Here is a 144179-nt window from a genome sequence, read left to right on the forward strand (position 1 = left end):
TGTTATAAATTTCTTCTTTTTAGACCAAACAAAAAATTATGAATAAATTAGCACTAGTGGAAAAAAATGTTTGTGCTACTTATCAAGTGCTTGGGTTGAGCTTGAAAACGGAGCACATGGTCTTCGTTTCTTTTTTGAGAATAAAAAAGGATCTCAAGTGCTCCGACTGGGCCGAAAAACGAAGCACTTGAGTATTCTTTTGATCCCCAAAACTCCCTCCCTCTAAGTCTTGCACCCGCATTTACTCTCTTCTCATCTCCAATGCGTTCGTTGAACTTGAACCACTCTCTCTATCTCTCTCAGTCTCTCTCCTTCCATCTTCTCTCTTCCATTCATGGGGGTTCCCCTCTCCGGTTCCCAGGGTTGTGACGGAAACAACCGGCAAACCAAAACCCATCCAAATTCCCTCGTCAGTCTCGTATCTCTCATTCACACAACGTCCTCTTCCCAAGACCCAACTCAAAACCCTAATGCGAGAGAAGACGATGTCACGACGGACGACCGCCATGACTCCTTGATGATGGAGTGACAGACACAACCAGCAACCTCTTCTTCTCTCACGGTGGCAGGTAAATTTCTTTTTAATCTATTTTTCTCAATTTCTAGGGTTTTTGCGAGATTCTTGCGATTGTGTTTGAATCAAATTTGACTTACTTTAGATTTAAGGTTTAGGTTTTGATCTTCTCTTTGTTGTCGAAATTGTACCTACGCAATCATCTGACATGTACCTGCGTTTTCTGCAGAAGATGCTAGAGGTAACTACGTATCTATGAAGTTTCTCCTCACATGTCAAACCCTAGCTCTGCTCTTCTATCGATTTCTCTGCTACTCTCGTACTCGTTCGTGTCTCTCTTTCTCTATCTCTCTCTCTCCTCTCGATATAATCTTAATTACTGTGAATTTTAAGCTATTCTTTGCGAATTTTGAGCTCACGTTTGAATTTTGGTTCTATTTTCGCAGTTTTGTGATTGAATGCAGTGTTTGAATAAGGCTAATAAATCAGATTTTCTTTCGGTTAGTTTGATTATATATTTCTTGTTATTTTAGTGTTTGATCAGTTCGGATATGAATTCTAAGCAAAGTACGTTCAGTGAAATTTGAATTTGAGTGAATTACTGTTAGTAATGTAAATTACCTGGATGTATTCTTCTGTAATCTGGTGCCTGTCAAAATTTTCTATTATTGTCTACTTTGAAGAAATTACAATGTGATCGCCTTTCTGTATTATTGCAGAAAAGCTTTGACAATTTCTCTATTAGTGTTGTTATAGCATATCGAAACCACAATGAAGTAATACAATCATTAGGTTTTATGTATTTCTCGTGCTGTCAGTTTTTCTACTTCATCTAACATGATAAATTGTACTGCGTGTCATTCCAGCAATTTGATTTCCTTTTGACTTGTATGATGATCAATTCAATGATATCGTCCGACTCATTTGAGGCATTTTTGTTTATAGATTTCCCATACTAGAAGAAGATGATGTACTTTGGCTGTTAAGGTGGTTACCACAATAGATGACATATTGATATGACTATGTTTATTGTGTTATCATGTTCTTGATGCTATGTTTTCTAGCTCTAGCCTTGACAGGAAGATAGTTGCAGAACTTAAGGACAAAAATAGGAGAATAATCTAGATTTCGACTAGAAGAAAGCCTAAACTTAGATGTCACTCTCTCTACTTGAATGACTTGGAACTTGAGGACAGTGCACTTAACTTTTTTTTTTGTTTTATTTGATATTATCTATCACTTTGCAAGAAACCAATCAGTTGTCTCTAAAAAATATCCTTGCAAAGGTCAAATGAAATAGTTAATGTCTTGGTTTCAGTTGGAATTTTGCCTTGACAAACATTTAACTTCAAATTTGTTATGATGCATATCAAAAAATCAACCAGTGCTGCAGCAAAGATGGTAGATTCAGAGAATGGTTCTTCGACTGGCCGGGAAGCAAAAACAAAAATGTCACTGCTACGTATATCTTACATCTGCATGTCATTATCATTTTCTACACAGTGACTTAAATGCTTCATACAAGTTTAGTGCATTGCAAAATCCCTAACATAGAAACCATTTAATTTACATGAATGAACAATAACATGAGTAGAAGTATACTTCTACATAATTCTTGATAGCCATTATCTCTAAACTTAAATTATGCGGTATTCTTTGGATCTCGGATTTCCTCTTCTCTTCTCTTCTCTTCTGCTCATCTTGACATCATTTCTGCCTTCATGTTCTTGTTTTCGCTATATGTGGTGATCAAAGTTCTCTCACGTGGTTTTACTTTTAGAATTTTTTCCACCCGAACGAGGTAATCTACGACAGTTAATCTCTCATCTTTTCATGTTGCTATGTTGTATTTTTGTAGAAAGTTGGAGTGACATCGGAGACAGGCTACTTGCTTTTTGGCCTTCCTGGCTGTGGCAAGACTTTGATTGCCATGGCTGTTGCTCATGAGGTTGGACCAAATTTTATACACATCAAGGTTTTCCCATTGGCCTTATTTATTTGTCAACACCAGTTTTAAACAACCCCCACCCCCCTCACCAACTGTCAACACTCGTTCCAAACAACCCCGCTATTATATTAGAAGCGTGATAAAGCATTTAACAAATAGGTGTTTTAAAATTTCAATTATGGGATTGTTCGAGAATCAATTTACAGAATATACTGGTGTCATTTTTATGTCAAAGGTCAGTAAAGATGCTTTCTTCTTTATTTTGTGAAATAAGATTGTATTCTGCTTTCTCATCGATTCAGGATCAAAGACCAAAAATCATATCTTATCTCGTAATTCTTGTAGGGGCCTCCGATGGTGACTAATAATCATAGTTCTGTGTCATCTTTAACACACAAAAAGGGTGAAAAGAAGTAGGGATAATTGCTAGTGTTTCCTTCTTTGTCGAAGTTTCCAATTCCTACTGATTCAAATGCTTCTAATGGTATCCCTGATAAGTAAGTTATTGATTACCATCGTTGTTTCGCAGTCTTAATCTTCAGTTGTATCCACTGTCCTGTTCCGTGCTTAATTATTTAACCATGTAATTGCAGAGTGTTACCATGGTATCCTTTATATGATACTTCTGTTGTGACAGTATAATGCTTATTATAGATTCGCATATGGATTGGGTCTGCAAGCCTTTGTTATGATGTAATTGTAGAGTGTTGTAATTATTTTTTGTTGATGAAGTTAGTGTTACTGCTATGAGTTACGCTTCTTATATTAGTCATCTGACTGCATACAATGGTAACTCTAACATGGTCATGTACAAATAGTCACTTAAAAATCAAAAAAGGGTAACTTATGCATGGGTGTACAATAAGCTTATTGTGGGCATGGTATTATTCCTACTAGTATTGTTGTTATTGTATGCTTGCTGCTGTACAACAACAACATTTTTTTTTATTTAAAAAAATATGTCAAGGGCTCCAGTTGTTAGGAAAAAACCGGAGCACTTGATTAACAAGTGCTCCGGTTTTCTCTTATCAACCGAAGCACTTGAAGAACTTTGAACATATAAAATTCTCAAGTGCTCCGGTTTCTAAGACAACCGGAGCACTTGTAAATCTAAGTGCTCCGATTTTCAACCGGAGCACTTGATAAATACTCAAGTGCTCGTATGGGGTCTGCTACGGGTCAAATACAGAGCACTTGTATGGCTTTTAACCGGAGCACTTGATGTTTTTTCTACTAGTGTAGGTTGCGTATGCAAATGCCATCATGAGAGTTTCGTGCATCAAAAAAACTATTTTGTAAATTTTGCAGTTGCATCTAATCGTAATTAGGAACAACAAATAAAAATGTCCCCAAAGGTTTTTTTAGGCTACAAATAATAATTGCCTCTAAATATATTTAGAGGTAAAAGAAGTGGTTACCTTCATTCATAATTTGTCGCAAGAATTATAATTGCCTCTAAACGTTACTACTTTTAGAAACAATATTTATGTTCCCCAAAAAGGTGGCAATAGGTTTAACTCACAATTAGATGCAGACTTATGATCGCCACTAAAACTAAAATAAGGCATTTACAAGATATGTAAAAATGACACACCCTTTTTAGGAAAGATAACTGCACCTAAATTCCCAACTTACAAAAGTTAAAATATTTGTTTAATTTTCGGAAAGAGTTAACCTCCCAAAAACATATATGTGCAATATTGTTGTTCTTCACATCAATTTCATACGAGAAACCCTTGCACCTGGTTTCGGCAACTTAGCATGATTTCACCTTTATTCAAGCAACAATTCTTTCTAATATTCAGAGATACAGAAATTATCTACATGACAACGTAAAGAATTAAGCAAAGATATATGTATCCAATTTCACATCAAAGAGTACTAATATAACCATCGGGGGAAACAACTGAAGCCAAATAACCTAACCTAATAGCTTCTACAAAAGACACTAACTAAACCTTAATTAAACCTAATAAGACTATTGACTCTCTACACAATGGTTCTTGTGAAAATATCTACAATTTGATCTTCACTTTTACAAAACAATAATTAAACCAAGCCTTTCTTAGCATAATCTCTTAGAAATGATGTTTGATCCCAATGTGCTTAGTTTCACAGTGCAATAGGAATTTTTGAAATATTAATAACACTCGTGTTGTCACACATAGAGATGGCAATGGTTAGGATCTGGACAGGGTCCTCTAGGATCCAGATCCAGATCCGTTTCTTAGGCAAGGGTCCAGATTCGATCCTATCCGGATCCATTGGGTAATAAGAATGAGGATCCAGATCCGTAAAGATCCTACGGATCCCGGTCCTGAACGGATACTTGCCTATTTTCTTCAAACTACCCTAATTTTCACAATAATTAAAGTCATCTAATATCAACCAAAAATTACATTTAATTTCTAAAAAAAAAAACCATTGCAACCATTTATAACTATTTAGTTATTAAAATGTAGATTAATCAACTATTTCTGAAAGATTAGCAATTATCAACCGATTTTTCGAACTCAGTTATCCAATAAATCCGCACATTAATTAGAATAATAATTCGAAATTCAAGCAAAAATCTGCTATTACATGTAATAACAAATATTATAATATTAAATAATAATATTATAAAAACGGGTAAACGGATTTGGGTTCGGGTAATAATTTAGGAACGGTACAAATCCATTTTCTCCAAGGAGGATCCAGATCCTACCCGGATCCATAGGATCCAAAATTTGAGGATTCAGATTCGTAAAAATGGATCTGGATCCACGAATCTGGGTAGGATCCATTACCCACGGCCATCTCTAATCACACATGATAAAAATATTTTCATAGACAACACCAAAATCTTTTAGCTGGTTCCTTCTCCACAACAGATGGGAACAACAAGCTATAACAATTATATATTCTGATTTAGTTGTGGATAATGCAACTGAATTTTTTTATTTTAGAGCCCCATGATATTGTACATGAGCCTAAAAATGAGTCATATCTAATGTTCTTTTGCTATCAACAAGGAAACCAGCATAATCTGCATCTGTATACCCAATCATCTCAATAAAAGTGTCTTTGGGGTACCACAAGCACAATAAGTATTCTTCTAACAGCCAATAGATGAGACCCCTTGGGATTGCTTTGAAACCTTGCACAAAATCCTATAAAGAACGTGATATCATGTCTACTAGTTGTTAGATACAAGAGAGAACCAATCATACCTTTATACAATGTAGCTTCCACGTCCTTTCACTTTGAATCAGTATCAAGTTACATGGAAGTGGGAACAAGAGTGTCATAAGCTTTACTATTCTCCAAACCATACTTTTTAAGAAGCTCTCTAAGGTACTTTTTGCTAGTGGATCATAATTCCATCAGCTTTTTGCTTAATATGTAAGACTAAGAAGAAGCCAAGTTCTCCCATCATGCTCATTTCAAAACACATTGTACATAAGATTAGAAAAATCATCACATAAAAACTTATTAGTAGCTCCAAAGATGATATCATCAACATAAATTTGAACTACTAGTAAATGTTTCCCCCAAGTTTTAATAAACAAGGTTTTGTCAATTGTTACCCTCTTGTGTTCATTTTCCATCAAAAACTTTGATAGTCTCTCATACCAAATCCTTGGTGCTTGTTTGAAATCGCACAAAACTTTATCAAGTTTAAATACATAGTGAGGAAATAGTTGATCAGCAAAACCAAGTGGTTGTTCTACATATACCTCCTCCTTTAAATACCCATTCAAGAATGATGTCTTCATGTCCATCTGAAACAATTTCATATACATGTAAGCAGCAAAAGCAATGAGAATTATAATATCCTATAACCTAGCAATAGGTGCAAAGGTCTCATCATAATCAGCGCCTTCTTGTTGATTGTATCCTTGCACCAAAAGCCTTGCTTTGTTTCGAACTACTGTGCCAAGATCATCCAACTTCTTTCTGAAGCAGGCCCATTTAGTGTCTATGACTAACTTATCTCTTGGTCTTGGCTTAAGGTGCTATACCCGGTACCTTTCAAATTGATTTAACTCATCTTGCATGGCCAGCACCCAATCTGGATCATTCACTGTCGTCTTGTAATCAGCTCGTTTTATGTTGGATAAGAAAGAGAAAAAGTAACAAAATATTTCATAAATAACTTCTTGTTTGAATTCCCTTATTAATATGACTAATGATTTGATCAGAGGGATAAGAAGAATAATATTTTAAATTCTTTTAAACTGGACCATCTTGTCCTATTGAACGAGTCTGACTGGAACCAGCTTGCATTCCAGCATCATCTAAGTTAGATCTCCCGTATGTGCTGGGATATATATTGGCTCCCTACTCATTTCTTACCTATCGCTCATTAGGGTTACCACCAACTTGTGTGGTGGTCCCCCCCCCCCCCCTCGAGGTTTTTACCTGTTAATCTCTTTGGGAACCATCATAATCTTGTTCCCACCTTAAACAAATCCTCATTATTCTTTTTTTTTTATCAGGTCCACCACCATCAGCATTTTGTGGATCAATAGGTAGACATGTCTCCTTTTCTAGCTCCTGAGCGGAACCAGCTAGTTGTTGCTCTGTAAATTAAAGCATTCCAATAATATCTTCTGATTCAACTTGTGCAATATTATAAGACATGTTATACTCATTAAAAATCACATAAAAATTTTCCCAACACACAAGGTCCTCTTGTTGAACACCTTGTAAGCTTTGATATGAGTAGAACGAAGAATGATATCCTCATCACTCCTAGGGGCGAACTTATAATGTTGCTTCTTTCCATTATTATGCACAAAACATCAAGAGATAAGGAAGTGTGTAATATTGGGCTTTCTATCCTTTAGGAGTTCATATGGGGTCTTATTCGATTTAGGTCTAATGAGAGCATGATTCAAGATATAACATACAAGTGTTCACAGCTTATCCCTAAAAGCTCTTAGGGAGACCACTTTTAATAAGCATCTTCCTCACTATTTCCTCTAGAGTTCTATTCTTTCTTTCTACAACACCATTTGTTGAGGTATTATAAGGGAAGAGAAGTTTTATCTCACTTCATGTTCTCTACAAAAGTCAAAGAATCTTGAATTATCAAACTCATAGTCATGGTTAGATCTTACCGCAACCAGCTGATGATTTAGCTGGTCCTATACCTGTTTCACGAAGGCAACAAATTCATTAAATGTTTCATCTTTTGAGTGCAAAAATTATAACCCACGTAAACCTTGAAAAATCATTAACCATAACGCAAACAAACCTATGAACATTTCGAAAGGTCTGCTGGTTCTCATGACACTTTTTGGTTTGAAAAAGGATTTTAGATGTCTCCCCTTGTCAAATTTTGAACAAACTTTATCAATCTTATACTTAATATTTGGAAGTCTAATCACTAAGTCACGAGACCTAAATTTATTTAAAAGTGTCAAGCTAGCATGTCCAAACCTCTTATGTCAAACCCATTGATTTAACACAAAAACAGCTCTTAAATAGATTGGCTTGTTATCTGGAACTTCATCAAGTAAAGTGATGTAGATATCATATTTCATGGTTCCCTGACAGACAAGTTCACATGTTTGTCAATTAACTATGTTAGAAAGGTCAGCTTGAAACTCAACTCAATTACCTTTATCACATGATTGTAAAATGCTCAAAAAATTATGTTGCAAGACATCGGCATAATATGCATCACCAAAAGCTTGTGAAAGTGACTTACCAACTTTACCTATGCCAACAATAGAACCTTTATTGTTCTCCCAAAAGTAGCACCTCCACCATCATAGGTTGTGAGTGAGAGAAATTCCTTCTTGTCCCTAGACATGCGTCTTGAGCAACAATTGTCTGAATACCAAAAGGTATTATCTCTCACTTTAGCCCGCAAGAAATAATCAAACATTAGATTTAGAACCCAAACTTTCTTAGATACCGTCCAAAAACAGTTGACTCTAGCTGGTCCTTCCTCACATAGACCTACTAAACATGTTTCTTGTTTCTTTCCGCAGTTTTCTTCCTAGCTAGGAAATTAAAGATCTTATGTCCATTGATACTACAGTGATAGCACGCGGGCATGTCCTTCTAAACAAACTGATACAGTTCTCCCAAAACTGGATTAGTAAATTTGAATTTTTTTTTTGCAATATTTTAGGTCAATAAACTGATGTGGTTTGGAGAGAGACCGAAGAAGTTAAATAAACTAATGTGGTTTTCTCCAAACCGCACCAGTTTATTGGCCCAAAACAATTTAAGCCGAAACGTTCCCCACTCCCCAGCTAACGCAACCTCTAATAAATGAAACCGTCCCCCACAAAACCTTAACCCTAATCGCACTCCCCTCCCATCCATCTCTGATTCTCCTCTTCTCCCTCGTCTCTCTCAAACCCTAATCTCTCTCCTCTCTCATTCGCCGTCCGCTCAACATCCTTCGTCCTCTCTCATCATCATCTGTCGTCCTCTCTCATCACCCGCCATCCTCTCCTAAATTGTAATATCCTAAAAAATTAACCATGTTTAATCAATTATAATAAGTAGTGGCCACCTTTTTCTATGTTATAGGGAGACGTCACTTATGTTGTACTAGTCAAGTTACCAAAGTAAAAGATACATGATGATAATGAGGATAACAAATGATGATAATGTTTTATGATTATGATTTAATGGTTATGTTTATGAAGTGGTTTTACTATTTCTCTCCTCCGTGTTTGATAATAAAATGAATTGAAATGCTTTTACGATGATAGGGTAGTATGTTACTGAGCCTCGGCTCACAATGTTTAATTTTCTAGTTTTAGGTATGCTTATGAAGATGGGAAGGTGTATCAGTCAGGAAATATTAACTTTAGATTATGCAACTATGACGGTTATGTATTATAAGTTCACTTACACTAAATTATGGAATTTTAGCTATGTTTAAGCTATTAGCTATGATTACTATAATAAGTTTAGTTTTATGAAAGAATGTTGCCTTGTACCTTCTAGATGGGAGGTACGACAGTGAAGCTCCGACTAAATTAGGTCTTCCGTTGCTAATGATTGATTAATTAATCTAATAATTGATGCTTAGGAGTCGGGGTGCTACATCAATATCCCATCATAACCAAACAACCTACTCACCACAAGATCTTGCGCACCATCACCTTCAACAACCTAATCATCGTCGCATCATCGCACGCGTCTCAACCACCAGATCTTTTCATCGTCGCATCGTCCTCCATCGTCCCTCTTCCCTCGTCGTTCATCTTTCAACGGATTTCAGATCTTTTCATCGCGTCGTTCATCACTTCGTGTCATCGTGCTCATAGATCGGAAATATCCAATCTTATTTCGCAGCGGAAGTTCATCATCTCTCATTCATAAGATCTGGGTTTAGCTTCGTTTATTTTGTTTCGTTTAGCTTAGTTTTAAGTTTCTAATTTCATTTTTGAATTTTTTTTCATTATTAGTTTGAGTTTTTTTCTAGATCTGGGTTTCACTTTATTTTTATTTCTTAATTTTCGCATTTTGTACGATTTTTTCATTATATTCTTGAATCCGGTTTTCGGTTGATTTTTTTAAAAACAAATTATGTATAATTTTGTTTTTTTAATTTTGATGTATAATTATTGTTGTATAATTGTTTGTTATCTCAGTTTACTTTAATGTATTCTTTTTATCTAATTCTATGTAAATATAATAATATATCAATTTTATTTTTTTATTTCGTTGGTTTTTTATATTAAGTTTGCTCATTTGGTTTTTTATTTTCAATGCTGCTTGGCTTGGGATTAGTTGGATGCAAAGTTGCATACCTGGAACTGCATACAAAGTACTGATAACAGTGGTTTGTATGCAGTGTTTTTTTAATATTCAAAATTACTAAACTGATGCGGTCATGTCAAGAACCGGATCAGTTAATTTGTATAATTTGATGCGGACCAAAATCGCATCAGTAAGCCCGGATTTGACCGCATTAAATGGGTTTTTTTCCACTAGTGTAAGGACATACTTACCTATTTTGAATTTCTCGATCGAAGTGGTTCCCCAAGGGTGCCAGTTGGTCTTGGTTCTCATTCTAGAATAACCAAGACCAGATGTACCATTGTTACCTTCCATGGAAGTGAGATGGTTTAGGGTAATCTTTGCATATGAGAGTATGTATACGTGCCTCTGACTGTTTTGAGACTCTTTGTCCTTGTTGTCAAGAACTCTCATTAGAAAGAAATTTTTCTCATCCATATAGCTTTGAAATCATTTTCGATTTTTTCAAGCTGAAACTCGAGTTTTGAAATTAGTGAATCATTAGGCGCGTTGACAACTACTTTTTGCTTACCCTACTGAATTGATCGATTTCAGCATACAAATCAATATTTGGCCTTCATGCTCATCAATCATCATACTAACTTCAACATGAGTTGTTGTAGGGAAAACAATTTGTACCACCCCGAAATCTCGCTCCTAAATTGGTTAGATAACAAAGTTGGCTTAGAAGATAAATGCTTTTTACCTGATTTAACGCTGGCAGTAAAGATAAAGTTTTGGCCTAATGAATTTTTATCCGTTAGAGTGATTTATACCGTTGGACCCTTAGTAATTAAGGCTTGATGTTGCCACTAAAGTACCACCATCATTTCGTTTCTTGAACTCTCTTCTCTATAGGTAATAATTTTATTCTCTTTCCCTCTCTTTAAGCTTCTAGAATATTTTCGTTCTTCGTTCTTTTAGCCATGGGTAGAGCTATTGAGGATGTCCCTTCTTTCGTCACTACTCAAGATATTTAGGATCTCAAAAATATGGGGAGCTTCCCAGATTGCACCCAAATCATAATTCCTTCACCCACATGCAGACTCGAAACCTACCCTGAAGATTACATCTGCTTCTATGAACAACCATTTCTTCTAGGTTATTCTTACACTTTTTCGCCCCTTACTCGATCATTTATGGAGGTACTCCATCTTTCTCCCGGAAATTGATGCCAGCACTTTGGAAGGTGTGTTTAGTTATAGAAAGCATAACTCGTACCTTGGAATCTCCATTTTCGCTCAACGAGCTTTTGACAGCTTACAGTGTCAGAAAATCTTCTGAAGGAAAAGTAACCCTTAGGGCTAAAGCACCTTACCCCCTTTATTTAATAGGTGGGACCATTGCCTCTAACTCTGTATAGAAGACCATATTCTTCTTCCTAGTAAACGACTCCCTAGGCGAAGCTAGGAATTTTCTTGTTTGGGGATGGTCTGGTAAAGGTACATTTAGTATTCAATTTATTTTAAGTTCCTTTAAATGAATTAACTATGTTCTTACCTTGTCTCCTTTCCAGGACTTGGCGCTACTATTTCGCATATTTCAGAACAAGCTGAGAGGTTACCTGAAATGTTGAAGCTGCCCTTCTTAGAGACCGTACATACCCTACTCCAGCTGAGATTGTACCTTTGGACTCTAAGGTTTTTTGCACTTCCTTCACTGGTTCAATGTCTTCAGGTAACTTATTCATTGTTAATTCACTTCTTAGCTTGGCTTTTTTGTACTTAGCTTCACCTAGATTCTTAATGCAGCTTAAATCAGAACTAGCAATCTTTCTGATGAGGATGCTATGAATAGACTCAGGGGAAAAGAAAGGATTGTCGCTTCTTCTGGTCAGTCACAATCTGAAAAACCACCACGCAAGCATCTGCGCTATTCTAGTGTTCCTACCGTCATTACCGTTCCAGCTGAAACTTTCAAGGGTGAGAAGGATGAATTCATTGTCAGCCTTCCGGCTGATTTTCTTGCTGAGGAAGGCTTGAAGGGTGGTATCTGGCCATCAGGTGAGAAACTTTTCTTCCCATCTGCACAAAAGAGACTCAAAAGGTAGAACCCTGAAGTTACCTTGAATCATGCAGTGCAGCTGTCCCTGCAGGTAAACCTTAACTTGTTAATTACTTTCTGATTTATGTTGGAGCATGATTATCATTTTAACACTTGGGTTTTCACTTTGTGTTAGACTGCCTAAAAATGTCTCGCTGCCAAGGACAGTTTAAGGAACGTAGCTTCCCTTTCTGCTAAGGTGACTCGTCTTCAGCAGGAAACCCAAACCTCCAGGATGATCTTGAGAGAGAGAAAAGAAGGCGAGGCAGGATGCTTAAGAGAAGCTGAATTCAGAAGTACGCCTCATCGAAAAGAAGGCGGCTACTGAGAAGGAAGCTGGTGCTGCTAAGGAAGAAATAAAACAGCTTAAAGAAGTATTAGCTGCAGCCCAAGTGATCATCAAGGATGCTGAAGAGAGAGTCCTAGATATCCAAGCTGAAGTGAAGATCATTGAGACTGCTAAGCTGGCTTATGTGATACGTTACAAGAAGCTGGATGATAATGGCATCAATGCTTATATTGACAGCTATCTACGACTGGACTTTATGGCGTCTTTGGAAGCCTTAGCTACTGAAGGAAAATCAGCTGAGGCTGAAACTTCTACAGCAGAATCTCCAGATGTTGCTGCTCTGCCAGAGGGTACATTGCTTGGTGCTGGTGGCAAGGCTACTGGAGACGACGCCAGCACAACTTCTTAGTTATCTATTTTTACTTTAAACAATATAATTTTACCGTTGTCCATGAGGGCAACGTGTTTTGTAGGAACAATTTCATTTTTAGCTATGAATAGTAACTCTTTTGCATAGACATTTGCATCTATTAGCTTCGTTTGAATTCTTACTTGATATAATTGAGATATGCTTTTGTTGGGCCAATATTCTTGGTGCTACGACCTCTAGCTAAGGCTAGGTGATGCAACCTCCTTGCGTTACCTACACATGAGGTCACACCAAGATCTCCGATGCTTAAGTTAGTATTTTTTATGAAACGTTGATAAATTCACTAAGTATGAATGATTCACACTTACTTGGTGGACCAGCTTCCTACCTGGCGATGCTGGTTTTCTTTGCTTAGTATTCTGGCGTTCACAACCGGTAGGCAACCTAGGCTCTACCTAGGTTGATTTAAAAATGGTACAACTTGAGATGTGAAGCGTTCCAGCTTCTAGGTACAGCTTTACCTTCTTTGGTAGCTAGGCAATATGCCCCTTTTCCAACCACTTGCTCAATCAGATATGGACCTTCCCAGCTAATCCCCACCTTGCTAGCGTTCTATTCTTGGGTGTTCTGGAATACTTTCCTTAGGATCCAATCTCCTGCTTTAAACACCTTGGCTTTCACATTTTTGTTGAAGCTGCGAGCCACTATTTGTTGCTCAGCGGCCATTCTTATGAGTGCATTGTCTCTCAACTCTTTAATAGTATCAAGGTCGTAGTTGAGTTCGTCTTTATTAGCTTCAGCAGTCTGCAAACTATACCTGGCTGTAGGAATAGACTTCTGCAGGTAGCACAGCTTCACAGCCATATGCCGGGGAAAATGGAGTTCTCCTTGTTGCTCCTCTGGGTGTTGTCCTATTGGCCCAGAGTACCTTGAGCAACTCCTCTGCCCATTTACCTTTCACAGCTTTTAGTCTCCTCTTGATGCCATTTATGATCACTTTATTGTCGGACGGAGCTTGCCCATTTGCTTGTGGATACCTGGTTGTTGAGGTCACCAGGTTGATGTTCCACTCGTCGCAGAATTGTCTTGTTTTATCACTTATAAACTGTGATCCATTGTCACCGACAATCTCACTAGGCACTCCAAACCTGCAAATAATGTTAATATGTAGGAAAGATATAACCTCTTCATCTCTTACATGCTGGAATGCCCCTGCTTCAATCCACTTGGAAAAGTAATCTGTTAATGCTAGCATGAAGACTTTTTGTGCTGGGGCAATAGGTAGTTTTCCCACGATATCCATGCCCCACCTCATGAAAGGCCAAGGAGTTAAGGTGGGATGCAGTATTTCAGCTGGTTGGTGAGACATACCTGCGTGCTTTTGGTAGCTTTCATATTTATCAACATATCTTTTGGCATCATAACACATTGTTGGCAAATAATATCAGCCCGCTAGGATTTTGTTTGATAAGCTCTTGCCTGTTGCATCGGATCCACATTCTTCTTCATGAAATTCCCTGACTGTAGCTTCATTGGTCTCGCCTAGACATCTTGCAGCAAGTCATGGCTGGCAGAATCTCACTTGAACAGGACACCTGAAGTTGCATGATGTCTTGTAGCTTTCATTCGTAACTTCCTGGCTTCCAGCTTGTCTTCTGGTAGTATATCCTTCTCCAGGTAGTCGAGTATTGGTTGGGTCCACCTAACACTTCCTGTATTGTTGCATCATCAGGTATTGTGTTTACCAACTTGTTGATGGTTGGCTCTGCTAAGTGGGCGATTGGTATTGACTAAAAGTTGCATTTTCTGAGTGTTGATCCGAGGTTGGCTAGTGCATCAGCTTTGGTATTCTGGTCTCTTGGGATCTGCCTTATGTCATACACCTCGAACAACTTTGCTTTTTCTTTGGTTAGGTTTAGATATAACGCCATATTGGAATCTTTAGCTGCGTATTCGCCCTTTACCTGGCTCACTATCAATAATGAATCACTAAACACATGTGAATTGTTAGCTTTTAAATCGTGTGCTAGTACCATGCCTGCAATCAAAGCTTCATATTCAGCTTCATTCTTAGTAGTATAAAATCACAACATATTGAAGGTACTATCATGTCCCCTTGTGGTGACTTCAGGACTATACCTAAGCCGGCTCCCCTGAAGTTGGAGAAACCATCTACATATAGCTGCCAGGTCTTTGCCTTACCTTCTTGGTTGATATGGCTTACTTCTTCCTCAGCTGCTGCGACCAAGTCGGGACTGAAGTCTGCCACAAAATCAGCTAGGGCTTACGATTTTATGGCAGTCCTTGGTAGGTACCTGATATCATGTACACTTAAAGATATAGCCCACCTTGCCATCCTCCATGAATATTCAGGTTTTCTCAACACGATTTTTATAGGGTAATTAGTTAAAACATGTATGGATTCAAAATAATAACGTAATTTTGTCGATGTCACCCAGCGAGGTATAGAATGAAACTTAACCCTATTAAATGCATTTTAATAATGAGGTATGGCAAGTACTAGCTTCTATCCCTCGCTGGGTGACAATGTAGCCTAGGAACTTCCCTGCAGGTACTCAAAAAGAGCATTTAATAGGGTTAAGTTTCATTCCATACCTCTTGAATACCTCAATGGAATCCTGCAGGTCAGCAACATGGTCTTTAGCTTGCTTTGACTTCACTAACATATCGTCTATATAGACTTCCATTGTGTCCCCTAGGTGCTTCTCGGACATTTTATTCACTAGGCTTTGGTAGGTAGCTCCTGCATTTTTCAGCCTAAAAGGCATTATCTTATAACAATATATACCTCTTTCCGTCATGAATGTTGTTTTCTCTTGATCTTCAGGATCCATCAGTATATGATTGTAGCCTGAATATGCATCAAGGAAGGTGAGTCTCTCATGCCCAGCTGTTGCGTCCACCAAGGCTTCAATGTGTGGCAATGGGAAAGGATCTTTTGGGCATGCTTTGTAGAGGTCAGTGAAGTCGATGCAAACATGCCATGTCGTCCTTTTTGCCAACGACTACCACATTGGATAGCCAATCTGGATATTTGACTTCTTTAATTTTTCTATCTTTCAGCAACATCTCCACCTCCTCATTGACTATCAATGTTCCTTTCTGGCGCGAACTTTCTTCTTTTTTGCTTGATGGGCTTCGAATTGGGGTCGATGTTCAGCTTGTGAGTAATGATATTAGGTTCGATTCCTACCATATCTTCATGATTCCATGCGAAGCAACTTATGTTTTCTTTTAGGAACTCAATGATTCGTTCTCTTCTTCAGCTGAAAGAGATGCTCCAATCTGGACGGTTTGCTCTGGCTTTGCTGGATCCAACATCACTTCATCTACATCTTGTTCAGTTGGCTTGACGGATACTGGACCTTGATGTAACTGCTAGCTGGATTCTTTTTTTGCCTTGAGGGATATGCTATAGCATTCTCGAGCTAGCTAACGATCGCCTTTAATTTCTTGTACTCCCCATTCGGTAGGGAATTTGATAGTCTGGTGATATGTGGAGGGTACAGCTCTCATCTTATGAATTCATGGTGTCCCTATGATGATATTATATGATAAGGGACAGTCCACCACACTGAATCATGTCTGCAGGTTGACTCCTTTGGCATAGGTGGGCAGGGTGATCTCTCCAAGAGTCCTAGTTGGTTCGCCACTGAATGCGTATTGGATAGTTGCCTTCTTGATGATATCTGCTTCTTGTAATCCCATGCTTTCAAGAGCATTTTTGAACATGATATGAGTTGAGCTGCCATTCTCTATTAGCACTCTCTTCATCAAACAATTGCTGACGGTGAGGGATACGACTAGTCCGTCATGGTGCTCTACTTCCTCATCTCCATCTTCTTCATCGAAGCTGATGGTCATGCTCTGGAGCTTCTTCTCCTCTACATTCCTGTGCTGCTTTGGTACGGCTTTGGAACCTTCTCAGGCGAATCTCTTAGCTGCAGAGTAGGTTAGTTCACATATCCCAGATCCACCATATATAGAATTAATTACCTTATCGTGTGTATGCTCAGGTGGGGGACCGGATTGCTTGATGTTGTCGCCAGGTTGTCCTCCTTTCTGGCCCTTCTTTCCTATAAGGTGCTCAAGGTAGCCTTTCTTGAGTAGCCAGGCCACCTCTTTCCTCAAGGCATTGCAATCCTCTGTACGATGATCATGATCGTTGTGGTAGCTATACCACTTGGTAGTGTCTTTTTCGCTCTCTAGCTTGTCACTTTTTCGTGGCCATCTTGCGGTTGTCCCTAGCTTTTCAAGTGCATTTACTACGCCTCCTGCGTCCACGTTAAAACAATAGGAGAAAATAGGGGGATAATCATTTTCAGCTACCTCACATGAAGTCTTTCTAGCTACGTCGTTGGTGTTGTCACGTCTTTGATAAGGTTGGTGACGCCAATCATTCTTTTTCTGACCTTGCGCCTTACGATCATAGCTAGATTCGCCTCCATATCTCGAAACATCATCTTCCTCGACACGGATCTCAGCCGTGGCTCTAGCTCTGACCTCCTCGAAGGTGTTGCTGAAACTTACTATGTAGAACCGGCTGGGTGAACATATCAGCAGGATTCTTAGCAGTTCCTACCTTCTTCACCTTAATCCTAGTCTCACTCCTCAGGAAATGATATCTCACATCAATATGCTTGGTCCTCTCATGATGGACTTGATCCTTGGTTAAGCATATTGCACTCAGACTATCACAATATACATTAGCCTGATCGTGATGTAAACCAAGATCACTAACTAACCCCTTTAGCCATATTCTATGTTGTGTCAACGCCATGTACTCTGCTTCAGTAGTAGACAAAGTAACTGTAGCCTGCAAAGTTGCCTTCCAACTAACAACAGAACCACAAGAGTAAAACATAACCAGTCATTGACCTCCTACTGTCAACATCTCCAGCATAATCAGAATCAGAATAACAGTGACTAAACACTGAGTATCATTCCCATAAATAGACCAATGTAGATGTACCTCTAAGGTAACAAAAACCTCTTGATTGCCTGCCAGTGCTCCTTACCAGAGTCACCCATGAACCTACTAACAACACTAACTGCATGTACAAGATCCGGCCTAGTGCAAACCATAAGTACATCAAACTCCCTACTGCACTAGCATAAGGAACCCGACTCATGTACTCCTTCTCCTCAGCAGTCTTGGGTGCAAAAGCAACAGACAATGATTATTGAAGCACTTGGAGTGTCTATAGGCTTGTCTATGCTAGTGTGTGTCATGCCAAACCTTGACAAAATATTCTAACTATAACCTTTCTGTGACAAGAAAAGTTTCTTCTGACCTCTATCCCTATAGATCTCTATCATCAAAATCCTTTTCGCAGCACCCAAGTCCTTCTCTCAAACTTAGCACTGAGAAGACCCTTCAACCTCTGAATATCAGACTTAGTCTTTGCAGCTATGAGCATATCATCTACATACAGAACCAGATAGATGAAAGACCCATCACTCAGCTTGATGTGGTACACACAACAATCATACTCACTCCTGTTGTAGCCTAACTCAATCATGTTGTTGTCAAACCGCTTATACCACTGTCTAGGAGACTGCTTTAGTCCATACAAGGACTTCTTCAATCTGCAAACATAATTTTCTTTTCCAGGAACTTTGAACCCATCTGGTTGTGTCATATAAATCTCCTCTTCCAACTCCCCATGTAGGAAAGTTGTTTTCACATCTAGTTGCTCAAGTTCAAGATCCTGATGTGCAACTATTGCTAGTAGCACCATGATGGAAGTATGCTTGACTATTGGTGAGAAAATCTCATTATAATCTACTCCTTCCCTTTGTGTGAACCCTCATGCAACAACCCGAGCTTTATACTTGACCCCCTAGTGGTGAAGACCTTCCTTCTTCTTGAAAACCCATTTGCATGTTACAATCTTCCTCTCCTTAGACGTTTGACTACTCCAAGTCTGATTATTATCTAGAGACTCCATCTCATCTGCCATTGCAGCGAGCCATAGAGTATACTCACTTCCAGAAACAGCTTCTTTATAGGTGGATGGCTCATTATTTTCAACCTCCACCTCCTCAGCAACCTGAAGTACATAAGCAACCATGTCTTCAAAACCATACCTCTTTGGAGGCCCCACACCAACACTCTAGCTCTATCAAGTGCTATGCTTGGTTGATGTTTTCAGATGACTATAACTAGAAGCTCTTCAGTAGCACCATGTTGATCTTCTCCACCTTGGTGTTGTGATTCACTCTCAGCTGATGTGACTTGCAGCTCCACCTGTTTATCAACATCATACTAACAGACACCACAGTAGACTTCATAGGAGAGTTAAGCATAGAATTTTCATCAAATATTACATTCTACTAAGTATAACATTTTCAGAAGGTGACCAATTCTATAGCCCTTAACTCCACTCCCAAAACCCACAAATACACCCTTCTTAGCTCTAGGTTCTAATTTTCCCTTATTTACATGATAATAAACAGTAGAACCAAAAACTCTCAACAGAGAATAGTCTGCAGGCTTACCAGACCACACCTCATAAGGTGTTTCACGGTCAATACTGGTATGAGGTCCACGGTTGATCAGATAGCAAGATGTACTCACAGCTTCTGCCCAAATCTCCTAGCCAATCCAGCATTCTAGAGCATGCACCTCGCTCTCTCCAACAGTGTCTGATTCATGCATTCTGCAACTCCATTTTGTTGTGGAGTATTTCTAACAGTATGATGGCGAGAAATCCCTTCATTCTTGCAGAGCTCATCGAACTCAGACCAACAGAACTCCAGACCATTATGAGTACGCAACCTTTTGACCTTCCTTTTAACTTGATTTTCCACTAAAACCTTCCACTGCTTGAAATTCTTGAAAGCCTCACTTTTATGCTTCATCATAATTACCCAAGTCATTCTTGAATAATCATCGATCATCGACACAAAATACCTGTGACCTCCAATAGATGCAACTCGGGAAGGTCCCCAACAGTCAGAATGGATATAATCAAGAGTACCTTTCGTTGTATGAACCGCCTTTGGGAACTTGCTGCGATGAAGCTTCCCAAAGACACAGTGTTCACAAAACTCTAGATCTTGCACCTTGTGCCCACATAGAAGATCCCTCTTTGACAAAATCTGCATCCCCCTTTCACCCATGTGCCTAAGTCTCATATGCCACAACTTGGTCAACTCCTCCTTGTGAATCTCAGATGATACAACAGCAGTAGAACCTGTCACAGTAGAACCTTGAAAAATATATAAGGTATCATTTTTAATACCTTTCATACCCACCTTTGAACCTTTATAGACACTAATAACTCCACTTTCACCTTGAAAACTGAAATCCTTGCTATCAAGAAGACTCAAAGATAACAGATTCTTTGTCATTAATGGACCATGCCTAACTTCGTTTAAGGTACATAATGTACCATCATGGGTCCTCACCCTGATAGAGCTTATTCCAACTACTCTGCAGGCAACACTGTTGGCCATAGAAACATTGCCTCCATTAAGTTGAAAGCCACTCCCTGCATGGACTAATATGATACTACGCCTCATAATTAAGAATCCACACATCTCTACAATGTGACTGACTATTAATTACTAGGGTCAGATCTTCCTCAGAATCACCTCCAGTTTCTGCAAGAGCAGCAGAACCTTCATTCTTATCCTGCTACTTCTTTTTCTTAGGACATTCATTTTTCCAGTCCCTTTTCCTTACAGTAATTAAAGATATCAGTAGCTTTAGGACCCTTAGAATTTGAATTTTTAAAGTTCGTTTTCTTTTTACCAGATTTCTTTTGTCCCTTTCCCCCAGTAACTACTAATCCTGATGCCTGATTCTCTGTACTAGAACCACTTGCCTGATGACGGACCTCTCTAGTATGGAGAACATATCTTACTTCTTCTAACGACAGACTATCTTTCCCAACAATAAAAGAATTTACAAAATTCTCATATGATACAGGCAAAGATACCAATAATATTAAAGCAGCATCCTTATCATCTACTTTGACATCAATATTTCGCAGAACTAGCAAGATAGTATTCAGTTTATCTAAGTGATCCCTTAGAGACGTACCTTCCTGCATACGCAGGTTGAACAAACTTTGCTTCAAAAGCAACTTGTTGGTTAGATATTTCGTCATGTATAAACTCTCAAACTACAACCACATACCAGCAGCAGGTTTCTGCTCCGCAACTTCAGTAATTACGTCGTCGGACAGACACAACAATATTGTTGAATGCGCCTTTTCCTCCAGAATTTCCATCTCAGCGTGACTGAATCCGTTGCCTTCTTTGCCAACGGTGCCCACAACCTCTGTTGCTTCAGTAAAGCCCGCATCTTGATTTGCCACAAACTAAAACTATTCCTCCTAGTAAATTTATCGATTTTGACATTCATCCCAAACATCTTTCTCACACAAATCGAACACCAAAGCTCTTGATACCAATTTGTTATAACAGACGTGAGAGAGAAACAAATAACGAATACAAAAAACAAAGAGAACATACAACAGATTTATGTGGTTCACCAATTTGGCTACGTCCACGGCACAGAGAGAGATAATATTTTATTATGAGAAGAGAATAGATTACAGAGAGAATTAAGTTTAATTCATCGTATAAAACAATTAGGTTAATGACCTATTTATACTCCCGGGTCAAAAATGCGTTTTTCGGATAAAAACCTGAACCGCCCGACCTGACCAGGCGGGATTTCGCTTTTCCAAAACATCTTGCGCGCCCGACTAAAAGTGCCCAGGCTAAATCCGCCCGACCTACCTGGGCGAGGCGCAAGACGAAACAGTTTCGTCAACTCTTCGTAAAACAGTCATAACTTTCTTGTTTCTCAGCGGAATTGGCATATGACCTATCGTTGGAAAGCTCTTGGAACAAGATATCATCTCCAATTTGAATCAAAACAAAACCATTTATGGATTGAGAGATATGTGCATTAAAATTCAGCCTTATGTCATCCATTAGATTTTTCAGGCATTCTACCAAATACCTTCAAAGCACCATTCAAGGTACTATTCTTAAAATGGGGAAGTAGAAAAAATATTTAGTGCATTGACCATTCAACCCTCTATGTTTGATCAAATTAGGGAAGCTCAATTGAAGGATGAAAAGATGGAAAAGATTAAAAAAAAAAAAAAAAAGGTGAGTGAGGGTCATATGTTGGAGACTTCGAAATTCATGAAGATGGAAGTTTAAGAATGAAAGGAAGGTGGTGTACACCCGAAGCTTGTGAAGATTTGAAATTAAAAATCATGGAAGAAGGCCATAATTCACCATACTCGATGCACCCAGGGGTGATAAGCTCCATAAGGATTTTAAGAAAACTTTCTGGTGGGCTCGTATGAAGTTGGACACAGCTGAATTTGTCTCCAAATGCTTAACATGTCAAAAGGTGAAGAGTGAACAGAAAAGACCCCAAGGAAAAGTCCAGCCTTTAGATGTGCCAGGATGGAAGTGGGATTCTATTTCGATGGATTTCGTTGTTGCTTTACCTAAGGGTAAATCTAGGAATGATACGATATGGGTAATTGTCGATAGGTTGATCAAGTCTGTAGTGTTCATACCTATGAAGGCGACATGGTCGATGGAACAACTAGCTAAGGCCTACATCAAGCATGTATTGAGACTATATGGAGAACCGAAAGATATTGTGTCTGATCGAGATTCTAGATTTTTGTCTAATTTCTGGTAGAAGCTACAACAAGCCTTTGGTTCGAAGCTAGTCATGAGTACTGCTTTTACCAGGCACCGATGGTCAGACTGAAAGGACCATACAAACCTTAGAAGATATGTTAAGAGCTTGTGTCATGGAATATCAAGGTTCATGGGAAGATCATCTAGATTTGATAGAGTTCTCCTATAACAACAGTTATCATTCAAGTATAGGCATGGCACCATTTGAGGCTTTGTATGGCAAGAAATGTAGAAACTCAGTATGTTGGAAGAATCTAAGTGAAACAGTTATACTTGGGCCTCAATTGACTGAAGAGACCGTGCAACATGTTAAGATGATCCAAGGAAAGATTAAGGCATCCCAAGATCGTCAGAAAAGCTACGCTGATCTGAAGCGTATGGAAGAAGAATATGAAGTGGGCGAAAAAGTGCTTTTGAAAGTATCACCAATGAAAGGTGTGATGAGGTTTGGAAAGAAAGGGAAGCTCAGCCCTAAGTTTATAGGCCCATATAAGATATTGGATAGAGTTGAAAAAATGGCCTATAGACTAGCCCTACCCACTGAATTTAGTCGTGTTCATAATGTGTCCCATATATCTCAGTTGAGACGGTATATCCCAGATAAATCGCATGTGTTGCAACAAGAAGCAATTCAAATTGATGAGAACTTGTCTTATGAAGAAAGGCTTATTAAGATTCTAGACAGTAAGGTTAGAAGTACCCAAAATAAGGATTTTAAAATTGTTAAGGTGCTCTGGTCTAATCAGAAGTATGAAGAAGCAACATGGGAAGGAGAGGCTGAGATGAGAAAGAAATATCCAGAGTTGTTTGCAGAGGTTATTAGTAGAGTTACGGGGGCGTAACTCCTTTTAAGGGGGTAGAATGCGATAGAGTTTCGCGCGTTGACTTAGAACCCTATTTGTTTGACATATTTTATGAGTTATTATGTGAGCCAACTTATTTTTATAGGAAGTTTATGGTATATACGAATTACAAGCTTTATTTCTTGTTTGTTTGCTTTAAGTTTCGAGGACGAAACTTCTTTTAAAGGGGGTAGTCTATAATACTCTGTATTTTTAGTAAGTTATTAATTATAATTTTTAAAAGGGTTTTACTATTAAAAAGGTTTAAATTAATTATAAAGGTTTTAAATAGGCTTTTATGATATATTTTGGATTTTCAAATAAAAGCCCAAATTATATATTGGACCTACGTTTACAAATTACAATCCAAGTAGTTAGTTTAGTAGTTAAATATATTTCTTAAAAGGAAATCTAAAAAAGGATTTACACGAGAAAAAAAAAAAGGAAAAAGAACTTAGCACACATAATCTCATGCTTAAGGAGCGCGAAGTTGATAAAGTTTTGATTATTTTTCTTCCTTTTTGTTATCTTTTAGTTATTTACCTTATATAATTATGTATTATAGGATAATTTATATCTTTTCCTAATCTTAGTTGGATAATCATAAATATTAGATATATCCTAGCTAGATTAGTTCATCTTTTAGTTTCCTAGTCCTATTCCTATTCTACTTATCCAACTAGTATAAATAATTTTCTTCTCTTTCCCTCTCTTTAAGCTTCTAGAATATTTTCGTTCTTCGTTCTTTTAGCCATGGGTAAAGCTATTGAGGATGTCCCTTCTTTCGTCACTACTCAAGATATTTAGGATCTCAAAAATATGGGGAGCTTCCCAGATTGCACCCAAATCATAATTCCTTCACCCACATGCAGACTCGAAACCTACCCTGAAGATTACATCTGCTTCTATGAACAACCATTTCTTCTAGGTTATTCTTACACTTTTTCGCCCCTTACTCAATCATTTATGGAGGTACTCCATCTTTCTCCCGGGAAATTGATGCCAGCACTTTGGAAGGTGTGTTTAGTTATAGAAAGCATAACTCGTACCTTGGAATCTCCATTTTTGCTCAACGAGCTTTTGACAGCTTACAGTGTCAGAAAATCTTCTGAAGGAAAAGTAACCCTTAGGGCTAAAGCACCTTACCCCCTTTATTTAATGGGTGGGACCATTGCCTCTAACTCTGTATAGAAGACCATATTCTTCTTCCTAGTAAACGACTCCCTAGGAGAAGCTAGGAATTTTCTTGTTAGGGGATGGTCTGGTAAAGGTACATTTAGTATTCAATTTATTTTAAGTTCCTTTAAATGAATTAACTATGTTCTTACCTTGTCTCCTTTCCAGGACTTGGCGCTACTATTTCGCATATTTCAGAACAAGCTGAGAGGTTACCTGAACTGTTGAAGCTGCCCCTCTTAGAGACCGTACATACCCTACTCCAGCTGAGATTGTACCTTTGGACTCTAAGGTTTTTTGCACTTCCTTCACTGGTTCAATGTCTTCAGGTAACTTATTCATTGTTAATTCACTTCTTAGCTTGGCTTTTTTGTACTTAGCTTCACCTATATTCTTAATGCAGCTTAAATCAGAACTAGCAATCTTTCTAATGAGGATGCTATGAATAGACTCAGGGGAAAAGAAAGGATTGCCGCTTCTTCTGGTCAGTCACAATCTGAAAAACCACCACACAAGCATCTGCGCTATTCTAGTGTTCCTACCGTCATTACCGTTCCAGCTGAAACTTTCAAGGGTGAGAAGGATGAATTCATTGTCAGCCTTCAGGCTGATTTTCTTGCTGAGGAAGGCTTGAAGGGTGGTATCTGGCCATCAGGTGAGAAACTTTTCTTCCCATCTGCACAAAAGAGACTCAAAGGGTAGAACCCTGAAGTTACCTTGAATCATGCAGTGCAGCTGTCCCTGCAGGTAAACCTTAACTTGTTAATTACTTTCTGATTTATGTTGGAGCATGATTGTCATTTTAACACTTGGGTTTTCACTTTGTGTTAGACTGCCTAAAATGTCTCGCTGCCAAGGACAGTTTAAGGAACGTAGCTTCCCTTTCTGCTAAGGTGACTCGTCTTCAGCAGGAAACCCAAACCTCCAGGACGATCTTGAGAGAGAGAAAAGAAGGCGAGGCAGGATGCTTAAGAGAAGCTGAATTTAGAAGTACGCCTCATCGAAAAGAAGGCGGCTACTGAGAAGAAAGTTGGTGCTGCTAAGGAAGAAATAAAACAGCTTAAAGAAGTATTAGCTGCAGCCCAAGTGATCATCAAGGATGCTGAAGAGAGAGTCCTAGATATCCAAGTTGAAGTGAAGATCATTGAGACTGCTAAGCTGGCTTATGTGATACGTTACAAGAAGCTGGATGATAATGGCATCAATGCTTATATTGACAGCTATCTACGACTGGACTTTATGGCGTCTTTGGAAGCCTTAGCTACTGAAGGAAAATCAGCTGAGGCTGAAACTTCTACAGCAGAATCTCCAGATGTTGCGCTCTGCCAGAGGGTACATTGCTTGGTGCTGGTGGCAAGGCTACTGGAGACGACGCCAGCACAACTTCTTAGTTATCTATTTTTACTTTAACAATAAAATTTACCGTTCCATGAGGCCGGTTTTGTAGGAACAATTTCATTTTTAGCTATGAATAGTAACTCTTTTGCATAGACATTTGCATCTATTAGCTTCGTTTGAATTCTTACTTGATATAATTGAGATATGCTTTTGTTGGGCCCATATTCTTGGTGCTACGACCTCTAGCTAAGGCTAGGTGATGCAACCTCCTTGCGTTACCTACACATGAGGTCACACCAAGATCTCCGATGCTTAAGTTAGTATTTTTCTTATGAAACGTTGATAAATTCACTAAGTATGAATGATTCACACTTACTTGGTGGACCAGCTTCCTACCTGGCGATGCTGGTTTTCTTTGCTTAGTATTCTGGCGTTCACAACCGGTAGGCAACCTAGGGCTCTACCTAGGTTGATTTAAAAATGGTACAACTTGAGATGTGAAGCGTTCCAGCTTCTAGGTACAGCTTTACCTTCTTTGGTAGCTAGGCAATATGCCCCTTTTCCAACCACTTGCTCAATCAGATATGGACCTTCCCAGCTAATCCCCACCTTGCTAGCGTTCTATTCTTGGGTGTTCTGGAATACTTTCCTTAGGATCCAATCTCCTGCTTTAAACACCTTGGCTTTCACATTTTTGTTGAAGCTGCGAGCCACTATTTGTTGCTCAGCGGCCATTCTTATGAGTGCATTGTCTCTCAACTCTTTAATAGTATCAAGGTCGTAGTTGAGTTCGTCTTTATTAGCTTCAGCAGTCTGCAAACTATACCTGGCTGTAGGAATAGACTTCTGCAGGTAGCACAGCTTCACAGCCATATGCCGGGGAAAATGGAGTTCTCCTTGTTGCTCCTCTGGGTGTTGTCCTATTGGCCCAGAGTACCTTGAGCAACTCCTCTGCCCATTTACCTTTCACAGCTTTTAGTCTCCTCTTGATGCCATTTATGATCACTTTATTGTCGGACGGAGCTTGCCCATTTGCTTGTGGATACCTGGGTGTTGAGGTCACCAGGTTGATGTTCCACTCGTCGCAGAATTGTCTTGTTTTATCACTTATAAACTGTGATCCATTGTCACCGACAATCTCACTAGGCACTCCAAACCTGCAAATAATGTTAGTATGTAGGAAAGATATAACCTCTTCATCTCTTACATGCTGGAATGCCCCTGCTTCAATCCACTTGGAAAAGTAATCTGTTAATGCTAGCATGAAGACTTTTTGTGCTGGGGCAATAGGTAGTTTTCCCACGATATCCATGCCCCACCTCATGAAAGGCCAAGGAGTTAAGGTGGGATGCAGTATTTCAGCTGGTTGGTGAGACATACCTGCGTGCTTTTGGTAGCTTTCGTATTTATCAACATATCTTTTGGCATCATAACACATTGTTGGCAAATAATATCAGCCCGCTAGGATTTTGTTTGATAAGCTCTTGCCTGTTGCATCGGATCCACATTCTTCTTCATGAAATTCCCTGACTGTAGCTTCATTGGTCTCGCTCTAGACATCTTTGCAGCAAGTCATGGCTGGCAGAATCTCACTTGAACAGGACACCTGAAGTTGCATGATGTCTTGTAGCTTTCATTCGTAACTTCCTGGCTTCCAGCTTGTCTTCTGGTAGTATATCCTTCTCCAGGTAGTCGAGTATTGGTTGGGTCCACCTAACACTTCCTGTATTGTTAGCATCATCAGGTATTGTGTTTACCAACTTGTTGATGGTTGGCTCTGCTAAGTGGGCGATTGGTATTGACTAAAAGTTGCATTTTCTGAGTGTTGATCCGAGGTTGGCTAGTGCATCAGCTTTGGTATTCTGGTCTCTTGGGATCTGCCTTATGTCATACACCTCGAACAACTTTGCTTTTTCTTTGGTTAGGTTTAGATATAACGCCATATTGGAATCTTTAGCTGCGTATTCGCCCTTTACCTGGCTCACTATCAATAATGAATCACTAAACACATGTGAATTGTTAGCTTTTAAATCGTGTGCTAGTACCATGCCTGCAATCAAAGATTCATATTCAGCTTCATTCTTAGTAGTATAAAATTACAACATATGGAAGGTACTATCATGTCCCCTTGTGGTGACTTCAGGACTATACCTAAGCCGGCTCCCCTGAAGTTGGAGAAACCATCTACATATAGCTGCCAGGTCTTTGCCTTACCTTCTTGGTTGATATGGCTTACTTCTTCCTCAGCTGCTGCGACCAAGTCGGGACTGAAGTCTGCCACAAAATCAGCTAGGGCTTACGATTTTATGGCAGTCCTTGGTAGGTACCTGATATCATGTACACTTAAAGATATAGCCCACCTTGCCATCCTCCATGAATATTCAGGTTTTCTCAACACGATTTTTATAGGGTAATTAGTTAAAACATGTATGGATTCAAAATAATGACGTAATTTTGTCGATGTCACCCAGCGAGGTATAGAATGAAAGTTAACCCTATTAAATGCATTTTAATAATGAGGTATGGCAAGTACTAGCTTCTATCCCTCGCTGGGTGACAATGTAGCCTAGGAACTTCCCTGCAGGTAGGGATGTCAATGGGTCCTGGACCCGACCCAGACCCGCTAGGACCCGACCCATTTATAAGGGTCTGGGTCCAGAAATTTTAGACCCAATGGGTTCGGGTCGGGTCTGGGTCCCGAAGAGCGTGGGTCGGGTCTGGGTCCGGGTCCACATATGCTAGACCCAGACCCGCCCCGCGGACCCATTTACATTTTAGAAATTTTTTTTTTACCTAAACTCTAAAATTTTATGAGTTGTGATTTTGTGAACTCGTTAGTGTTGTAACTCCGGTAAGACATGTAACTTTATAAGTTGTAACATTTTAATATTTTATCAGTTAATTTTTAAAATTTTATTTAGAGAATGCTTTAACCATGGATACAAGAACCTATATATATTAGGAGGAAATTTTTTAATTACATATATTTAAAAATTTGATGAAAACTTAAAACTAAGAAGGACCCATTTAGGACCCAGTAAGGACCCATGGACCCGCTAGACCCAGCGGGTCTGGGTCTGGGTCTGAAAAATTTAGACCCAACAGGTTTAGGGCGGGTCTAGGTCTGTGAAAAATAAACAGGTTTGGGTCTTGGTCCAGGTGGACCCGACCCAGACCCGCCCCATTGCCATCCCTACCTGCAGGTACTCCAAAAGAGCATTTAATAGGGTTAAGTTTCATTCCATACCTCTTGAATACCTCAATGGAATCCTGCAGGTCAGCAACATGGTCTTTAGCTTGCTTTGACTTCACTAACATATCGTCTATATAGACTTCCATTGTGTCCCCTTGGTGCTTCTCGGACATTTTATTCACTAGGCTTTGGTAGGTAGCTCCTGCATTTTTCAGCCTAAAAGGCATTATCTTATAACAATATATACCTCTTTCCGTCATGAATGTTGTTTTCTCTTGATCTTCAGGATCCATCAGTATATGATTGTAGCCTGAATATGCATCAAGGAAGGTGAGTCTCTCGTGCCCAGCTGTTGCGTCCACCAAGGCATCAATGTGTGGCAATGGGAAAGGATCTTTTGGGCATGCTTTGTTGAGGTCAGTGAAGTCGATGCAAACATGCCATGTCGTCCTTTTTGCCAACGACTACCACATTGGATAGCCAATCTGGATATTTCACTTCTCTAATTTTTCTATCTTTCAGCAACATCTCCACCTCCTCATTGACTATCAATGTTCCTTTCTGGCGCGAACTTTCTTCTTTTTTGCTTGATGGGCCTCGAATTGGGGTCGATGTTCAGCTTGTGAGTAATGATATTAGGTTCGATTCGTACCATATCTTCATGATTCCATGCGAAGCAACTTATGTTTTCTTTTAGGAACTCAATGATTCGTTCTCTTTCTTCAGCTGAAAGAGATGCTCCAATCTGGACGGTTTGCTCTGGCTTTGCTGGATCCAACATCACTTCATCTACATCTTGTTCAGTTGGCTTGACGGATACTGGACCTTGATGTAACTGCTAGCTGGATTCTTTTTTTGCCTTGAGGGATATGCTATAGCATTCTCCAGCTAGCTAACGATCGCCTTTAATTTCTTGTACTCCCCATTTGGTAGGGAATTTGATAGTCTGGTGATATGTGGAGGGTACAGCTCTCATCTTATGAATTCATGGTGTCCCTATGATGATATTATATGATGAGGGACAGTCCACCACACTGAATCTTGTCTGCAGGTTGACTCCTTTGGCATAGGTGGGCAGGGTGATCTCTCCAAGAGTCCTAGCTGGTTCGCCACTGAATGCGTATTGGATAGTTGCCTTCTTGATGATATCTGCTTCTTGTAATCCCATGCTTTCAAGAGCATTTTTGAACATGATATGAGTTGAGCTGCCATTCTCTATTAGCACTCTCTTCATCAAACAATTGCTGACGGTGAGGGATACGACTAGTCCGTCATGGTGCTCTACTTCCTCATCTCCATCTTCTTCATCGAAGCTGATGGTCATGCTCTGGAGCTTCTTCTCCTCTACATTCCTGTGCTTCTTTGGTACGGCTTTGGAACCTTCTCAGGCGAATCTCTTAGCTGCAGAGTAGGTTAGTTCACATATCCCAGATCCACCAGATATAGAATTAATTACCTTATCGTGTGTAGGCTCAGGTGGGGGACCGGATTGCTTGATGTTGTCGCCAGGTTGTCCTCCTTTCTGGCCCTTCTTTCCTATAAGGTGCTCAAGGTAGCCTTTCTTGAGTAGCCAGGCCACCTCTTTCCTCAAGGCATTGCAATCCTCTGTACGATGATCATGATCGTTGTGGTAGCTATACCACTTGGTAGTGTCTTTTCCGCTCTCTGGCTTGTCACTTTTTCGTGGCCATCTTGCGGTTGTCCCTAGCTTTTCAAGTGCATTTACTACGCCTCCTGCGTCCACGTTAAAACAATAGGGGGAAATAGGGGGATAATCATTTTCAGCTACCTCGCATGAAGTCTTTCTAGCTACGTCGTTGGTGTTGTCACGTCTTTGATAAGGTTGGTGACGCCAATCATTCTTTTTCTGACCTTGCGCCTTACGATCATAGCTAGATTCGCCTCCATATCTCGAAACATCATCTTCCTCGACACGGATCTCAGCCGTGGCTCTAGCTCTGACCTCCTCGAAGGTGTTGCTGAAACTTACTATGTAGAACCGGCTGGGTGAACATATCAGCAGGATTATTAGAAGTTCCTACCTTCTTCACCTTAATCCTAGTCTCACTCCTCAGGAAATGATATCTCACATCAATATGCTTAGTCCTCTCATGATGGGCTTGATCCTTGGTTAAGCATATTGCACTCAGACTATCACAATATACATTAGCCTGATCGTGATGTAATCCAAGATCACTAACTAACCCCTTTAGCCATATCCCCTCTTTAGGAGCTGTTGTCAACGCCATGTACTCTGCTTCAGTAGTAGACAAAGTAACTGTAGCCTGCAAAGTTGCCTTCCAACTAACAACAGAACCACCAAGAGTAAAAACATAACCAGTCATTGACCTCCTACTGTCAACATCTCCAGCATAATCGAATCAGAATAACTAGTGACTAAACACTGAGTATCATTCCCATAAATAAGACCAATGTTAGATGTACCTCTAAGGTAACAAAAAATCCTCTTGATTGCCTGCCAGTGCTCCTTACCAGAGTCACCCATGAACCTACTAACAACACTAACTGCATGTACAAGATCCGGCCTAGTGCAAACCATAAAGTACATCAAACTCCCTACTGCACTAGCATAAGGAACCCGACTCATGTACTCCTTCTCCTCAGCAGTCTTGGGTGCAAAAGCAACAGACAAGTGATTATTGGAAGCACTTGGAGTGTCTATAGGCTTGTCTATAGGCTTAGCTGTTGTCATGCCAAACCTTGACAGAATCTTCTGAATATAACCTTTCTGTGACAAGAAAAGTTTCTTCTGACCTCTTTCCCTATAGATCTCCATCCCCAAAATCTAATTCGCAGCACCCAAACCCTTCGTCTCAAACTCAGCACTGAGAAGACCCTTCAACCTCTGAATATCAGACTTAGTCTTTGCAGCTATGAGCATATCATCTACATACAGAACCAGATAGATGAAAGACCCATCACTCAACTTGCTGTGGTACACACAACAATCATACTCACTCCTGTTGTAGCCTAACTCAATCATGTAGTTGTCAAACCGCTTATACCACTGTCTCGGAGACTGCTTTAGTCCATACAAGGACTTCTTCAATCTGCAAACATAATTTTCTTTTCCAGGAACTTTGAACCCATCTGGTTATGTCATATAAATCTCCTCTTCCAACTCCCCATGTAGGAAAGTTGTTTTCACATCTAGTTGCTCAAGTTCAAGATCCTGATGTGCAACTATTGCTAGTAGCACCATGATGGAAGTATGCTTGACTACTGGTGAGAAAATCTCATTATAATCTACTCCTTCCCTTTGTGTGAACCCTCTTGCAACAACCCGAGCTTTATACTTGACCCCCTCAGTTGGTGAAGACCCTTCCTTCTTCTTGAAAACCCATTTGCATGTTACAATCTTCCTCTCCTTAGGACGTTTGACTAACTCCCAAGTCTGATTTTATCTAGAGACTCCATCTCATCTGCCATTGCAGCGAGCCATAGAGTATACTCACTTCCAGAAACAGCTTCTTTATAGGTGGATGGCTCATTATTTTCAACCTCCACCTCCTCAGCAACCTGAAGTACATAAGCAACCATGTCTTCAAAACCATACCTCTTTGGAGGCCCCACACCAACACTTCTAGCTCTATCAAGTGCTATGCTTGGTTGATGTATTTCAGATGACTGATAACTAGAAGACTCTTCAGTAGCACCATGTTGATCTTCTCCACCTTGGTGTTGTGATTCACTCTCAGCTGTGTGACTTGCAGCTCCACCTGTTTATCAACATCACTACTAACAGACACCACAGTAGACTTCATAGGAGAGTTAAGCATAGAATTTTCATCAAATATTACACTTCTACTAAGTATAACAATATTTTCAGAAGGTGACCAAATTCTATAGCCCTTAACTCCACTCCCAAAACCCACAATTACACCCTTCTTAGCTCTAGGTTCCAATTTTCCCTCATTTACATGATAATAAACAGTAGAACCAAAAACTCTCAACAGAGAATAGTCTGCAGGCTTACCAGACCACACCTCATAAGGTGTTTCACGGTCAATACTGGTATGAGGTCCACGGTTGATCAGATAGCAAGATGTACTCACAGCTTCTGCCCAAATCTCCTAACCAATCCAGCATTCTAGAGCATGCACCTCGCTCTCTCCAACAGTGTCTGATTCATACATTCTGCAACTCCATTTTGTTGTGGAGTATTTCTAACAGTATGATGGCGAGAAATCCCTTCATTCTTGCAGAGCTCATCGAACTCTGACCAACAGAACTCCATACCATTATAGTACGCAACCTTTTGACCTTCCTTTAACTTGATTTTCCACTAAAACCTTCCACTGCTTGAAATTCTTGAAAGCCTCACTTTTATGCTTCATCATAATTACCCAAGTCATTCTTGAATAATCATCAATCATCACAACAAATACCTGTGACCTCCAATAGATGCAACTCGGGAAGGTCCCCAACAGTCAGAATGGATATAATCAAGAGTACCTTTCGTTGTATGAACCGCCTTTGGGAACTTGCTGCGATGAAGCTTCCCAAAACACAGTGTTCACAAAACTCTAGATCTTGCACCTTGTGCCCACATAGAAGATCCCTCTTTGACAAAATCTGCATCCCCCTTTCACCCATGTGCCCAAGTCTCATATGCCACAACTTGGTCAACTCCTCCTTGTGAATCTCAGATGATACAACAGCAGTAGAACCTGTCACAGTAGAACCCTGAAGAATATATAAGGTACCATTTTTAATACCTTTCATACCCACCTTTGAACCTTTATAGACACTAATAACTCCACTTTCACCTTGAAAACTGAAATCCTTGCTATCAAGAAGACTCAAAGATAACAGATTCTTTGTCATTAATGGACCATGCCTAACTTCGTTTAAGGTACATAATGTACCATCATGGGTCCTCACCCTGATAGAGCTTATTCCAACTACTCTGCAGGCAGCACTGTTGGCCATAGAAACATTGCCTCCATTAAGTTGAAAGCCACTCCCTGCATGGACTAATATGTTACTACGCCTCATAATTAAGAATCCACACATCTCTACAATGTGACTGGCTATTAATTACTAGGGTCAGATCTTCCTCAGAATCACCTCCAGTTTCTGCAAGAGCAGCAGAACCTTCATTCTTATCCTGCTACTTTTTCTTAGGACATTCATTTTTCCAGTGTCCCTTTTCCTTACAGTAATTACAGATATCAGTAGCTTTAGGACTCTTAGAATTTGAATTTTTAAAGTTCGTTTTCTTTTTACCAGATTTCTTTTGTCCCTTTCCCCCAGTAACTACTAATCCTGATGCCTGATTCTCTGTACTAGAACCACTTGCCTGATGACGGACCTCTCTAGTATGGAGAACATATCTTACTTCTTCTAACGACAGACTATCTTTCCCAACAATAAAAGAATTTACAAAATTCTCATATGATACAGGCAAAGATACCATAATATTAAAGCAGCATCCTTATCATCTACTTTGACATCAATATTTCGCAGAACTAGCAAGATAGTATTCAGTTTATCTAAGTGATCCTTAGAGACGTACCTTCCTCATACGCAGGTTGAACAAACTTTGCTTCAAAAGCAACTTGTTGGTTAGATATTTCGTCATGTATAAACTCTCAAACTGCAACCACATACCAGCAGCAGGTTTCTGCTCCGCAACTTCAGTAATTACGTCGTCAGACAGACACAACATAATTGTTGAATGCGCCTTTTCCTCCAGAATTTCCATCTCAGCAGTGACTGAATCCGTTGCCTTCTTTGCCAATGATGCCCACAACCTCTGTTGCTTCAGTAAAGCCCACATCTTGATTTGCCACAAACTAAAACTATTCCTCCTAGTAAATTTATCGATTTTGACATTCATCCCAGACATCTTTCTCACATAAATCGAACACCAAAGCTCTTGATACCAATTTGTTATAACAGATGTGAGAGAGAAACAAATAACGAATACAAAAACAAAGAGAACAGACAACAGATTTATGTGGTTCACCAATTTGGCTACGTCCACGGCACAGAGAGAGATAATATTTTATTATGAGAAGAGAATAGATTACAGAGAGAATTAAGTTTAATTCGTCGTATAAAACAATTAGGTTAATGACCTATTTATACTCCCGGGTCAAAAACGCGTTTTCCGGATAAAAACCTGAACCGCCCGACCTGACCGGGCGGGATTTCGCTTTTCCAAAACATCTTGAGCGCCCGACTGAAAGTGCCCAGGCTAAATCCGCCCGACCTACCTGGGCGGGGCGCAAGACGAAACAGTTTCGTCAACTCTTCGTAAAACAGTCATAACTTTCTTGTTTCTCAGCGGAATTGGCATATGACCTGTCGTTGGAAAGCTCTTGGAACAAGATATCATCTCCAATTTGAATCAAAACAAAACCATTTATAGATTGAGATATATGTGCATTAAAATTCAGCCTTATGTCATCCCTTAGATTTTTCAGGCATTCTACCAAATACCTTCAAAGCACCATTCAAGGTACTATTCTTAAAATGGGGAAGTAGAAAAAATATTTAGTGCATTGACCATTCAACCCTCTATGTTTGATCAAATTAGGGAAGCTCAATTGAAGGATGAAAAGATGGAAAAGATTAAAAAAAAAAGGTGAGTGAGGGTCATATGTTGGAGACTTCGAAATTCATGAAGATGGAAGTTTAAGAATGAAAGGAAGGTGGTGTACACCCGAAGCTTGTGAAGATTTGAAATTAAAAATCATGGAAGAAGGCCATAATTCACCATACTCGATGCACCCAGGGGTGATAAGCTCTATAAGGATTTAAAGAAAACTTTCTGGTGGGCACGTATGAAGTTGGACACAGCTGAATTTGTCTCCAAATGCTTAACATGTCAAAAGGTGAAGAGTGAACAGAAAAGACCCCAAGGAAAAGTCCAACCTTTAGATGTGCCAGGATGGAAGTGGGATTCTATTTCGATGGATTTCGTTGTTGCTTTACCTAAGGGTAAATCTAGGAATGATACGATATCGGTAATTGTCGATAGGTTGACCAAGTCTGTAGTGTTCATACCTATGAAGGCGACATGGTCGATGGAACAACTAGCTAAGGCCTACATCAAGCATGTATTGAGACTATATGGAGAACCGAAAGATATTGTGTCTGATCGAGATTCTAGATTTTTGTCTAATTTCTGGTAGAAGCTACAACAAGCCTTTGGTTCGAAGCTAGTCATGAGTACTGCTTTTCACCCAGGCACCGATGGTCAGACTGAAAGGACCATACAAACCTTAAAAGATATGTTAAGAGCTTGTGTCATGGAATATCAAGGTTCATGGGAAGATCATCTAGATTTGATAGAGTTCTCCTATAACAACAGTTATCATTCAAGTATAGGCATGGCACCATTCGAGGCTTTGTATGGCAAGAAATGTAGAAACTCATTATGTTGGAAGAATCTAAGTGAAACAGTTATACTTGGGCCTCAATTGACTGAAGAGACCGTGCAACATGTTAAGATGATCCAAGGAAAGATTAAGGCATCCCAAGATCGTCAGAAAAGCTACGCTGATCTGAAGCATATGGAAGAAGAATATGAAGTGGGCGAAAAAGTGCTTTTGAAAGTATCACCAATGAAGGGTGTGATGAGGTTTGGAAAGAAAGGGAAGCTCAGCCCTAAGTTTATAGGCCCATATAAGATATTGGATAGAGTTGAAAAAATGGCCTATAGACTAGCCCTACCCACTGAATTTAGTCGTGTTCATAGTGTGTCCCATATATCTCAGTTGAGACGGTATATCCCAGATAAATCGCATGTGTTGTAACCAGAAGCAATTCAAATTGATGAGAACTTGTCTTATGAAGAAAGGCTTATTAAGATTCTAGACAGTAAGGTTAGAAGTACCCAAAATAAGGATTTTAAAATTGTTAAGGTGCTCTGGTCTAATCAGAATTATGAAGAAGCAACATGGGAAGGAGAGGCTGAGATGAGAAAGAAATATCCAGAGTTGTTTGCAGAGGTTACTAGTAGAGTTACGGGGGCGTAACTCCTTTTAAGGGGGTAGAATGCGATAGAGTTTCGCGCGTTGACTTAGAACCCTATTTGTTTGACATATTTTATGAGTTATTATGTGAGCCAACTTATTTTTATAGGAAGTTTATGGTATATGCGAATTACATGCTTTATTTCTTGTTTGTTTGCTTTAAGTTTCGAGGACGAAACTTCTTTTAAGGGGGGTAGTCTATAATACTCTGTATTTTTAGTAAGTTATTAATTATAATTTTTAAAAGAGTTTTACTTATTAAAAAGGTTTAAATTAATTATAAAGGTTTTAAATAGGCTTTTATGATATATTTTGGATTTTCAAATAAAAGCCCAAATTATATATTGGACCTACGTTTACAAATTACAATCCAAGTAGTTAGTTTAGTAGTTAAATATATTTCTTAAAAGGAAATCTAAAAAAGGATTTACACGAGAAAAAAAAAGGAAAAAGAACTTAGCACACATAATCTCATGCTTAAGGAGCGCGAAGTTGATAAAGTTTTGATTATTTTTCTTCCTTTTTGTTATCTTTTAGTTATTTACCTTATATAATTATGTATTATAGGATAATTTATATCTTTTCCTAATCTTAGTTGGATAATCATAAATATTAGATATATCCTAGCTAGATTAGTTCATCTTTTATTTTAAATTCATCTTTTAGTTTCCTAGTCCTATTCCTATTCTACTTATCCAACTAGTATAAATAGGTGTCTCCACCCATCATATTCTTCACATTAAATTTGAGAAATAAATTTGTTTTCTCAAATTTAAACTATCTCTCTTTCTCTTAGCCTACCTTCCTCTTCCTCCCTACCAATTATTAATTTTTTAAGGTGCGTGTGTATGTAGATCTTAAATAAATGTTTGACATGCGTAGTATCATGTTTTTAGATTTATTATTTTGGATTGGAATACATGTTTTATGAATTTTATTATGAACTTTATGAGTTTTATTATGAAATATTATGAGTTACATCAGTAGGTCAAATTTATGACTTTTTATGAGCATGCTAGTAGTTAAGTCAAATTTATTTTCAATAGGTATAATTAATGAACTATATACGATGAAACATGTCTCGTTAGCAATTGTAACACTTATGTCATAAGTTTTGTCATATAATACTTTTGTCGATATCGCTTTGTTGCTAAAGCTACTGTATGTTAACCTCCAAAATAATTAAAATCTATGTGTCTAGCCTTACTATAGGTTATTTAGTATGGATGTTGTTTTGTAAAGGTTGAGGATTCATTATGTTAAATACTTTTTGCATATATAGAACTGGGTTCCTTAACTTTATTCTTTTTAGCATTATTATCATTACTATTTCCATTAGTTTCTATTTCCATTAGTAGTACCCTAAATGCATTACTCAAGATGATATCTTGAACAAGTTAAATTTTATGTCTTTTATACTGCTAAAGTTTTATACAAGAATAATTATTTTTTAAAAAAAGAGGATAATTTTCAAAGAATTTTTATTAGACATATGATATTTTATGATTAAAATTATAAAGAGACAATGACTTGTTATTTATTAGCAAGAACGGTAGTCATTATGTTATTCACCCATGTACTTTTTGTATGAGTCATGTGGACAAGGTAGTTCCCCTCGTAATAGACTCACTAAGGAATACTAAACTTGGGGGTGTGCACACTTTAGGAAACGTACCTAGGCAAGAAAAAAAGAGTTTTTATTAAAATTATATAATTTATATTATACAAGTGTTACGAGTATCCAAGGAAGGTTTATAAAAATATTTTGAATGTTTCATAAAGTATTTAAATTTCCGCATCTACATGTACTCAGTATTTTACTGACACGCATTTTGTTTGTTTGTTTTATGACTTTGTCCCTGTGATGACCCTTTGGCGAGCAGAATTTACAGGTTGATTGATGCATACTTCACGTGGGGAGCTAGTGAGGAATAATACATAGGTTAATTTAGTAGTAGTTATTTTTATGACTTCCTTTGTAATAGTAGCAACAATAAATTTTTATTTATCGATAAAGAGAAATTATTATTAATTCCGCTGCATTATTAAATTGATAGTTAGTAGTTTTAGCCTTTAACGTTATCACATGGTGGTAATACTCTCAAGTTTCTCAAGTGTTTTATATTAAATTATATTCTTCAAAAAGAGAGAAATTTGGAGGTGTTATAATTATGGATTTTATAAGTTTTGAGGTTTTGATGGATTAAAAGGATTTCAAATGAGGGGTAGAACTTGTGTGCAAGTCCCCTAACTTGAATTTTTTATATTTCTTTGCCTTTGACTTTTTCTTTTTGCTTTGTGCACTTTCTTATGCTTTTTTTCGCACTTTGAATTTTTTTTCCTTTTTGTTTTGGCCTGGCATTGATCTTTTTTATGTAGTGAAGTTTGCAAACAAGTTTTCGTTTTTTAATTACGAAAGGTTTGAATGTTTTTTGTGGAGTTTTAAAGGCTATTTGGCTAAAGATGAAGGTTTAAGCCTTTTAAGGGATTTTTATACTTTAAAAATTCAGGCTACTACAACCACCTTTTGTCAAGTCCGAGACCGACTTGAGTTTCAAGAAACTCGAGCGATTGATCCAATCAAAGCTTATACTCGAGTGTTAGGCTCATGGTTGATATCATTAATCCTGAACTAAGGAAAGCTCCATGAAAAGGTTGCATAGAGTGACCTTCCAAATTGAAGGGGGCCGAAGACCAAGACGATCATTTGAGAGCCTTCTCTATTTCTATGGCTCTCACAGGCATGAAGAAGGACCCATTTGCTTGTGTCTTTTCTTTAACCATGGATGCACATCCATCCAAGTGGTTAAGATCATTAAACAACACAAAATTGAATAACGGTCTACATCAAAGAAGAGTTCAACAAGCAATATCGCAACACTTAGCTTCATATCGATCTTCGTGAGTTAGATTTAACCAAGCAAAACCAGAACAAAAACTTCATCACCTTCCTTAATTGGTGGAGAGAAGAGGCCGTACGACCGACTTATAGGACCAACTAAAGAGGATCAAGTTCGATTAGTGATTTGTTACTTGTAACTCAAGGATGTAGATCACATTAAATTCCAACCTATAAAATCTTTCATGAAGCAATACAAGGTTTTTCTACTAATTAAGGAAGAGGTACAAGCCTCTAAGAATAAGGGTTACACCAATAATAACTCTTCCAAGAAGAATAGCAAGAACCATTCTTGCTCCAAGAGCAATGATGTCATGCCGTGAACACTGAAAATAGGGGCTTTAAAAATGAACCCAAAGCACCTTTACTCACCTATGCATGACTTTTGAGGAAGCCTTTAATAGGCCTCATGTAAGAGAAGCACTCCAACCTATGGGTCCCACTCCAAACCCTGCAACTAGGAAGCGATCTCCAAAGTAGAATCCCTAATCCTATTAAGCTAAGTTAGTATGGTCGTAGATTAAAAGAAAAAAGGAAAAACTTACTAATTTCGATAAGAGCTAAAGATAGGGAAAATTTCTAAAATTGAAAAACTCCATCCACACATTTCATCTTCCTCCTCAAGCTCCATCTCCTTGCTCCACAAGTATCTTTTTTCTACAATTTCTATAAATACTAGCTTAATTTCACTACTGTTTGGAAACCAAAAATCTGAAATTTCAGACCACTACTACTACCTACAACCACTATTATTCTGATCACCACCACCACCTACTTGGTCGCACCCAAAACTTCACCACACTGTCAACCACCGCCGACAGCCGTCACTTCCTCTTCCTCCTCTCCTTCTCACTGCACTCTCCTCCCCTATGCTTGCCTGGGTTGTTATGATGTCATCGGATTCTGCCACACCACCAGGGCGCTCCAGCTTTGCCAAAGCTGCGACGCCCATGCTGCAGCCCCATGTTTCTTACTCTTCTTCCATCTTTGGTTCTTTGAATGAACAAGGAAAAGGTATGCTGAATAATACATACTTCTAATTATGGGCTTACGTAATTCTTAATTGCTAGTTCAAAAACTGATAATCATGTTATTGTTGAGAACACTGAATCTTTTAGTAGACATTAGTACGAGAATATTCTGCTTTCACGTAACTAAAGAAATAGAGCAACATAGTAACTTGTCAGTAAAATGACTACACAAATTTTTTCTTGAGGAAAATATTAGTCAAAAAAGGCTAATGTAGAATCATTAGATCTTGATAGTGAAATAATCGGGGTCAAAGTGGTGTAACCTTGCATAACCATCTTCACCTCCACTGGCAAAACTGCATGGCACGGGAAAATAATTAGACGAAAATCAATTAAAAGCTTTAGCTGGATCAGGAGATTGACTTCCAATAGCAGAGAGGCCAAAACTCCAGACCGAAACCGTATACTGACGTAATCGGACTGTACCTTTTTCCATCAGGGTTGAAGGCCAAGGCATTTATAGGCCCAAAGTGCCCCTTAACGCCTCCAATTTCTTCCTCAAGAATCTACGAAGAAAAGAAAGAACATAACTAGCTTGATTTAACTTGTTACTTGCAGCAAATCTCAAAAACGTCACAACTCATGACAACCTTAGTGTCTTAATTAATATGAGCCATTTGCTGGAAGTTTCATATCAGGTTGAATGCTATTTCTAGAACATTATGTGCATTACTTAAAAAAGTTAAAACTCATAAGATCCACAAGATTGCATATAATTTGGTTTAATGGTTGAGAAATGCAAAAATTCTTACAGGCAAGAGCATGAGGAAAGAAGTATTGATTTATGCTTTCTTTGCCCATTTATGCATTATACATGTACGTTGACATGATAATGCAGGGAAACTTTAGAAGAAACAGATGACAAAACATATACTCTAATCTGAGTCCAATTCCAAAGTCCTGCTGCAAACGTCTCTTTTTCAGTCCATTATTACTTATTACCCCTGGTTGGCTAAGAAATGACAGCAACTTACCTTGTCAAAGAATTTTGCCTCAAACTTCCCTGCACGATGATCTGAAGTTGTCACAGTTGATGCATCCTGACCACCTCCAAGCACAACCTGTTGGAAAACATAGTTTGAAAGGGAAGTATAATGCTACAGATGTTAGCAATACAAGTTGATGAGAAAGAAGCTGCTCATAGACAAGCAAAAAAATCAGCTGCACAACTTGAAAAATTTTGGAGGCATTCACAATATCAACATTACCATAAAACCTCTCAAGCGATTCCCGCCTGTAGAGGAGGTATTCAGAAGGGAGTACCTGACATAAATGCAGTCTGTACTCTGTATGCTACTTCACATAATCACAAAAATAGCGATTGTACCCCATATACTTCCTCCGTTCTTTTTCTAGTGCAAAATATGAGTTTTTACACTATTCAGTACCCTTTCACCATCTATAGTGATTTTTACGTAATGAAAAACATAGTTAAGTGAGATCTTGTCAGATTCGTCTCAATATATACATCCAAACTATCAACTTCTTATATTTTATATCAAAACGTAAATAGAGATATTATGGTTAAATTTGTGCATTGGCAAACGTGAAAACTCATGTCACAATTTGAAAAAGAGCATATGAAGCACAATAAAAGTGCAGTCTGTACACTACTTCACAATATACAAAAAGTGCAGATAACCCTGCGTTATCATATATAGTCCATTACATTTCAAATACCAAGACCTAGTGAATCCTTTTACCACTAGAAACGGAGAACCTTAAAATCAATCAATTACATATCATATGCACCAACATTTCATGCTTCATGTTGATTAGTCAATGGCTAACTGCAATCTAATATTGAGGGGAAGAAGACAAGTGTTGGGGACAAATAAAGAAAGCAAGATAAACAATGATTAATCAAGGCCTTGAAACTCATCAAACAACCTGTATACCAGTTTTTCAACACCAAAAAATTTTGCCCAAGGACAGGTTTATTGTGAGGATGACGGCCAAATGCCACATATACACGAATAATAGACGGAATATTGAATGGTTTTGATGTTACAAGGTTTTTTAGGAGAAGGTAAAAAATATGTAGGGGGCCGAATCTCCTCGTATCTTTTCTGGTTTTTATTTTATGTATCAATTTTTGTATTTAAATATTATATTTAGAAAATCAGTTCTTCGGGATCCTTCCTTTCTTCAAACAGAATGAACAAAGATAGAATCAAACCAATTCCAGAAATGCCTTTTGGGATATTCCTCACATTAATTAAACCAAACTGGAAAAGTTCAAATGCAAAATGAACATCAGATAAAAATTTCAAGAAACCTACATGGTCCAACAGGGGAGACATTGTAACAGCATTCACAGGCCGCCCCGTGATATAGGTTTTAATGAGGGTTAGACTTCTTGTGTCCCATAGCTGAAAAAAGAGAACAAGCATGTCAATATGGAAACAGATATAGATTGCTAAAAATAAATGCTTGCTCAAGAACAATCAGATATACAACCTTAGCTGATTTATCTAGAGAACCGGTGAGGAAATGTGATTTATCTGCAGAGAAACAAAGTGACGTAATTGCATTGTTGTGACCATTTTCATGGTCCTTGGTTGACATTATTTCTTGGCCTGTCTGCAATTTAAAGCACGAAGCATTAAACAAGGAAGCATGCAAAATACAAAAGATATGATAGGAATAGGAACTAAAGGTGGACTACCCTTTCATGAACTTCAGGACTCAAGGCACTACAACCACTATGTGCGAACAATAAACAGACTACAATCAGTACTGCTACTTACCACAGGATCCCACACACGAATGATGGCATCCTCACCACAACTGATTATATTTTTGTTCAGAAGCCCCCAAACAGCCCTATTAATTCGTCCACTTGGACCCCTCATAACAAGAGCAGATTCATTGGTCTCTGCAAAACAATAAGAGTAAAAAGAGTGAGAAGAGAATATAAGACAAGGGTAAGCCTAGTTAGGTGTCATTAGTGTCAAATATTAGCTCTCAAAATAATTTTTCACAAAAGTGGTGTCCAATGAACTTTGCTGCTAAAGTAGTAAAACAAAAATAAGAAAGACAATTGTCAACCTCTAAATCATACCTCTTTCTTGAAAGCCATATTTTCCAACTTTCCAAAACACTAACCACACCTAATGAAGTTATCTTAAAACACTAGTTAACCAAAACCGTAAACTCTAACAGCTGCTTCAACGGAAAAATAAAAAAGATGGCAAGTGAAAGAAAAAGTATCATGAAGTAAAATAAACAAACAAAAAAGAGGATATAGCGAAAATGTTGTAGGCAATCAAAAAGTGACGCAAAATTAGATTGAATATCAAAGACTTACGTTCATCAATATCTTCTGCAATGCGTTTCACATGAATCGCAGATGTCTTCTCCATGAACGGATCAGTAGTTATTACAGCAAGTTTATCACCCACTGAGAAGTTAACAGACCTAGCAGGAGCGTCAAAATTGAAAGTATACAATTGTTCTCCTTTTTTAACATCCCACAGCTTCACTGTCTGATCTGCACTACCAGTGATAAGGCGCGAAGAATCCCCTAAATCAAGAAAAATTACAGTAAGGGCACAAATCCACGCCTTTCAATAAGAGGCTTTATATACGAAGTACAGCTATCAAAACATTTAAACTTGAACACAATAAATAAACTTATCCCTCTTTACATTATTTTATATCCAGACAAAGCCTAATACTTAATGACAATCACATCCTTCCAACTCCACAAAATTAGTATCGCAAACAAAAGTTACCTATACATATACAAACATGCTGAACCAAGCCAAAACTAAACTTCACATTGACATAAAAATCTGCTGAATCCCATTCTTCAACCCTTCAACACAGAAAAATCGAAACTTGGGAATTAAACTATATCCCTTAACCCCGAAATTTCAGCTATTTCTACCAGTACACAAGATATATCAACAAATTAATGCCATCTGCAATTAAAATCCCCAAACTTACAAAGTACATCTATCAAAACCAAGACAATTAAATTAACTTTGTACACAATAAATAAACTTACAAGATCAAATATAAATACCAAGACAATATATTCATATAATACACGCCACTCATTCCGAAAAGAAAAAAAAAACCCGTAATATAGAGCTCTAAATTAATTAAGCATAAGTCTCATATAAGACCGTCTTACCATAATTAATGGAAAGAGGTGAGTGACCCTTAAAAGAAATGGGGTGACTGATAATCTAAAAGTGGTCCTTTTAACTCATGGAATGACCCTTTAACTTACCAAGTGGAAGAACCAATATTAATCGACCCAGAAAATATTAAAACGAAGACAATACATTCATATAAATTGTCAATAACACCCCATTCAATAATAAATTAAACAAAAACAAAAGTTACCCAGTAAAATAAAACTCTAAATTAACTAATTTAAACCAATACCCACAAAAAGAATTCGACCCTGAACATTTCAAAACCAGGAAAATACATTAATATAAAAGTAAATAACAGACCCTCCAAAAATAAATCAATAAATAAAAGTTAGTCCGTAAAATAAAACTCTAAAAACCCAGAAAACGAATTTGACCCAAAATTTAAAATTAAGAAAGAGAAAAGAAGATTAGGTTTCGAGAGTAGTACAAGAGATATCGCAGGACCAAACGGCGCCGTTGTGTCCACGATAAGTACCAAGGCGTTCGCCATTGTCGGCGTACCAAACAGTAGGATTATGATCCTTGGCGCATGAGAAGAGAAGATCGCCTTCTCTGTTATACTTCAAGAATGTTAAAGGCCTTTCATGGCCCTTCATCAAAATTGGCCTCATCTCTTGCTTTTTTCTTTGTTGTTTCGAAGATGAGATCGTTTGTTGAGGAGAGAGAAAATTGTTATCGGCGCTGCAACTTAGGCTTAGGGCGATGCACAAGTTGTGACTGAGGAAGAAGTCGAACTAACAAAAATTGGTGCTTGTTGGGCTTGGGTTGGTTTCGAACTTCTATTCAGAATGGGATTCTCTTCGATTAAGGAAAACCCAAAATAATAAACGATTTTACTTCATCATCTTCTACCATTATACCTTCAATTAACAAAATATTTACATCATCTTTGATTTACTAGTTTTCAAAAGACGGAAGAAAAATATACAATGAATTTTATGAACAATTTTTCGTATATATTATTACGCAATTGGCCTTTTATTTATTTTCGCACGCACTCCCTTTGTTTTTTATAGACATGTGGGGTCTTGTTTGATTCGTCCCAATTAATACATTATTAATATTCAATCGTTATAATTTTTACTAATATATAATGAAAGATATTTAAATTCAAAGATGTGCATTGGAAGATGTGCACAGGAAAATGAGAAAGATAAAAAAAAAACAGATGGAGTATTGCATAAAGAAAACCTACGAAACACATGTTTTCACCAAATGTCCCCTTCATATATATTCTCATACCTTTGAAATTCATCACTTGCTCCCCAATCTATACTATTATCTAAAACAAACATTTAAATCCTACGTGGCAAGCTCATATTCACCAAGCAATTCTAGAGCTTCACAAACTAAACAATCTCAATTACGGTGTTCACGTGGCTTTTCAATATCTTTTGGCCGAAATTTCTTTGTATAATTAGACTGATTCGTGATTTAAGTTAATTAGTTATTTAAATTAGGCAATTAGTATCATGATCTCATATGAGATTTTCGAAAATCAAGCATATCCCATTTATATATATTAAATGTGATAATTATGGTTAAAAATAGGAAACTAAAATCCCAAATTCTTATACCTTTGGGCGAAATTTGTAATTTTCATATTGGTTATGTTTGGAAATTTTAAATTTCCAAATCAAAATGGCAATGATTTAAATTATCAATCAATCTTAATTATTGTCAATGTTAATGGTAATTGTCAATCAATCACTTAATTTAAATTGATACTATTCGAAATTCTTAACATTAATCAACCTCTCCATTTCGTTGTCCATGTGGTCTTAGCTTAGTTTGACCGAAAATAACATTATTGTAACTTTCAAAAGTCGATAATTTATTCGAAAATCAATCACTCCCATATTGGTTATATTTCAAATTTCAAACATGGTAATAAAAATAATTTATCAATCAATCAAGATTTATGCTAATTGTCAATGAACCATAATTACGGTAATAATTAGCTAATTAACCTAAATATGTGAATTTAACATAGCATCTTTTTTGTATAAATAGTAAAGTTTTATCATGGATGATCACTACTCATTTTCTTCTTTTGAAGTTGCATAATCATGTCTACTTCTTCCCCCTATCTCTAAGTCAATATCATGCTCTCCACAAAACATAACACAAGCACATAATCCAACCAAAAAATGGCCCCCTAAAGTTGAATATTCGAATTTCCTAGATGTTGAATCTATGGTTTTAACACTTTTTCGTGGAGGCCATCTTTATTTCCAAAATAAGTCAAGTATGTTCACATATCATATTAATAGAAGCAATGAGGTTTGAGCTTATGTTGAAGACATTAAGACAACAATACATGATTTTCGTCCATATTTTGATTTTTGGAATATGATGCTATATGATCTACAATGCATTCCACGAAGAGCTTACAAGATTGATGATGAGTATTTTGAAGATATTGATTTAAACAATACAGAGTGTTGCGACGTTAGCAACGCAATATTGGTTGAATATATATCAAGTGATTGATACATAGTAATTAAAGTCTTGATATTTTTTTTATGATATTTATATTCGAATAATGTAGTTGTCATAACCATTTTTTATCTACCACCTTTTTTTCTTTCTTTTTATGCATATTTAATGTCGAATAAAATTGAAAAATGGAATAATATTGGGATACTACTTTATCCCATTTATCAATGTACTTATTTTTTCACATGCCACTATCAATGTATTACATCTTTTCCTTTCTTACCATCAATTACTATGTATTAAATGAATTCCTTCACCAATATATAGATTTTGATGATGCATTTATAATGAAAAGGAGCAAGCTAAGTTTGACCCATTTAAAGCTTTGTCACCATCAATCCATATTTACAATGACCTACCAAATTAAATGCAAAAGTCCTACCAAATGGCATTGAAGTATCGGAAAATGTTTGGCTAACCCTTAGGGTTGCCAACCCTCATGACATGGCACACATGGCAAGGTTTATGATGATATGATAAGTGAATTAATGTAAGGTATATTTTGAAACACTCATTCATTCAATGTCAATGCAACAACCAATGTGATAATGTCAATGCAAAAACCAATAATTGGATTGATGAACTTAATAACTTTTCTATCATATTTTAAAAACAACTAAGTTTGATTATCAGTCCAAGTTTACGTCTATATTTTACAGTTGTGAGGAGAATATTACACTAAAGCTATTAAAAATGAAAAAGTGTTTTTTTCACTAAGCTCTCAACCGATAATTTGGCATATACTCCCTCAATATTTTGCTTACTAAGCTCTCAACCGAGACAATTGGAAGTTACTCCCTCAATATTTTGCTTTCCTTTTAAAAATGAAAAAAGAGTAATATATCATTTTATAGCTTCCAATATATTTTAATATTAATGCTCATTCAATTTTTTTTTATATAAAGTTGGTATGAATTCTTCTGCTGTTGTATTGCCAATTTAGCATAAGTTCATATAACACCCTTTATGAAGAAGTGTAACAGTAGAAGTAAAAAATTTTATACCAGCGGCAACTTTATAAAGTTGGTAAGAATTCTTCTGTTGTTACACTTGTGCTGTTGTATTGCCAATTTAGCGTTCAAAATTTGTAACAGATCAATTTTAGCGTTGATATGTTGTATTGCCAATTTAGCGTTGAGAAATGGGAAGCTGCCACAATTTAGCGTTGTATTTTCACCTTGACAAGAAACAAAGCAGTGATATAGTGGTAACGGATCAAAAAAAATTATAGCAGATCAATGCTAATGTAGATAGCTGTTAATATAAAACTTCATATATTATATAATAATATGGATTGAAATCCCAATTACATCTCAAATTCTAAACTTCTTCACATATAGAGAAGAATTATATAAAATAAAAAGTAAAGCAAAAAACACCATAGCCGACATCATACTGATAAGGAAAACTTAAACCCACAAAACAAAAATCCTTCGAGAGAAAACCACTCCTCAGAAGACGATTACGCGCATCTAGGAATTAATTATCACCAAACTTTTTTGATTATCATCCGACTCCACAAGGATAATTTCTGCGGATTTTGGAGGAACACTTATACTCTTCTTGCTCGAGGATGGTGGAGTTCCTTGAAATAACTTTTTCTTCAACTTAGGGCTTTTAAAGTTAGGAGATACAACCATACCTTTAGGAGAAACCATACCTTTAGGAGAAGAGCACAACATTTCTTCTCCCAACAACTTCAACATATTCCCAAGTGGAACATCATGCAACATAGCATTTTTCAGAGTAGGACCAAATCCTATTCCAACAAGGCAGTTGAATAGCTCCTTAACTTCGACCGTTTGTTTGTTATATTCAAACATTATACTCTCATACAAGTTTTCAAGCCTTGTTGAAGTGAGTTCAATATCCATTTTTTTCCCTTTTCCCTCCATTGTTTCAATATTTTCTATTAGTAATTTTTGAATTTGTGGTGTGTGTGAAGAATTATTTGACTATGAGATTGATTTATATAGAAGAGATTATGGGTTAAATTGGAAGAGGAATAGAAATCAAAATCTGGAAAATTGGCCATGGTGTATTCCGAAGAGTTTTTTGACAGCAAAACCAAAAAATGAATTGGGAATAGAAGAAAATTTTAATGTCGTTCTTTGTTCTAAGTTCTGCATGTTAATTCCTCCTTCTTTCTCTCCAACTACCCATATTAATTGTCAGAGTCGAACTCATCACTAGAATTATCAGAGTCATGGCACATGCTAACCCCTTCACCATTTTCTTCCAACCCAACGTTTAGATCAATCATCTAGAGTAAACTCAAACATTAGGAAAGTAGAAAATGTATTGTAGATTAGTGACAACATATTTATCACCACCCAAGTAGGCATAAAAGAAAAATACTAATTAACAATATAAGAGTTACATATAGCCAAGTAATTTAAGTACATTTACATGATTTACAAAGGGGATTGAATGTCATTTTACAGTGCCAATTTTCTTTCTATCGTCATTTTACAAAGGAAACACAAAAAAACAATTTTCTCTGTTTCGGAAATTACAGGGGCCAATGAGAAGATTGACAGTGTCGGCATTCACAAAAAGATTGATGTGTTTTACCTTGGGTCAAATGATAACCCTGGTAATCTCATCACACCAATTCAATTGAAAGGTAAGAATTATGATGATTGTCACTAAGCTTTTCTAGAAGGAAAAACACAATACAGGATTGTCACTAAGATTTTTTAGAAGGAAAAAAAAAATACAGTACTCGTTAATAAAATCTTTAACAAAAAGAAATTGCAAATATATCATAATTCAACCACAATAAACCATTCTGTTTTATACATTCAGAAATACATTTTTTTAACATACATATACAAAAAATTGGGATTGCAATTGTATATCATAATTTTACAGAATATTTAATTGAAGATAAAATTTGAATTAGACAACAAAATCTTCAAAAAAAAATGATACATAATTCTTAAAATGCATACCTTTCTATAGTAGATTATGATTTGAATGGACAAGACCAAAGAAATTCGATCAAGATGAAGACACAATTTGGAGTACTTCCTTGTTCATGGTGTTCTTCGTCGATAATAATTTTTCATCTTCTTTGGTATTTTGGTGTTTCTGATTAATCTTTCCTTCTCGCTGATTGTATTAGAATTGCCGATGGTATTAGAATCTTCCATTGATGATTAGTGATAAGCCCAAGAGAAACGTTGAAAGTTGTAATTGGGACAGAGTTAATGCAAGATATTACTGAGAGACAATTGCCTTGATTAGGGAACCAACTATTACTCATTTACTCTAATAAATTTGCAATTTCTTTTTTTAAAAAAAACAACTAAGAAAACACATCAGCTGCCACCTAAGAAGGGTTGATGACCCTAAGGGTTACTCAATCATGGTCCTTAAAGTATCCCCTAACCTACACGTCCATGGTCTTTATAAAGAGGGTAACTCCCTTTTTTTTTTTGTCATTCCAACAATTCACAACAAAAAAATGGTTTTCCTCTTTGTGGCTTCTCTCTTGAAGTTCCATACTTATTGATTTAAAAATCTCAAAAGTAAGCAATCAATTTAATAAATCGTCGTTCGTTCGCACCAATGCTGTTCACACCCCTAGTTTCAAGATGGCGAAGCAACACACTTCAATCGACCATGGCGAAACCACCATGCACTAGTGGAAAAATAAGGAAGGGCTGCGCTAAAAAAGGCCCTTAGGGCTGCGTATTTTGACAGCAGCCCTTTCCATAGCAGCCCTTCACTTTTTAAGTAGGGCTGCGCTTTGAAAAGCGCAGCCCTTCACAACGAAAGGCTGCGTTTTTAACAATAAACACAACCCTTAATGCTTAAAAGGGTTGCGTTTTTTACCTAAAAACGCAGCCCTTCTACAAGTGAAGGGCTGCGTTTTTAGGTAAAAAACGCAACCCTAGACAAACAAACCTAAATATTCACTTTGTTGTATGTAAGACAAAGTAAAACTGCCTTTGTTAAGTTGTCCTCCGCATCTTTTATCTGACTTACTTGAAAGGAAACACCCTATAAGTAAGCAATTTATTGAGAATATCCGACTAGACAATATGATGCACTTATTACATCCATGGGAGGTAAAGTACAAGCACCATATACCCAAGGATGTGGACCATATAATATTAAAACAGTTGAACAAAATCATCATTTAATTGGAAGTTTGCTGCTAAACGAAGGCCCCGACCAAATTTCTCTCAATTGAACATATAAGATACTGAAAATGAGATAGACAATAGAAAGGCCGCTATCAGGCTGTTATTTGTAGATGGTATGGCTATTCAGATTTGTTCATAATATTCACATATAATCCCAGATGGCTTGAAATCACAATGTTTGTAACAAAGAGGGGTTTACGGCCGAAGATAGACCGAATATTATATGTCGTGTGTTCAAGATGAAGCTTGATCAATTGGTAAAGATCGAAATATATTTGGAAGAGTTAGAGCTGGTAAGTATTAGTTTAAACTATAACTACGTACATAACATTTTTTATTACCTTAACTAATCTTGCTTAATAAGCTTATTCAATCAAGTCTTATAAAACTCTATCTTACTTAAGTTGTTAATACTTAATATGATTTTACGATGCACTTGTATATATTGTTGAATTCCGAAAGCGTGATTTGCCACATGCACATATAATTCTGTTCTACACCGGGAAGACAAATTTCCATATGCTGATGCAATTAAGAAGATTATATGTGCCAAACTTCCACATAAAGATGATAATCCAAAGTTATATGAGGTTGTATCTAAAGTTATTCATGGACTCCACTAAGCTCTACCAGCTCGGCACGCTAAAGTTGTGTGCTTGGACAATAAATTTTTTAAAAAAATATATAAATGAGCGGGCCAAAACCAGCCCATTAATATTAATGGGCGGATATGGACAAACTCAAATATGCCGCGGGTAAGCCCACTCGACATTATCATATATCATATAAATATTTAATTTTAATCTTACTTGATATTAATGTGATTTTATCTTTTGGAATTATACTTATTTGCACCAATAAACTTTGGTAAATATAATAATCTTACCTTTACAACTTAATTTGTTAACAATTTATCGTACTCTAACATTTTTATTACGAAATTTTTTTGACTTTCTCTTTATCTTACGTTGTGATTATCAATTATTTTCTATTTAAACCAAAGTTATGTTTTAATCTATATTAAAGGAAATAAACTAGAGTTATTAATTGGCCCGTTAGGCCTGCGGGCAAACCCGCCCTTTTATTAGGGTGGGTCATGGACAAGTAGTTAATTTCCCATAAAAGGGCTTAGACTTAAGGCTAGGCCTGCCCCACAACTCGCTCAAGCACGCAAATGATCACCTATAGTTGTATCAGAGTTTATAATGCATGGTCCATGTGGTACTTCAAATGTAAATGCACCATGTACTGAGGACAAGCAGTGTACAAAGCGGTTTCCAAAAAGATTCAACGTGAGAACAAGAGTTGAGGATAATGGATACCCTGTTTACATAAGAAGAGATACAAGAGCAATTGTGGAAAAGAATGGTGTGTTCCTTGATAATAGATTCGGCGTGCCATATAATGCTCAATTGCTCTTTAAGTACAGTGCACATATTAATGTTGAATGGTGTAACCAATCCAGATCTATTAAATATTTGTTAAAGTACATAAACAAAGCCTATGATAGAGTTACAACAACATCATATCATAAGCGTCAAAATAGTGACGATCCTGAAGTATTTAATGAAATCAAGATGTATTATGGCTGTTGGTACATATGTAAGCGATGTGGAGGATATTCGATTTCCCCATTCACTTTAGGATCCTAGCTGTCGAGATGCTTAGTTTCCATATACCTAACGAACAAATATTGACAGAATTATGCGTTGGCTGAAAAGCCATTTGTTACAAGCTTCATCTATTCTTCGGACTTCGAAGAATTGATGTCATGTTCTTTAAGAATTGATCAAGAATTGGCCTTTCAAGAATATTAATGTTGAATACGTATTCAACAATCTGTCAATATTGACGAATGCGTATTAATGTTCTGAATTGTACCTGACGAACAAATATTGACTGAACTATTCTTGAAAGGCCAAATATATAAGCTTGATCGGTTCTTCATCAAGAACAAATATCACGCTCAAAGATGTTGATGATGTTGAATTTATTCTTTAAAGGCCAAATATTGACAGAACCAAGTTTTTAGCTTTGATGGAGTGCTATAAGAAATACGTTGAAGCAGGAGAATTGTGTTATGTTGAGTTCCCAAGTAAATTTGTGTGGCAACAATGCGAACGTGAATGGACCCCAAGGAAGAAGGGCTTTTCAATTGGAAGAATTTATCACGTTACACCAGGTGTTGGAGAAAAATTCTACCCGAGGACTTTGCTTAATTTCGTTAAAGGTGCAACATGTTATGAAGATATAAGTGTCGTTGAAGGTATAATACATCCCACCTTTAAAGAAGCATGTTATGCCAAAGTTCTTTTAGATGATGACAAAGAGTATGTTGATGCGATTATAGAAGCGAGCTTCAGAGAAACTTGAGTATATCCGTGCAATCTTTTTTGCATGTAGTCTTTCCAAACCCGAGAGAATAAGGAAAATACTTGGCATCTTCTATCTGATGATATACTTCACAGACAACGCAAACTTATGCGTGATGAAGGTAGGCACTATTATTTTGTAAAATTTGTTTCTCATTATATCTTTATCTTTCAATTCATTTGATGTTTAAATGTGTGAACAAACCATTATTTTTACAACACTGGTATTAAGTGATTAACAACTGCAAAACTATGCGTTGGTTAAAATCGAGGCGATACTACAAAGTAATGGCAACACACTACGCAGATTTAGTGACATGCCTTTTCCAGATAACTTGATGGTCATGAAAGGTCAAAACAAGCTGATAATGGATGAGCTGTCTTTTGATAAAGAACAACTACAACAAGAGTTCACTCAATTGTATTCAAGCTTGAATGTTGATTAGAAGAAAGTTTTTCATGAGATAATGGATGTTGTCTCAAGAGGTAAGAGGTGCGTCTTCTTCGTACATGGTCATGTAGGAACAATGAAAACATACCTTTGGAGAACTTTGTGCGCTGCAATACGACGTGTGGGTGAGATCGTTGTACCCGTGGCTTTAAGTGGGATTGCCTCTTTTCTCCTATGCGGATCATTCCAAGTTCGGAATTCTAATAAATATTAATGAGAAATCAACATGCGTAGGTATTAGACATGATCAGATTTGGCAGCACTACTCATGAAGACAAAATTGATTATATGAGATGAAACCTCCATGATGCATAAATATTGCATCGAAGCCCTTCACAGAAGCATGAAGCACATTATGCATACCTTTTGGTGATAAGGCTATGGTATTCGCTGGTGATTTAAGACAAATATTGCCCGGTTATTCCAAAAGGAACCGAGTAAGATATTGAATTCGCCGCAATCAGTAATTCTTATCTATGAGACTTCTATCATGTGCTTTGACTTAAGCAAAATATGGAGCTCACTAGATGATATTCTACTTCAGATATGGATGAGGTTAGAAAATTTTCTAAATGGATATTGAATATTGTAGATGGTAAAGAAGGCGAACCAAATGATGGCGAGGTAGTTATAGAAATTCCTTTTGAAACTTTAGTTAAGGTAGGTGATGATTCAATTGCTGCTATTGTTCATAACACATATCCTGACCTTGAGGATCATCTATGGGAAGCAACTTATTTCCAGGAAAGAGCTATTCTTGCACCGACACATGATATTGTGGATACAATAAATGACCACGTCTTGCCACAATTGTGAGGTGAAGAAAGAACACACTTGAGTTACGATGCAATTTCAAGTGATGAAGCATGACATCCATGAGCTTTATTATATACTGAATTCTTAAATACCATTATATGATCTGGATTACCAAATCATAGTATAAGATTAAAGGTCGTTATACCAGTTATGCTTCTAAGGAACATTGACCAAACATGCGATTTGTACAATGGTTCAAGGTTGGTTGTTAAGCACCTAAGCAATCACATTATTGAAGTTGTAGTCGTATCTCGAAGTAATGTGTACCACAAAATTTTTATTCCACGGATGACACTTATCCCATCAAATTCAACAAGTTTCCAATCAAATTCCAAAGAATGCAAATCCTTTTGCTTGTGTGTTTTGCAATGATAATAAACAAAAATTAAAGACATTCTCTCTCTCATGTAAGATTGTATCTACCTCAACCAGTTTTTAGTCGTGGACAATTTTATGTGGGAATATCAAGAGTTACAAGTAAAAATGGACTAAAAATATTAGTTTGTAATAAAAATACAGGAACGTCAAATACAACAACTAATATAGCGTACAAGAAAGTGTTTCAGAACGTGTAATAATTCTGCATGTCGTGATCTATGTATCTGTTTTACAAGTATTTAATTATGTATAAGAACATTAGTGTTTAGTAGACTTATAATGAGGAGGTATTGGCATTTTAATTTCATATATTCACGTATTTTAAACCTTTATAATTTATGTTACTTGATGTATTCAATAAAAATTCCAGAAATTGGAGCACTAAAACTTCCCATGCATTACTCACGGGTGGAAGAACCTATAATGATAACTGCGTTTTTTATAATTTTATGTAACTTTTTTTGTTTTATGTTTGTCATATCCATACTATTTAAACTTTTTTTGGAAATAAACTCAAACAATTGACATCCCGCAGGTTTTAAACTAGTGTTCTTATAAACAATGAACTTTCCATTTATTTGCTCATTTTGAGCTATCATTCAGCTTGTTTATATGAAACTCTCCAAATAAGCAAAGCAATAACCTGAAGTGTACTTAAAATCAAGTAGACTAGCACGTAGAATAGAAATTTTTACTTGATTTGTTTTCTTAACTTGAGAAAAAGATACTAGATCAAAACAAAATTTGACCAGAATTCTTTCTTGATCCAGAGGACAATGTTAAAAGTCAAAATTATGGCACATATAGATTACTATTATAAAAATTACATTCAAATGTACAACTCATGTGAAGCTCACAGATGGGAACTCATAGTTAGGGGTTCGAGAGTGAAGGAATCTCAGGCTACTACTCGATCAAATAAAATGAAATTTCCACTTTCTCTTGTTCACCTAACCAAAGCACATATTCTGATATATTTTTTCATAGGAGTGCAATAAAACCTTCAGTGCGATAGCATTTCTAAAATGAAAAAAAAGAACAAAAATTCAAGTTCAATACCAAGGTTTCAAGAGTTTTATACCTATCATTTGTACAAACACCAGAGACTGATTATACAGATAACGAGATGCTCTTCTGGTTGATGGAGTGCAGAGGTTTTATTTCCCATGAATCAACCTCTTGCTCTTCTTCAGGAAGAACGAAAGGCAGTGCTATCTCCCGAATCATCAACTCACCACAAAAAGGGCATTCACTCGCAATAACATCATCCAATTGGAAGCGGATCTGTCCATAGATTAGTTACGTGTCAAATGACTGAACTAAATAGTCCAAACCTAATACAAGCTTAACCTGAATATACATGACATGGATGAAGCAAATAATTCTTAATTTCATCTACAAAAAGAGTGAAAAGCCAATATCACTCCTATATATGAGATTCTCCAGCCACAGGTTACAATATGACAAGTGGATGATTCGACTCATTTTAGCTGTCCTAGGCCTGCTTACCGTATTGATCCACAAGCAGTTTCACTGTGTATTTCAAATCCTTGCTAACAGAACAGCGTTGCACGTAATGGAGTAAGTTTTATTTGGATAAAGCAACAAGTGGAGCTATACAGAAGAATGAAAATTTGGGAAACAAGGGTAGCTAAACGATATACAAACCTAGACATTTTACGGAGTTCCGTCACAGCAGGAAGACATAGTTGAGACTTGAGATTAGCGAACTATTTGGTCTATAAATGCAGACAGAACCACATAATCATTACAGTTCATAATTATAGAAGTTGTTGCAGGCTGCAGCCAACCAAACTGTCAGCTAGAAGACTTGCTCCAAAAACATTAAGGGGAATAGACCAAGTCTTGCTCCAAAAACATCAAGGGCCAAGCTGTCAGCTACAATACTTGCTCCAAAATCATCTTCCAAGAGGCAAAGTGTCCTAAGAATATGAATAAAAGAATAAAACATAGGACTCTAAGCAGTAAAATCCTCTCTTCCATCTTTTCTTGCCAAATTTTGTGTAACAGGCCTACGAGCTCTATAAGCATAATAGGTAGGCAGGTAGCTGCTAAAATTTAATTTAGCTAGCTAATTTAATTATAAATATTTGCTAAAATCAGCTATTTAACTAGGTATAAAGGATATAATGACATTAAAGGACAATTCATAATAGATTAAAATCCCTAGCTTTTAACAAGGGAAAAACTGAACATAAACATCTTACCCAGCTGAATTTTTTGTGCTAGTTGGTTTGCTTACCATTTCAGCTACCTTATATGGCTTGATAAAGACATTTTACTAACTCTGTTAAAACTGCGAGCCCAATCGTTATTTATACTGCTAAAAGCAGTGTGAAATGAAGGAAACAAGTTCATGAAGGCTGCTTCGCCTGGTTGAAGATGTTCATCCGCGAGTTAGATATCTGGTTCATGGGGTGGTTGATGTAGTTGTTCATGTGCTTACAACACAAAGCTCTGACATGGTAATATTAAATCAGAAAGCACAAGTTTCCCTTCTGTTGTGTATTTCCTAGTGGAGCCCTAAATAGTTTCTTTGGTGCAGATATCCTACTTATTAGCTAATTGTATATAGGAAACTGTGAAAGAAACTTTATTGTAATACTCCCTCCGTTTTTTTAATTGTTACGCTTTCCATTTATGGCCTTATTTTTCGGATAAATTCGGGCCGGGTCGGGTCACGTTCAGGTCGATTCGGTTTACTTCAGGTCTCAGGTCAACTTTAGGTAATTAGGTCTCTAATTTCGTGTTTGATTCGGGTCTCGGGTCGTCCATATCATGTCCATAATTATGTTGCACAATTTTATAAAACAACTAAAGTATAATTGTTTTCTAAAACTCTAATATTGTTATGTTAAGGGATAACCATAACATACTCTAAATCCAACTCAAATCCCCCCCGATGTGATAAAAAATAATCCGATCCAAATCTAGGAATTAAATTTCATATCCGTCGAAAAAAAATAAAAATAGAATCCTAATAAAAGTGGTTCGAATTTGTAATTTGGTAAATCTAATCATTTCTAAGGAAGAGATAAAACGGTTTTTAGTTGTTTTCCTTTCACGTTCTCAACCTCATGTACGTGAGTTTTTGGACCAATGCGATCATCATTTTACTGGCCTCTTCATCCCAACATACTTTTTTTTCATGTATATAAGGTGAAGTTCCCATGAGCATCATCCTTATGGTGTAAACAAACTTTCAATGTCCTTAAGGTTTGAGTGATGCTTTCCTCAGATGAACAAGTATTGTTCAATTAAATATGTGGGTAATTTTTTATTTTATTTTTCTGTTTTGTGGATAGGGGGGAATTAGGCTGAAGTATAACAAATATATGGACTTTAATAACTAGCAAGAAATCAAGCAATAAAACACACACCTATAAGGTTCCAGATTACCAAAAGACAGGTTCACAATTAGATATACTAAGTGAACATTTGCTGTTAGTTCCTGTTAACAATTTCATTGTACAAACTCGTCTAACAATATGTGTGGGTGAGTATGAAGAATAGTATATAGAGGATGAAAAGCAAACCTTATCGACTTGGTTCATGCTAGCAATAGGTTCCTGAACAGTTAGGCTACCATCTGAATCTCTTCTCGTTTCACCAGTCATCAAAGTCAGTTGCTTCTGTAGGTCAAGTATATGCTCAGCCTGTAAGACATGGATTGGTTAAATGAAATTCCATCTGGTTTGGATGCCACTGTAAATAGGTAGCATTAAACAGCCTCGCCTCCCGGGAACTAGCCCTTTGTGTTTTACCCCTCTTCATGTCATAGAGCCCCATGGAGGAAGCCAAATCGATGCACATCATAACAAAACAAAAAAGAAAACATAAAATCCTATTATGTCCGCATATACAATTAGGCTTCACCATCTATTGGCTTTCATACACAAACATCAGTACACACTGATACCTTGTCAAAGAACAGTTCCTATATACTTTCCTCTCTTTTTCTTTTTTCTTTGATCCCTCCCTATTGCATCATTTAGACTTTTACACTGTTATAGCTTTCACCGGGATTCATCACAATGTATATTGTCAACATATAACTTTTTATAATTTTTACACATGAATAATTATTAATGGTTAAAGTTGTGCATTGGCAAGTGTAAAATCCTATATGATGCAATAGAAAAAACACAAAGGAAGTATATCACATTAATGTAAAACGAAACAGCAAATAAACAGCTCACAGGAGGAAAGGACATAGTACTTAAGAACGTAGTAGTTACTTGTTGAGTACAAGTTTACAACCTAAGAAGATGGGAGGAAGTTCACATTCAGGTTCAACTCATTTCGATATTGTAGGCATGTATCAGGTTCATACTCATTTTGATCTTGTAGGAATATAGATAGAGCTGATACATAGCGACCAACTATAAGTGTTAATTACATTTGGCACACCATTTCTACCTTATAAGTCATATCAGTAGATGTTTTCCCGATTCTTAAATGCTATTAGTTAAAATTTGACTCCTTAAATCACGATATATACTTTCATTTTCCGCTATGACTGTCAACTAGTTTTTTTGTGTTTCATTTAAAATGTCTAAGATGTCCAGTCTGCTTTCTCATGCATTTCATGCATTTCATTCTCCCGATTCTTAAATGCTTTCTCTTGCGTTGTTCTATTTTGATAATTAACTGTGAATAATTTATCCGACCAACAAGCCCAGCCACTGGTGGGTTGGTAAGATACTATTTATTACAAGCTGCCATACTATATCTATATAGTACATGAAATTCCACTGCATCATTATTGACTGTAAGATACTCGCACTATTTTTTTCTTTTGTTTGTCTTTTTGCTATTTAGGTGTATATTTTTTGTTACATTTGAACCATTTCCCTCAATTGGTAGTTTAGCCACCACCCAACTGATGAGCAAAACGCAAAATTATGCGGGTCAACCGTTATTCCTCTCTTACTTATACTCTCCTCTCTATCACTTTCACTTTTTCCTTGGTCGAGAAGATCAATAGATATTGATAAAGAAAAGCCTTACACATAGAGGCTGGAGACAAAACAAGGTTCAGGAATCCAACCTAAACAATTCACACAACTGCCCACCATGATTGTCTGAAGAACTTTGTAGACATTATCACAATTGCTGAACCCATTTTGCCCACTTCAGCTAAGAAAAACTAACAGGGAGGCCCGTTAAAAAAAAACTAAAGTCACCAAAGAAAAACACAGTCATCACTGCTAAATGACAAAACATACATCACAAATTACTACTCAAAGCACCTCTTACAAAGTCCCATGATAGCATCTTATAAAAGAACTGGCGCCAATCAATCTATACAAATATATTAAAAGGCGTGCGAAAGAAAGCCTATGTGCCACGTGGCACTCTCCTCACATCTCTAATGCTAATGTTTTATGTCTATGTGTACTCCTCACTTTTAAAAAAATGTGTAAGTGCAAGGTATCGAACACATGACCTTTTGAAATAAAAAGTAAGAACTTAACCATCAATACACTATGACTTTGTTGTCTAATGTTTCAAATAAAATATGATGAAGTCTTGTAATAATTAAAATTAACTAAGAAGACTTAAACAAGTATATACATCTGTAACACTCTCATTACGTAACAAGATAATATTGATATAATATTCTCTTACCAAAATTCCCTTTAAGGTATTGTTTTCAAACTCAAACCTTTCAATTTTTTTACTTATCACGTCGTAAGGTGAATTTTTCAATTTCTTAATGGATAAAAAATACGAAAAGTAGCAAAATAAATTATGAAATTTAAAAATAATAACATATTTGTTTATTCTAACTTACCCGAGGCATCCTCCATGAAAAAAAAACTAGTTGATTACTATAAAGGGAAAAATTACCAGCCTATTGAACAATGACCTCCCAGGCTCGCACACTCAAAAAAATCAAGTATAATGGGATGACCAAACTCTAAGATCAATACTTTTCATCTGAAACTTACTTGTTCTGGATCAGTACATCGTGTAATATGGGCAATTAGGCACTGAGCATGAAAAGCATGGCCACATGGAAAAACATAGAAAGGAGCCATAGGTCCGAGAGACGCATAACCTCTTGAGATACCAAAATCTGCAGCTGAATTCAAGATTCTTCGTCGACAAACCTAGAACAGTTTATGAAAGATTATTAGATATCAACATGTTTAGCACAAAACATTAAGAATGCTAAAGGACCAAAAACCAAAATAAATCAGACATAGTCAATAACTAAACATGTCAAAGAGCGCACAACTTCGAACTCTGATCAAGTTGAAGGTAATTTGGATTAGATTGAGTTCTGTTACAACTTTCATGTCAGCATACTGATTGCCCTATTTAAAGCGTTATATGGCCGAAGGTGCAGGGTCTGTTATGCTGGAGTAACGTAAGCGATACAATGGTGTTAGGACCATAGTTCCTTAAGCAGAGAATGCAGGAGGTATGAGTGATCAAGACAAGACCTGAGCGGCCCATGAGCGTCCAAATTATATGCAAATTAGAAGAGATGAGAAATATGAAGTTGGGGAGAGGGGCCTGTTGAAGGTCTCACTCTCACCAATGACGGAAGTATTAAGATTAGGAAAGAAGTTCAAAGGACAGTGCGAAATATCAGAGAGAGGTCAGAAAGTTGCATATCTTATAGCGTAAAGAACGTGTTTGTTCCTGATAAGTCAGACATGTTGCAACCTCAGGTCATTGGGCTGACGAGAAGCTATTAAACAAAGCCAATGAAGACCTTAGATAATAAGTTTTGATTCACTAGAAACAAGGATGTCAAATCCGGTAAGTAAATTGATTGAACCAAAAGGCAGAAGAAGCCGCTTGGAAGGCTTGATATGCATAAGAAGTATCTGAGCTATTTATCAGAGTAGAGTAAGTGAGAGATACCTCCTTTTGAAGTGGGTAGAACGAGAAGAACATGTCAACATTAGCAACTATGTTACTCCGACACCTTCATTTACCTCAAAAACCGGGTGTCGTGTCTTATCGTGTCCGACACGACACTTCACTTGGATACTTCATTTTAAACTAAAAACTTGTCTTTTTTCTAAAAAATAGCCGAGTCGGACATTTGGACACTCATATATGAGTAGACACTCAATCCGTGTCTGAGCAACACAGATTAGCAATATGTTATTGTCATATCCTACCCAAGGTGGTTCGAAATTTACCATGGTAGCCCAGTCAAGGGTGGGACTCGATGGAAATATGGAGTTAGTTGACTACGAAACCGATTGTCAACAAGGGATTTAAGTGAATATGAAGTTGCAAGATGCAAGGAACAAACATATAATATATTGACACAGTAAGAACGATAATTTACCCCACATTCCTCATCGCGCTCAATGATTGCATATCTCTGAGCGAGAGCACCGATATCATTTCTAATGTTATCTGCTCCACGTGTTGCATCATTCATCTCCTCTTTCAGCAACTCAATTTGTTTATTGTAATCCTCTAGCGATGAACATATCGCCTCCTGCAAAAAGTTACAAAAGCATCAAGGCTTAGCAGCAAAAACCACAATTGAGTGATTGACAATCTATTAACGGAGCTCATCTGGATACCCTGAAATCATCAATTAAAGCAAAGTCTGGAAAGAATGGTAAAATATCCTCAATTTTCAAAAGGCCATCCGTCTCCTTTAAAAATGCTATTGCTTTCCGTATGTTCTCCCTCTTAGTTCCCTTTTCCTGCTCAACAACATGCTTTGCAATCATGAGCCAGAGTTTCTTCCGTAATTCTTCATCATCTTCAACCTTGTCAGCTTCAGCCATGGCAAGCTCTGGGTCTACCTTTGATACACAACAATAACCGAATTATGAACATTTCAGCTGCCCATCTGTTCAATATCATTATTATATTTTAGAGGTGCTCTTTAACAGCTAACTGATATTCGAAGTTTCGAAAACATTAGTTAAGATCCATAATCACAAAAGTGATCACATAAGGTATAGAGTTTCAGACAATTCCACAGACATAGTTCTCATATCAAAATACAAAACTACTTTCAGTTTCTCTCCACGAACAAGGAAGGGGGAAGGAGAAAAAATGTCACACGCTCTGGTGAATGTGCGAAAAGACAGGACTACAATGCCAAACCTTTCTATGATTGTGTGCAGCAAATGGTCCATTTCTTCATAGAATCTCTTTGGTTTTGCTGAATTCATATACTTAGTGTTGGCATTTTCTGAGTTCATCATTTTTATTTGACTTTCGTTCTGATTGATTTATGCTATTATGGACTTTGTCCTGTTCTATTAATTATAGGGACTTATTTAAGATTCCGGTTTCGTTTAGTTATGTGGGTTAGGCTTATTTTGTGAAATCACAAACTGGTTGCAAGTCCAAATCATTTTTTGTTCAGACCAGGAGAAAATTTTATTAACTCATTGCAATGTAAATTAAAAATAGTACAGTATCTTCCAGGTCATTTCATACAAGAAAACGACATGCCCTCGATGCAAAGAACATTAGAAAACTTGCTAAGAAAATTTTCATGATGTAGTACCAAAGACAAGCAAGGCAAATCACTATTCCCCTACAAAGATTTACAATATGCATATCAACTGTGAAATACTCCATCATTCCACTCAAGCCATAATACCCAAAGAATAGGTGGACAAGCCAAGCTCCATCAGGACAAATGCGCTTAAAATAGATAAAGCCCACAAAAATCGCTCATCATAAAAGAACTGACTTCACGGACCAGTAGCCACCTCACATCGTATAAAGTAATGATTGCCATCATAAGCGCAGCGCAAACAAATCAGGGGAGAGGCCCCTGAGGCGCTCATGCTACCGCCAAATTTAAAACTTATCCTGGTGTTGATTCTACGAAGACATGCTGTCCAAGAAAAGTATTTTACCTTCTCTTTGGGAACTTGGCATTCCAAATAAAGGAGACCGACATAAATAGAGAAGCATAGAAAGATCAAACACGAACAGAAAGATTATATACTTTGTTCAGTAGGGACGCATTGGATGGAGGAAAAAGAAGGGAAAGAAGTAACATTCCGGCATTTGATTTCGTTAACTAATAGTTATACAAAAATTGGTAGGAAAGGAAACAACAGGAAAGACTTATGTATATAAAACTCTCACTCACTTTCCTTCTCTTTCAAATCGATTGAGTTTCAATGGAAAGAATGTTAACAACTCAGAATATTAGCTAACCAAACAGAAATAACACAATAAATACTTGTGCTTTAAACCAAACAAGATTAGCTATTTCTCTTCCTCCTCAACCATCTTTCAAAACCAAACACGCTATGAGGGCCCCTGACCTGCACCTTTAAATCCAGGAAATCTAAAAAGACGAAGTTCTCTAATGCTCCAGTTAATCTGTCAGCTCACATAACTCTCACTTTTGAGGATTTCTTCTGATGCAAAAATTCCAATAAATAACATTACCCACTCATGATTGAATACCAAAAACTAGTGCATCATGAGCATATATATATGCAAGGAAAAGATATAGAAACAGAATCTCCCAATACCAAAAATAATGCAAACTTTTCTTTAGTGATAGCTCCTGTTTGTGTTGCTACATTGTGAAATGACATTAGAAGGGGACAGTAGCAAAACATACTAATGTTTAAGTTCGATCAAGAATCCTCTCACAAAGATTCTCCTTTCACTGTACTCCTAGATTCCGGACAGCTTTTGTTTCTTTGCGAAAATCAACAAGACAAAATTGTATGCAAGACAAGTTAGTAAGTACTATTGCCAAAACATCATAGGCAAGGAAAACAAGATTTTAGAACAGAGAAATTGGAGCAATACTATTGACATCTATACCAATTCAATTTTTACTCTTGAGACAAGAGTTCAATACTCCAATCTTCCTTCCTCTAGTTTGGAGAGACTTTTAACCATTCCTTGCAACTCCCTCTATCTTAAAGATATTTTCTCCCACTTAAGGGTACCAGCTTTAGAGAGGACATAACAAAATCAACCAATTTCAAGCATAAGAATTTTGAGATGACCTGGAAATAATAGATTAAAGAAGGGTACTTTTTTAGACATTGTGTGTAGAACAACGAGGCCACTAATTTGGTGGAAGGATTCTGCGATTGTCACTATCATTACACTGCATGCATCTTCCAGATCCCATTGCAAAGAGCATCATACGATGTTCTTGGTCTCATCCTTGGGAGCAACACAGGTAGACTATATGCACTTGGTCAGTGTCATGCCCTGTCAGAGATGGAACATGAAGCTTCTTGCCTTATCGTAGTAAAAGAGCCTCTATGTTCAAGCGTTAGACTTGGCTATTTCAAAATTCCCATATTCTTAGGATATAGAAGTGTACAGTGTTCATCCCAACCCATATTTGAGTGTTGAGGATCTAACATGGGAAATTAAGGAAAAATGAAGAGTTCGAATAACATAGCTTGAGCTTGGCTTTTTTTAATGCTTTTTGGCTGGATTTTAAGGTTTTGGAATGTGAGGATAGCATACAAACCACTACAAAAATCATTTGTAGTAGTGAAAAGGAGATGAGTATCGGTTTACTGCCAAGTAGAGAAACAATCCACAAATGTGATTATTTGAACTTTTTGCATCTATAAAAGAATTTATTTCAGGCATGAAGGAGATATTTAGCTATCAAATTGAGAAGTTTGACTGAACTTAAAACTGAGTAGGATATAACACGTAACAAAATTGGCAGCAGATACAAGAGTAACAGTTAGCTTCCGCCTTCCAATATTGCAATATATAATTTTTTCATAAAAGTAGAATGTTAAGTTTAAAGTAGAGACTGGCTACAGCTTCTTTGTGAAAGAAGAAAAAGCAAACTATGTGCCACTTTACTGTTCTGAAAATGTCAACATAATAAGAAATTCAAATTAGCGGAGACAAGGATGCTGCAGCATACATGTAGAAACATTAGAGTGTGAATCCATATAGACAGCATACAAGAAAAAATATGCATGCACTAATTCAAGGAAAGATAAAGTGTACAAGAGCAGCAGGGGATATTCTGGTATTACCTGTAACGCAAGAGCAACAGCTTCTTCGTGCATACACATCATACTGTATATATGAACACAAGCACGCATCTTTTTTTCCTTCAGGCAAAGCCGCAAGGCATATTTAGGATCATAGAAGAATTCTGGGCCATTTTCTCTTACTTTGCTGAACTTGGATTGCAAAAATCGTAGGAGAGCACTATCATCCTCCTGGATTTAACATAAACAAGAGAACATCAACACTTGTGAGTAATCTTTATTTCACAATGATACTGAAATGGATCTAATGTTCTTAAGATCTGTGATGCTGCACGTCAAGAAGATTTTTCATTTCTGGTTTGTTGGGTGAATAAACAAGAAAAGGGACCACAATAGCCCACAGTTTGGTAGACAATGTCAACAGGCAAGTATTCACATAATGAACCTTCACATCAGTATCAGGAACCAAACACAAAAGGGGGTGAAAAACAACTGAACAATATTTTCCTATTTAATGGACATTCACGGTTAAAACAGCTAAAAATGTAGAATTCTTCACTAAAAACCACGATAATATTCAATCATCAAGACCGACAAGATTATTATCATCAAGAACCGACATATATTAGAATGTTATCTATAAAGCTGGCTCAAGTTGCGTCCAAAGCTACATGAAGCAAAAGGGGAAAAAGTGTGTGTGTGCACATACAAGAAATTGTGCAGATCATTTCCTAGCATCTCATTTCCTAGCATCTCGTAAATAATATACATCAGATTCCAATGATTACATAGTACCAAAGTAATGCATTTCAATTTCTATTAGTTCCAGTGGATGAGAGATACTTCAGCTATGTCATCTACCAGCACACAAATTTCTGGATAACATGCATAAGCATATATATAATACTAAATGCTCACCACTAACCACTGACAAGTACAGAGAATATTGCTTTAAGTTCTGTAATATTCTGAGAAGAGCTGATGCATACTGATATTGTATTTATTCGCAATATGTATATAGTTAATGACTCGTACACTCGGACAAGTACACATGTCCAATGGAACATTAAATGAGCCACCATTAACTCTTCTGATGATGAACAACTAAAAGAGAAGGAACCTTGGTAAAACTCTATTAAGCTGATAATTTCTAAATTCATATTCAACCGAATCACTAAAATTATCAGAGAAGTGTCTACACCTGTTTAGCATACAAAGAAAGCAGCAAGTTATGAACCCCAGGATCTTCATTATTCAGACTATGAACACAGTGCTCCAAGTATCTGATGACTTGATGTGTCTCATTCCTGCAAGAAATTCACAAGATAGAAATGAGTGCACAATGAGTTATTTGAAAGCACTGCCGGTAAAAGACATAAAAAGTCAAGAATGAGTAACAGTAATGTATAGTTGAGAAATGTCCCAGAAAATTTTCTTGTTCAGGGTGGGATGACAAACAATTTTCTCTACAGATCACGTGTACTAGAGTCCTCATAATAATCACAATTTTTATAGGAAAAATTGATGCCCCAAGTATAGGTGTCCGTCATTAAAAGTAACTTTTGATTATTATATGATAGGCTAAACTACATGGGCTATTTGATATGCATGCTCCCAGTCGTCATGTGACTTTGGTAGTTAAGATGACAGGGTCCCAGTTAAGATACCACCCGTTGTTTCATGTTCATCTTTGGGAATTTCACCACCTCTCTTTCATCGTATTTAATTGTAGTAAGAATATATTTTTGGCTACCAGTGGAGAAATTTGTTTGATGATCTAAAATGAATTATATTATAGTTCGGTTAATACTTGCACATATTGTCAATCTCTTTTCTATATGTCAAGTCCTGACCTTTTGGTGTCTACCCTTAATTACCTAAATACTCCCAACTATCAACAAATATTACAAAACTAACCATACAATGAGTTTTTTTAATAAGAAAAACCCAAAACTCCTCACTGACAAAGTGCAAGGCGCTTTGCTTTTACTCTCCATGTAACTAGAAAACAAAATAAAAAAATAATTACAAATTAATTATAAATCTCAACTTTACTAAACATGAAATAAAAAAAAAAGTAACGTAAAATCCATCAGTTTGTCAAAAATCCTCCATCTTCATTCCTCTGTAAAACCACAATAGGAGCAACAACCCCGTCTTCTTCCAAGTCACCACCATCAATCGCCAATAAAAAGAAAAGGGAATTTGTGCGTTGGGGTTCGAGGGGTTTAATTGGATTCCTTGAATCGACTGCCAAGGATACCACCAACATAATCTTCCAATATGATGACAGCAATATCAATTATCAACAATCAATACTCCCAGATTAGAAGTTTCTTTAGGTTGTTTTTCTGTTCCAACGTGTGACAATAGAAATTGGAGAATGATAGATTATATATCAAACCGAACAAATTGTCAATCTCTATATCAGAACAATAAGAGTTGTAGTCTGTTTTGATGCTATAGCTGTGCTTTTGAAGGAAATATGTATGATATTGTTATCTTCCCATAGCCATATACATTCATCTTCTATAAATTTTTTGCCTTATGATCAAATAACTTTTTGCCTTTTCTTTGTTCAGAGTTTAGGACTACACTCAAAGCGTGTTCTTAAGTCTTGACACATCCAAAGGCCCAACTGTTAGAGCAGTGCACCAAACCAATCAGAGGGAGTATAATATATCATATGCAGATGAAGAGCATTGTTTAAAAGTATGTTTTTACTACTTGGCTATTCTGCAATGACTATATATTTGCCAGCATATGATGAGTCATGACAATAGAGAACTTTGTTTTGCCTATTTGAGTTTGATGAATTGGTTTAATCAAGAATAGAGAAACAGATTAGAATTGTGATGAGGTGTTGTCTTTGCACTGCAATATCCTATTGAAAATTTGAGGTTAAGATTTAACATTATGTGACATAGGTGCATATTGTTAAACAGTAACGATGTGTAGATGCTGAACAATTTAAACTGTCAATTGATTTGTTCTATTACTTTCGCACGCATCGCGTGCATATAAAACTAGTTTATCTAAAAGGAGCTACGGCAACACCAGACTAATGCCACACATTGCCTATCAACACAATGCTGGATCTCCAATTTCTAGACTCGATGGGGGGTTTAAGTGAGAGATAACGGATAGGATTAAGTTCTACGTATGCATATCAGATAACATAATGATCTTAGGTGTCCAATATGACAAAGGAATCAGCTCCCTAACACACAAAGCCTACACTCATACAAGTTGTCAATTCTAGTGCAGCCGTAGCATCTTATCAATATTTATCACTTTGAGAGTCATTTTACCATGTATAAATGCATGGAAGTTGTATATCACATAAAGTTGATGAATTTAGGCTTAAGAACCATTTGACTTTGAGTTGTGTGCTACTAGTTATGCTGTCTAGAAAATTAATTATTTAACTTTAAGAAAATAAGGCAAAAGAAAACATGTTAACTAGCTTAGCACGGTATACTTTTGGAGGCATACAAAAAAGCTTAAAAAGTAGGCTCTGCTATGCAATAATCAAAAGTGGGAACTTTCTACAAAAGGATAAGCTTAGCTAGGGCTATTGACACAAATTTTTCCAAATTTATATTATTTCATGGACACTTTAAGAGCCAAGAGGAGCATGCAAATATGGAATGAGAGTTCATATGATGCAAAGACTCATTAAATAAAAGAGTACTTGTAATGTACACTTCAACCATCAAGTCGAAGCACAAACAAGAACTCCCTTGAAATAAGTTCCCATCCTTGGAACAAAGTTATATGCTATACCCGATCCTAGTCCATTCATCAAACAACTTAGATGATAGATATGGATAATTCAGAAAAGTAATAGGTGAATAGAAGACAACATATCAAAAACTACAAGCCAACCTCACATTGATTTGCAAAATTAAAGAATGTGTTTCCAGTGGATGATTATCTTCAAAGCATGTCAATAGACACAAAACGAGAGCTTCTTTCTAATAGCAAGGCCTTTTAAAAAAGACTCCTTCCTCTTTTCTAGAATGAACTCAGAATCAAAATCATTAATAGTTCCATCAGCAATTTCAAGAGCTTCGTTCAAATCAACATGCAAACCTACCATCAACTTAGGACTGCAATCCTAGCATAACAAAGCATAAATATTGCATATATTGGCTCTACCAATGAGAATGGTCAAATCTTATTTGGCTCACCAAAAACATTTGGATATTCATACTTTTCTTCAAAGCAGTAATACATATAGTGACCTGGGCCATCCAAGATAAGATGAAAAACCTCGCATATGTTGGCAGATGACATTGAGTTGGTAATGAAGACAGGAGATGAAGGCAAATTAAATCTCGAGGGTTTAAGCTATGTTGGAGCAAAATCGACTCCATGAAGTCTATGTTATCCCGACACAACACTCTAAAGTCTAACCCACATCTCGTGTGTCGACACGATACATGGCACGCGTCAACATGACTCTAGTAATCACGTTTCAAGCCACAATGTAAGTTGATGAGGAGAAGGCAGTCCATTATTCTCTTCCCCTTCATATCTAGGGTTAAGACAAAAAGCCCAGTTGCCAAAATTAAAGCATAGATGGACACCTATGAAGCTCTTTAGGAAGGATTATTTCCCGAAGATGGGGGTAGAACAAAGTCATATATTGAGAAGGACATGTGGAAACACCTTCCAGAGTGTTGAACATAAGATAAGAGAGAACCACTTATGTTGGTTGAAACTGGTGAGTTGCCGACTAGAGGATGCACTAGTAGGATAATGGGGAGTGTTCGGATTATGGAGATTCTAAGAAGTCGAGGGTTGCCAGAGATGACATGGATGCAAGGCGTTGACACCTATAGAAGAAAATTGGAATTGCATAAGCATATACCACTTGAGAGAAGAATAAAATCTTAGCTTATGCAGCCGGGCCCGTTTTTTAATGAGATTAAAGCTTTGGTATTGCTTTTGTACTTTTTTAATTAAAACTTTTTTCACACTGTTATTAGTTAGATCCATCAATAAGTGATTACTTTGTACATTCTTGAGTCCAGATAAATTGCAACATTTCCCACATTCGGATTGTTTCAAATTTGTCGAAAATAAGTTCTCTATATATCTCTCTCTCTCCATCACTTGGGTCTCTCTTTTTCTTTCTCTCTCTCTTGCCTAATAACATGAATTCCATAAAACTTGTGCCTCCCTCATGTGAAAACTAATTTGGAACAACGAAAGTATGATTGTGAATATTCCAAAGTCTTCCTCCTCACCCACTCTGATCCCACTATCAACCAATTGAAATATCCTTATCGCAAATGACACTATTTATTCACATGAATAATTGAAACAAAACAACACCTCCTACAGTGTCAAACAAAACCCCCTTCCTCTCTATTAGTACCTTAACTATTATCAACAATGCCATAGCAAGTTTTTCTCTTCATATCTCCTCATTTCCTTCACCATGAGCCTCTTCTTCCTCCGGCCATGCACCTCCTCTTCTCAACTACAAATCCTCAATCTCTCGCAAACAAGTCTGTTACAACTTATAACTCACCCATTGAGCAGGTTAAAAGCCTAGTTACATTATCTTTCAAAATGCTTTGTAATGTAGATTTAAAATTTTACTACATCTCCAAACACCTTTACTAATTTACGAACAATTGAATGTTCTAATACTTGTACTCCGAAAACTGCTTTTCTTAAGTGTATAGGATAATAATATGAGGTTCTTGGCTTCTAGCTATCTGTAAAGGCTATTATATGAGTCGAGAATTTTGCTGTATTGTTCAAATGTTTTAGCAGCTTGAGTAATGAATCTGATTGCAAACACAGCAAAATGACCCGGAAATATTGATAAGGTTTGATTTAGAGACATATTACAGTAGATGCTTCATGTAATATATCGATTGTTCTGCAACCCAACAACCTAAATTTGGTTCCACGTTTGTAGGTGGTCACATAAGTGGGCATAAGATCATCAAGATAAGCAAAAAAACATCACAATACTCATTTCCCTATTTTGCCTTTCCTAACAGAAAATAACGTCATTATAAAATAGTACAAAAAACTTTACTTTGCATGTGGTTCACTTGAATAGCGCATCATTGCAGGAATCAACTTCCTTGGATTAAGATCCTTCCTTATCATCCATGATTCAACAGTTTCATAAGCATCAAGCATGATGAGATCAGGAGCAAATTTGTACTGCATTATACCAGACAAAGCCTTTTAAAAAGTTAAGTTCGGAAAAGTTGTACATATGAAGAAAGCATTTATTGTTTAATTAGAAAAATGTTGTAGTGTAAGAAAAAAATAGTACTCCCTTAGCTTCAGTACACCTTACTTTTGGTATGTGGTATGAGAAGGATAAGACCCCCTCTTGGTGGTGGTTTCTATTATTAAAAAGCGAACCATTTCTCAGTGTGAAAGGTATTATAGGAGTATAGTTTCCATCACTGGAAATGAATTTTATGTGAAGAATAGTGATAAAGCAGAATCCTTACAATTGGATGTGAGGCACATATATAGTTTGGCTTATACCTGGAGAAGTGTTGAAACACCAGGCTTTTCAAGCACTTCCAAGGCTTTCTTCGCTTCTCCTTGCTAGCATGAAACAACCAAACATGATAGACAGCAAACTTATGTTAGAAAAATGAAGAATCAACAAATATATTATTAATATTGTTCTATAAAGAAGTCAATACGCCGCTGACAATGGATAAAACCATACCAATCTCAAAACTTTATCATCAGAGCTAACAGGCATCCCATTATTGAGCATGAAAAGATCAAGAAGATTTATATCTAGCAATATCATACAGATACCACATATTGTAAATTGAATATTGAATTGAAGTTCATCTCTTGCTGTAACAGATGTCTAATGCATGCATTGCTTTTGACAACATGATTGCATTTCAATCGAAATCAACAATGTCAATGTAGAATCAATAACATCTCAAGGCATCTCCAATTTTCTTTTTCATATTTAGATTTACTCTCAAATGCCAGAAACCATCACTTTTGCATTTCACAATGTCATTTCGTTAAAGAGAGAAAATGCCTGGAAAACAAGGATTAATAGGATATCACATAGATTTTATAGAACTTGTCACAGCACGAAGTACGAACATGTGGTTTGACTAATTATCATTGTGGAGCATCGTAACTCTTAGTAACCAACCTTCTCCGTGATCCTGACCCAGTGGAGATTTCTCAATTATTAGTGGGGTTAAATAGTAAGAATTGAATCATTATTATATTCATTTCAATTGGTGGACCCATCAGATAAAGCAAATGGATATGATACTATGAGACAGCCCCAAAAGGAAATTGGGTAAAGTATCGGAAGGTGGAGGAGTATAATTACCCCCAGTTGTGACTTAGGCACTAAGAGCGACATGATATAGGGGGGTCATACCTCGAAAAAAGCTTTAGGATCTATTTGGTAAAGAGAGGATTGGGGTCAAATAAGAGGTTTAGGGACATTTTAGAGGTTTGACTAGCCAAATTCTCTATTATAGGTGTTTCGTAGATAGATGTTTGGAAGAGAGAATTGAGGCCAAGACTCTTATTCTGAAAAAGTTCCCATACCCCGTCTTTTCAAAATAGAGGATTGCCAAATGAAGGTAAAGCAGCATATTTGTCCTAAAGTTGCCAAAAAAAAAAATAACTATTTTTAGTTCACAAGATCATTTGCTTTTACTTATATCAATGTTCCTAATCCTTTACTATTACAACTTCATATTAAGTGATACACTACTTGATCAAGTTGTCCTCCTATAATTCAATAGCTAACATATGTATACATTTGCATCCAATTTTAATAAAATTTAATTTATATGAACATGACATCAAACATTGTCTATACCTTCATTCATAGAGTAATAGTAATACAGATTACAGGCAAATTCAGTAAATAATATAAGAGTATTTGCGAACTACCAAGAGAAGAAATTTTGTATTTGAAAATTTCAATAGAACAGATTTAGGGTAAAAATGTTCAATTAATTACTTGATATTTGTACATATTATTTCCAATAAACTCACCATAAGTTTACACTACTTTTCAAAAGAAAAAAAAAAAGCATCAACAAATTGTGCCTAATTCCTTATTGGAAGTCTACACAATCAGATAGCTGGGAGCCATTTTTCAAACAATTTCATACAAACAGCTACTATAAACAGCTAGTCAAACCAGCTAATAATAACCTAACAAATATAAGCTTATGCAATAAGCTATAAGAAGGCCTTAATAGCTTGCTACTAAACAAAATTTGCAGGAGCTTTATATATAAAAGATCCGGATACATGGAACAAGGAAGCTGTCACAAATTTATTATGGGGAATAGTCTTCGAAGCGGACAAAGTTTGGGTTAAAGGTTGACAGTTACTATATCGAGGGAAGGGAATTGACTTCTATCACGCTTGTAAAGAATACTGTTCCTGCTGCTTAAAACTTGTTTTCTAGGACTTTTGTGCTGTGCAGTAGCTTTTGCACATGATGAATTGTTTAGTTCAATCCTCCCTGGAAGATGACTTTTAGATAATGCTAGAGCAATTTGTGCTACTTTTGAGAGTGTGATATATCATGGCAGCTTTACGCCGCTGTACTCTAAAAGTGAATAACGACCCACTGCCTATCACTAATTCAGGGTATTTAGGAGACTAGCATGCCCCAAAAAGGCTTACAGAGTACACAAACCTAAAAAGCACATTAGACATTGCGAACCTAGCATTTTGGCATCTTCAAAGCGTTGCAAACTCCCACGGTTCCACTGTCTCAAATGCAAAGAAACACATGAAACTTCCCTTGACAGGACATTACACAACTATTTCTTGATCTGGAAAGCTCTGCTGCTCAGTACTAGAAACATGAGCACATTTTAGAAAACATTACAAGAAACCAAAACATTACAATTTGAATTTTTATGGTGTTGTAAGTTACATAGAGTCTAGATCATGTCCTTACAAATATGTAGAAACTTTCAGGCCCACCTTCTCTAGTGGAACCCTGCTAAACTTTTCCTTCGGCGTGCCATCACCAGTGGGACACATGATACTTACGGGTATCATGACATTAATTTTTAACTTGTCAAAATGGATGTGAATCCCTGATGTGGGAGTTCCCGTAACAAGGCAGGAAATTAAGGATCTCCTGATGGAGGGGAAGAAAAGATGAGACACTCTAAACAACAAGTTGGGTCAAAACAAGGAATCCTACCAAGAGCTCAATAGTTCAAGAATTTTTAATGTTGGTCTTACCTACATTTTTCAGAAAGGAAGAGCAATTTGTTTGTTGTTTCACCTAACATATGTTGAAAACAGAGATACAATACAGGAAGAATCAGAACATTTTAGCTCTCAGAACACCAGAAGTGCAGTTTCATGAAAGTCACTAGGTACAATCACATTATAGACACATAAATGCCCAAGAGCCCTAAGACATAACCCTCCCCAATCTTTTTAAAGTCCAGTAATAATAAGACTAGACAATATTTTAATGCACAACTGGACTACTAATAAATGTTCATTGTTGATAGCACTGAAGAGAGTAAACAAATACTATTGCCTATTATATTACCTACAACTTTACATTCCAAGGTCAGAGAAGTGAAGCTCAGTATTTTAGCCAACAGAAAACTTACGAACAATTATCTTCGTGTCAAAAGGCATTCAAAATGTATTTCCTTCTTGATAGAAATATGCAAGTAATGCTTAGGATGATATGATTGAAAAAAGAGTAAGCTTTTCCTAATTACTCTATTTGACGGCAGAAAAGAATTTAAATACTTCTACTTCTGAGAATCAACTTGTTACAGAATTAGAACCATAAGCCAATGGTTGGTTGCAGCTGCAACTACTGCAACACATCTGAAACATTTGAACCTAAGAGAAACAGCTGCCAATCTGTCGCAACATCAAGCAAATGAATAATACCCAACAGCAAAAGAGAGCCACTCTAATGTACACAATCATCAAAGAACCGTATACCCCAGTAAGCAAACAATAAAATAGTTCAAATGATTTTACCTGAATATAATGGTGAATTACAATTTCAAACTGCCCCTTCAAGCTTGCAAAGAACACCAATTCATCAACCCTACCATAGCTGAGATTTTGAAATTAAAAGTTTGGTTAATCATGGAAGCAAAAAGCAAAGTGCCGAATAAACAATTCAGCATCTGTATAAAATCAAGGAGAAAGAATAATGTCTTTCAGCTAACAAATGGTTTGTCAACATACGAACAAGTAAACATAAGTCTAAAGTCTGTCTGGATACATCGTGCTGGATAAAATTACAGCAACAATATCATATAAGTCATCCATACAGTGCCTTTATCTAAAAAATTATGTTAGCATCTATCCAAGCCCTTTCTGAAATCTTTAGAATTATCACCAACCTCATACTAGACAAAGTCCCTAAATTTCTGAATCCTCTGTGGTCGATGTACTTCAAACAATTAAAGAGCTAGGAAATACAAGACAAAAAAAATTCCACCAGAAGGGTCCATTGCGAACATATCTTCAGCTGACTCTACCACACTCAAATCTAGTAATAAATTACTACTGATCTAAAACCCAAATAGAATTTTCAACCCTATTCTGGGCCTCTGCATTCTCTACCTTTCCGCAGACCACCCCCATTCAAAGAACATTGAAATGGGCACATGCATTAGCAGATAAATGAAATTACATGATCTAAAAGATGACAAGAAGTTGAATGATTTCTACAGATCTCCAAGCCTAAGATTTTAAGTAATATCTCCCATTTGGCCAGAATAGAGATACCCATTTCAGATCAACTTTTAAGCAGCTCAGTTGTTATTTACTTGTATGAGATATTGAGATCCAGTGTAAAGAAAATGATTTGACAGAGAGAGGGTAGCTCCTGGATCATAAATGCTCTTAATTTCAGTTTCGTTAACTAAATGACCAATGCCCAAAGATTCAAGGAAATAAGCATCAGGCAACAAGAAAGGAACTCTTCACAAAAACATGACGACGGGGAAGCGGCAGTGGGAGGAGGAGAGGGACAGACAGTTATAGGGCACATTTGTCAGTTTGATAAAAGCATGTCTTTTCAATAAATGGCTTGGGTTAATTAGGCTGTGAAGGTTGCTGCAAAACACCTTTTATTCTAGACTTCAGTGGATAGAGAGACCACTTAGTGAACTAAAACGGACCGTGGAAGCCCAATGCAGAGGGTGATATGATTACTAAACCAATAAAGCTTAATAACCAACTATGAATGTGAATCTTGAACTTTTTTTAACCCAAGAATCGAATTCATGAATTAATTCGAACACACTTGATATTTCTTGATTCAAGAACACTCCTCATCTTGAGAACAAGAATCTAAAAACTCTTGAATTCAGTCCTAAAATTAAGATGTTTAACACTAAACACTAATCACTCCTAAAATGTCTTTAATGGTTTGATTAGTTTAGCTCAGAAGCAAAACAATAATCAAGAGTTGAGTTCTTTAAACAAAAACGTAGATAGATTATTATTGCATAATGAACGCCTTATATAGGCTACAAACTATCCTAATACAACTTGGAAAACAAATACTAACAAGATAAGAATCTAATTAAACACACGACTATCTTAAATCCTAACTAAACTAGAATTTCTAACACTTAAACGAGATAAGTAAATCAATAACTACCATAGCAAATCCTAGCAGAACTAGGAGTCTATGTAACAACCAATAGCAAATGCTAAAACAACTAGGATTCTTTCTTCACTCCATGCTTTCCATGAGCCGAGTCACTACACATGCCAAAGCTTGGTTTCTTCCGTTAAGATTGAACCCCATGTTCTCCATAACAAATTCAATAGGCTCATGTAGAACAAGTATCTTTGCATCCGCATTAATCTCCCCCTCTACAAAAGAATTTACCCTCAAATTCTCATCATCATAATAAGGAGATAAATCACCTACATTGAAGGTAGCACTTACACTTCCAAACTCATCCGGTAAATCGATCTTATAAGCACTAACCCCAATCAGACCAACTACTTCAAAAGGACCATCTGCTAGGAAATCTTTCTTTCCTCAAATGCACCCACACAAGATCACCAACTTTAAACACATGTTGTTTGCGCCCCTTATTGACTCTTGTCTTGTATTGGATGTTCATCTTCTCAATCTTTGTCTTCAATTGCTCACAAGTTTTAGTGAATGCTTCCAATCTCTTCTTTGCATTCGTATGGATGTCATGCTTAGGCATAACAACAAAATCAATAGGTAGTAAATGATTAATACCATAGAATACATCAAATGGAGATTGAGATGTGATAGATGAGTGTGCCCTATCATAAGCAAACTCTGCGTGAGCTAACTTGATGTCCCAATCCTTTTGTGTCTTGCTCACCAAACCTCTCAACAAGGATCCCAAAGTTCGATTTGTTACCTCTTTGTCTGAGGATGATGACTTGTACTAAAGAGCAAGTTAGTGTCAACCATGCGACAAAGACACTTCCAAAAATGACTTAGGAACGTAGAATCCCTATCAGAGACGATGCTTCTTGGGATGCCATGCAACCTAATGACCTCTCTAAAATATAAATCAGCCATATGTGTTGCAACTTCAGTCTTGCGAATTGGAACAAAGTGAGCCAATTTAGATAAACGATCCACAACCACCATTATTACATCTTTCCCTCTTTGAGTACGAGGTAAACCTACGATAAAGTCCATGCTCACAATGTCCCAAGGTTGATTAGGCACAGGTAAAGGTGTATAAAGACCCTTATGGAACGTACTCTTGGCCTTTTGGCAAGTCGCACATCGAGTACCTACTAAATGAACATCCTTTACCATATATGGCCAGCAAAAGTTCTCTTGAAGTGTATCAAGAGTCTTTTGCACTCCAAAATATCCAACCACGCCTCCATTATGCACCTCCCTAACAAGTAATCCCCTCACACCACACTTAGGCACACACAACTTGTTACCCTTAAACAAGAAACCCTCATGTACCACAAAGAGACCCCCCCGGATGTGCTAGCTTCTCCCTAAAATCTGTATCCTCCTTGTATAACTCCCTCAAATGTTCAAACCTTAACACTTGTGCATCCACCACTACCAACAAATAGGAACGTCTAGACAAAGCATCCGCCAGCACATTAGACTTACCTTCTCTGTATCTTGATGAAAATGTTAAAGATTGAAGGAACTCTACCCATTTAGCATGTCTATGACTGAGCTTTTGTTGTCCATAGATGTACTTCAAAGCCTCATGATCTGAATGAAGGATGAATGATTTTAATCTCAAGTAGTGTGACCAATGATCCAAGCCACGTACAATAGCATAGATTTCTCTATCATAGTTAGAGCAGTTTAGCTTAGCGCCACTCAATTTCTCACTACAGTCACAAATGGGACGTTTTTCTTGCAAGAGAACAACACCAATGCCTACACAACTTGCATCACATTCCACTTCAAACAACTTGTGGAAATCTGGAAGTGCTAGAACATGAACACAACAAAGTTTACCTTTGACCTCTTTAAATGCTTGTTGTGCTGAGGATATCCAACTAAACTTTTCTTTCTTCAACAACTCTGTAATAGGTGCCATAATAAAGGAGAAGTTTCGAATAAATTGTCTATAGAATGAGGCCAATCCATGAAAGCTTCTACACTCTGAATCATTCTTGGGTGCTAACCAAGAGGAAATAGCCTTCACCTTATCATAATCGACTTAAACTTCTTCCTTGGAAACAATATATCCCAAAAATGCCACCCTAGAGACTAGGAATTCACATTTTCTCCAATTTGCCCGCCATATAGTTGTTGCTCTCTAAACTTTTCAAACAAGCTACGCAAATGCAACAAGAAGTAACTAATTCATCATGGTGCATTATATAGACCAAAGGGCATCACCATCCACTCATACAACCCTTGCTTAGTTTTGAAAGTTGTCTTCCATTCATCACCTTCTCTAATCCTCATTTGATGGTAACCACTTCGAAGATCAATCTTAGAAAAGACCGAGGCTCCATGTAACTCATCCAACATGTCCTCCAATCTAGGCATAAGAAACCTATATTTGATTGTGATATTGTTCACTACCCTACCATCAATGCACATCCTCCATGTACTATCTTTCTTAGGAAATAACAAAGCTGGCACAGGACATGGACTCATGCTCTCTCTTACATACCCTTTTTCGATCAAGTCTTCTATTTGACGTTGTAATTCCCTTGATGCTAGTGGATCACACCTATAAGCAGGCTTGTTTGGCAATGGGGCTCCAGGCACCAGATCTATGACATGTTCTATGCCTCTCAAGGTGGTAAACCTTGTGGCAATTCCTCCAGAAAAGCATCCCCAAACTCTTTCATCAAGGCCTCCAACTTCTCATTACTACGGGATTTGGTACTAGTAGCACCGTGCCTTACAATCAATGCATAAGCACAACCTTCTTCCTCTACTTCTCTCTCGAACTCCCTTGATGAAAGGAACAAACTTGGTACCTTAGGTACTTGCTTAGGTGCTACTGAATGAGGAGACAAAGGATGCAAACGTACCCTTTTGGAACCAACCAATACTGGGTATACATTCAAGTCCCCTTCATGGATTACCTTCCTATCAAATTGACATGGCCTCCCAAGCAAAAGATGGCATACACTCATAGACAACACATCACACCACAATTTATCCTTATATACCCCTATGAAAAACACAATCAAGGCTTGTTTCTTGACCCTCATTGCTATCATCCAACCAACTAAGCTTGTAAGGTCTAGGGTGTATCCTTGTGGCTAGATAGAGCTTTGACACTACATTAGCCGCAATAACATTTGTGCAAGAGCCACTGTCTATAATCACATTGCATGTGTGCTCTCCTACCGTGCATCTAGTGTGGAAGAGGTTTTCTCTTTGTTCCATGCGAGGCGTGTGATCCACATGTAATGCACACCTTACTACACCAACTAGCTTCGAATCATCCTCCGCAAAGGCATCTTCTTTTTCCTCCTCTCCTAAGTTATGCACTTCTTCCGGAATAAATTCATATACTTCATCATCTTCTTGCAATGCTAAATATTGTCTCATAGTGAGAGGTTTCCTTGTAGGACAATTGCTTGCTATGTGCCCCCTTCCTTGATACTTGAAGCATTTCCTCATCTCTTCAAACTTTTCTTTTGGCACGAGAACTTTTGCCTTCTCGGCCTTAGTGTCTTCCTTAGGTAGGTTGCTATTCGTTGGCCCTTCGTACCATTTTGAATAGGAAGCTCCTGCTTTAGCCTTTGAACTACTATCAAACTTAGTGTTGTACGAGCTCTTAGGCTTTTCTTCCTTCTCATGATCCTCAAACCTCCCAGCTAACCTTGTCACATCATCAAACGTGTGATCACACACGAGGCATAATTTGTCAAATTCCATGGTGTATTCATGGACACTAAGCGTATCTTGGCTCAAAGTAGTGAGCTCTAGATATTGCTTTTGCTCATAGTCACTCGGCAAGCACTTTTCTTTAAGCTTCTCTTTCAATTTTGCCCAACTACAAAGTTTGTCCTTGGCCTTTCTAAGCTCGTTTAGCCTTCAAACTCAAGCCAAATACCAGCATATCTGGTTAGTCATATGGAGGCTATCTTGAACCATTTCTTGTCATCGAAGCTTGTATAATCACATACCTTTTAAGCCACGATCATCATTGTATGTGGTTTTGGTTGGTCTTTCTTCACGGTCCTTCCCTTCTTTATGCGAATTTGTGCCTATGAACGTTGCACTATTAGGATCGAGTTATTTTTTGTAGTATCGTGGCAATGCCATTCATTCTTCTCTTCAATTTATTCATGTTACTACTAAGGGGGAGTTTGGTTGCAACGGGGTAAAGGGAATGGAATCAAGAAAGGGAGAGGAGAGGAAAGGAAAAGAAAACCCTTAGATTTCGAGTGGTGTTTGGTTAAGATAATGTTAATTCTCTTTCTTCCTCCTCTTACCATTCTTCCACCCTAGCACCACCACTCCTCCCTCTGTTGCTATTCCCCATGCCGCCTCTCCCTACCCCAGTAACTCCACCTCGTCGGCCCCTTGGTCTTCCCCTTCCCGCGACGGTTCTCCCCTCCCCTGCGCCGTCACATCGTCCCCCTCCTCTCCCTGCACCGTCGAGTTCTCCCCCTCCCCTGCGCGTCACGCTGTTTCCCCTACCGTCGCATTCTCCCCTCCCTCACCGTCGCGGTCTATCCTTCCCTCCCCCTGCAGCGTCGCGGTCTATCCTTCCCTCCCCTACAGCGTCGCGGTCTCTCCTTCCCTCCCCCTACGCCGTCGCGGTCTCCCCCTCCCTTCCCCTACAGCACTGCGTTCTCTCCCTCCCCTCCCCTGCGTCGTTTAGGTGTTGGATGGTTGGGGTGTTTCCGGCGGCTGGCTGGTTGCGGTGGAGGGGACGGGTTGCGGTGGTAGGGTGCGCAGATGGTGGTGGTTGGGTGGTCGGGTGTGGTTGAATGGTTGGGTCAATGGGTGGTTGGGGTGGTCAAAGAGAAGGTCAATAATAAGTCAAACAAAGGGTAAGTGAAACCCTTGGGGGGTAGGGGAATGAAAGTAGAGGACTTTGGGGGTAAGAAGAGGGTAAAGGGTTTCATTGATTTAAGCAAACAAACAACAAGAGAATCAAGTCTCTTGATTCCCTTACCCTTTCCACAATACCCCCAACCAAACGCCCCATAAGTTTATTGATGCTTGTAGAGTTTTCGTAAAGTTAAATATGTGAATCATATTGGAATTTTGTAAGGTCATTCATGGCCTTAGCTAGCTTCTCTATTTCGGACTCCATGACCACTCCTAAGCGTGCAAGATGAACTTCCTACACTTGCTACTTCCTTCTTGCAACGTAAAGATTGGATCTTGGATGTGAAAGATCAAATCTTGGACGTGCAAAAATACTCCCTAGACTTGCTACTCCCTTCTTGCAATGTAAATATTGGATCTTGGATGTGAAAGATCAAATCTTGGACGTGCACAAACACTCGAACTATTCTTACTCCTCGGATCTTGACAAGGCAAAGAGAATCCATTCTATTCTCACCTCCCTAGAAAACTTATACCACTTGATATGATTACTAAACCAAGAAAGCTTAATAACCAACTATGAATGTGAATCTTGAACTTTCTTTAACCCAAGAATCGAATTCTTGAATTAATTCAAACACACTTGATATTTCTTGATTCAAGATTACTCGTGATCTTGAGAATAACATTCTAAACACTCTTAAATTCACTCCTGAGATTAAGATGTTTAACACTAAACACTTATCACCCCTAAAAAGTCTTTAATGGTTGATTAGTTAAGCTCACAAGCAAAACAATAATCAAGAGTTGAGTACTTTAAACAAAAACGTAGATAGATTATTATTGCATCATGAACGCCTTATATAGGCTACAAACTATCCTAATACAACTTAGAAAACAAATACTAACAAGATAAGAATCTAACTAAACACACGACTATCTTAAATCCTAACTAAACTATAATTTCTAACACTTAAACGAGATAAGTAAATCAATAACTACCATAGCAAATCCTAACAGAACTAGGATTCTATGTAACAACCAATAGCAAATGCTAACAGAAATAGGATTCTTTCTTCACTCCATGCTTTCCACGATTACTACAAATGCCAAAGCTTGGTTTCTCTCATTAAGATTGAACCCCATGTTTTCCATAACCAAGTCAATAGGCTCATGTAGAACAAGTGTGCTTGCATCCGCATCAGAGGGTGTTATAGATAAACACTATTAAAGAACATGTCAAAGATTTAGACGAGTAATAATTTGCACTACAAAATATAACCTGCTCCCAACTGCACTAAAATTGTGTACTCCCTTCGTCTCCAAATGAATTCCCCATTTGGCCACATTGGGATGTCTCAAGATGCGTTACCCATTTCTTTTTTGGGGTTAGGACCACCTCACAGTAATAGTATATAATTACCCATTATTAAGAGTCACATCTAATTTCCCCCTCTTTTCTCAATAAAGTTTTACCAATTATCTTTAGTCAAATCTATCTTTCTCATTCCTCGATATAATATCTTCCGGATGACCCACCTTGTACTCTCTACGAAATCTTTGTTCATAAAGCAATGGGGTAAGACTTACAGTGTATATCCTATGAATCAACTAGTGGGATGAATATGGTGATTCCATGTTATACACTTTTCCACAATAAGTCGTACTCCCCCCCCCCCCCCCTAGAAAAAAAAAATTAATAGAAACCATAAAACAAGCAAGACAAAATCTTATTTAGTCAACTATGGATAATGGAATCCTGTTGCTTAAGGAAAAACATATTAGAAGCGAGATGCTCTTTGCCTTGTATCTTCTACTTTCACTTATACTTAACTTCGGTTTCTATGCAATTTTATTTATTAGAAAGAAAAGCAAAAGAACAACCCTCTTACAGAATTTCATACAAGAGAAACGGCATGCCAAACACGCATAAGACCATCTAAAAAGTGGTCTCAGAAAACTCCTGTAGAATGCATTTAATGAGTAGCACATTGAACAAACCAGTTTGATCTAACAAAATCACAGCATTTCTATCTACCGTGAAAGGTCCTCTCATTCCACTACCCATAAAACCCAAAGAATGGTAGGCACACCGATCGTGACAGATATTTCCTCCCTTTATTCCTTCCAAAATATTCATATACAGCCTGCAAGTGTGTCTAAACATATGGGAAACAGGTTCACTGGACCCTCATGATCTCAAACAGTTCATTCAGCTGCCTCCCAGAGCAAAAAAAATTAGTTGCCCATCTCACAACACTGTAGACATAGCAAACACAGCTAAAAAAGACCTCAATGAAGGAACCACAAATTGCTTGGGGTGGGAAATGAACCCTAGACTTTGCTAGGGGAGATGCGAAAGCTCACGACTTGAGCAATCCCAATTCCTCTCAAAAGGACCTCAATGAAGGAACCAGAAAGAGATAATTTCTGTATCTAAGTTAAGAGACTCTAAAGTCTAACACTTGCATATTCCAATTATATTGAAACCTCCACTCTAATTCCTATGAAAGGAGGGCAGAGTCGTCAGGTTAATTTGTTTATAATCAGAATCACCTCCTGTTCTTATCACTTTGCTACAAGATTGCCACTACATCAAGCTCCAATGTAGATCAAACTGGATAGACCCAATTCATAAAGGTCCAACATTGTATAGAAAGCCAAAGCACCTCTTCCTTGTTTGAAATACGAGACCCCAGTTAAGCCTTTGTCCAAAGGGATTCCTAACTCGGTCTAGATCTCGAGTAAGTGGATGTGGAACTATGAACCTCTATAACATTTTAAGCAAAATCTCATCACAAAAATCTGATTACCTTTCCAATAGCTTCAATGTTGTTGCTTCATCCAACACATCTTTAGAATCACTTAGAAAAGCACGGAACTCTTTGATAAGTGATCGATATTCAGAATTATGATCACCTGAAGTATCATCTTCCAATAGTAGCCGGTTGATCTGTAGAGAGACAGTGCAAAGAATATTTTATTAACTTCAACAAAACTATAGTAATAGATTTGATTACCAAGACATACTGATCAACTTTTCGCCATGAGATGACATAGTAAAGAAGACAGCTGGAATCAGCATTTGTCTACCACAGCATAGAAAACAAGGGGTTACAAATGTAATGTTAACATTTGAACCTTCACAGTATAATAGCTATAAGTGCTTGTCTCTCTAAACCAAAACAAACATAACCCATTTGGATTAGCCTATTCTTGAATGAGATAACATGTTCTCCTTTTTATTGTCAAAGGGTACACATATCTTCTATCGGACAGTTAGGTGACAGATAATGTTGGGAATAGAGGAAGCATGGACAACAACACAAGTGCACCGCTTGTGTAAATTTGGAAAGACTTGAGGGCTCTGACAATCAGTTGGAGTCATTTGATTGGGGTGTTCAAGTGGAGGTACTTAGACTTACGAGGTACTTACGGATCAAGAGCTTGCGTTCTTCTTCCTAGACACAAACATTTATTCATGAGAGTCAAAATAAGAAAAAGAACACATCTATTAGAAGACCAGGGATCCTCCAAAAAAGAAACTCACATGTATAGTACATGCCATTCTAGCTAAATATCACCTTGGACTTAAGACCTAACCACAAAGCAATCCCATTGAAAAACACCCCATACAGCAAGAAGCATCAGTTTATAGTTATACCATAAAGCCTCCTGAGTAGAAGTTATACTTCATTTTTTCCAATCTCAGCACCCGAAGAACAGAAAAACACAGCGCCATAAAAGTTTCCTCCCCTTGCACATCCTAAAGACTAAAGCTAAACCAGACTACCAGAAAATGCTCCATGAGAGACTGTACAGAACCTGCCCAGAATGCATAAAACTCTTTGACCCAAAAGATAAACGCCAGTCTGGAAATTGAAACAATTAGCATCAATCAGGACGATGTTCAATACTCAATGGCTAACATGAGAAAATTATTGTTTTGTGCTTGGAATTTATTTGCAACTTCCTGCTTCTGATACTTGGTAGATGAAGGCTCCTCCAAAAGAATTTTATTTTCATTATTATTGTTTTGTGCTTGGAATTTATTTGCAACTTCCTCATAAGGAACTCATGTCTTGATTATCTTGGATATTTGGAAGACAAAAGCTCCTCATAGTACATGTTTTATTCACAGGCAGCCCAATGGAGTATGCACTTAGAAAGTTTATTCTGGCGAGCCATAGTAGCTGAAGTCAAGAACCTTTTTGTCAACAATATGCAATCATCCCAAATAAAATAAAGGGAGTGTATAGATGGCAACATAAGCAATTAACCAATACTCCCTGCATCCCAGTATAGAACACACTCTCACTATCTATTTATATATAATACTCCCTGCATCCCAGTATAGAGCACACTCTCACTATCTATTTATATATAAATCTCTCTATATGTAAACATACAATACACTAATACAAGCACATATACACAAACAAACACTAACAAGTACAGTATCAATGAATTACATAAAAAGTAGGGGAATTTTGTATGATATCCATGTGTCTTAGACTATCTATAAAGAGAACAAAGTTCTGTTAGAACTGAGAGATTACATCATGCCCATTTAGTATTGACACATTCATGTGGTCACCTTAATTTACCGAATTTGGTTTGATATTACAAATTGAACACAACTACTGCTTGCTATCATCTCTCTTGTGGCCCTATACAGTATACACTTCAGGGCCCATCACGACCATAGCAATAGTACAACACCCCTAAAAGACCAAATATGAAAGATTTCAGAGGAAACTAATTAAGCTTATGGAACATATAAGAGACCTATTTCAATCCATCTAATAGTCTCCAGGCGGTAGTTGGGGAGAGTTAATAGGTGACAGACAGTAGCTATGTTCAATAAGAGCACGAAAGATACCAATCACCATATCAATAAGAGCACGAAAAATTGGTGTTCACCCTTCTGAGTATATTGGGAACCATATAGAATTACCAAATACTTTATACAACTTGTTGACAATTGCACCAAGAGTAGACAATGCAAACCTTATCCAAGTATAATTCAGTTGTCCACGTGGAAATCATTGTTATTTGGCATTTATCATCTTTTGAAAGACTGTCGAGTTTCCACAATAGAAAGGTCCTCAAAGCATCCTGCAAAGCAATATAAACCTGAAAAGTTATATGCTGCTTACTTTCCAAAAGTCATCATATAATATCAAAACAGATTTTTTCCTCACTAAGAGGAGATGATGTCACATATCCACATGCCGCATATTTCAAAGGGTCATTCATATAATCCCAGAATAGATATTTTCTACAGTTCTCTACTATCTGACAACATAGAAACTATTACCTTCAATAACAGAAGGGAGATTTTTTTTCTTATAAAAAAAAAATCAGTAGATTAAGTAAGAAAATAAACAGCATACAATGTAAGGGGCCAAGTTGTCCTCCAAACAGCAAGCAATGTTCAGGTACAAGTAACTATAATTAGCGCCAAAACAATAAGACACCCAACCCATAATTTGTAGGATTAAAGTCATTACAAATACAGCATATGAAATTTAGAAGGTGGAGGAGCATGAAGTTCTGCCACGGTGTTTTTTCAACTAGTACGTCGGGTTTGGTGTAAGAGAAATGGTAGGATGTATCATTGTAGGGTACCTTTTTGGTTTCTTCATGGGATTAAATGGTGCATATAGCTTCTCTTTATGCTCATGGCTCATGGCTCATGGCTCATGGCTCATTCCCAGGGAATTAAAACTCTCCCGTTCCGTTACAGAACGGCCGTTCTGTAACGGATTTTGGATTTGCCGTTCCGCGAAATCCCGTTACGGAACGCCATAATAAAATTCACGTACTTCTCGCCGTGTTGTCCGTTCCGTAACGCGAACTCGCCGCGTTAGAACGATTTTATCCCCATTGCATCCGTTCTTTTCAAACATTGGCCAAATTTTTTTTATGATTTAATTATATAGTTGAGGAAACATGATATTCTATTAAATTTGATTATATTATGTTGTAATAATGCTTCATAAACTAAAAAAATGCAAATAAGGTTAAAACATATTAATGTGAATTTTTTTAAAAAATTCACGCCGCGACGGCCGCGAAACGTTCTATTTCGCCGTTACAAGCCGTTCTCGCAACAACGCGACCGTTCCCGCGAACGCGACCGCGAGCGCGTTTTTTTTCCCTGCTCATTCCTGCATGTAACACAAGATTGGAGTTCGTCCTTTTATTTTCCACAAATTCTGGTGGACTTCTCCCAGCCCCCTTCCTAGTTTGTACTCCTTGCAGTTGAATTCATATAAAGTAAGCATTTACTTATTACTTGTTGTAATATCTCGAAAATTTAAACTTGCCTACATTAAATAATTATAAATAGTTGCTAAATTTTTCATTTAGTTATAAGGTATGACTAAAAGTTGTTTAACATCCAAGTAATAATAAAAGATATGTAGTCTTATTAAATAAATGTGTTATACTCCCTCTGCTTTTATTTATTTGCTACATTTTCCAAAAAGGGTTGCTTTTTTTTATTTGCTACATTTCCTTATTAGGAGACTTGGCCCACCAAAAAGTAATAGTATTATATTTATTTCCCCTCTTCTTCCACCAAAAAGTACTACTTTTTTCCCTTTTCCTACCCTATTTAATGCTAAATTGGTCAAAAAGTACACTAAAAAAGAATGAAAATGACATCTCCTAAATTATTGTGTAAACCAAAATGTAGCAAATAAATAAAAGCGGAGGGAGTATGAATTAGAACAAATGTCAGATTAAAATAAACACCCATTTGACATTTCTTGCCCAACTCTCACATAATAAAAGAAGTTGTATTAGATTGTTGTGTATGAAAAAGAAAAAGAAAAAGGAAAAAAAAAAGAGTTTGCCTCCAACCATAATTTCATGTCAACAATCCGAGTAAAACCTCCAGAAATCTTCATGTCAACATCATAATTTTTCCCAACTCCTTCACTTCTCTCTCTCACAAAACTCGACAATGGAGTTTTAAATCAGATTTAATTTCTTTGTGCACCAAAATTCAGCGCCCGACCTAAACTCCACATCATCATATCAAAACCAAATCTTACAAAACCCTAAATTTATTTTCATCAACCCAAAATTCAGTAAATTAGAATTCTTATGGAACCCAACAATGGCTATAAATAGCTATCTTTTCTCTTCAATTCATCACACACACCCACCATTCTATTTCCACCATATTCTTCTCACCGTCATTCCAACCTTCGCCGGAAACCACCCCCACAAACTCCCCTGATTTCATATTATACCTCTCACCCCTCTGTTTTTGAGCTCGCACCACCACAGCACCACCTTCCTAACACCCAGTGCAGCACTCCACCCTCTGGCCGCCAGAGAGCCACTGTGCGCCACTCTTCCAGCAAACCAGCCACTTACTGCAAACCCAGTCCACGTCGCTCTCTCGCATGCACCTGCTGCTCTCTCTCTTTCTCGTGCTCCTTTGACCTCCCTGTTGCGCCTTTGAAGTTCAAACTACACCCCAGCGCCACTGCATCCCACGCCTACTGCCGCCTCAATTTTGCCTCGCCTCGCCGGGGATCCGACCCTCCTCACTGCAGCCCTCTCTGTCGTGCTTCAGTAGTTGAAGCAGTGGGTATGTTAAGCATATCAGATATCTATCTTCCTTTATATGGGTTTAAGACTTTAAGTTATATGATGATTTATGTTGTGTTGGGCTTAAATTTTACGTTTTGTTAATTGGGCTGATTTATAAACCAGTAAATGGAATGGACTAATTGAGATGGTTAATCAATTATGTTGATGTTCATGTTCTAATTTAGCTAATAACACAAACATAATAAAAACTCACTATCCCTTGAGAATAAGATAATCATGAGACTTAACCATGACTAATTAATGATTTATTATGCGATAATACTTGATAGTATATTTCATATATATGTGTAACTTCAATATATCGGCTAGAGAATAATACTAGTTAAGTATAGACTGCTTGTTCAATTTATGTTAAAAGTATAATAACATAGTAGCAAGCACTTATATACAGTTTAAATTACAAGAATGAAATAATTATAACATGAAGCCACATTTCAAATTAAGTCTAAAACATGAACCAAAAGATTAATACCCACTGTTCTAAATTTATAAGATGACGAATATGGTTAAAGGGACCCTATGACTAATATAGTGAAGCTTTGAAATAAAAGTAAACAAAATCGTAACATGCGCGTAATGTTCAATTTATAAAATATGAAATGGTTACAATAAGACATCTATAGTAAAAAAAATGATGAACTATGGCTTAGACACTAAGTCGTTAAGTAGAAAGAATACCTATGACTTTTATCAACCATCAAAGACCTAAATATATATAACTCCTAATACCACCTAAAATGGACACATGATGGAAATGGATCAAGGAACTCAAAATTTAGAATAAAATGTTAATAAGTCTTTTATTAATCCCTAAATTGATTAGATTAAAAGAAAGAGATATTACAATTCTCCCCTGGCTTTCAAGGTTGCTAAGCAAGATTTCAAGAACGTCTAACGCTAACACTCGCACTCCTCTTGCAACTATGTTTTATGGTGCTTTTATATATGCTTATGCTATGTTGTTTATGGTGTGCGGGTCCTGCGGGATATGAAATGTTTACTATGTAAATAATGTTTATCAATGATTTGATGATGTTTCTACAATAACTATACTATGACTTCTGAAAAGTACTTAAAAGACATGAAACATGATAAAAGAAAGAGAAAGATGGCAAATGAAAGTACTATGTCTTTGGGTCGTGCACATGTCATTATGTTATCTCCTTCTGATGGGGGACTATATCCTCGAAGGCACCCGCATTATGGCATTATATGCCACCTTCCAATGGGGGACATGTCCTCGATGGCTTTGTCTTATGATACTATTGGCATTATATGCCACCTTCTGATGAAAAATGAATATCATCGGTAATTTTGCAATATGTTATGATCTATGGCATTATATGCCACCTTGTGATGGGGAACTTATGTCCTTGATGGCTATGCCTTCTAAAGTACTCGTCAAGTAACCAAAAAAAGTTTTCTACTAATATAATGTGATAATGGAGATTATATTAATGAATGACAATGTAAATTACTTTTAAATTCTTGATTCTAACCGTATGTTTATGAAATTGTTTGACTATATTATCTTCTCCCTATTTGCAAATAAAATGAATTGAAATAAATTTAGGATGTTAGAGTAGTATGTTGCTAAGCATCGGCTGATGACATTTCGTTTTTTTTTGTTTTAGGTACGCATATGCAGATGGGATGGTGTAGCAGTGAGCAATAGTTTACTTTAATTCATGCGATATGACGGTTAGGTAATCAAAGTTTATTGACACTAATTTAGGCAACCTTAGATATGCTTAAGTTGAGTATATGTTTCTAGAATTACTATAACTATTATAATTGGTTTAGTTTCATGAAAGAATGTTTGCCTCGTACTTTCGAGAACGAAAAGTAGAGTAGTGAAGCACCGACTAAACTAGGGAGCTCTTTTGCTGCTAATACTGGTAAGTAATTAACCTAATAATGATGCTTAGAAGTTGGGGAGTTACACTTGTCCTCTCACTTTATAAACATGTATAAATAGATACAGTCATATAGATTATTGCTTTTAACATACAAGCAAACTTTTAGCTGTGAGATCACGAGAAGCAAAATTCACCTGTTTATTTGCACTAATAAACTTCAAAGTAATTTCTTCAAACGAGAGGACATAGTTGACCTGCAAAAATTTCGAATTGTTAGTGACCAAGGACAGGGTAGGTAAATAAATTCCTACATTTTGTGGGAATTCCAAATTCCCATGAATTTTCATTGCCCCCATTTTCCCCATTTCATGCCAACCAAAGAACTAAAAAAAATCATGGAGATTTCTATTACCTACATAATTTCCTGCATACCAAACCACATAGTAAGAGGTAGTGGGAAACTATTGCAATTTGTCTCAAGGCAACCTGGGGTGTTAGGCAACCTAATCCCTATTTGTCCTAATGAGAGTTTCTACATAGAATGTGAGGTGGATGAATGACCCCATAAAAATGAAGGATGTTCAACAATTTCTTAATTCTCAAAAGGTGTCTTTGTGTGCTTTGTTTGAGACCCGAATTAGGAGTCATAATTGCTTAAAGATTTAGAACTTTGATAATAGATGGAAATAGGTTTGCAGCTATGATTTTTCTCCTAGGGATAGAATTTGGGTTTGCAACTATAATTTCCTGAACAATTATAAATGAATATATTGAATATCTAAAAGATTGATCGCGATACATAATGCCCAGACCCGTGCTCTTTCCATCCTCCCACTTCCTCTCTTATGTAAACATAGTGCTTGTTTGGTTGCAATAAGGATTAAATTCCCATAGAAATTTACAATTTGGGGGAAGTTAATTCCCTTATGAAATTTCTAGGAATTAGTCTAAATTGTTTGGTAGTCTAAATTTCTAGGAATTTTTACTACCCCCATTTTCCCATTTCATGTCAACCAAACAACTACCCAAATCTGAAAATCATGGGAATTTCTATTGCCTACATAATATCGTCTATACCAAACAACCACATAGTAAGAGGTAGTGTGGAACGAAGTGCATAACTTCTAAACATTCAGCATAGTCTTCTCACTTCTGTCAGTGTGATTTTTGTGTGACGCAGTGGAATCCTTAATATCTTCTCATGTGAATCAGCTCAAACTGTTAGATGATGCATCTAGCCGAGGTTAACTTAGTTATCAAATAAAAGAAATCTACAGTGCAAGAAAAACTGCATCTGTGAAAACTTTCTTACATGAAGAGGACCAAAAACATTGACAATAAAGTAGGAACAGAATCCTATAAAATGCCAAACTAGGAAGGGAAACAAATTATGAATGACAAGAGAGTAAAGCAGCAAGAACTCCAAAACTTATGACAGAAGAGAAACTTGACGGGAAACTACTAATGCTCCGGAATCCATGAAGCATACCCCCAATAAGTGGGGCCTTTTCCATTTTTAAGGACTAATGAAGTCTGCACATCCCCATACCCTTCTTTCCCCTTTCTGCCTCCCTCTTGTAACCTCCTCCTTGTATATTGGGCACTGTTGTCAGATGAGACACAATCTGTTAACATGTCCATACTAGCCTAAACAACTTCCATTCTCAATCTTTTACATTTGAATAAAGGTCGCCCACAGCAACCTCTTCTCTTAAGTTATTGTAATGGTGGTGTCTTTCCCTTCAAATATCAACTTCTTTTACCATAGTATGCCATCACCCTATTGACTCTAAAAAGTGTATTTTTAACGTACTTATTGGATCCTTTTTAAGCTACTTTATCCTATGCCATCACCCTATTGACTCTAAAAAGTGTCTTTCCATTCTTCCCTCTTTCTTCTCCCTTTCCCCTTTTATTTCTCTCACGTGATCATCATTGTCATACTTTGCTTAATTTTCGATCATTTTTGACCGATTTCCTAGCACAATTGCTTTCACCCACTTTTGCTATGATTCCAATGTAGGTGGGACCCCTCCTAAGACGATTACAAGTTCAAGAGATGGCAAAGGAAGCAATGAAAAAGAGTTGAGCGATGGTGTGCCTGCACCATACCTCATGTCCGCCAGCACAAAGGAGAGCAAAAGAGGGCTACAACAGAATGCTAGGTGTTCCCGCACCTACATCTAAGTTGATCATCAAAGAAGGCAGGAAGATTGGTGCGCCTCCACCACTTCCTAGGGTGCGCCCGCACCTATCTAATTCCATAAAATTTGTAAGGCACTTAATGCTGTTTTACAAGACTGCTTTGATTCTATTGCCAACTTAGGCGATTATTATTCAGTTTAGAGGATATCTTAGGATGATTCAGAAGCTGAAATTTCACCCCCACCATCAATAGGTTTAGCTAGGGCATTTACAACATGACCCAAATAAGCCTCACTTACGGGTATCTGAGCAATTCTAGAGAGAAACACATTGGATACTCTTAAATTTGGATTTTAGATTATAGTTTATTGCAAATTCTACAACTTCAAGGTAATTTAATTCAATATAGTTTGATTTTCATATTTTTTTCCGTTCTTTTTATTGCTCTTCTCCCCTTTAATCTTAGCTAGATTATAGTTTCATAACTAGTTGTTATTATTTTCTTATTCATTCTTTGATCAAGTTTAGCATTAGGTTAGTCTTTCATTTTCATCCTTCAAATCCATAGACTTGCACTGGTCATAGAAAAGTTCACCCTAGACTTGCACTGGTCATAGAAAAGTTCACCCCAGACTTGCACTGGTCAAGTTAGGGCCAAGTGGCCATGCCACACCTTTGCCCAACCTAGTCTAGCCCATAGCCGCCTCCAGATTGGTCAGCAGTGATCAGCTTTTCCAGGCAGAACTGATAGTTCGGAGGCTTTGTAGCATAGAGCGTTTATTCTTGCTTTGCGCTATTTATGGGAATATTTTTTAGCCTATAGTATGCATTTTTTTTTCAATTTTTTATTCATTTCAGAGAACTCCTGACCTTCCAAATGATATATTTTCCATCAGAATATTAACAATAAGCCTTTTTCCTTTTCTTTGATGCTTAAGAACGCCAGCTTATCTCCCCCTCCCCCCCCCCCCCAACAACATTTCCACCCCTTTTGTTGATTTCATCTGGAAGGCAAAGGTTCCAGGTAAGAAAGGACAATAAATGTCGACGCTAGCTTAATACCAGTGATATGCTTTAGAATTGAAAAACAGGGATGATTAGCTCAAAGAAAGAAACTTAAACCTGCACGTAGGGAGGCTGTACAGTGTGTACACTGAAAAATTTAAATGGCAGATCACTTTTCATTCCTTATGTAATCTAGACCTGCATGGGAGGCTGATGGGAACCTGCACATTCCCTAAAACAATCATAGGAAAAGCCCATCCCAAACAAACTTTGAAGAGTTGACACCATAAATACTTACTAAACTTGAGGTACAATAACGAAATGGTATTGTCTCTCCATCTATCTTTGCCACTACATTTCAGAATTATCTGGGTAATAGTCACAAACTAGCCTAAGGGCAATGGGTATTATTGGCAGTGCACTACTATTCACTTAGAAGTTCGCTTGAGGAATAAGTTAGAGAGTTAGTGAGAAAGAAATGCTATTAATAAAGGACATTCAGATGAGAGATTATGCTGAATATTGTTGAGGGTTTCTTTAGTTTTCTTGGGAGAAATTAAGCCTCTTGAATGCTTGAAAGATTACCTTTAGTTTATGTAATTCTCCAAGTTCTATATAAATTCAATTACAGTCCTTAATCATCATCTCAGACCATAATTAGCCAAGGCAGTTCATTACAGTAATAGCCGAAATTATCTTGCATTTCTCTACAGGTGAGAGAAACCGATGAAAGTCATTCAGGGCTCTTTCATTGTAGTTGATTTTAAATCTGTCATTACAACAGAGCAATTAGATCATTATTTCAGCAACATTAATGTGATAACCATGTTTTAAAGCTAATATAGAGCCCAGACTAGACTACCCTTTCAAGATATATGAAGAGAAAAAACTTCGTATCTCTCATATAATGTCAATCTCGTTAGGAGTAAGACTACATAAATATGGACCTCATCTCCTAGTTTCGTTCTTCCTAACCAAAGAAGAAAAGACATTAAGAAATTTCTCAATACTTGGGTTCACTGGAAAATAAGAAATGCAATGAAGAAAATTAACCTTTGCAAAAAAAGATGCAGCTCTGAGGAAGTCCTTTGTAGTGAATGCAACTTCAGCCTGCAGTATAAATTAGACTTTGCTAAGACAGCAAAACAAACAAAATGGAGTTGGTAGTAACCCCCAGCCTCATGGAACACACACCCACAACTAAATATGCTAGATGATGAGCAGCTTATCCCAATAAAAGTTACACTGCATAACCTGTGCTAGATACACTTGATCTCTCTGCAAAGCATCGCGACAATTTGCCAAAGCTGCAGCATACTCTTTCATGTCCAGGTAAACTTTCCACATATCTCGGCCTTCATCAATTACAGAAACCTGAAGATATTTTTAAACGGTGATAAATCAGTAATGATTATATGAACAGAAAGTGGGACCTGTGATCAAGCAAAGATGTATATTCCTATTAATGATACCTGAAAGATAGAGTTCTGGTCATATGCATAAAACAGACCAGCAGAAGCATCACTACAAAGACCTAGAATACCCTTTGATGATGACTCTGATGTCACATCAAAGTGGAGCTCCTCTATGATCTGTTCACTGATTCGGTTCACAACCTGCAAGACATGATAAGATCTAAATATCTAATGGTAATATATATAACATTATAAGAAAAAAGAAACGTTGATGGTACCACAAAAACCCTCCAAAACACAGGATGTATAGCTTTTCAAGTAAGCCTATGATCCTCAACATAGAAGCGGAAATAATTTATAATTAGGTTTGACAATACTGGATGCAGTGAAACACTATATCATAACAGACCATAGACCTGTTCAAGGGTCTTCGATGTCGAGAGCCTTATAAACACAAACTCAACGAAGGTTGTTGACCCTTAATTAGGAAGCATTAAACAAACTATCTCAAAGATTTATGTAAGCTAAATCATAAAAGTTAAATATAAAAGATAAAAGAAAAGAAAAGAATAATTAGTAAGGACAAGCTAAACCTTTATGTCATACTCTTAGAATAGCTGTTAACCCCACCATAATTTAAAATGTCGGGTTTGGCCACGATCACAGTAACTGTCTGGGTAATACGAAATGTTTCTGGCTGTTGTAGCCTGATAGTTTGGTTGCGATAAACTCAAAACCTTAAACAATGTGGACTTGATACACTGGCCAAGATTTTATGCCATGAATACACAGACTAAATGAACATTACAAAAATATTATTGCTATAATCCTAAACAACACTCCTATTCCTTCTACAACTAAAAAATCTTACAAAGTTATATGTGTACTATTGTTATAAATTCTTTATTGTTATCTGCTCCAATAAACGGGATAAATTAAAAAATAAAGCACATTATTATTCATTTAAATTTTTATATTTTTATAGGTTGTACTCTCTCTTTCTTTGTGTTTTACACACTTTCCGCATTATTCTGTTTCTTTTGTTCTAACCACTTTCACGTTGTCCCTTCTTGCTAATGTTATTTCTCCAAATTACCCTCACTTACCCCACCATTTCCCTCCCTTGGCCGGGTTTATGGGACCCACTTAAACCCAAAAAACCTTGGACTGGTATTTATTTCTCCTCCAAACGGTAGAAATATCTCAAACAGGTGTTTCTTTCTCTTCTCTGACATATTTGGAGCAACAGTATACGGACAGATTATTAAAAAATGGAGAGAGTATAACTATATGATGTATAGATCTTATTTTCAAGCACATATTGAACACTCTCCACTAGTATAAATATAATAGAAAATCAAATTATGTAAACATAACGGCAAAATTTACATACACGTTACATACTATGATATTCGTCGGTTGTTTATTCGAAATGGAACTCTATTTTGCCTAGTCCGAAATTCAAAAAATGTACTCTCTCTCTATAAACTTTATTTCTTTTCAAACTTACTTCTAAAAAATGTGAAATGACACGTTTAGGTGGCCTGCTCTATGTTGCTGAAAAACATTCTCCTTTGTACCCCCTCCATTCCCTTTGTTTTACCCACACTCCGCATTCATCCGTTTCCTTTTGCTGTGACTACCCACTTTCACTTTATTCCTTTTTTGGCAATATTTTCCCCATATTGCCCTCTCATACTCACTTTTTCCTCTATCGCTTCACTTCCGGGGACCCATCCAAACACATAATTATACCTTAGCCTTTCTCTATTCTCCTAAAAGTAAAACAAAAAAAGGGAACCCCATGGGTGGTTACTTCTCCTAACCAGTAAAATATAAAGAAACGAGGGAGGTTTATATACATATCCTGCACCTTTGCATTAACTAATCCCAACTTTTTATACTCTAATTTTCATGACAATCCAAAATGATGTTTTACTCCTCACGGTAGTTTCTAAAAGAGCTTAAATGTGAAAATCATAATTTGAAGATACAGAGAATACAATGACTAACGTTTGGGATTTACTCTAAGGTTATTCAAAGACATAAAAAAGGCGCGGCCAAAGTTCGGATTATAAATATTAATTTTTCTCTGACGAAAAAATAACAAAAGGCAGTTAATGACTTTTTGAACATGCTTATTATAACATGAAGCTGAAATAATAGCAGAAAAGACTCTTCGCATTATAGTATGACTATCAATCTTCAGAATGTGATAACAGCTGCAGAGGCAAGCGCTAACCCACCTTAACTTTATTACCAACTAAAAGCAGAAAATGAAATTCTGATATCGCCAGAGAACTAGGTTTAATTGCTTCGACACCATCAAACAACTTAGAATAATCCAGTAGTGCCTTGTTCTCCACAAAATTTTCATCGCCATCCTGTGAACTATCCACATTCCATAACATTTCAAGCAGTTAGAGTAAACGGAACTAATGATATTACATTCAGTAGAAAGTAAAAATACTGTGATTTGTCTGAAACAAAATTCTACTTCATACGCTAAAAAACAATAATCCCACCAATGTCTATCAAAAGAATTTGATTTTTTAAACTAAAACTATCACAATTTCACAACTATTGACTACCCATCTCTAATAATGCAGAATCTAATAAGCATGTCAAGTGACTAAGAACAAGAGGCAGAGCTCAAGAACTATCACAACCACATGCAAATATTCATTACTTTTGGAGAAAGGTAAAGTAGACAGATTATGAGTTAAACATGTATAAATTATATGTTTGAGAGTTCTCCACCTATGGCTTGCTCCAAAGTTCAGGTTACCATGGTAGATTCCTGCTCCAGAGAGCCAAGCAAAATGCACTGCTCTTTTCTGCTTTATAAAAAAATGCAGTTCACTGCAAGATGAACCAAAAAGATTCAATTAATCAAACAATATTCTTTCATCTCATATTAAGAGCAGAAGATTGAATAATGAACATATGCCTGCACAATTAGATCAGCAAAGACACTTCACAAGGCCTTTTAGATACTTTTCATTTGACATTTGAGTGTATCTAAATCGAATCTTTGTTTACACATGGTGATATGGATCCTTGGGTTGTTTCATATGTGTGTATGAGTACTTCCTCTGTTCTTTAATAATCACTACATAGTACATATGGCTTGGGCACACATACCAAGGCAATGAGAAAGTAAAGACCTGCAGGAGACAAGTGGCCTCCAATACCATGTCAAAAGTAGATACATGAGAGGGAAAAGTTGCTAAAAATGGGTATGTAATGACTAATAGTTAACTTCCATTAATGAAAATATAGTGGTTAACAATGAACTGACGAAGTATATATATTTATATACATATGTAAGGTATCTTGCGGATAATTCAAATTCCCAGCAAGGCCCACATGAAAAAAATTATGAGCCAACTTTCTATACTGAAAGGTTTCTTCACTAGAGAAGCTAAATTATAAGAATTCATGATATCACATTCGATAACTTGAAAGCATACAAGTGCAAAAAGCAATGGATGCAAAGTATGACAAGGAGGCAAGAAGTACAACACAATTCGATGACACGACAACCCCCTACCCAAATTATGAGCCAACTTTCTATACTCAAAGGTTTCTTCACTAGAGAAGCTAAATTATAAGAATTCATGATATCACATTCGATAACTTGAAAGCATACAAGTGCAAAAACCACTGGATGCAAGGGATGACAAGGAGGCAAGAAGTACAGCACAATTCGATGACACGACAACCCCCTAACCAAATTATGAGCCAACTTTCTATACTGAAAGGTTTCTTCACTAGAGAAGCTGAATTCTAAGAATTCATGATATCACATTCGATAACTTGAAAGCATACAAGTGCAAAAAGCACTGGATGCAAGGGATGACAAGGAGGCAAGAAGTACAACACAATTCGATGACACGACAACCCCTTAACCAAATTATGAGCCAACTTTCTATACTGAAAGGTTTCTTCACTAGATAAGCTAAATTATAAGAATTCATGATATCACATTCGATAAATTGAAAGCATACAGGTGCAAAAAGCACTGGATGCAAGGGATGACAAGGAGGCAAGAAGTACAACACAATTCGATGACACGACAACCCCCTAACCAAATAATGAAAGATACTACTAAGTTTTAACGTACTCCAGCTAGAAAATCCAAATCACAACCACAAAAGTGCAACTACAAAGGCACCCTACCATCAACTCTTTGGATGCCAACCCACATCACCTTCATGTGCTCGATCGAATATGATCTTTTAGAGCTATTATTCACATAAAAAGTTTTAACTCTCATCAGTCTTAAATTCCATATTAAATATGGGAAAAGTGGGATGTCAAGCCCATTTGTGAACATATATCACATAGTGTTCTCTTTTTTACCCCTCTTATTGTTACATTATTTCTATAAGATTGTCATCTCAAGATAACTTAGGTGAATAGATGACAATCGAAGGTCCGACACGACAGTTCTTGAAAAGGCTCAAGGCGCTAGGAACATAAGTGTCCTACAACCTAGGAGCAAAAAGCAGGCATGAGGAACTGGTGAAAACAAGCTGCAGACAATGGCACTGGTGAAATTAATATGGCCACTGGCTAGCTGGCTCCAGCGCGCACCTTAGCACACCTCAGATTGACTATATGCTTTTAAGCGCATGAGAAACAGCGACTGAGATGCGCCTTTTCATATACTGGACACAGGTATGCAAGAGAAAATGAATTTTCAAAGTAACAGAGTGCCCAGGTATCAGTAGGCCGCCGTGATGGGGAAGAAAGATGTGCTTACCTATTGAGATTTTCACCAGGAAGCTCCATAAAACGCACAGCTCGGTCTTGGTAACTCAAGAAGACGCTCTATAAAAATTTAAAATCACAAATGAATAAAGAAACATATTATGCAAGATGACTGGAAGTCTGAAAAACTTCAAATGTTAAAAGCATGCACATGAAAAACAGGTAGAGTTCACCAACCAGAGGCTCCTTCATTTTCATAATAGGAAGCAATTGTATCAAATAAGGAAAAGAAGTGATACAAGTAGAGGGAAGAAGACAACCAAAGAACTTCTTTCTTGTAAAAAAAATTTGTACATATTAGCATACAGAAAATGAGATAAGTTGTCCACATAAATCAGATTAGCAAACACATTACAGAATACAGATTGATCCAGTTCCTTCCAAATTCTCCCGTTAACTGCTAGATACCAAACGCCTTTGCCCACATAGACACCACAACATCACCATAAAAGAATTCTGACACAGCATCTCTTCTCTTTGGCTCATCCAAAGGCCACAAACGACATTGTAGAAACTCCAAAACAGTAGTAAAAGGGAATTCCCAAGACCACCACCACCCAGTCCCCATAAACAACAAAATGCCTCCTCCATATATTACATGCCACCTCACAGTGAAGGAAGACATGTGAGCAAGACTCGCTAATGGCATAGTAGTCATCCCTCATCTACTCCTTTGGAGCTATATTCATTGTTAACTCTATCCAACACTAACACAATAACTATCAACTTTAGAGGAACCCTAGCCTTCCAAAATAAACTATCAAAAGAGTAAAGGGGGCACTTTGGAGCCAATGTTAAGCAGGCCAAACAGGACTTAAAGAAAAGCTTTCTGCAGAAGCACCCACCCACGACCCAACTCCTAAGATCCCTGAACTCCAATAATTGAGGAGACAGACTTAAAGTTCAAAGTGAGCTCATCTATGTCTCTATCATGGGATACCTCCGGAACTGAAAATCCCAAACACTGTTAGCGTGGAAAGGGGAAACAAGTGCACCATGTAGTGAAGATCCCAAACAAGTGTCAATTATGTGATGAGGCAGCCCCATGAGGGGTATAAATTGTACAAATCTTCGAGAGTGGGGCAATTGTGGTAAGAAATTATCCAAGAAAATGAAGCATTAGTCTACTTATTAATTATACCAAGTGGCCAGAAAAACTACATTTCCTAAGAAAAAGAAAATGTTATGCATCAAAATTCTTTTCATTTTTGTACCTGGAATAAGAAGAGAGTGGGTAGTTTAATGGGTATTCATGAGGTGATAAAGGTATAGGTGGTTAATAGATATCCAGATAGACAGTGGGACAGATCTGGTTCCAGCTCTGTACCCTTTAGAGTGGGTATGGATATTAAGGTAAAGTGAGCGTGTGGTTAAAATATTTTAAAAGGCTGCAGCAAGCAGGGGGAAACACCCTCCACAGATGTCGAGCCCCATTGCAAATTTGCAATCCCTGTGCTAAGAACTCGGGTAAGCAAGAGTAACAAGAGAATAGTAGCAGATAGATATTGTATCAATTAACAAAGGAAAATCAAATACAATCCACACTCGTTCGAGAGGATGTGGAGCTCTCCAAATAACTTTTCTCACTCAACTTTCTGGATACCTCTATTACATTCTTCCCCCTTATTTATAAGCTACTAGAGAGGTGAATACATCCCCCCTTGCTAGAGCATAATTCTACCCCCTAACAGAATTCTCCTTCTCCTGAAAAAATATCTATAACTGAATTCTTAGTGACGAGTCCGAATCTTTCTCTCCCCCTCATGAGTCATCATTTAGGCTTGTGAATGTTATGCCCCTCTTCTTATTTCTTCGAGTATAAGTGAGCCAGAGCGGTGGTCTTGCATTACCCCCTTCCCACACTGCCACCTTGTCCTCAAGGCGGAAAGAAGGAAAAAGTGTGAGAATGGAGTGGTAGTCTTCCCATGTGGCATCAAATTCAGGTAAATCCTTCCACTTGGTCAACACCTCAGTGAGTATTGGCTGCCCTTGGGAGTGGTTTCTGACACCCAACACCTCCGCTGGATCAGTGAGCAGCACCATGTCAGCAGATAATTGGTGTGGAAGTGGTGAGTGAGTGTTGTGTGGCCCAATAGCTGGCTTGAGTTGTGAGATATGGAAGACATTGTGAATCATTGCAGTAGGAGGTAGCTGTAGCTTATTGCCTACCCTCTGTATAAATTCATAAGGCCCATAGAATTTAGGGGCCAGTTTCTCATTCTGCCTCGTAGCCAAGGAAGTCTGCCTGTATGGTTGTAGCTTTAGATAAACGTAATCCCCTACCTGGAATTCCAGCTCCCGCCTATGACCATCTTCTTGTTGCTTCATCCTCTGCTGAGTTCTAATTAGATTACACTTAAGATCATCCAAAGTGGCATCCCTCTCCAGTAAGGACGCCTCCAATGCACTGACTGCACTGACTGCACTACTGCCTTTTTCATATCTGAGCAACAGGGGTGGGTCTCTGCCATATAAGGCCTTGAAGGGAGTGAACTTGGTTGAGGCATGGGTTGAAGTATTGTACCAATACTCTGCCCATGGTAGCCACTGAGCCCACTGTTTAGGCTTCCCTTAAATGAAGCACCTCAGATACGTTTCCAAGGTCTTATTGACCACTTCTGTCTAGTAGCTAGGAAGCCATGCAACTTCACCACTTCTCTAATAAACACCATAGCTACTGTATAGGCAGTAAAGGGGTGTGTCAGCCCTACAAAATGACTATACTTAGTGAGCCTATCCACCACCACTAAGATAGAATCATAACCCTTGGACTTGGGAAGACCCTCAATGAAGTCCATGGAAATGTCCTCCCATACTTGAGTGAGTATGGAAAGAGGTTGTAGGAGACCAGCTGCCTGCACATAGAGTGAAATAGCCTTTTCATCCCTGGCCAATACCATTCTTGAGCAATTCTTTGATAAGTCTTAGAGTCTCCAGAGTGACCTCCCACTGGTGAGTCATGGTAGGCTTGCAAGAGAATAGGAACAAGATAGGAGTGTTTTTGAATTACCATTCTTCCTTTATACTTCAGCAACTCAGCAAGTCCTGGTCCAATGCATACCCCCCTGGAACTGTCAGCCCTTCCTTCAAGCTGCTAGTGATTTGTGTGATGAATGGGTCTATCTTCATTTCCTGTAAGAGTTGCTCCCAAATTCACAGAAGGTGTGGTTATGGCCATTTGCAGCAACAAAGGCCCTGGTTATTCCCTGGATAAAGCGTCTGCTACTCTGTTATAAGCCCCGGTTCTGTAACATATCTCAAAATCATACCCCAATAACTTGCTGACCCATTTCTGATACTCTGAACCAATCTCCCTCTGCTCCAACAAGAACTTCAAGCTCTGCTGGTCAATTTTCACCACAAACTTCCTCCCTAGGAGGTAATTTCTCCACTTCAATATAGCAAATACAATCGCCATCAGCTCTTTTTCATATATAGACTTTAATCTAGCCCTTGTACCAAAAATTTACTGAAGAAAGCAATAGGGTGCCCTGCTTGGCTAAGGACTGCCCCAATACCAAATCCAGAAGCATCAGTTTCTACTTCAAACATTTGTGAGAAATTAGGCATGGCTAGGATAGTAGCTTGACTAATGGTTGTTTTGAGTGTGTTACAAGCAGCAGCGGCTTGGGTACTCCACCCATAATTGTCCTTCTTGAGGTGTTCAGTTAAGGGTTGGGCAATCTGAGCATATCCCCTTATAAACTTCCTATAGTAGCCTGTGAGGCCTAGGAATCCCCTGAGTTCCTTCAAATTTTGTGGCACTGGCCATTCTATCAGAGCAGCCACCTTGCTGTGGTCAACAGCCACCCCTTGCGCTGAAATGATATGGCCTAAATAAGCCACTTCCTTCCTCCATATCTCACATTTTTTACCATTTGCAAATAATTGTTGCTGCTCCAGCAAACCTAACACTTGTTCCTAGTGAGAAACATGTGACACTTCATCTTTACTATAAACCAGAATGTCATCAAAGAACACCACTAAAATTTCCTTAAAAAAGGTCTAAACACATTGTTCATCAAGGCCAAAGGTCATTAGCAACCACTCATAATGACCCTCATGGGTTCTAAAGGTTGTTTTGGGTATGTCACTTGCCTTCATTCTAATTTGGTGATAGCCTGAATTTAGGTCTAACTTAAACAGCAGCTTCATTTAATTCATCTAACAGTTCATCTATAACAGGGATAGGATATTTATCAGGTACAATTATTGAGAGCTCTGTAATCCACACAAAATCTCCACGAGCCATCCTTTTTCTTCACTAGGAGAACTGGGATTGAGAATGGGCTATGGGATGGTTGAATGATCCCTGCGTGCAGCATATCCCTAATTACCCTCTCCACTTCATCCTTCTGGGAAAATCTGTAGGGCGGGGCCTCACACTCATCGAATCTGCTCCCTCCTTGAGCGTGATTGAGTGTCCATGCCCTCTCTAAGGTGGGAGCTCAGGCATGTTAAAGACCCCTTAGAATCTGCTTACCTCATGTTGTAGGAAGTCAGCTACCTCCCCCACAGCCTCCTTTGCTTCCCCCTCCAGAAACTGACTATCCATCAAATTACATTCCACCAACAATCCTTGCTTCTCCTTCGTTAACACCTTCAGCATAGCCTTTAGGGAAATCCTTGACCTCCCCAAACTAGAGTTACCTTTCAGAGTAACGGAGTCAGGTCCCACCTGGAATTTTTGAGTCTTCCAATTAGTGGTCATTCTCCCAAGCTTCTCTAACCATTGGATGCCCAATATTAGATCTGAGTTTCCTAATTGGAGTGGTAAGAAATCCTCCATGACTGTGATGGCTTGTACCTCTATCACTACCCCCTTGCATTCCTCTCTTCCTTGTACTGCCTCTCCTGTACCCAAGGAAACCGCAAAGGCCTTGGTATGTGTTAAGGGTAACTGTAGCTTATCCACTAAATCAGTGGAGATGAAGTTGTGGGTAGCCCATGGGTCTACCATTATCACAACTTCTTGTCCTTGAATAACTCCCAACATTTTCAGAGTCTTTGGGCTAGTGATGCCCATCACTGAATTTAAGGACACTTCAGGGCTCAACTGTTCCTTGTTTCTTTTCTCCTTGCTCCATTGCCTCTCCTTGCTCCATCGCATTATGGCCATGTCAATCTCCTCTTCATATTCTCGAGCTCAGCTCTCTCCTCTTACACTTGTGCCCAAGTCCCCAATTTTCATCACACCTATAGCAAGTCCCTTCTCTCTCTTAGCTTGCAACTCCTTCTCACTCAACCTTCGAAGTACAGTAATAGGTTTAGCCACAGGTAAGGTTTGGTGGTTGTGTTGACTCGAAGTGTTCCCAAAGACCTCGAGCCACTAGGAAAACCTACTTGACTCTTATTGTAGCTCGTATAGTAATAAGGTCCAGTGTTAAATGACCCTTTTAAATTACTCTGGCCAAACTCCCTTTTTGTGAGGCCCAGTTGAACTTGTTTTCTACTTTTATGGCCAGATCCATGGCATGCAACCTGACTTCAGTTCTTATATCAGCCAGAGTCCTTTACTGAAGTTTCCCTTCACCACTTCCTCACGTATTCCGGTCAACAGTGCGATAAGCACGATAAATTGCTTCGGTAATCCTCCATTGTTCCCTCTTGCACCTGTGTCAACCACTGCTCGTGGAGACTTCCGGCATCGAGTGGCCGGAATTGTCGAAGCAACATCCCCTTCATCTCTTCCCACGTGTTGATGGGTTTGCGGGTTTGTTGTTCCCACTGATACCAAAGGAGGGTGTCACCTTCCAAGCCAACCACCACAGCTTCCACCTTCTCTTCCTCACTCAACCTATAGAAGTGGAAATACCTTTCAGCCCTCATAATCCACCCAACTGGGTTGATTCCTTCAAACGGTGGCAGATCCAACTTCTTATACCTCCAATTGGACTTGCCACATGAGTCTCATCGAAAATCCCCTTCTCTATAATCGTCACCGTTTCTCCTTTCCCCCTCCATGAAATTACTACCTCTTCCCATGCTTGTCATTCCCCGAACAGGAATGTTTCCTGCGATTTCCTCGCTCTCTCTTCTCCTTCGTTCACCTCTGGTTCCCTAGTCGCCATTTGGAAACGAACTTCCGCCTTGGAATTTCGCCTGATCTTGCTTCATCTGGGCCACCAAGAGATTTTGATCTTCTTTGCCTCGATCGATTCCGCCCTCCAACCATTCAGAGGTGGCCCAGAGGTCCTTCTTAAATTGGTTAGTCATCTTCTCCAAGCTAGTGGTCAGCTGTTGTAACCTTTGAGCTACGTCATTCACCTCCGTGGTGACCTCCTCTGTAATAATAGTGTTCTTCAGCGAGGCTACCTCACCTTCCAACTGGTCCAGACTTCGAGAATGGGTTCTAGTCATCATTTCCCGATAATGGAGCGAACTTGCTCTAATACCAAGTTTGCTAAGAACTCAAGTAAGCAAGAGTAACAAGAGAATAGTGGCAGATAGATATTATATCGATCTAAGAACTCAGGTAAGCAAGAGTAACAAGAGAATAGTAGCATATAGATATTGTATCGATTAACAAAGGAAGATAATCAAATACAACCCACACTCATTTAAGAGGATGTGGAGCTCTCCAAATAACTTTTCTCACTCAATTCTCTGGATACCTCTATTACATTCTTCCCCCTTATTTATAAGCTACTAGAGAGGTGAATACATCCCCCCTTACTAGAGCATAATTCTACCCCCTAACAGAATTCTCCTTCTCCTGAAAATATCTATAACTGAATTCTTAGTGACGTGTCAGAATCTCTCTCCCCCTCATGAATCGTCATTTAGGCTTGTGACTGTTACGCCCCTCTTCTTATTTCTTCAAGTATAAGTGAACCTGAGTGATGGTCTTGCACCCTGGCTGCAAAGGGCCATTCATTCGAGAAGGATACAACAGCAAATACATAGAGAGAAAAGTAGAGAAAAGAGAGAACAAAGAGCAAATGAGGACATTAGAGAAAGAGGAAAAGTATCTAGTGAAACGCTATAATCAATGCTAAAGCTTACCTCCAGTGACCCAATCCCTGTAAAAGAGTAAAGCCGCCTTGGAGTTACTGCCATCACATAATATCTAATCCCAGTGCTAATGCTAGCTATTTCCATCTGCAGAGTCAAATCATAGAAACAAATCAACATTACCTAAAGATTTGCTTTGAGCATTAAATTTTCAATACTTTGAATTTCAAAACAAGGTTACAATCATAAAACAGCTAATCCAGTCAGCCCTTAAGCAATTCATCTGAAAAAATTGGTAATATTTGGATTCAGTATGCTGTTCCATAAAGAAAATTATATGATTTCATTTCCCATTTTAATGCAATTTCCCTACTCTGATTAACTAAAATAAAAATCAGTTTCATTGGGAGACTAAATCGTTAAGACAGACTCATCTGCTCGAACTAAAGCCTTGATAAACAAGTTCCAGTCCCTGCTACTATTTCTTCAAGACAGAATTAATTATTCAATCAAATGAGTGTATATTAGTAAAGGTGGGAGTTTTCGGAAAATCCATGGAAGCCATTGCATGAGAGCCACATTGCACAGCCATAATAGAGAATCCTATGGAAAGGCCCCATCTATAAATATCATAAAGATGCAAGGAACAACTCTATTTAACACACAAAAACAAACATATAAAGACCAATTGCAGGACATTCTGCATATCTTTCCAGCCACTCTTAAGTTGGCCAAACATGCTGACTTCAACATCCTCACATAATCAACATAACCAATTTGGAGGTTCTAGATAATGGATGGGCAAGGCACCCTCGTTCACTACTACCCAAAAGCTTATATTGAAATTGAAGCCAGGATAAGAGGGAACCAAATGTAAAAAGCCTATAATGACAGAGAAGCTGTTTCCAATGAATCCTTAGTCCAATATACAACACCTAATTACTACTACTCAACGAAAAAGAGGTCCAACCAGCTTAATTAGCCATCATTTATAAACCAAAAGTCAAGAATGACGAATCCTATATTCCATTAGAGATAGACATAGATGGGCACCAACAGCAAATCCCAAAAACTACCTGTAAACCCATAAAAGCTTCTGGAAGCTCCGTAAGTTCATAAAGGAGCTTTATGTATTTCTCTCTTTTATCCTTCTCATCCACAGCCATCTCATGAAGTTGACCATTATCAGTACCAATAATGATTTCCTTTGTGGATGCTACATTCATAACAGGAGTAGTGAATTAGAAATTGAAGTATGCAGAAAACCAGGTACTATATAACAGAAACCAAATCCAAATCAACAAACCCTTGCAAAATAAGAAGTTGGCAGAAGGCACAGGTATAATGTAAGTAAATTTTCATTTGAAACCAGTGGAACCAAGTTCAAGAAAGTGACACGGGTATTGTGTAGGCATCATTGTACTAATTATAAGTATATTTGAATTATATAAAATGTTTACACTTTAATGTCAAAAATAAGAGCAACAAAACTATTACAAATTTATTAAAAACAGATCTTTTATATATAAAGTACATTGAATCCATATTTTCAAGTTGTATGGAAGAGTCAAATTGCTTCAAATTTAGCTTGATGTTTGAGTGACAGATTAGATCATCATCAGATTATTCATTGGCAGCAACAAATTGAGGGCATGGGAAAGCCAATTAAAGAATCCATCTAATATTAAAAACGACAGCCCCAAAAGACCCATGTCATTTACTCGCTCTGTTTCTTTTTATCTTTCTCACTTGAAATCTTTACACTATTCATACTCATAGAGAATCTTCTCAATTTTTCTCAATTCATAAGAAAAAACATTGTCATGTTAGATTTGTCTCAATTCGTACTTTATTAATATTCAATTGTTATAATTTTTACTAGGATTTTTCTAACCTATGCCACAAGGCATAGGTTAAAAGCATCAAAAATACTACATAAGATATCATATACAAAAAGTTTCCATTTCCAAATCCAATCAAACAAAAAAAAAACTTACATGATTATCTCTATCTTAAGTATCTATCCTTATTTATTATCCGCAAATATAATCTTGTTGTTTTATACAATCTTTTAATGAAATCTTGAAGCTCTTAAGCTATGCCTTGTGGTATAGGTTAGAAAAAAAAAATTACCAATATACAATGAAAGATATTTAAGTTCAAAGAGGTGCAATGGGAGACGTGCACAGGAAAGTGATAATGATAAAAAACACATGGAGTAATATACTCCCTCCGAATCCTAAAGATCCTCCCTCTTTCCGCTTAAGTGCGTTTCCAAAAGATCCTCCCTCTTTTACTTTATTCCTTATTTGGCAAATTTTTTTCCCTTTTTACCCTCTCATGCCCCTATCATACGATCCACTATTACATTATTAATTCAATTTTACTCCCTTTCTCTCTCCTACTTTAACCCTTTTTTATTTGTTTATTTTTCCTTAGCCTTTCTCTCTCCTACTTTACCCACCACAGACCCTACACAAATTGATCCTCCTTGGTATCTGTAGTAACAGTAACAAGGAGGATCTTTCGGAACCGGAGGGAGTATAAAGAAAGTCGCAAAGTTTCTTTTTGATTTTCTAAAAACAACCAAATAATTTCAGCCTTTCAGGTTACTATTCTTTTGCTTAACATGATAATTGCACTTAAAAAAATTAATGTTCTAAACTTTCGTGCTAATTTCAATCATTCAATACATATAATAAGAGTCAACTCTCCAGCTACATTTTGTTTTATCTTCTCTATACAGTACTAGTTACACATTCCCTTATCAGGGAATTTTTCTTGATCCTAGCCTGAGAAATGCAACGATAATCTTCGACGAGCTAATTCTAATTGCAGCTCTTGACAGTTTCCTTTTCTTCCTCTCTTAGTTGAGTATCTAAAGTAGAATTGTATGAAATATATTTTATGTTGTGTTTCATTTCATTCTATATGTTTGTATTGCAATGTTTACTTTTTTTCGTTGGATTACCCTAATACTTTACGATGTTATCATTTGTATTCTGTTTCTATCATAATCACCAGGTGTTTATCCATAGTCATTCCTCTATTTTCTTATGTAATATTATTATATCCATCTAAAACCTCAAACAATAATTGCAAATGCAATATTTGTACTCCATATAAAACTCAAAATACAATTTTTCAAAAAAGTAGTTAAACCAAGACATTACATACCCGTGCTTTAAGAAGGTCAAATATCTAGAATTTACTTATTCACTGAACAGACAAATAATTGTTTGTATCGGGGCAGAGAGGGAGAGAAAAAAAAAGCACCTTATTTGTTGGGGATGGGAGGAGTTATGCATCTTATAAGGAAAGCAAAAATCCTACCTTCTGCAATATGCTGTCTATTCCAAGCAACAGCATTGACAACAAGGCCTTTCAATTTACTCAAAACACGCGGTTTGCTCCATTTTGCATGTATGTAGAATGTATCAGCACCTCCATCACCCACAATTGTTGCAATACAGTGGCTACCACCAGGGTCCACAAAAACTCTGTGGATAGACTGATCACCAGTTCGACCACCAGAGAGATCAATTCCTAATTTACAGCTGATATAAGAACTCCACATGGACTACTTGAGCCTTAGTCTAATAACAAGAATGCAATTCTCTTATTAAAAATGAACAAAAGATTTTCCTTCAAACCAGTAGTTTGACTATGAACCTATATCCCTATAAATGTATCTAAATTCTAAATCCTAGCACATGATGTTCACAACCGTCAACATGGTAAACTGAAAAGTCCATGTTTCTTGAACTGAAAATATACCCATCAATAAGCACAAGGCATTATAAATCTGAAGAACAATATGCTTCTGTTCTGTTCACGTCGAAAATCTGTGAGCTTGACTGAATTTATTAGACCCCATCTAAAGTAATTTAAACATATATGAACATATATGAATATTTCTTCTGTTCTGATTGAATTTGATAGTCCTTACCTGAACATATATGAACTTATATGAACTTTACTCTAAGCTTTGAAAAGCTATATTTTATAAATGCGATAAAAACCAAGAGACCACAGAAACGAACCATAAGAGTCACCGAGTCCAAAATCATGCCTGATGATCCACCCTTTACTGGTTCCCCACATGGTGACATCATTACCAGCAGCCATACATGTGACAACTCCATGTCCCTTGGCAGCATGTTGTTCGAGAAGATCTACCGTGAAAACCTTGCTGCCTAAATCCATCTTAATATCCCAATTCAAACCTGAACATTCTATGTAGGCGGAAAAAAGCAAGTTAATAAACAAAGAAAAGGTTGATCAATATAGGTACATAATCTGGGTACCAAAAACTCTCATCTCCCCCAAATTGTTCATCGCAAAAGTTATCACTGAAAGTTTAAATGTTATTGTACACAATGATAAAATATTGGACCGTCTTTATGCTGAAAATTAATCGATTGAAGAAGAAAATAAGGAAATCTATTTGCTACCTGATTTTATTCCAATTTCCAAACATAAGTGCTATATACGGCCGAAAAAAAAAAGGCTAAATACAATATCTAAAATTATGCCTAACTTAACCATGGTTAATTTTAATTTTTTTTTAATAAAAGAAAAAGATAATCCTACCGTACGCATAGCAAGCATAGCGGTATGTTACTTCAATAATAATAAAAAGATAATGCAGTAGCTTATCTACCCTACGCAATAAAACTTATTATTTGATGTGTAAGCAATGTAGTAGCAGCATAGCAGAGTGAGGTGATGTGTAATTTTAAAAAAAAAAAGAAAAACTTCTATATACTTAAGCTCCCGTGAACCCCCCCCCCCCTAATCAATAACAATAATAATAGTAGCTTATTATTGGTAAGCAATGCGGTAGCTTATCCCCAAAAAATTTAAAAATCTTGTTCTTCTTCTTATCTTTTTAATTGAGATTAACATACTTTGACTTAACAAACACTAAATATTATAAACTGCTTTTTATAAATTTGTTAAAAAAACTTATCCTCTATATTGGTTACTATATGTTAAATTTCATAATATAATTTCACAACTATTACTCAGCCCAAAGCAAATTTGAGAATATAATTTACTCACCACAAACTGATGTATTTAATCTTCTAAGATCAAATAACAAGTTGCGGAAGCTAAGTATATCAATCACAATTCGAACCAAGTAACAAGGATAGTACTTAGATTATTCAATGATAAAGGCAAAGCCACCACAAGGAATAAAACTAAGGGTTTGAATGCATAAAGGCAAAGCCACCAACACTCAAGAGGATTTGTATAAACACTCAATGTTTAAACTAAACTCACGAAATTCTTATTAAAATTTGTAAATATTTCGAACTACATAGACCCTTATTTATACTAGTCTAATTAAGCTAAACCTAGTAGGCAACAAACAACTACTCCTAGTAGACACAAACCAAACCCTAACAGGCTTAGGACAAGTCCCTAAGTCATATACTCTCTAGACTCTTTGAATCATGTAAAATCCATCGTTTTAAGAACGTAGGTAAAACCATGATTCCTAATGCAAGTAGAACTAGGAAAGCAATAAAGATATGAGTTCTAACATAACTAGAACTCTACACACTTCTATTTGACATCATGACTCATGAGTATCCAAGAACAAGGATCCACATTATCTCATGAGTCATGATGTCAAATAGAAGTGTGTAGAGTTCTAGTTATGTTAGAACTCATATCTTTATTGCTTTCCTAGTTCTACTTGTATTTGGAATCATGGTTTTACCTACGTTCTTAAAACGATGGATTTTACATGATTCAAAGAGTCTAGAGAGTATAGGACTTAGGGGCTTGTCCTAAGCCTATTAGGGTTTGGTTTGTGTCTACTAGTAGGAGTAGTTGTTTGTTTCCTACTAGGTTTAGCTTAATTAAACTAGTATAAATAAGGGTCAATGTAGTTCGAAATATTTACAGATTTTAATAAGAATTTCGTGAGTTTAGTTTAAACATTGAGTGTTTATACAAATCCTCTTGAGTGTTGGTGGCTTTGCCTTTATGCATTCAAACCCTTAGTTTTATTCCTTGTGGTGGCTTTGCCTTTATCATTGAATAATCTAAGTATTATCCTTGTTACTTGGTTCGAATTGTGATTGATATACTTAGCTTCCGCAACTTGTTATTTGATCTTAGAAGATTAAATACATCACAAACACTTTTCCCTTTACCACATTAGTACTCTGTAGTCTCTCGACCCATTTTATTATTATACTTAGGCTTCAACTATGGAGGTTGCTTTAATAAATAATAATAACAGCAGTTCGGTAAGTACTTGATTGTTTAAATTTCAAATTTATTGTCATATTATTCAAAGTGGTAAGTCATATTTTATATTTTTCGGGTTGCGATTATATGTACTAAAATGGGGAATAGAGTCATTTGTCATAATGACCCCCGAGGGGGTTCATTTGTCATAGATGACCCCGCCCCCCAAAGAGGCAGCACCCCAGACATAACCACTTACCCCTTATATCATACAAATTTAGAAATTTAAAAACTTGAAAATAAAAGTGAAACTATCCTAGCTAAATTAACAGTATGTGATTAAACCTTTTATGTCACTTTAGCTAGAAAATTTAGGTAAAGTTGTTTCTAATTGTTGCATTTGGCATCTTCTAATCATCAAACATGCACGTTTAGTTTGCACACATGATCAATATTTTTGTAGCATTTTATCAATCAAATATGGAAAAAGGTTTAGTATGATCATGTTGCATATTTGATATTGATCGATAGTGATTTACATGTTCAATCAGGATAGCAGCGTAAACGAGAGTGCAGTGGCGGAGCCAGGATTCTCAAAGTGGGGGGACAAAATCCGACTGTCGAGCATTCGGGAAAAAAAATACAACACAAATTGTTTAATACTTAATAATTTACATTTAAAGTTCCAATTTGTGTGTTTGGGGACATCCATATCAACATCATGTGTTTGGAGAGAACTAAATAAAGGAGATTCATTTTGAGGTTTAACTATGAGCAAGTGAAGAATTTTCTTGAGATTTCATTCTTTTAAAGAAAAATTGTCGAAGATCGGGTTGTTTTTCCTTAGCCTTGGACTTGATAGAATTAGGTGAATGTGAATCACTTGACATTTCTTATTAAATTGATAAATATTAATCAATTACATATTAAAGTAATTAAACAAAACTATTTAATGTTTCAATTATAAATCAACTCATATTTACAATTTCCTTATTAGAAATTCGAAATTGCAAGTAATAATTTCCTAAATCATGAGTTCATGACCAATTCCAAACCAACAACAAATCAATCAACAACCATAAATCCACAATCACAAATTCACATTTCACAAGTATCATAATTCACAACAACCAAATAATGTAAATATTACCTTAAAAAAAACTAAAACTAAAACTAAAACTAAAAGTTAGGGTTTAGAAAACTCACGGACTCACACAATCAGTGAGTGCTGCTGTGCTGGGCGTCTCGAGAGGTCGGCGACGGCGAAGGACGTGGGCGGTGGTGGTGGCGGCGTCGCTTCGTGGCTTCGTTCCTCTTCGGCTCTTCCTCACTGCTCGTGACTCCTTGTTCGAAGTTCGTGACTTGACTGACTTCGTTCCTCTTCCTCAATCCTCACCGCTCGTCGTCGTTACTCCGGCGAATGCGAAATCGCGGTCGACCGCCGTTGTTCCTCCGCCGCGAGTTTAGGGTTTCTTTTTCAGTTTCTCTCTTCCTCAGTCTCTCTTCCTTTCATTGAGTTTCAGCGTTCGTTTCAATATCATTTTCTCTCTCTCAACTTAACCGTGTGTATTTGAGATGTGAAAGGGGTGGTCCTTAGAGCGTTCCCAATGGTGATGGGTTTGATCACCAAATTTTCCTACTTACTCATGTTTTGATCATTTCATGATCAAATATATCACCTCCACTCCACTCATGAACAAAAAAACCATCAAACTCCACTTTATCTCTCCTACTTTTCACTACCCCACCTCAACTTTCTCTCTCCTATTTCTCTTTCCTACTTCAATTAATAATATAATTTACATATTAAAAATAAAAAATGAATCATCTTATGATTACTTAAAATTATACTCCCTCCGTCCTCTATTAGTTTACCCCTTTCTTTGGGGCACATTTGCCGAGATACTAATTTGAACCTTAATATCTCTAATTTTCGATAAGCAAAAATTACAAAAAGTTGATATTTGGATAATACACATTGAGACGAATCCAACAAGATCTCACATGACTATATTTTTCCTTAAATACAAATTACAAAAGATAGTCAAAGTAATGTATGTGAATAGTGTCAAAAGTCAAAAGGGGTAAACTAATAAAAGACGGAGGGAGTAATAATTAATTATCAAAAATTAATTATCATTATTGGGTTATTATTAAATAATAATTAATTACAAAAAATCAATTATTATTATTATCAATTTTTTCCTCTTTTTAGGTGAGGAGGAGAAGGTAAAAAATTATAGAGAAAAATGATGTATAAATATTTTTAGAGAGAGAAAGGTGAGGAGGAGAAGTGTTTTTTTTTGTTCTGAAATATATCAATATGGGTATCATTTTATAGAGGGGAAAAAAATATGAATTTTGGTTTTTTTTTTTATTTGAAATAGGAATTTTCTGGGAAATTCCGTGGAAATTTCCACGAAATTTCCCAAAAAAACACAGCAGCAGCCACGTGGCAGCTTGCCACTGGCTAGCTGTGTGTGACAATGCTCCTTTTATCTTCAATTTACACGGTTCACATAGTGATGAGTTTTTTCACATGGTGAGCAATGATATGTTTTGTCATTTGGTGATATGTTTTATATCACCAATGGGATGCATGTTTTTTTTGTTCAACCCGAAATTTCTGATTTTGGTGATGGGTTTGATCACCATTGGGAGTGCTCTTATAGAAAATTTATTTTTTTAAAAGAGAATCGTAATAAGAAGAAAGGAACGGGAACAAAAAAAAAAAAAGCATTGTCCTTTTCAAGTTGTGGGTGCTGAAGTACAGGAAGGTGTTTGGAAGGTTTTTGTGAATGAATGGAGGAGCAAACACAACCACAGAGTAGGTAAGTATAATAAGTGGCATACTTCGGTTGCAAAATGGGCGAAAGAAGAAACATTTTGGTGATTAATTTAACATAACCTGTGCATTAGATGTTTTCCTCGATATGATATGATGCCTTACTGAATATTTGTTAAATTCGAACAATGATAAAGCTCTTAACTTGTGTGGACTTCAAGTGGGAAAAATTGATGCAATCTTGTATTACAACTTTCTTAAAGGTTGAGCTAAGGTTGGATGTGGCTGGAAACTTGTGCTGACTACTTGTGGGGAAAAATGAATTTTTAAGCTCTTTTTATCTATTGATTAGCAATATGCTTCAGCAAGGAGGATATATAATTTGTTTTGGAAATTCAACATGGTAGGGTGTGATGTGACTAGATGGTATAATGTGATTTCTTCCTTCTCGTACCATTTTCCTTATTTTAGTAGTCTTCCTTGTTTTAGTAGTCTTAATATGTCAACAACATTTTGGTGATTACTCATTTTAATGGCAACAACAATTAGAACACAAATTAACATTCAGATAATTCTAAACTCACTCAAAAGAAACAGAAGAACATATCTCAATCAAAGAACAACAAATTCAAATCAAATCAAATGTTCTCAAGAACAGCCAATTCAAGAATCAAATCATGCATCAATAATATGATTCATACAAGAAAACTGACAGTGGTCTACGCTCCCGGCGAGGAGCAGATGCCGACGATGATGTAGAAGAGATGGCGCGTCACACGAGAAGTAAGAGGAGGATTTAGGGTCGGCGTGTCGGACGAAGCGGAGAAGGGTCGTCGGCGTCACCACCGTCGGCTCGCGAAACTGCTGCAGACCCGCGTAATCTTTTGTGAGATACCAACGACGATGCAGAAGAGATGTTCGTGTGTGGTGACTGGTGGGGGTGAGGGTGGGAGGCGGGAGGCGGGGTGGGGGTTTTAAGAAGGGTAGGTTTGTAATCCCCCACATTTTTAAAAGATTTTCATAAATATATTAAGGTATTTATGTAGTTATATTTAAATCCAAATGAGTTTGGAAAATGGTTTGACTTTTTTAAAAAAAAGGGTTGACTATTTTAAAAGTCAACTAAAAATATTTTTCAGGCTTAATAAAACTTGTAATATTTTAATTAAGCATGTTTTAAATAAGAGTTTAATTATTAAAAGCATATTTGAAAAGAAAACTTAATGGAATCGAAAGCCCAAAAATAATAAAAAGGGAAAGGATAATTTGATGACTAAAGTCCTAATAAGCCCATCTTGTTAGTCATCAAAGTTTTAATTATTGAAATTCTTTTCCTAAGCCCAAAAGGATTAGCCTATTTAAATATCCTAAAAACCCAAATATTTTCCCTACATTCTATTTTCTCTCTCCTCCCTTGCACGTACTTCTGAATTCTCTCTCTCCCTCACTCGACATTTTTCTCTCTCTCTCTTTGTGCGTGATTCTATTTTCTCTCAAAAATCGTTTCTTCTTCGCTAAGTAACGTTTCTTGTTGAACAAGAAACGTCACAAATATTTTCTTGAAGCCGAAACTCTGCTGCCGCCGGTCCTTGCTGCTGTCCTTCAGTCCGGCGCTGCTCTTCCTCCTCATTTCGGTTGTTTTTCTTTACTTCTCCTTAAGATTCCATTAAAGTCCTAATTTTTATTGTTATTTTATTACTATTTACATGTTATATGATTTAAGTTAATTTTTATGAAGAATATATTTTCGGATTCATATGTATAAAGTAAAAAAAATTTCAGATTTATTATTTTTAGTTTTAATCATGAAAGATAGGTTTTTAGGGTTTTAAATCACTAGAAACTCGTATATTTAAAGTATAATATGAATTTGATTAGAATACGATTTTTATATGCATTTAAAATATTTTCAGAAGGTTTAGAAAATTTTAGAAATGCTGGAAATTCAGAAAGTTAGTATTTTAAGGTTTTAATGATTTTTAATCACTAGAATAGTTGTACTATACTAGGGATTAAAAATAACGAGAGTTTAAATTATAAAAACGATTTTTAAAGACGTTTAAAAGGGTTTGGGACGTTTTTAAAGTTGCTGTATTTTTTTTAGTTCAAGTATTTACTTGGTTATTTTATTGTTCTAGGCGGAGAATTCATTGTAGGGGACTTTTAGATCGAAAAAGTGGCCTACCGTTGCGTTTACACAAGGTACGTACATAGACTACGTGCTATATGGTTAGAAACATGCCTTAGGGATGTTTTTATTTATTAGTATCATGTATAGGACCTTGTTGTTCATATATATGATACTGAAATTGTTTTTACATGATATTTTGCCTATGTGCTACATGTAAACTAGAAGTAGTTATGAATATGTATGTTTGTATGGAAGTTTGATGCAAGCAATGAAGTTCAGTTCATGTATTAATTCGTGAGTGAATTAATGTAAGTAAGTTGAATCATGTGTTACATAGATTCATGAGTTTCATTTTATTTATCTTATAAGAACCGTGGATCTTATTTGGTAATTATGAGTTATACCTATATAAAGGTACAGTTTACTGTTGGCTAGGTTCAACAGGCAAGTTAGTAAAGAATAAAAGAAGTTAAAGAGAGTCTTGAATGATAAGTTGTGAACACTTGTTGATTCTAAGATTAAAAAGGAGTTTTGTGATGTTTATGTGATTGTTAGTTGTGAGTGTTGTGTGCTTGGTTGGTGTCAACACAAGTATAAAAATGAATGCAACGTAAAGTGAAACGAGATAGGTTATAGACTTTAGACTGGTGCACGTCTAGAGTTGGACACTAAGGGTTGGGATACATAGTCCGCCGTATAGTATTTTCCTAGGATTGGATTGATCACCTTTCTCTTTAGCTCAAAGGTTCCTCGATATCGCAGGTCAATTGGAATATGTGGTAGCTCCCATATCTCCTACTTCAGTATAGACAACTCGTCCCATAACTATTCCATTTAAAGAAGAAATAAAAGTTTAGAGTCTAGTTCAGTAAGAGTCATCTGCAGTTTGTTATATGCTTATTATTATTTATGTTGTAGTATCATGTTTAGATTATTTATCCTGATATGTAGTACTCAGCTTTGCTGATTACGTGCGTGTTTGTGTGTGTGATCATGGCTTTGCCTATTGATCCTGTGATGATCCTTCTGGTGAGCAGAGTCAGTATTGCATTGACATTACAGGTTTGCAGATGCATTGCATTGGGAATCTGGAATGGAGAGGCTTATACTTAGTATAGTTGAAGTTGTTTTCGTAGGGACATCTTTACTTAAGTTTGAGGTTTTTAGTTGGTGTGCTTTAGTTTCGAAACAGTTGTCATTTATTTCATAAGTTTAATAAAGTTGATTTTGTTTTAGTAATTGTTTTCCGCTGCAAAATTCTGAGTAAGCCGAAACGTTTTCACACGGGCGATAATGCCTGGGTAATTCTCTAGATTCGTTATAAAAGTATTTTCTAGAAAGAGAGAATTATCGGGGTGTTACAAGGTTAGTCTTTTTATATGTTTTGCTGTATTTAGTTATTTTTGTTGTATATAGCACAACCCTTTTCAAAATGAAGAGAAAAAACATTTGAACTAAATCGTTTGTAATATATAATTCGGTTTTTTCACCAGGTACCCTTGAGGTTTCACGAAATGCACCGGGTATCCTCGTTGTTTGAAAAATGCACCAAATGCCCTTAAGGTTTGACTGACATGCACCAAATGCCCTTAATGATGAACGACGTTAGACTGCCGTTAGTGCTTATTTACACAATTGCGATAATATTGTCTTTTTCCTCCTTTTTCTCTCTCCTCCCTCCTAATTATCTCTAATTAAATCCTAATTATATCTAATTAAATCTAATTAGTTAAATCCCCAACCATCTCACTTGCGGACCCACCCACCTCTTTGTCCAGCCACCACTGCCCAGCCTCCACCACTCCCTCCCCTTCCCCACCCCTTGACTAGCCGCTTATAAACCCTAAAAACCACCCCTCCCCTGCAGCCCCAGCACTTCCCCACCCCCGCGACCCCCACCACCCCCACCCCCTTCAAAAAATAAAAATAAAGAAAATGAAGACAAAAATAAAAAGAAACAAGAAAAGAAACGAGAAGAGAGAGAAGGTGGATGAAGAAGTTAATGGTATGTATTTTTGAGGTGATTTTTCACAATAAAGTAGTGTAGGCGACAGCGCGTGAAGGCGGCGACGACATTCGTCGATCTCCGGTGAGTTGCAGTGAGGCGCATCAGCGAACAGGGGTTGGGTCGAGCAGATGAAACAGAGGAGAGTGCGAAGGACAGAGAGGAGCATTGGGGGCGCTACGGTGTGTCGCGGCTGTAGTGATTGACAGGCGAGGGTTTTCTGGTGTTCGGAGGGAGGTTGTGCATCGGGGGTGGTGCGCCCAGTAGTACATGGTGGTGTGGTGGTGCCGTGACAAGAGTGAAGAGACTAAGGGCGGCAAATCAAATGGAGGAGGAGGAAGACCCCAAATGATTCAGAAGATGATGGTAATGAAGGGAGGGTTGGGATTTGGGGTGAATTTTAGAGAAAAAAAATTGGCGTGATTTATCTGTATTTTGGTTTGAATTGTTAAGAGGGTTGGGATTTTAGAATTTTGAGGTCAAACTAGTAAGAATCAAAGAAGTTAAGCACAGACTCGGCCTCCATTAATGGTGGCTAGTTCTTGGGGTTAGGAGAAAGAAAATTTTAGGGGAGGGGAAGGGGAGGAAGGAGGGAGGAGAGAGAAAGAGCATGAAGAAGACAATATTATGGCAATTGTGTAAATAAGCACTAACGGCAATCTAACGTCGTTCATCATTAATGGCATTTGGTGCAATTCAGTCAAACCTTAGGGGCATTTGGTGCATTTTTCAAACGAGGGTACCCGGTGCATTTCGTGAAATCTCAGGGGTACCTGGTGAAAAAATGGTATATAATACTAGTCGTATATGCACATGATGCGTGCGTCAACAACCTTATATAGCTATCTGCATATACGAATGTCATTTTTTAAAATCTAAAATTAATGAGGTGAGGTTTTTTTTGTGAGTAGTTGGTCGATGATTTAATAATTCCATATCAGCATCTTTAGTATAATAGTTCTTCACCGATTGTAAACACAAAGTATTATATAGTTAGGACTTGGGATAAATCACTAATTTTTTATTAAAGATTCTAATTAATTTCATGAGTTGATTGTGTCAATCTATTTTGTCAAATTATTAATGTTGATTGCGTATTTCATTTTTAACTTATCTCTATTATATAAGCCAAGGGAGGAGGTGTGGTGTCCTCTTTTGAAGTGACTAAAATGCCCTTTAATAATTTAAAATAATATTTTTCTTTTTATAAAAAATTGAAAAATGAGAATCAATAAAACTTGTCATATGAATGGAATATGCAATACCATTAATAACTTGACAAACTAGATTGACACAATCAATTCACAAAATCAATTAGAATCTTCAACCAAAAATAGTTAGCAACATAGCATGATAAAATAATATTTCATATTAACAAAGTTCAAACAATATGTTTTATTAACATCTATAATTGTTAAAGAACTATACTAAAGTCGTTGAAAAGAAAATTATTAAATCATCAACCAAATTTTACAGTGACGGTATTGAACAGTTAAAAATCATTCACCTTTAATTTAAAAAGATAATAACATCTATAAAAGAAACTCAATAATTTACATCACTATCAAAATAATTTAGATAAAAAACATGTCCATTTGTATATAACTACATAAGATTGTTGACGCACGCATCACGTGCATATGCAACTAGTTCTATTATATGGCAAGTTGCATTTATTCTCATTTTTTCATTTTTATAGAAAGAAAACGTTGTTTTAAATTATTAAAGGGTATTATAGTCATTTTAAATGGGGACACCATACCTCATTCCTTGACTTATAGTAGTATAATAGAGATTTATATATTATATGTCTTACCTATATTAATAAACTAGAAGTACTAAATAAACAACTAACAAATAATATATATAATTTCGAAAAATATAAGAAAGAATCAAAAAAATAATTGAATAGATAAAAATAATTTCGAACCTACTAAAATTTTCGAACCTAAAAAAAAGTTTTGAACCATTTTTTAAATTGAAACATGTTTCGAATTTATAAAACAATTTAAGCACAACAAATAAGTAGAAGCTCGTTTTCTATGAAATTCATTTTAAGTAACAAGGCGCCTAAAAATATAAGGTTGGCACAAAAGGCCAATAAAAACCTAAGCTCCAAGATACCACTTTGTAACAACCGACAATTCTCTATTTTTCAAAATACTTATTTAATATAAAACTTGAAGTATTATCAAAGCATTATCGCTCGTTTGATAACGTATCGGCTTATTCAAAAATTTAGAACGGAAATAAATAAATACTTTGAAAACTTATTAACTTAGTCAACCATAGGTCAACTACAAAACCAAGCCAAAAGTCAAACAAACTCAAAGTCAACAATTCAAACCATAACTAATATCAAAATTATAAAGGTAGACTTTCAATAAAGTCTTCACAAGGCCGCAGTGGACGGGAAGGAACTTCTAACCTTTCTGGAGTCTTCGGACGACGAATAAGGAGAAGAAGAGGCCGACCCTGAAACTCAGGACGAAGATAACACTGATCCTCCAGAGGCTTAGTTTTCCCTTCCCTCATTGGCGCGTTTACACTGTAACTCTTTTTTTCTTAGTCTTTATCCGTAGGCCCCTTTTGTACTTAGCCTTGTAGGATTTTTCATTTATTGTATTTTTAGACTAATTTGTATCTTCTTCTTTTAATTATCTATAAAAGAGTTTCTTTCTTACATCTTTGCCTCAGAATCCCATACTTATGACGTCTATCATTTAAACCAATTATTCTAAATAACAATGCTAAGTACGAAAACAGTTCGGCCTATATGATCAGCTTTTATTGGCCGAAGACTTAATTCATTTATCAGATATGCCAAGTTAAAAATTGTTCGTCCTGAAACTTGGGTATTGTTCGTTAGAACTTGTTTATACCAACTTTTTTGTACAAGGACTTGGTTATCTGCAGTTGTATATTTAGCCCATATATGCACCCCCTTCTTGGACGAAGAGGTCTCAGTAACCTTTCTCTGGTTCAAGAAGGAGAATGACCATGATATACTAATTCAAGATAACTTGACACTTTATTAAGATTATGGCAACTCGTCCATCCTTGTTTAAAGTTTGAAATAACTTATTCCTTTACTAAGGTTGTTATCTCAGGGTATGGCCTTTGGACGGAAAGTATGACACTTTTACTAAAGCGTCCTAATTCCAGCCGCCTTCGTTTAGGAGATGTTAACTCTTTAAGTTAACTAATTGTAGGCCTTTGTCATGTGCTATCCTTTATAGGATTGTAACATGTTGGCCGGTCTCCTAATAGAAGATGCTTTTATTTGCCGTTCTGCTTTGAATGTCGGCTTGGCCGATGGTATGTAACTTTGGACAACTAAATAAGGCATACATATCAAACAAAGAGACAGTCATAGAGGGAAGTAGATTTGTATTATATGAATTTTGCTTGGCTGGGAGCCAAGATACATGTATACATCTCTACTTTTTCATTAATGTGTACTTAAGCAAAAGATTACACTTTTTTGAGCTATCTTAAACAAAGTATTTCTTCAAAATATCAGAATTCCACGTCCTGGGAACAAAACGACCGTCCATATGTTCTAGAGGAAAGGTACCATTCTGAACTTCTTGGACAATCTTGTAAGGTCCTTCCCAATTGGGGGTGAGCTTACCCATTTCTTTGGCTCGGCCGACTGCTTCCATTTTTCTTAGGATGAGGTCTCCCTTCTTCAGAGGCCGCCTTGCCACTCTCTTGTTAAATTCTCGAGCCATTCTTAATTTATAGAGTTGCATCCTCAACAGAGCATTGCCCTTACTTCAGGAACCTGATCCAAGGCCATCCAAAGAGCTGCCCAATTGGCATCCTCTGAATACAGCATGACTCGCAGAGTTGGTTCTTCAATTTCAATGGGGAGGACAACCTCTGAGCCATAGACGAGCATAAACGGAGTTTCTCTAGTTGAGTTCTTGGCCGTTGTTAGATCGACCAGAGAACCAACTGTAACTCTTCTACCCACAACCCTTTTGCATTGTCTAGCTTATTTTTAATTCTTGCTGATAAGATCTTGTTGAAGGCTTCAACTTGTCCATTTGCCCGAGGATGAGCAACTGCAGCAAAGTGAGCTTTAATACCCTGATCGGCCAGCCATTCACGAAGCTTGCGTGTCTCAAACTATGGTCCATTGTAAAAAATGATAGACTGAGCACTAGTGGAAAAATAAGGAAGGGCTGCGCTAAAAAAGGCCCTTAGGGCTGCGCTTTTTGACAGCAGCCCTTTTAATAGCAGCCCTTCACTTTTTAAGTAGGGTTGCGCTTTTCAAGCGCAGCCCTTCACAAAGAAGGGTTGCGCTTTAAAGGTAAAAGCGCAGCCCTTCAAGCTTAGAAGGGCTGCGCTTTTTAGGTAAAAGCGCAACCCTTCTAAGCTAGAAGGGCTGCTCTTTTACCTAAAAAGCGCAGCCCTTCCTACCCAAAAAAAAAAAAAATTTTTTTTTTGACATTTTTTTACTCATATATTAATCTCACATTTTCAGAATTTTAACATTTGCATTAAACTTCAAAGTAACCCATTCAAATCCAGAAGAGAAGAAATTATAGATCTACAATGCAACTAAACCCAAATATACAGAACAGAAGAAATAATAGATCTACAATGCAACTAAACCCAAAACAAAAAAAAAGAAAGAAACGAAAATGAAAAAAAGGAACAAAAACTAATATACAGAAGAGAAGAAATTATAGATCTGAAAATACAAGAACATTAATCAAAACAAAGATTAAGAAATTATAGATCTGAAAAGTCAAAAACTGCCTCCAAACATTGAGCTAATAATGTTTATATACGTAAAACAAAACCCTAATACATAATTAAGGAAATAATAAAATTCGAAAATACTTAAAATGCCTATTTGGAGCCTTAAAAAGCCTATACATCACGGCGTAGCCGTGAGTTTGACTCGCTGGCCCGTTCTGCTTCCGAAAATGTATCACAATAGGCAATCGGACTCTGTCGGCATGATTAGTGCAAATCATTTCAGACTTTTTGTCGCGTTTCTGGGAGTTTTTGAGAAGAGAGGATGAGAGAGAAGGAGAAAAGGAGGAGGAGGACGTGAGAGAGGAGAGAGAAGGAGGAAAGGGAGGAGGGACGTGAGAGAGGAGAGAGAAGGAGGGATAATATATTTGAAGGCCGCGAATTTTTTATTTCAAATTTTTTTAAGAAGGGCTGCGCTTTTCTTCAAAAGCGCAGCCCTACATAATAGAAGGGCTGCACTTTTTTAAAAAAGCGCAGCCCTTCACTTAGTAGGGCTGCGCTTGTAGAAAAGCGCAGCCCTTCTGAGTGTGAGAAGGGCTGCGCTTTTCCTAAAAGCGCAGCCCTACTAAGTGAAGGACTGCGCTTTTTTAGAAAAGCGCAGCCCTTCACTAGTAGGGCTGCGCTTTTAGGAAAAGCGCAACCCTTCCTTTTTTTTTCCCCTAGTGGAGGCATCCCAAACCTTGTGATGAGGTTCTTCCAGACGAACCCTTTCACATCATTGGTGGTGATTCCTCTCATTGCTTCAGCCTCCACCCATTTTGTGAAGTAGTCTACTGCTACTATCACAAATTTTTTCTGGCCGGCTGCTACAGGAAAGGGCCCAAGAATATCTATTCCCCATTTGGCAAAGGGGAGGGGAAAGAAAAACTGGAGTCAGATAGTTGGACGACTTCTGATAAATGTTGCCATGCCTTTGGCAACTATCACACTTCTTTGCATACATCAAAGCGTCCTCCTTTAATGTAGGCCAATAGTAACCAGTCCTTAAGGCCTTTTCTCCTAACGCCCTTCCCCCAATGTGGGAAGCACAAGCTCCTTCATGCAGCTCTTTCAGGACTTCTAGGCCGTCTTCTCGAGAAATACACTTGAGGAGTGGCCGGTTAAAAGCCTTTTTGTAGAGAGTTCCATACCACAGCTCAAACCACTTGTCCCTGGCCTTTACATACTTAGCTTCCAAAGGATCAGTGGGAAGTCGTCCTGTTTTCTTGTATTCTATGATGGGGCTCATCCACACGTTTTCTCGGCTGAGGAATAGAACTTCCCTCTGATCAATGCTCTTGGCCGGCTTGACCTCCCAAAACATAGTCCTCGGGACATCCCCTTCGGCCGAACTTGCTAATTTCGAGAGAGCATCGGCTTGATGATTCTCCGACCTTGGAACTTGGTCTAGAACAAATCATCGTTTCAATGTTTTAATTTCTTCTTGAACCAACTTCATGTACTTGCTCATAGATGCTTCTTTGCATTCAAAATATCCATTAGCTTGACTAACTACCAGCAGAGAATCTATTTTTGCTTCGATTTCCAAAGCTCCGACCGCTTTGCACATTTTGATGCCGGCTAACAGAGCTTTATACTCTGCTTCATTGTTCGAAGCCTAGAACTGAAATCTCATTGCATATTCAAATTTATCCCCTTCTGGTGACTGAAAGATGATCCCGGCCCCACAACCATTGGCAGGAACGACCCATCCACCATGAGGGTCCAATGCCGCTTTCTAACTACTGGGTCTTGGACGACCTCTATTGCAGGCTGAGTAAGCTCCACAATAAAATCTGCTAGAGCTTGCCCCTTAATCGCCTTTCTGGGTTCAAACGCTAAATCAAACATATTAAGCTCCACAGCCCACTTTAGCATTCGTCCAGAGGCATCCATCTCATGCAAGACTTGCTTCAAAGGCTGCTCAGTATAGACAAGGATACTATGGGCAAGGAAATATGGTCTCAGCTTTCGGCTGGCCATCAACAGCGCCAGGCCGAACTTCTCTATCAATGAGTACTTACCTTCAGCATCTTTTAGCACATGACTAACATAGTAGATGGGTATTTGTACTGAGTCCCTTTCAGCAAGGAGAACAACACTAACTGCGCATGGAGATACGGCCAGATATACATATAGTTTTTCTCCTTCGGCCGAGCTGATTAATCTGGGCAATTGCCGAAGGTGCTGTTTTACCTGCTTAAGGGCCTTCTCTGCCTCTCCCGTCCACTCAAATTTCTTCTTCATTGTTGCGAAGAAATGATGACACTTATCCCCTGACTTAGATAGAAATCGTCCAAGGGCGGCCAGGCACCCCGTCAAACGCTGGACTTCTTTTACCTTGGATGGAGAAGTCATGTTTAAAATTGCCTATATCTTGTCAGGATTAGCCTCAATTCCTTGTTGATCAACCAAGAATCCTAAGAACTTCCCGGCAACCACTCCAAATACACACTTCTGCGGCGTCAGTTTTAACTTGTATTTTCTGAGAGTTAAGAATGTTTCTCGCAAATCTTCCAAACGATCCATCTCCCTGCGGCTTTTGACGATCATATCATCGATATAAGCCTCCATATTTCTTCCCAACTATGGCTGAAAGACTGTGTTTATAAGCCTTTGAAAAGTAGCTGGCGCATTTCGAAGGCCGAAAGGCATCCTCAGCCAGCCATAAAGACCTTTCTCAGTAATGAACGAGGTCTTGTCTTGGTCCTCAGGCCACATAGGTGTAACAACCCGATTCCCGAGCTGCTAGGTAAATACACTTAAGATTCACTAATCACAATCAATGCTTAATAAGCCTCGAATTAAACATTTACTCGCAGCGGAAACGTAACCTAGAAAATGATCCTGAACCTGTGGGTTATTGGCCCACAAAACAAAATCCTTTATATAAGGCTTCCATTACACCAATATCTCAACTAATATTCCCAAATATCGTATACAACGAAATATATCAGAAACTATTCCTTAATTGACTATCTAAAATACAAACTCAATCCATAAGCTACGACGACATCTTTATCTTGCTTCACTTCAAAATTCTGAGCTCACAACACCAAACCTGCAACAATGTTTGACTCTATCACCCACCAAGTGACAGGCCACAAAAATGACAACACTATCAATTGGGATTTTCTATCTAACACGGCGATAAAGTCACATTTTCAATTTTAGGAAATCAATTGGGATTTTCTATCTAAGACGCCAATAAAATCGTATATTCAGTTTTAGAAAATTAAGGGGGTTTTCTATGTAAGACGACAATAAAGTCGCATTTGCAGTTTAGAAAATTAATTGGGATTTTCTATCTAAGACGACGATAAAGTTGCATTTTTAGTTTTAGAAAATTAATTGGATTTTTTTTATCTAAGACGACGATAATGTCGCATTTTCAGTTTTAGAAAATTAATTGGGATTTTCTACATAAAACAACGTGAATTATAGCACTGATGATAGCAATTTTCTATGGAGAATATGTTATCTCAAAATAAATTTTATGTCAAAGTTTTGTGTCTTTTCAAACTTTTGCCATCATTTCCTTCAAAATTCGAGCAATGTGGGGCGTTCTGTAGACACCAAGTTTTAAATCCTTTTTTCGGATAAATAAAGATTTTTAAAAGCAATAAAAATTACAAAAACCGTCATGCATTGTGGAGCGCGCTCCCTGTCAAATGCTCGTTACCTCTCGGTACGCGAGTTTCCTTCCACCATGTGGTTTTCCATTTTTCCGTGTATGTCACACCCTCCCGGTTTAGAAATATAATTTTTTGAAAATCGTAGTCACCGACTACCACCACCAATTTTAATAAAATTGTTTGTTGATGAATCATGTTTGTCTTTAATAATCTAGCGAAGATCTGAAAAATGAGTCGCGATTTGGCTCCGGAATTTTACTCGTCTTTCCTAAAACAGTATTGATCAGTGTTCTTGATGGTCAAGTCATTATTCATTGAATAAAGATTAAGAATATACTCTTTATCCATTAATCACATCCTTTATCAATTACTTAGAGAATAAGAATCATGAAAGATGTGAGAAAGAGAATCAAATCCCATGTGAAAGAAGGGGGGGATCCCGATTTTTTCAAAAGAATCGAGTGTGCGCCAAGCACAAAATCATGCGGTAGACGCATGATTGTGCGCCTAGCGCACAACGCTGTGCCTAGCGCATGCTCTTGCGTTTGGCGCACCATCTTAATCAGTTTTGTTTTGCACGTTTTTCGATGCATTTTTCTTGCGTATTGGGATGTTTATGGAATTTGAAAATTTGATTTTTCCTCATTGATGAAAAAAATCCAAAAAGAATAAGAATATTTGTGTTTTCAAAGAGATGTGATGATGTCAGTAGGGTGAGGTCATTAGAGTGATGTCATTAGGGTGATTAAGGATGAAGAAAATTAGATGTTTTGGGTTAAAAATCTGATTTTCTACCTCTCTGAAACCCTAGTTCTTCTGCTTCATTTCTTTATAAATACCCTTCTTCTTTCACTTCAAAACCAAGTTGAAAAAAAATTAACTTAATTTCACTACTTCTCTCATCTTCTTAACTCCTCTCCTTTATTAATCACACTTAAGAAAAATAAAGTAAAAGTTAGGAAAGTAATTAGCATGTAAAGAAGTTTATCAAAATAAAAAAAATACAAAAACAAGAGAGTTTAATTTAGTAATTAAGTAAACTTAGAAATTCACAAAAAAAAGGGTAGAAAAATTTGCAAAGAGAAGTGCATCATTGAGCTAGAAAGCTAAAGTTGAAGGTTTTTTTATTCTTTGATTATCTCCTCAATCATCTATTAACTTTTTTGTTGTTTCTTCTAATAATTTTTTTTTAAAATTTTTGGAGTGACTTGGATATGAGGAAGTCCTAATAGCTTCTCAACCTTAAATACCCCACCTAGAATAGCCACCTCTAATGGGTGACTCTTAGAAAACAATGTGATGATGTGATTTTCTTAATCAAGTTGTTATTGATCACAAAAAATGTGTTTTTGATGAAAAAATTCAACTTCTCCATAAAAAAGAAAATGTGATGCTGTAATTATGATCAGTATTAATTTCGTGTTTTATTTTATTTTTTGTCTGTATCATATAATTAAGTTTTAGGATGTAATATTTTTCCTACGAAGTTCAAGATCATTACAACAACTGAGCTTTGAAATTTCTAAAAAACAAATTTTGTGCAAATAACTAAAAATCATACAACTTTGTTGCGCAAAACTGATTTTGTCCAGTACTACCTAAGCTTGTTCTATCAATAGAGTTCAGAATGAAAATCTCTTATATTTAACTAAAGACATAAAATTTAAATAAAACATCATTGACTTTCCAAAAATCATTTATGCAATTTTATATAATTTTTGCGAAAACGTTCGTGTAAATTACTAAATTCCAGAATACTGATTTTTTCTTCAGTTAAGAAAATAAATAAAATGTGTTCTTAAAAACAGCCACAGGTTACAAGTGTCTGCATATGACTATTCCACTCAATAAAAAGTCAAAATTATGCCTTGTAAAGACCCTAGTTTCACTCTCAATAAGGATGCATTCTCTAACATGTGTGAAACCTTTGATTATGCTTTCCTCATCTTGGACTTTGATGCCGATGAAGATGCCTCTTCGGCCTTGAAAATTGTGGAGAAAAGCACTGGAGGATATTCCACCACTCCAAACACATACCGGTGCCCCATCTGCCTCGATGATCTTAATGATGAGGAGTATGTGGATATATCTCATTTGACTAGAGCAGGCCGACATTTTAAACCATCCTATTTGGAGGATGCACAACCTTTGGAGGTATTGAGAAGGAAGGAAAAAAGGCAAAGAGCCAATGATAGAGGATAGTAACAAGGAAGATGATGCTATCAAACGCATGAAAGAAGTAAATGATAATGTTTCCATCTAGAAATTATTAATGCATTCCCAACCTCATAGGGTGGCCGTTTTGAAACATCTCAATGAAGCCTCTGTATGTTCTTCTATAACACCTGACCGGATGGTGGGGCTCATTCATGGGGTAGATCGAACTGTCATGTTTTCATACAATGATCTCCCTGATAATATCAACCACTACAACTCATTGCACATCACTATACGCTGTAATGGATGGGAGATACATACAGTATTGATCGACAATGACTCCGCAATCATTGTTTCCCTTTTGCATGTGCTAACCAGACTTGGTTATTCAAAAGAAGGTCTGGTTCCATCCAACCAGCTGGTCAAAGTATATGATAATGCCAAGAGAGAAGTATTGTGTTTAATCAACCTCCTCATTGAAAGTGGTCCGCTAGGAAGGAAGGTGGAATTCATGGTCATTGACATTCAAGCTTGTTTTAACTTCTTATTAGCAAGACCATGGCTGCACGAAAATAGAGCAGTGGCCTCTAATCTACATCAGAAGGTAAAGCTTCTCACTGATCTGGGTGCTGTGAATATTTCTTGTGATCCAGAAATTATGACCATCTCTAACACCGGAAAATCGATATTGTATCCAAACGAAGTAGAGGGCATTTGATTGGATGGTTTTACTATCCACTATATTCTAGCAGCACTTGAAATTCATGGATGAATGAGGTCCCAGCAGCAACACCAGATGTAAGTACTGAAAAAACCGAACCATGGCCAGAATATAGTGAAGATGACGAGGAAGAAATAGGAGTTCCGAGCATCGGCACTAATGATACATTAATTGAAGCATCGGACGAATCATGTGTCGACAATCCTCAAGATGATGATAATGACTCAAAGAAGAGATCTAGGACATATGATTTTGACCTGAACTTTAATGTAGTAGGTCCTATCCGAAAAATTCACATTGAATCATTGATTCTCTTTGCAGGACATCAACATGAAGATCACTTTCGCGAATTGCCACAGTTTCGGAAATTTGACGGGAACAATTATCCTTTCGTCCAGCTAGTTAGATTTTTGAATGCCTTGCACCCATGGGGAATACGAGAGGAAGATTATCCCATGTTGTTTGACAAGAGTTTAGAAGGACCAGCTTTGGACTGGTACTACTCTTTGGATTATGTGGATAGAGTTAGTTGGGAAAACGTCAAGCCTTCGTTTATTAGGCTCTCGAGCATAAGCAGACTTGATGTTAAGAAGCTGAAGCTGGTCACTTTGCGTCAAAGCGGCTTAGAAACTTTCTCGAACTTTTGTTTGGGATGCACTAATATCCGCACACAGCTTCGTTTCCCCATTATTGATCGAGAATTCATTGCTGCAGAACCTAAATAATTTCGATTATCGTCACATGGTTGCCATTAAGTACACCTCCCTCAACCACATGGAACAACATGACTACGACATCGATGCTCAAAAGTTGCAAGAAAAAAGACTGTGGAAAGATTTTGAAACCCCCGACACAAATCCATGGGTATACACTATGATTGACGAACCATTGAGTCTGGTGTATGATTGCCTTCGGAACCAAGGTATTATTCAAGCTTCGGTGTATGTGCATTGTTGATCCCTTCCTTGAATACACATGAGCAGACTGATCGATGCCATGATCTTTACTACAATGTTCAAAACTTGACTGGTCAAGACATCATTAGTCCAACCCATAAGGAAGTGTATGCAAGGAAAGTGTCGGTGTCCCCTCAACCTCAATCCCAAGATGATAGCTTCCGCAAATTAGTCGAGCGAGGTCGGATACATCCACTTCCTAGATGTCGAGGGGCAAGCCTTGTATGGTCGAATCTCCACAAATACTGCCAATATCATTAGTTGTATGGTCACGGTACAAACCAATGTCATGCTCTCAGCTATCACCATCAAGCAAATCACCAACATAACTCTTGTCTACCGCAAATCACAGAAAAAAATATTCGGTAAAAGTTATGTAGGGGGTTAGCCGGTTAGCCCATCGAAGAAACGAGGAAAAAAAATCTCTCATCTTGTTAGTATCAGAGAACTACGTGCAACTTGAATCCCCATTATCACGTACACTTACATTTACACTATGTGATAACTCCTCCTATGTAGCAGTTGTGGTACGTAGGTAGCTCCATATGAGTGCAGCTACTTTATTAAATAAAAAAACTTTAGTTCTTTTTAAAATAACGAACTACACTGAGTCTGGTTCCCAATAAAATGCACCTAGAGTAATGGGCATATGTAGGCAGCCTTCGAGTTCGACTCAAATGTATTAACCATTGTATTTCAAGCAATGTGATCAGGATCTAAGATGCCAGTAATCACACGAATAATTTCAGAATGCTGAATTGACACATTAATGTTGATACAAGCCCCAATCATAAGAGACTCAAAATAAATATAAAAAAAACCAAAATTGTAAAGGCTGACAATTCTAGTCAAAACATTGCAAAATTGTTTTAAAAAGTTTCCTTTATTCCGCGATGCATTCTACAATATGTAGCTTTCTTCTCTTTTCTTTTAATTCTTTTTCTCTACCTTTAGGTCCAAAAAGAAGAAATTTGTCCCTTCTCTAAGGGTGACCAATTACCATAAGAAAACAAACACCTCATCCATATCCACAAATGCAATCAAAGAGCATGTAGGTTTTGCCATGCAACTGTGTCGAAAGGATTTTAAATCATGATGAAGATAGGTTATACACAAGGAACCAGATTAGGGGGTGATGGTAGGCGAATAAAGCAACCAATCCCAATAGTATACAAGCAAAACCGATATGGATTAGGATACGATCAAGGCAGCACTTCTTGTAACATCAAAGAGCCTTCCTTCAATGGTCAGTTCATCCTGCAAGGAGATACTGATCCATAATAAGAGCTTCCAAAGCCTTGGATTAGTAGGAAAGAACAAAATATCTTACCAGGATTGGACATATTCTTTAATGAGGCTAAAACTCTAGATTTGATCAGAAGTTGGTTTGTCCGAGAACAAAAATAAAAAAAGAAAATGATTAGGTGGATATTCTGGAACATGAAGTCCTTAAGAAAATTTTCACTTTCGAGTCTTTTGAAGAAGGGAATTTTGACCCGGTGTGTTTGATGATACCTTTTGGCGAAAACATTGAACATAAGTGGAGTACTGAGTATCAGGTAAAAGATGGACCTATAGAATTTAAAATGTTTTTAGGAAACCATCCTCCACATCCATCTCAGGAAAATACCTTTTCACCCCTTTCAGATGGATATCATACTGATATCTCATCTCTAGCCAATCTACCTTGCATACCTAGTTAGAAGACTCTGATAGTGAGAAAATTGAATGTGAACCTTTATCTAAGTATTGCATGCAAGATGTTATTTATGACAGTGAATTAAATATTGATGAACAACTTGATACAACTAAAACATATATGAAACCGTGAAAGGTTTCATTGTAACAATATTAGTACAAAAAATGCTGTAAAAGAAGTCAAAATAGGATCATCTCTCTTCCCAACTGAACAATCTGTATTTGTTGCATTATTAAAAGAGTATGTAGATGTGTTTGCGTGGTCTTATGCTGATATGCCTGTTGTAAATAGAGAAATTGGGGAATATCGCATTCCCTTACATACTGAAAGCGAGTCTAAGTAGCAAAAGCTCCGCCGGATGAAGCCAGAGGTTAGCCTGAAAGTGAAAGAAAAAAATCCAGAAATAGCTTGATGCCAAATTCATCCAAGTAGTAAAGCATTCAAGTTGGCTCGCCAATAGAGTGGTTGTACCTAAAAAGGATGGAAGGGTACCGGTTTGCATCAATTTTCAAGATTTGAATGCTGCATCACGAAAGAGTGCTTTCCTGTACCCCATATCGATGTCCTCGTGGATATCACGGTTGGTCATGCAATGTTTTCCTTCATAGATGGATTTTTAGGGTATAATCAAATACTAACGGCCCAAGAAGACATGACAATGATATCTTTCATCATTCTATGGGCACTTTCTGCTACCGAGTTATGCCTGTTGGCTAAAAGGTGAAAGCTATTAGAGAGCTACCTCCTCTAAAAAAAGAAAAAGAAGTAAGAGGATTTCTCGGCAGAATTCAATATATCAGCAGGTGCATCTCACAACTCACTATAAGATCTGAACCTATATTTAAGCTGCTCAAAAAAGGGGCTTTGCATGAGTGGAATGAGGACTGTTAGAAAGCTTTTCATTTCATGAAAGAGTACATTTCAAATCCACCTTATTTGATGCTACCTAGAGCTAGAGAATCCCTGATTTTGTACCTCGCTATCACTGAAACAGATATGGGAGCTTTCTTAGCTCAATATCAAGAGGGAACAAAGAAGGAAGTTTCCATATACTATCTAATGAAGAAATTCTTCGAATATGAGACAAGATGTACCCCACTGTAAATTAGAGAGATGATTGGAGTAGTGAAGATGGTGCACATTGAAATGAATAATCATCCCCCTTTTATAGAAGGGAAAAATGATCATCCATGATTCATGCCATGGATAATAAATTTGGGTATTGTCCATGGGCTAAAAAGGAGCATCCTTCACCATGGCTAATAACCAAGCATTTGTGGTATGATAATTTTTGCGGAAGTCAAAATTTTAAAAAAACTATGTCAATAATTAATCAAGAACATTGATACAACCCCGTTTGGTAATGGTCATCCAAAGTAATGACCTTGATCAATCTATTTAGTGATCATCATTTTTCCAATAAAGCAAATAAACATTAGGCATGAAAAATTACCTAAAGATTTTCTGGGAAAAACAATTAAAATTTTGCCATATGATGTTTGGTCCACTATAGTTGATTGGTTCATAATAATGCATTATTTTATCCTTATTTATTAGTCATTTGAATAGATTTTATAGGTATATATGAGATATTAGTGAGACTTATTAATATAATTTAGTTTTTATAATTATTTATTATGTTTTATATATTGAGCTCTAATTGTTTTTATTTTATCTAAATTTAACTTCAGTGTCGACTCGTGAGCAATAAAGATGATTTCAAGAGCAAATATACAAGTGTGAGGCCCCAACAATACAAGATGAAGAAAATATTAGCCCAAATCTCATAGGAACATAAGTCTAAAGCAAGTCGAAAAAGAGTTTACTGGGACGCTGTCAGCTATTCCCTTACTCTAGCAAAATTTGAAAAGAAAATACAGAGAGAGCATATGGAATATTAGAGATTGAGTTTTATTTTATTTCCTTATCTTAGCCTAAGGTTGTGGGGTATATATTTTCCCCTAATTCTCTTCAATAGGGGACGGAAGCAGCGGGGCTGCACCACAGCCGACATACACATTCACACATAGCTTTAGGTTTTAGTTTTATTTTGTAATTCAGTCTAAATTGCTTCGAATAGTCGGTGACAACGACGACTTGGATTACAATTGGTTTGGTTGATTTTCATTTTTATTCGTTCAATTGCAATATGGTAATTACGTTCCTTTATCTTGCTCTTTCAATTCTTATTTCATCTTTCGTTGATTTACTTTCATTCAATTTCAATTTCAATATATATATTTGTTTCAGTTTTGTTTAGTTTTGATCCATGTTTATTGACTTTCAATCAAGTTTCACATTCATATTTCCTATATCGATTTACAGTTGTTGATTTTGTCAGTATTATTAAAGTTCAACTTTTGATCTCGTTTAGTTTGTGGCTTATCTCTTTTGCTGCGTTATTTACTTACTTCCTGAATCATCGTGATATTTGATCTTTTGATTTGCATCCTGTTTGATGAAAGAGCATTTGGTAATTAGTTTGACTAAACTGTGCTCTTTGCGCATAAATCTATTAATTAGATAATTAGATTACTTGTTAGTGGTGATGACTAATTGCATCACTCTTTAATTCAATTGTCTAGTGTTAATATTATTTGTTATAGTAGATCACTATTACTATTAAGTACCCATGTTAGTCGTGGGTATTGGACAGAGTACTTCACTTTTTTTATCCTTTTGTTATTTTCTTGCTAATAGTAATTCTAGTTTAGTCTAATTAATTAACTAATTAAGTTTTTAATTAAGTTTAATTAATCAAGTGGGTAATTTAACAAGGTATATACATCCTTGTGGGTTCGACCCGTATATGCTCGTGATACTATTTTTGTACTCCGTGCACTTGTGGTACTAGTTTTTATTCGTACAATAGTTTATCTCGAAGGTAATAACCTTATGTCAACCCTTTTAGGTGACATGACCGGACAATGTCGTAATTAATGGTGATATGATAACACATGGAGTCATAAAAAGTGAGTGATGCTGATTTCACAATTTGCTTGTTATCAAGGCAATTAAAAACTGTATAAAAAACTGGAGTGAACCTGGTAATTGTCGGAGTCTTTCGCGTTAACAAAAGACTAATTTATAAGACATAATTTTTTAAGCCGACATTAAAGTCGCGTGTTCAAATCTTAGAAAATTAGTTGGAATTTTCTACCTAAGACGACGATAAAGTCGCATTTCAAATTTAGAAAAAATAATTGGGATTTTCTACTTAAGAGGACAATAAAGTCGCGTTTTCAATCTTAGAAAATTAATTGGGATTTTCTATCGAAGATGACAATAAAGTCGCGTTTTCAATTTCAGAAAATTAGTTGCCATTTTCTATCTAAGGCGACAATAAATTCGCGTGTTCAAATCTTAGAAAATTAGTTGGAATTTTCTACCTACGACGACAATAATGTCACATTTCAAATTTTAGAAAACTAATTGGGCTTTTCTACTTAAGATGACAATAACATCGCGTTTTCAATTTTAGATAATTAATTGGGATTTTCGATATAAGACGACAATAAAGTCGCGTTTTCAATTTTAGAAAATTAATTGGGATTTTCTATCGAAGACGACAATTAAGTCGCGTTTTCAAATATTAGAAAGTTAATTGGGTTTTTCTATCTAAGACGACAATAAAGTCGCATTTTCAATTTTAAAAAATTAATTTGGATTTTCTATCTAAGACGACGATAAAGTCGCATTTCTTGTTTTAGGAAATCAATTGGGATTTTCTAGCGAAGAGGACAATAAAGTCGCATTTCTTGTTTTACAAAATTAATTGGGATTTTCCATCTAAGAAGACAATAAAGTCAAATTTTCAGTTTAGAAAATTAATTAGGATTTTCTATCTAAGAGGACGATAAAGTCCCATTTTTCAGTTTTAGGAAATTAATTGGGATTTTCTATCTAAGACGACGATAAAGTCGCATGTTTAGTTTTAGAAAATTAATTAGGATTTTCTACAAAAAGCAATGCGAATTATAACACTGATGATAATTATTTTCTATAGAGAATATGTTATCTCAAAAGAAATTTTCCGTCAAAATTTTGTGTCTTTTCAAACTTTTGCCATCATTTCCCCCAAAATTCGACTAATGTGGGCCATTCAGTAGACACTACATTTTGGACCTCTTTTTCGGATAAATAAAGATTTTGAAAAGAAATAGAAATAACAAATATCGGCATTCATCGTGGAGTGCGCTCCCCACGAAGCACACATTATGTCTCGGAATGTGAGTTTCATTCAGTCGTGTGATTTTCTGTTTTTCCCGGCTGGTCACACGATCCTGGATTAGAAATATATTATTCAAAAATCATAGTCAACGATTACTACCACCGATTTTAATAAAATGATTTGTTGACGAATCATGTTCGACTTTAATAATCAGACGAATGTTCGTTAATTATTTCAAGTTAGTTTTGCGAAAATCTGAAAAACGAGTCGCGATTGGGAGCCAAAATTTTAATCGTCTTTCAAAAATCGGTAATCATATGTTTTCTTTATGGTCAAGTCATTATTCATTGAATAAAGAATTATAATATATTATTTATCCACTGATCACATCCTTTATCCATTAGTTAAAGAATAAGAATCATGAAAGGATGTGAGAATAAGAATCAAATCTCATATGTAGGGGCGATCTGGATTTTTTCTAGGAAGAATCAAGTATGCGCCAAGCACACAATCATGCGCTTGACGCATGATTGTGCGCCTAGCGCACAACCATGCCCTGCACCAGACGCAGAGCCTTGCGCCTAGCACACGACGCTGTGCCTAGCACATACTCCTGCGTTTGGCGCAGCGTCTTAATCAGTTTTGTTTTGCACATTTTTCGATGCATTTTTCTTGTGTATTTGGGATGTTTAGGGAAGAATATTTTCCGAAAATTTGGTTTTGCCTCATTGATGAGAAAATCCAAAAAGAATAAGAATATTTGTATTTCCAAAGAGATGTGATGATGTCATTTGGGTGAGGTCATTAAAGTGATGTCATTAGGGTGATTAAGGATGAAGAAAAACAGATTTTTTGGGGTAAAAATCTGATTTTGTACCTCATTGAAACCCTAGTTCATCCCCTTCATATCTCTCTAAATACCCTCCTTCTTTTACTTCAAAACCAATTTGAAAAAAATCAACTTAATTTCACTACTTCTCTGATCTTCCTAACTCCTCTGCTTTCAAAATCACACTTAAGAAAAAGAAAGTAAAAGTTAGGAAAGAACTCCCTCCGTTTCCTAAAGATCTTCCTTGTTACTGTTCCTATAGATACCAAGGAGGATCCATTTGTGTAGGGTGGGTAAAGTATGACAGAGAAAGGGGGTAAGATAAATTAACAAATAAAAGGGGTTAAAATAGGAGAGAAAGGGAGTAAATTGAATTAATAATGTAATGGTGGACCATATGATAGGGACATGAGAGGGTAAAAATGGGAAAAAAAATTCCAAATGAGGAATAAAGTAAAAGAGGGATAAGATAAGGTAAGTGCATTTGGCAAACCCTACCTTGAAAGAAAGGCTGCGCTCTCTACCCTGCGATAGAAAACCCTACCGGTGCCAGTTATCCTCCGTTGCGACGCCGCTTCTCCTTGGCATGGCCGAGGAGATTGCTGATTTCGTTTCCCACCTTCGCATCGATGATAAGGAGGAAGTAGTTTTGGACATAAAATCTTTAAACCCTAATACTGATCCCACGAAGCTATCGCTGACTTTGTTTGGAAAACTGCTAACAGAGCGATCATACAACCTAGATGCGTTCAAACGCGCCATCACCATGGTCTGGGCCCCGGTTCATGGCTTGGTTATCCGTGTGGTAAGTCCCAATCTCTATGCTTTTCAGTTTTTTCACTGGCGTGACATGGCAAAAGTTCTTGAGGGACGTCCATGGTGTTTTGATAATATGTTGGTGTTGCTAAAGGAGGCTGATGGTGATGAGCAACCAGACCAGGTAACTATAAGTCACTCTCCCTTTTGGATTTGTCTAAAAAATCTCCCTTTTAATTATAGATCTGATGAAATTGTTAGAGCTCTGATTGGTAATATGGGTGAAATCTTGGAGTTGGAAGAAGATGTTTAGGGTATAGGCTGATATCGGCGTGTTAAAGTTCTTTTAGATGTCTCTAAGCCTTTACGCAGGTTCAGGAAAATTAAGGATAATAAAGGGAAGGAATTGCAAATTGATTTTGCTTACGAAAGACTCCCTTTTTTCTGTTTTGCTTGTGGCATTATGGGCCACTCTGAGCGGGATTGCCATGGAGTCCTGGAAGAAGACAGGAAGGAGTCGTTGGGGTGGAGTACTGCGTTGAAGGCAACCCCAAGAAAGGGTAGACTTAAAGAAGTTGCAGAAGATGAGAAATACCGAAAAATCAAGAAAATTCTATTTGCTTCCCCTGATCTGGTAAAAGAAGTGGAGTTCAATCATTGTGGCACTGAAACCAAAACAAACCCCACTGATGATGCTAGCAATTTTTCCAATAATGCTATCATTATTACCTCTGAAGGTCAACACCCACCTTTACCCACTGTCCCTCTATCCCCCACATTAAATTCCCCCCTCCCCTCGCCACATGCTACTAACCCCCCTGCCATCTCATCACCCACCTGCCAACCAAATTATTTATTCCCATGACCCCACCCACCCACTTCATCCTCCTTATGATAACCAAAAGCTATCGGGCATCGAAACCCCTATAAATGCTTCAAAACCAATAACTTCTCACCACCAAAACCTCCTTCTCCCACATTCTGATAGCTTGCCCAAACACCCTATAAACCCAAGCCCTGAAACATTTATTTTTCTAGTACGAAGGGAGCTGAATCTGCAAAATCCCGTTCGTGGAAAAGGTTAGCCCGTGGTAGTATGGAAGAGAAAGGCAGCAGGCAGTGTATGGAAATGGAGTGTGATGATGCTTCTCTTAAACGTACTCAAGATGATATGGATGGTATGGAGTCTGAAGTGAATGAGGGTGTGACGAAGCGTTCAAGGCTGAACACACCTCAGAATCTAGATTTCGTTTGTATGGCGGAGGTTGGCGATACCCAACCCCACCAAGCGCAATGAGTATTTTATGTTGGAACTGCCGAGGGATGGGCAACCCTCGGTCAGTTCGCCAGCTCCGGCGTTGGAGCTTGTTTCACAAGCTCGACATTATATTTCTTTGTGAGACGATGATTAATAAAATGGAAGCTGAAAATTTGAAGAGGACTTTGGATTTTAGTCACGCATTTGGAGTTGCAAGCAGGGGAAATGCAGGTGGGTTGTGTTTATATTGGAATTTTTCTCTTGTTTCTTTCTCGAGGAACCACATTTGTGGAGATGTGGAGGACGGTGAAAATTCTTGGCGTTTTGTTGGCATATATGGATGGGCTAAGGAAGAGGAGAAATATATGACTTGGAACCTTATCCGTTTCTTATGTGCGGAGTCCCCCGTTCCAATTCTTCTCGGAGGAGATATTAATGAAATCCTTAGTAGTGATGAGAAAGAAGGAGGCTCGGATAGGCTGAGGCGTGAGATGCTTAACTTTCGTGGTGTAGTTGATGAGCTTGCTCTTCGTGATTTGGGTTATAGTGGAACTTGGTATACTTGGGAATGTGGTCAAACTGTTGCCACTCGAATTCGTGAACGTCTAGACCGCTTCTTGTGCTCTACTTCTTGGCAGCATTTATTCCCTGATACTTCTGTCACCCACCTTCTCCGTTACAAGTCTGACCACACAGCAATCCTCACCAAAAGGACACAGTTCCGGCAGCTAAGAAATAAGCAACGCAGTTTTAAATTTGAAACCTCGTGGCTCCTTGATCCGATTTGTGAAGCTACGGTCCGTGATTCTTGGGATGGGTCGGTTGGTGATGATATAAACACACGTCTCACTTTGATGTCCCGTAGCTTACTCGGTTGGAGTGGCTCGAAATTTAATAATCTTGGGAAGCAAATCA

The 144179-nt window shown here is 37.1% G+C and overlaps 4 protein-coding genes across 10 annotated transcripts; all 4 read right to left on the reverse strand.

The window, feature by feature from the left end:
- Window positions 1–13531: 13531 nt before the first annotated feature.
- Window positions 13532–15654, reverse strand: LOC104893705 (uncharacterized). The gene is made up of 3 exons (XM_010679840.1): window positions 15536–15654; window positions 13848–14067; window positions 13532–13756 (listed from the first exon to the last, which is right to left on the reverse strand). The coding sequence occupies exons 1-3, from the start codon at window positions 15652–15654 to the stop codon at window positions 13532–13534; spliced, it is 564 nt and encodes a 187-aa protein (XP_010678142.1).
- Window positions 15655–30158: 14504 nt separating this feature from the next.
- On the reverse strand, window positions 30159–30497 carry LOC104893706 (uncharacterized). Its single transcript, XM_010679841.1, has one exon. It carries the CDS (start codon window positions 30495–30497, stop codon window positions 30159–30161), a length of 339 nt encoding a protein of 112 aa, XP_010678143.1.
- Window positions 30498–41118: 10621 nt separating this feature from the next.
- Window positions 41119–46051, reverse strand: LOC104893643 (eukaryotic translation initiation factor 3 subunit I). Of its 2 annotated transcripts, XM_010679770.4 has the most exons (8): window positions 45706–46049; window positions 44420–44635; window positions 43860–43987; window positions 43570–43692; window positions 43392–43481; window positions 42084–42170; window positions 41536–41615; window positions 41119–41405 (listed from the first exon to the last, which is right to left on the reverse strand). In XM_010679770.4, exons 1-8 carry the CDS (start codon window positions 45887–45889, stop codon window positions 41330–41332), a joined length of 984 nt encoding a protein of 327 aa, XP_010678072.1. In that variant the 5' UTR covers window positions 45890–46049; the 3' UTR covers window positions 41119–41329. The 2 variants fall into 2 exon arrangements, with proteins under 2 accessions (XP_010678072.1, XP_048493400.1); XM_048637443.2 differs by lacking the exons at window positions 41119–41405; window positions 41536–41615; window positions 42084–42170 and adding an exon at window positions 42204–42461 and having other exon boundaries at window positions 45706–46051.
- Window positions 46052–56727: 10676 nt separating this feature from the next.
- LOC104893644 (vacuolar sorting protein 18) lies at window positions 56728–116969 on the reverse strand. 6 transcript variants are annotated; one of them, XM_048637450.2, is made up of 24 exons: window positions 116627–116968; window positions 113252–113443; window positions 112542–112754; window positions 110285–110424; window positions 109260–109355; window positions 102247–102314; window positions 100239–100340; window positions 99725–99869; window positions 97536–97679; window positions 97318–97437; window positions 97117–97173; window positions 93108–93167; window positions 88433–88540; window positions 86236–86375; window positions 76936–77014; window positions 73444–73506; window positions 72977–73128; window positions 68117–68222; window positions 66958–67146; window positions 63529–63756; window positions 63285–63440; window positions 61924–62085; window positions 59506–59625; window positions 56728–57232 (listed from the first exon to the last, which is right to left on the reverse strand). In XM_048637450.2, the coding sequence occupies exons 2-24, from the start codon at window positions 113412–113414 to the stop codon at window positions 57059–57061; spliced, it is 2985 nt and encodes a 994-aa protein (XP_048493407.1). In that variant the 5' UTR covers window positions 113415–113443; window positions 116627–116968; the 3' UTR covers window positions 56728–57058. The 6 variants fall into 6 exon arrangements, 5 of the variants coding, with proteins under 5 accessions (XP_048493407.1, XP_048493406.1, XP_048493408.1 ...); XM_048637449.2 differs by having other exon boundaries at window positions 116619–116968; XM_048637451.2 differs by having other exon boundaries at window positions 72977–73107; window positions 116619–116967.
- Between the last annotated feature and the right edge of the window lie 27210 nt (window positions 116970–144179).

Source organism: Beta vulgaris, chromosome 5, assembly GCF_026745355.1.
Source record: "Beta vulgaris subsp. vulgaris cultivar EL10 chromosome 5, EL10.2, whole genome shotgun sequence".
Lineage (NCBI taxonomy): Eukaryota > Viridiplantae > Streptophyta > Magnoliopsida > Caryophyllales > Amaranthaceae > Beta > Beta vulgaris.

What these genes read in the sequence shown, in the direction of transcription:
- LOC104893644 (XM_048637450.2), bottom strand. Translation starts at nt 113,414, where the DNA reads ATGGATTTAGGCAGCAAGGTTTTCACGGTAGATCTTCTCGAACAACAT. An exon ending in ATCAAGTGTATCTAGCACAG is followed by an intron (nt 97,174 to 97,317) that starts GTTATGCAGTGT and finishes TTTATACTGCAG; the next exon opens with GCTGAAGTTGCATTCACTAC. An exon ending in GTGTTTCAACACTTCTCCAG is followed by an intron (nt 73,129 to 73,443) that starts GTATAAGCCAAA and finishes ACTTTTTAAAAG; the next exon opens with GCTTTGTCTGGTATAATGCA.
- LOC104893705 (XM_010679840.1), bottom strand. Translation starts at nt 15,654, where the DNA reads ATGTCCGAGAAGCACCTAGGGGACACAATGGAAGTCTATATAGACGAT. An exon ending in TCCATTGAGGTATTCAAGAG is followed by an intron (nt 14,068 to 15,535) that starts GTATGGAATGAA and finishes CATTATTTGCAG; the next exon opens with GTTTGGAGTGCCTAGTGAGA. An exon ending in GGGCAGAGGAGTTGCTCAAG is followed by an intron (nt 13,757 to 13,847) that starts GTACTCTGGGCC and finishes TGCTACCTGCAG; the next exon opens with AAGTCTATTCCTACAGCCAG.
- LOC104893706 (XM_010679841.1), bottom strand. Translation starts at nt 30,497, where the DNA reads ATGACCATCAGCTTCGATGAAGAAGATGGAGATGAGGAAGTAGAGCAC.
- LOC104893643 (XM_010679770.4), bottom strand. Translation starts at nt 45,889, where the DNA reads ATGAGGCCAATTTTGATGAAGGGCCATGAAAGGCCTTTAACATTCTTG. An exon ending in TTGGTCCTGCGATATCTCTT is followed by an intron (nt 44,636 to 45,705) that starts GTACTACTCTCG and finishes TTCTTGATTTAG; the next exon opens with GGGATTCTTCGCGCCTTATC. An exon ending in TGTCTCCCCTGTTGGACCAT is followed by an intron (nt 42,171 to 43,391) that starts GTAGGTTTCTTG and finishes GTTTTCCAACAG; the next exon opens with GTTGTGCTTGGAGGTGGTCA.